The following is a 113,968-nucleotide window of genomic DNA, read 5'->3' on the forward strand; positions in this document are numbered from 1 at the left end:
GAGTGTTATGGTTAAATCCCTAGAACCCGAAACCCGAAACCCGAAACCCGAAACCCGAAACCCGAAACCCGAAATTCAAAACCTGAAACCCCAAACCCCGAACACCTAAACCCAAAACCCCAAACCCGAAACCCGAAATCCAAAACCCGGAACCCCAAAACCCGAAACCCCAAACCCCAAACCCGAAACCCGAAACCCGAAACCCCAAACCCCATAGTCCTTATTTTCTACTTCATATATTCCAAACCCCATATTTATTTTTAGGTTTCGTCGTTATTTCCTCGTTGTATTACGTTATATTTACGACGATTTCATCCTACGTGGTTTTTACGACGAATTCATCCTACGTGGTATTTACGACGATTTAGTCCTACGTGGAATTAACGAGTCCTTCATCGTTATTTACTCGTTGGAATACGAGGACTTTACGACGATTTAAGCTTACGTGGAATTAACGAGTGTTATGTTTAAATCCCTAGAATCCAAAACCCGAAACCCGAAACCCCAAACCCCATATTCCTTATTTTCTACTTCATATATTTCAAACCCCATCTTTATTTCCATTTCAAACCACAATTCCCACATTTGCTTATTCATAAAACAAACTCCCACATTACTTTATTCATAAAACAAACCCCACATTATCTTATTCATAAAACAAATTCCCTCATCTTATTCATAAAACAAATACATCAATCGGATACATCGACATTCTCGTCATCACTAGAAACATCATCATTTTCATTAAACTCGTCTTCAACAGCTTCGTCTGTGGCATCATCGGTAAGATCTTCGTACTCGTGATTATGCGGATCAATGAGAAGGATATCATCAATTTCTTGTTCAGGTTCCTCAACTTCATTTATCTGTTCTTCTTGCAATGGTGGTTCTTCTCCACTGATGATTCGTCCTCGAGGTGTAACTTTGATTACTGCTAACCAATTTATACCTGAATCTCTCATCCGAGGGTATGGAAGGAAGCTAACTTGGTCTGCTTGTGAAGCTAAGATGAAAGGCTCGAATTTGTTGTACCTTCGTCCACCGTTGACATCAACTACACCGAATTTGTTAGACCGAACACCTCTGTTGGCGACGGGGTCAAACCATTCACATTTGAAGAGGACGCATTTCAGCTTCAGTATCCCTGGAAATTCGACTTCAATAATCTCCGTCAAGATCCCGTAGAAATCTGTTTCCCCTTTCACACATATTCCATAGTTACTGGTCGCCCGTTGTCTACCATAGTCATATGTATGAAAAGTATAGCCTCGTGTGAAATACATCTGTGATGTGGTGACCTTTACAAGTGGAGATTGAATTACTTCGTGTAACCACTTAGGATAATCTGCATCGTCGTCGTCATAATCAACCTGCAAAAATAAAGAGAATGTTAATGAAATACAGATAATGTATGAAATTTTTTTTAGTTAATACCTGATTCCGCAACCACTTAATGAAGTGTTGATCTTTCCTTTTGTCTACGTCACTTGTGGATATACCAGGAAATGTTTCTTCCACTTGAGAAACAAATAGGCTGTAAAATCACATTTTATAGGAATGAATCTCTCGCAATTATACAATTAATTATACTTATATGTGTTTCGAAGTGTCAATATATGTTACCTTTCAAAATAACGAATCAATGGATCTTCGCAATTGAGTAGAATATAGGTGTATGCACTAAGAGCGTCTTGTTCACTCGACCACCAAACCTCTTTAGACTTCCCACCGAGTCGCCCAATCTGGCTAAAGATGTCTGGAACACCAGCAACTGCATATGTTGGCGCAACACCACCATCATCATATCTTCTTGGAGCTCTTCTCCGTGTACGTACTTTTGACGCAAAGTAGTACGATGTGAAGTGAGAAACTTCTTCCGTCAAACTTCCAGCAATTATAGAACCTTCAACTTTGGCGAGGTTCTTTGCTTTTCCCTTCAAATATTTCATGGCTCGCTCATACTGATACATCCATCCGTAATGTACAGGTCCACGAAGCAATTCCTCATATGGGAGGTGGACAGCTAGATGCTCCATGACGTCAAAAAATCCGGGAGGAAATATCTTCTCCAAGTTGCACAATAAGATGAGAATGTTCTCCTGAAGCTGTTCCACAACTTCTTCTTTAAGAGTGCGTGTGCTCAGATCCCTGAAAAATGCTTCAATGCCTTTTATATTCAAAAAAAAATTAAACACATTGTTAGTCATATATTATTTTGTAAATTATTGTGATATAATACACTACGTACCTGCAAGTGCTTCATGTAGATAAGGAGGAGGAGTGTCTCTCACAACCCTTTTGTGCCTAAACAAATTTGTTCTCCAGTTAGATAAGGAGGAGGAGTGTCTCTCACAACCCTTTTGTGCCTAAACAAATTCTTGTTTCTTCGGTAAGGATGGCCAATGGGAAGAAATCGACGGTGACAATCAAACCAACTTGTCTTCCTACCATTCTTCAGTTGAAACGCATATGTCGTTCCATTACAATATGGACAAGCTAATCTCCCATGTGTAGTCCATCCAGACAACATCCCATAGGCAGGAAAATCACTTATGGTCCACAAAAGCATCGCTCGCATCGTAAAATTCGTCTTCGTTGAACAGTCATACGTCCTCACCCCTGTTGACCACAAATCCTTCAACTCTTTTATCAGTGGTTGTAGGAAAACATCCAGGGACCTTTTTGGATGGTTCGGACCAGGTATTAATATGGTCAAGAATAGTAACTCCCGTTGCATGCACATCTCCGGTGGCAGGTTGTATGGAGTAAGAAAGACTGGCCACAATGAATATTGTCTCCCTGACATTCCGAACGGACTAAATCCATCTGTGCATAATCCGAGATACACATTCCGGATATTGCTAGCGAAATCTGGATGTACTTTGTTGAAATGTTTCCAGGCTCTTGCATCTGATGGATGAGTCATCTCACCATCCGTCTGAGTATGCTCGGCATGCCATCTCATCTTTCCAGCAGTCTGCTCTGATTGATACAATCTTTTCAATCTATCTGTAATTGGTAGGTACCACATCCTTTGGTACGGTACCCTATTACGTCCCCGTCCTTGCGGCTCGAATCGTGGCTTCTTGCAGAATCGACATTCTTCTAGCTTCTCATCATCTCCCCAATAGATCATGCAGTTGTCGATGCAAACATCTATCATCTCCGAAGGCAACCCAAGACTATAAACCAGTTTCTGAATCTCATAATAAGAATCAGCAGACACATTGACTTCCGGCAAGTACTCTTTAAACAAGTCCGCCCATTCGTTCATGCAACTTTCAGGTAGATTGTGATCAGTTTTAATATTCATCATTCTAGCAGCTAACGACAATTTAGAGAGACCTTCTCTACAACCACTGTAAAGTGGTTGATTCGCCGCGTTTAACATTTCGTAAAACTTTTTTGCATCTATATTAGGTTCTTCATCTTCATCATGAGCTACGAATGCATCAGCTACCATATCATGAACCCTATCATAATCTACCATCTCCTCCTGATGGTAACTATGTTCATTATGCAAATGATGATCAACCGGTTCTTTTTCCTGAAAATTGCTATTACTACTACTTGCTTCATTCTGATCATAATTAAAACCTTCTCCATGTTGAAACCAGATATAGTAATTTGCCGTGAAACCTCTATTTATTAAATGCTTCCAAACATTTTCACGATTTGCCAGTTTCGAATTGTTGCATTTCCGACAAGGACAGAACATCTTACCACTTTCTTGGGCGAGCGGTGTTGAATCTGCTTGATGCATAAATGTCTCCAGACCCGCAAGGTATTCTTTCGTCACTCTCCCGTTAGCATCTCTATGCATATACATCCACTTCCGCAACTCGTAAATAGTCCCGGAGCCAGCCATTTTTTTTCTTTCACGTTTTTTGTTGTTGGTGTGTTTAAAATGATGTTCAAACATCCATATTTATAGGAAAATTCGAATCTGGTAGTTGTAATTTTGCTATGAATTTACGACGAAAATTAATTAGGTGGGCAAAAAAAACGTGTAACACCTATAAAGTTGGTGGATTCAAAAATTTCCTCGCTAAATACACGTAAACTATTACCTCGTAAATACCACGCAAAGTTTACGTCGTATTTATGAGGAAATGGTTTTTCCTCGTAAAATACTCGTAAAATTACATCCACTTTACGACGAAACAGTTTTGTCGTTACGTTACGAGGAAATAACGATGACTTTAGTTTTTCACGTAAATTCGTTGTAAACTCGACGCAAATTTACGAGGATTGTTTTTCCTCGTTAATTTTCGTAGTTAAGCATGTGTTTTCTTGTAGTGTGAATCGTATGTTTGAAATCTTTTTTTAATTTAATGGTCACATGTGTATTAAAGGTTTTATACTAAAAGTTGAAAAAGAGCTCCTCTCACAGTGTCCACGTAAGCACAAAAAATCATCCAATCAAAACATTCTATTTTGACACGTCATCATGTCTGAAATAAGGTGGGCTTTCGTATTGGATTTCTTAAAATTATCCGCCGGCCCATCAGAACCCAGGCCGACAAATCTGCTTCGTTTTCAACCGTAGAGTCTCTCCCCCGACTCTTCCACTTCATCTTCTCCGATCTCAATTTTTTTTTCCCGTTACCTTCTCATCAATGGCGATTTTAAAGCGAATCTTCACTGTTTTGTTCCACCTCCCCTTCATACTTCTCCTATATAAAGCTTTCTCTCTAAACCTTGATTAGTCTTGATTTGGGCTTCATGGTTTATTAGGGCTTCTTCTCTTACTTTTCGCAGACCCTTCCCTGACGCTGAAGCCTCCTCCGATGAATCTCCTGTAACGCCTTCTCACTCCATTGATTTCCCCTTAAATCCGTTCATTTACTAGCTTCATCCCACTCCTCCCACTCTATATCATGTAACCGACCTCACCATCTTCATATGTAACCGGCCGCCATTACCAGGAAAGCTATCAAAGAGATAATAATCTTCAGAAAAGTACAGCTAGCTTCTCGGCCCAATGACGAGCTCCAACAACAAGGTCTCCACTTCCTTTTTTCCAGTTGTTAATATCTCTTTTTCTGACTATATTCTTACATGTTTCCAGAAGAATACACAAGCGAATGATTTTGAAGATATCAGTGAGATTATTAAAGCCTTTAACATCTCGACAGATGACTTTGCTATTAGGACGACCAGATTCTGGAAAGTCAACTTTGCTTATGGCTCTCGCAGATAAAAGTTTAAAGGTTAGTTAACCCATGAAGTTATTTAATATGCTCTGATATTCACATGAATCGTATGTTTGATATCTTTTTTTTAATTTAATGGTCACATGTGTATTAAAGGTTTTATATTTCAGATAAAATTAGCCTTTTGATTTTTACATAAAACGTTTGTGAGAAGTGAGAATCTTCTATATAAAGTTTAGTTGCAGATTATAGGATCTTAGTTACTCCAAAAAGCCACACAGAGGATCTTAGTAAACCTTAGTTCTCTGCAGTACTGAACACTTTTTCCGATTCCCTGATGCCCCCCCCCCCCTCTTGCCATACGCTTCAATAATGCCACTTCTTTTGAAAAGTTGACGGAATCCGCAAAGCCGAAACCAACTGAACTTTTCCGGGTTTCGTCCGTCCGACCAACTACGTGCTTAGGCGAACACCAACAGACAGCTTCCTGGTAAGTTTTTATGATTTTAGAGAGTTAGTTGGTTTCTGTTATATCACATTCTTACAGATTTCCACTTAACAATTTCTTAGACATACTTGGTGAGGTAAGTGCAGTCAGGAGAACAATCAACGACCGTTCACAGTGGGCTCAACATGTAATGCGCTTACTATACGTCAAGAGAGGTACTTAGGAGTGGTTATAGTCCATATTCATATGTATGCCTATTGTGTCTCATTATCATTGCATTTTTTCAGGGATGTAACCCTCTGTGTCAGTATATTTGACTCCTTAGCTGTTTCCTTTCATAAATAATTTTAAAGCTACAGAAGTGAGCCAAAAATTGTCCTTGCCACCAGCATCAATCCAAAGATAGTTGGAGATTGTAAACTTTACTATGTGTAGTTTATTCATTTTAATATAGCTTTGGAGTAATGCATTGCATAGAATTTGTTTTTGACCGGATATAACTTCACATAAACTTGATGTATTCTTTGTAGGCCGGCTATTTCTGAGTTCAACATCTGCAACACATATTTACTTTGACAGTGAGACAGCTCTAGGAAATGAGAAGTTTGACAAGTAAGTACCACTCATTTTAAACACCATTTCGTCCACTTAGATTGTATTGGCATCTGATTTCCTCTTTCTTTGACTGTCTTCTCCCACTTAACCCCTACCAGACTGAGCTGATGGCACAGAGCAGACGGCAGCGTCGTCAAAGGTAGCTCATGTTCAGAAAATTGAGCCACTCACCATCTCTGAGCTTAATGAATATGTGATCGCTGCCCAGCCTCAGGTGACATATTCACTTATATAAATTGAAAACCTCTGGAAATTACACTACTCATTCTACATGTTCTTTGACGTTCCACAGATAATTGAGTTTCTCTGCATTCCAGCTCAAGCTAACCGAGGTTAATTAACAAGACATTCTCTCAATGATTGTTCTCTATATTACATGATTAAAAGGTGTTAATGTGTTTTGATCATCTCTTTGTTCCACAGTCTAAAGGGCCTTAAAGCGTTCGCAGAAGCAATAGATGTTGTTAGAGACAAAGGTGTTGCTATGGCTGTGGCTGTGGCGTCCGCAGAAGACATTGATGAGGCGAACGGTGCACGTCCAAACATTTTCAGAGGTTTAGAAAGCTCTCTAAGCTGATAACTTTTACTTTAATAAGATTGAGAATCTCTATTAGAATTGTTTCTCTGCTGCGAGGGAGTTTATTGGCAAAGCTAATATATTAAACATGCGTAAAGAACTTTGTAGAATATCACTTAGACCGTTAAAAACTTTGTAGAATCTCGGAAATTTTAGTGTTGGAATTTTGCTCGAAAGCTTACCAAAAACTATTTGATGCAATAACTCTGTAATACTAAATAAATTTTCAAAATAATTCTGGGCGAAACTTTTCTAAATCTACATTTAAATCTAAATAACTTAACCTAATAATTATACCAAAAGTTAACAACTTGCATCAATATCAATACGTATTTTAATTTTAAAACAAGCATACGTAAATAGTTACATATTCAGATATCTTTAATTGGGTTGGCGATCTATTTCCCCACCGGAACTATGGTGTCGCACTATTTCTCCATCAAACTATTGCCTCGTTTCATTTCCCCACCAAACGAAAGTTAAATATCTATATACCCACCATATCAAAGTTAAATATCTCTTTCCCCACCCGACCAATTTCGATGGTTAAATGTCGAAACCCCAGTACCAAACCATCAAACCTCCGTTAGTAAACCGAAGGAAAACCCAAATATTGCTAAACCGGACCTATATCTGGGTGATAACCCGAGACAACGGTCAAAAATCCCAAATCTAAAAAATCCCAAATTGATAAGAACCCTAGAAAAAACTGTAGAATGTGAATCTCAGAGTTCTTCTTCTTCTTTTCTTATTGTCGAGTGCTTTTTGCTTTTTGTTCTTAATCTCTTCTCACTTTGTGTTAATTTTCTGATCTAAAGCCATGAGTAACGTGTCTGGAGCTTCTAGTGGTTCGTCAAGTGGACATTCTGGAGGCAGAGTGTTTGGTGTGCCGAGAATTTGTCATTGTGGGATTCAAATAATGGAATTGGTTTCTAAATCCAGCAACAATCCGTACCGGCGTTACTATCGTTGCGGATATGCTGTATCTAAGAAGGTAATTTGATTAATCCTTGCTTCTTTTTCATTGTATTAGTTAATGTTTTCTTTTCATAATTTTTTGTCTAAATAATGCACAGCTCTCAAATGACAACCACACTTTCAAGTGGGTCGATGAGGCTTATTTAGATGAGATAGAGGCATTAAAAATGAAAAATGCTTCACTTGCGGCAAAACTGGAGACAGTTACAATGGAGAGGAATGAGTTTGAGAGAATAGTGTTTGAGAATGTGCAAATGAAGCTTGAGAAGGAGATTTTCGAGAGAGTTGAAGAGGCTTTGGTTGAATCATCTTCTACGATGAAGAAAATGATGGTTGTTGTAGTTGTTTTGTGTATGGTCATGGTTGGGTTTAGTAAGCTCTTTGGTTGAAAAGGTTTATATAGGAATGACCTTTGTTTTAGTAATCTTATGTTTTGTGTGTTTGATCATTGTGGTTTGTGTACTTTGACATGGTTTCAATTTTATTAATGCAATGACTTTGTCTATTTTAAGATGGTTGTTAAGCCTATTTTATTCAGTAGAATGCAATAATTTTAAAGAAAATATACAAGCTTTTAGTTGCAGTAACAAAGATAATATGAAGTGCAAAACAAAGATAGATAAATGTCATTACATTACATGGATCCAAGACCATTAAGTTCAAAACCAAAGATATATGTCATTACATAGCTGTCGAAAATTAAGTTCAAAACAAAAGATAATAGATGCCATTACATATCAAATCATTCAAGCTTGAGAAACACTAGCTTGAGTGAGAGTTCCTTGTGAGGATTCACCTGCAGTTTGAGATGTGCTTACCGGTACCGAATCATCATGCTTGCCCTGCTTTGTATGCCACCTCGAGTTGTGATTAGCCTTACCACAAATGCCACAATGCATAGTCCTTTTCTTGGCTTTTGGTAGCTTCTTGGTTGGTGACTCATTCAAACCTCTTTTCCTTGTCTTATCCGCTTTGGTGAGCTTCTTCTTCTTTTTCCCTGTTTCTTTCCCTCGTTCTCCCTCTGTTTCTTCCCCTTGTTCATCCTCTACAGGTGGAGCATGTACATCAGGAGCATCTGTTTTGGGCCAAAACATAGAACCCCGGACTGGAACAATTCCATCTGTGTAGTTTCTTCAAATTTCCGTAGATGTGTCTTACACACTTCCGATGCTCCATCTTAGGCAACTCTATCTTAATAGCTCTGATCAATCCCTGATACAGAACCACAAACTTAATCAAACAACAACATAAAGAAACAGTGATTTCAACCAAAAAAAAAACAAAAAACTTACCGGGCTACGGTCTGAGACAGCAATGTAATTGTCACCATCCTTTAGATCCAAATCAACCTTCAGTTTTTGCATAAACCATTGCCAATTCTCGTTATTTTCCACCTTTACAACAGCCCAAGCTATTGGATAAATTGCATTGTTTGCATCTCTACCTAAAGCAACCAATAACTGTCCCTTGATTCTTTCTTTGAGAAAGCAACCATCAAGTCCTATCATTGGCCTACAACTCGCCTTCCAAGTATTCCTGAGGGCGTCAAAGCAAATATAGATTCGATTGAAGACATCTTGACCTTCATCATTCTCGAACGTGTCTACTTCAACAGAAGAACCAGGATTTGATTCTACTATCTCGGCAGCATAATCTTTAAGGCGTGCAAACTGTTGATCATGTTCACTCTTAATCCACTTCAAAGCTTTATTCCTACCAGCTTGACACTGAGGCCTAGACACACTAATAGACCGATTATAGGTACTAGAGACATGGTAAACACGAATTCAATCGATTTCCTGTTGTTTTCTCTCAGGAATTCTCTCCCACTCTCTCTATTTCACGTTCTAGGGTTCTTGGGTTTTTGATTTGGGGATTTTTTGGGTTTAGATAGATTAGGATGTTTAAGTCGGTTAAGTCGAGATTCGGTATTAGTAACCCGTCTTAACCAAACTAATAAACCAACTAAACATGGTTTTATGTGGATTTGAGTGTTTAATTTTTGTCGGGTGGGGAAAGAGATATTTAACTTTGATATGGTGGGTATATAGATATTTAACTTTCGTTTGGTGGGGAAATGAAACGAGGCAATAGTTTGATGGAGAAATAGTGCGACACCATAGTTCCGGTGGGGTAATAGATCGCCAACTCTCTTTAATTAGTATAGATATCTTTAACTTACGGCCTATTTATTAATTTAGATTTTTTTTTGTAATTTTAAATTTTCTTCCTTTAATGTGTCCTATATATATTAATTTTTAATATCAATTTTCAAGTGAATAATTATCCTTAAACAGTACCTTTCTTAGGGTTTGCGGGATTAAAGAAATGTTTGAAAATATAGTATTAAAAATTATTATATAAATGTTAGTTTTTAAGATTTTTAACAAACTGTGTTTTTATCAAAGTTTATTATGGTTGTAATATATGTATATATATAATATATGGATCATTTTCTCATTAAGGGTTTGAACATATACAATATTGCTAAAAGGTGTACATGTGACATTTATAAAATTCACTACGTCTGCAAATATATGTGATTAATAATCACCGCATAGCAGCTATAGAAGATTTTACATATATATATCCAGCTCAAGCTAACAGACTTCAATTTCAGTTCAAAACACCAAACCTTCACCATTTCATGTATCTTTACTGAGCAAGAACCCCCACCTCTGCCAACCTTTGTTATAGATGTTAGTACTTATTCCTAACAAAAAAACGTAATCGTTCTATTTATTGCGCTATAAACAGGGCGGTGCAGATGTCCCTGTAGCTGAGCTGCCTGGAGTGGAGACCCATTCATCTGCTGATGGTAAGATTCCGATGCTGCGGCGGTGCCAACTACTTCTAAAGATCCACTTGGTCTGGATGATAAAGCAAGCAAGAAAGCACGTTTGGCATAAGCTCCTTTGTATAGCTTCAACAACTACAACATTTTCGAAATTTTGCTTTACCCTCTTTTCAATTTCGTATTTCCCTTTATCCCTTTTGTTTAGGAACTCGATGTAGTGGTTGATGTTTAAACTACTATGCAACTTCGTTTTTTTCCTTTATCCCTATTGTTTTTTACACACGATGTTGTGGTGGATGTTTGAACTATTAATGCAAGCCTTTTTAAAAACCAATCATCATACACCTTTTTCTTTTGTAAATTCTGTCAACATGCAACCTGGATAACCTTCCCATTTAAATTCTTCACACTTGATAACTTTGAAATCCAGTTTATGTTAAAGTCAGATGTTTAGTTGTCAATACCAGGCATTAATTTTATTCAGGCCTTGCTTGGCATATTTTGCGCCTGCAGCTCTGTTGTTCTGAGTAGTCCTAGGAGTTATTCACTGTTAAATGCATGTTACATGTTAAAATCTTCATTGTTTACATTTATGTTTAACTACTAAATAAACCCACAAAATTAACAACAAAAATATCAAAAAATCCGCACGAATCGCGGACACATCACTAATAAAAATAATAATAATAAATATTAGAGTGTGTGTGTCAAGGATAATATGGAAATTATTACAAAAATTATAGACTAAAAGTTGTTATCTATAGAAACTTAATTTTGGTGTTAGTTATGTATATGTGATCAAATTTTCCCCAAAATAATTGGTTATGAAGTTATTTTTATATATACCGATGAAAAGTACTATTCATTACATGTTCTCTAAAACTTTTAATAATTAATAAGTTTACGATTTTTAAAATAAATAGTTAAATAAGTAGATAAATAAATAGATAAATTGTTTTAATAAAAAACATGAAAATTAATTTTACTTTCATTTTAAAATAAAATAAGGATTTTAAGTAATTTATTTTATTTGTTTATTTGCTAACCCGTCCGTAGAGCGGACGTACCCTAGTTACTGATATATTACGCTTGTCTTTTGATGATAAGTTAAGATCTGAACTTAAGTCAATTAGATCCTTACAGAAGTTTATTTGGAGAGTATAAAACTCCATTGATAAATAATATTATAGATGGCAAAAAAAAAAAAAAGACTCCATTGATGCTAGCAAAATGCAAAACAAGACATTACGTGGTTTTAGTTATATTTTCAGTGTTACTATATATCTTTTGAACATTTTTATGGTAAAAATATATTTTGAGCCATCATCATTACATTGTTATAATCCAGTGGAATAAAACTCATTTTTACTTGATCTCAGAAAATCATTAACTCTACTAAAACTTAAACAAAACATTTGAGATGATTAAATAATCGATATAAGAAACAGAATGTGTTCAAGTTCAACATTCTTACTAGAAATGTGTTCAATACTCAATAGTAAGCTAAAGAGGAATCACAGCACGTCGAGCGGGTCTTGTCACCCCTCACCGCTGAGGCACTCGCCATCCGATCGGGACTTCTAGGGGAGTTGGCCCATGGTTTTACCTCCCTCAAAGTCAAATCTGACTGTCAAAAGCTCATCAGAGCAATCCAAAACAAACTGCAGATCAAGGAGCTCTTTGGTATCCTCACCGACATCAACCAGATCGCCTCTGCATTTGTCTCTATCTCTTTCGTTTTCATTCCTCGCACTGAGAACCGTGATGCTGATTATTTGGCTAAACGGGCCTCTTCTATTCTAGTTGTTGTTTGAACTTAGGGTAATGGGCCTGTTTGGCCCAATCACCTCTTTTATTTCAATTTTAAAGTAATCGTTTCACAAAAAAAAAAAAAAAACAAAAAAAAAGCTAAAGAACAGAGTAAATATTAATAAAACTAGACTAACAAACATATGCAAGGTAATAATCCTTTATGACTTTGCTGTAGAAAGACCAGTCCGGATGAGAAGAATCAATCATGGGCTGACCAAAAGAATGCTCTTTAATATAATCTTGAACATCTGACGAACTTGCGAGATCATCCAAGTAAGAACAGAACTCTCCTTCTGGATCTAGCAGGATCAAAACCAAACCAATCATAACCAAAAAGGACTAGACATGGAAACGTCAAAAGTTCAGATAAAACGATCATATACCAAGAAAGTCATCGTTCTTGTCTGTAGGATCGTAACTCACTGGGAACACACCTGTATTGTCCTGCATGCATTCATATAAAGATCAAGTAAGGATAAAAAACTAAACTAGTAAATAACATTACCTAGAAAGTAAATTTACAGGATTAAGAAGAGCTTTGTATGGTTCATCATCAATTAAGATAGTGTTTGAAGCATAGAAGCCTTTGAAGTACTTAAACACTTTAGAGAGATCCTTGAAAAACATAAGTTTATCACTGTTATATAATGTCGTACTTCCACTGTCAGTACACTCTTCTTGGTCCTATAGCAAAAGAGTATGTCAACAAATGCTTAAATATGAACACATACTCACATGTTCGTTACCTATCGCGCTCGCAGGTCGCAGGTTGTTGTTCGTTTTGCTGTCGCGTAATATGCGACCTGCGATTGGTCGCATGTTGCAAGTCGCAGGTTGTTGTTCGTTTTGATGTCGCGCGACTGATCGCACGATCAGTCGTGGGTTTCCATTCAAGTCGCCGGAAAAAACAGCGACTAAAAATTAAGAAAATTTTGATCGCGCGACTGGTCGCAGTTCGCAGGTCGCGCGACACTTAAACGAACATAGTTTTAGTCGCAGGTCGCATGTTTAGTCTCAGGTCGCAAGTCGCAGGTCGCGCGACACGTAAACGAGCGTAATCTTAGTCGCAAGTCGCAGGTCGCGCGGCATGTAAATGAACATGGCCATATACTCTCTATGTTCCTAAAACAGTCGATAAAATAAGATTCTCTTCTAATAAATTAGACTAGATTTTGACTCGCGCTCTAAATGCGCAAGATAAAATTTTATTCAAAAAATTATTTAATGAATATTAGAAATTTTATACATATGTACTTTTATAAAAAAAATATTTTTAAAGTATAGATAATTAAACTAAAATTTACATGAATATAATTTTATAAAAATAAGATAATTCAGGTGATGATTGTTTCAGTAGTTTTTAGTTTTAGTTTTTAGTTTTTAGATTTTAGCTTTTGGTTTTTAAATTTTGGTTTTTGGTTTTCAACTTTTGGTTTTTGGTTTGTGGTTTTTAGATTTAGATTTTGGTTTTTGGATTTGCTGTATTTTTTTAAAAAAATTTCAAAAATTAACTAATACATTACTTTAAAATAATATAATAAAATAGAAATAAATATTTAGATTGAAATTTATCAAAATACTGTGATTATTATTTTAAAATAAAATACAATAACATATTTTAATTATTATATTTTTATAAAAAATATATTATAGTAAAATATAAATCATAAAATATATATAAAATTACACAAAAATAAAAATATTAAATTTTGAAACTACTTAGAAATATTTCTTATATAAATTATTTTTAATTTTTAAAACTTGAATAGAAATAGTTTTTCTTATATAAATATTATAAATGATACAAAAATAAAAAGACATAAAATTTTGAAACTAATCATAAATTTTCTTATATAAATTATTTAAATTTTCGTAAAGTTGAATGGCAATTTTTATAATTCAGGATTATACAATATATTTTATTAATAAAACATATTATGTTTTTATAATTTTTTGTTATTTTAATGTGACTAATAATTATTAAAATAATTCAATTGTTTTATTTATAGAAACTAATAACTAAGTTTTAAAATTAAATAATATTATTTATAAAATATATAAATTTATTTTCAGATATGAAACACAAATTAAAATATTTCACATTATTGTTTAAATGATATCTAATGTACAAAATATTTTATGATAATTTTAATTTTTATGAAAATATTATTTATTAATTATTAATTAATTATAATGTAGTAGTTTCTACAAAAAAAAATCAAAATTCGTTTTTCTTCATAAAAGCTCACAAAAGTTGGTTTTTGGTTTTTCTTCATAAATTGGTTAAATTTTTCAAAAACTAGTTTCCCTAAGTTTTAGGTAATCTATTTATTGAAAATCTTGATTGGCAACTCAAATGATTTTTATAAAAACAAAAACTAAAACCAAAAACTTGATTGGATGAAAAATGGTTTCTACAAAACCAAAAACCAAAAACTAAAGCAAAAACCACAAACAATCAACCTATCATTTGCATAACCTGCCATGTATTAATTTTATTTATGTTTTAAATATGTAATTATAGTACAAATTAATTGTAGTTTTTATATTGGTCAAAATTTATTTTATTATTATATAAATGAATTATATGTCATTCAATCCATCTTATACTTGTCATTTTTTTTTTGAATTATACATGCGTATCCTAGCTCCACAGAAGTGGTCCAGACTAGTCATGTGTTGCCACGTGTCGGTCTCATGTCCCTGACGATGCCAAAATGTTAATTCCCTAGTAGCTGAGACTCGAACTCTGATGGCTTCACCGTATTGAGCTTTTTACCCTCAAGTTAATCACCACCCGGCCACATGTTAATACTTGTTATTGTCTCCGATATCCATGGTGAAAATCAAAAAAAGAATTCAATAGGAAAAACAAGAATTCAATAGGATAATGAACATTCGACTAACAAAGAGTACACATTGTGTAACAATTAATACTAACTAGATTTCGATCCGCGCGGATTTTTATTTTCATTTATTTTTATATAAATATTTTGTTTTCAATTCTAAATTGGTATATATTATAATATATATGTGTCTATCAATTTTTAAAACATAATAAGTTTACGGTATATTTTTTTCATTGAATAGATTGTTTCAAACTTTCACATGTATTTGTATCTTCTTCTATATATATATTTTCGGATTATTATTTCATTATTAAAAACGTAACTAGATATATAAAGATTAGTAAAATGTTGTTTTATTGTCATATTCAAAGATATTGTAACATTTCACAAATTTAGAAAGCTTTTAAAAAATTAAATTTTTCGTTCATAGATTTATATTATCGAGTAAATAATTAAACATTTAGTTTTTTTTTTAATTTTTAAAATAAACTATATAGTTTAAAATTTGATTTCATTGGTTTAAGGTAGCAAAGATTAATCATTGTTAGATAATATGATTTTTGTTATTTTAAAATTTTTTTTTTATAATTTTAAAAGTTAACATCGACAAATACTTAAATATTTAACATATGGAGGTATAGTATTACAACATTAAATTATATCTATTTAATTTATACTATCTATAAATCTAATGGATCATCTATTATTTAAATCCAATTATTGATAGTCCAATAAAAATTTCTGGTAGACCCAAAATTTAAATGATAAGATTAGAGATTAAATGTAACATGCCTTTATAGGAATAGGTTCATTAGGTCTATTTAAAAAAAAAATCACACATGAATCAAGGTTGTGACTTCTGTTTTAATATAAAAAATATTTAATTTATACTATCTATAAATCTAATGAATCATCTATTGTTTAAATCCAATTATTGATAGCCCAATAAAAATTTCTGGTTAGTCCAAAATTTAAATGATAAGAGTAGAGATAAAATGTAACATGACTTTATAGGAATAAGTCCATTAGGTCTATTTTTAAAAAAAATCACACATAAATTAAGGTTGTGATTTCTATTTTAATATTACTAGATGATCTCCTTCAAAGAAAAGAAATGTTCCTTACAATTGAACAAGAGTACACCTTACCATTGAACAAGAGTACAACTGTACAAGACCCTTGTAGTCTTTCAGGTTAGATAAGTCAAACCCAATCTATTTCAGTTTTCAAACTTCTTACAACTTGTAGTAGTAGTATTTAGACCTATTAGTATTGTACCCACTTATATTTTGTATCTCCTTAGTTGTGTCCTTTCAGTAACATGTTATGTAGGACAAATGAGAGTGTTGAATAATGATTTATTTCACATCACTTTCTTGGATTAGAAACACCTTGAATCTTGAACCAAACGTATTATGAAATAAAAACAATAAACTCGATCTGATTCACAATGCTATTTACTATAACCTAATTCACGAACCAACTCAAGATGACAAACAGTTTCTACCTTCCAAGTATATCGTATATGCAAAGTGTTGATGTACATCTCCTTTTTCCACCATCCCGTCTACTATACACCAAATCTGCTTTGGTATGCTACAACATGGAACCGGCCAAAGCCGAGAAGAATAAAAAAACAGCATCGAAACTTTGACAGATGCAAAAGCAGACATCGGTTCTTTTATGTTTTTTTTTTTTGAAACTTTGGTTCTTTTATGTTTTCAAGTTCAACACATTACGCTAACCATCAATCAAAGCTAAGAGGGACCACTAATTAAACTAATAACACTACACATGCAAGCTTTCAAGAATCGTTCTCAAACAGCATTCCTCAAAGATTCAAGAAGCTGGCAAAATCTGATAATCAAGAACCAACACAACAAAATGTTGCTAAAATCTTTACCGTGACGCTGGAGAGCCATAACGATTGAGAGAAAGTGTGCATGTGTGCTGGATGGTGAAAAAGTGAAAACATAATGAAAATAATAACACGCCCGGTGGTACTCGAACCCACAATCGTTTGATTAGAAGTCAAACGCCTTATCCATTAGGCCACGGGCGCACTTTTTCCTTAGAGTAGGTATAGGTATTTACAAATATATCCCGCTTGTCTTTTGATGATAAGTTAAGATCTGAACTCAAGGTGTACTCTCATCCGAATTTAAGTCAATTAGATCCTTACAAAAGTTTATTTGAAGAGTACTCCATTGATGCTAGCAAAATGCAAAACAAGACATTATGTGGTTTTAGTTATATTTTCAGTGTTACTATAATCCTTTATCTTTTGAACATTTTTATGGTAAAAATATTTTTTTTTTTTAGCCTTCATCATCACTTTATTATAATCCAGTGGACTAAAACTCATTTTCGCTTGATCTCAGAAAATCATTAACTCTACTAAAACTTAAACAAAACATCTGAGATGATTAAATAATTGAAAAAAAAAACAGAATGTGTTCATGTTCAACATTCTTACTAGAAATGTGTTCAATACTCAATAGTAAGCTAAAGAACAGAGTAAATATTAATAAAAGTAGACTAACAGACATATGCAAGGTAATAATCCTTTATGACTTTGCTGTAGAAAGACCAGTCCGGATGAGAAGAATCAATCATGGGCTGACCAAAAGAATGCTCTTTAATATAATCTTGAACATCTGACGAACTTGCGAGATCATCCAAGTAAGAACAGAACTCTCCTTCTGGATCTAGCAGGATCAAAACCAAACCAATCATAACCAAAAAGGACAAGACATGGAAACTTCAAAAGTTCAGATAAAACGATCATATACCAAGAAAGTCATCGTTCTTGTCTGTAGGATCGTAACTCACTGGGAACACACCTGTATTGTCCTGCATGCATTCACATAAAGATCAAGTAAGGATAAAAAACTAAAATAGTAAATAACATTACCTAGAAAGTAAATTTACAGGATTAAGAAGAGCTTTGTATGGTTCATCATCAATGAAGATAGTGTTTGAAGCAGAGAAGCCTTTGAAGTACTTAAACACTTTAGAGAGATCCTTGAAAAACATAGGTTTATCACTGTTATGTAATGTCGTACTTCCACTGTCAGTACACTCTTCTTGGTCCTATAGCAAAGTAGAATATAAGATAATGCTTAAATAAAAACACATACTCAGATATATATCATAAGTCTTTTTTTTTTGTTCAAAAGAAAAATATCATAAGAGTCTTACCCACACAAAAAGAAGATTATCTTGAAGATTTTCAAGAACAATGTTTAGAACTATATCAACATTTTTCCTAAAAGACAAAACCATAAGGAATCATATTAAAATGAAAATTAATTTGAATTTCAAGAGATGGAAAAATGAAGGGACTAACTCGCAAGCAGAGGACCAAATTCCAACTTCAAATCTCTCGAGAATAAACTTCATGAACTCTTCAGCAAATGGCCTCTTATACACTAAACAAACAAATATAATTAATAGATTAAAATAATAAAATTGGAAATTAATAAAAATAAGTTACCTAGGTTTGGGCCACAAGAAGCATCAGGAGATCTGTTCTTGGGAGTTTTGCGGTTAGTTCTCCGATGAACTCTATGAAGAAGTAGACCACTCAGACTTAAGACCAAGAGTTTCTTCTTCTGCTTCTCTTTCTTAGGTTCTAAACTAAGTTTATCCAGAATAGAACTCAGTTCTGTCTCCTGTTCTGCTTCTTCTTTGTCACATGTGGACTCATCTTCGGGTGCAACAGCGATGCTGTTCTTGTTCTCTTCATCAGCCATTGTTATTCTGATTATGATCGACAAACTATGATGTAGTATTTTTATAGAGTCAAAGTCATGTCAAGTTTAGTTTCACGAGGTCAATTTTATTCAATTAACCTTTTGCGGCTCATTGGATACTGAGGTATAGATTCTATTATTCCAAGGGCATCCAATGGTGTTGTTAGTCAAAAAGACTCGAAACCTTTTACACTTTTTGTGATGTCCGCTTTTTAAAAGTTATATTAAATGGGCTGTAATATTTGGGCTAAAATATTGAATTGTTGTGTTTGATTACAGAGGTTTATGGGCGAGCACAAAAGCCCAATACGAAAAATACAGCAGAAGACTTATGAAGTTCTTAACATAAAACGATATTGAAAAATATGTTTCTTAGCTATAAAAACGATATGAAACATGCTAAAAAAAAAGAGAGAGAGAGGAAACACACACATAGTCAAAAATGGAATAAAATCAAGACCCAAATATTGATTTGACTTTAATTTGTTTCTAGAGTTGTAAAACTAGCCGAATATTCCACTCATGAAATTTCAGAGGAAAGAAAAAAGCTAGTCGAATATTCGATTACTTGGACAAGGGAGCAAAAGAAAAAAAAAAAAAAAAAAAAAAACCTTTCCTCGTTTGCAAAAGACGTGCAGCACATCGTTTTGTCATCTTCTCTTGAACCTAACTTATCATCCAACGGTTCATATTAAAAAAATCCAACGGCTGTCCCTGACTCGATTCCCCTTTATATATTTAACAAGACCACCCGATTCATCATCTACTGTAACCGTTCACTAAACCCTCTCGTACTCATCGCCGATCTTCTAGATCTACTCTCGAACCATGGCCACTATCACCGTCGTTAAAGCTAGGCAGATCTTCGACAGCCGTGGCAACCCCACCGTTGAGGTTATTAATCTCTTCTCCCTTTTGAGCTTAAGTGAACGAGAATCTGCGTTTTTGATCGTGAATAGAACTTTGATTTTTATGTTTATTCCTTTTATGTGAATATCGATTGCGTTTCGTAGTTTTGAGATGATTCTTGCGGCGGATCTGTTTGATTTGGATATGTTTAGATCGTGATAGTATTTGAACTTCGTGCTGAGAAAGATTGTATTGGTTTTATCTGATGATGGTTTCAGGTTGATGTACACACATCCACTGGTGTCAAGGTAACAGCAGCGGTTCCTAGTGGAGCTTCCACTGGTATCTACGAGGCTCTCGAGCTCAGGGATGGTGGCTCTGACTATCTTGGAAAGGGTGTTTCTAAGGTTTGAGATTGTGTTTTTTTTTTTGTGTGTGTTGTTTGATATTAGTATGAACTTTTTTTTAGTCTGATTTGGTATTGGTTTGATGTCTCTAGGCTGTTGGCAACGTGAACAACATCATTGGCCCAGCTTTGATTGGAAAGGTGAGTCTCTTTGGTTTAACGTTCAGTGCATCGTATTTGTTTTTGCAGCTGTTATAAAACTTTCGTTTTTTGTTGTTTCTTGCAGGACCCAACTCAGCAGACTGCTATTGACAACTTCATGGTCCACGAACTTGATGGAACCCAGAACGAGTGGGGTTGGTGCAAGCAAAAGGTGATTTAATGTTTTATTTATTCACTTAACAATGAAAGACGATTCTGACCATCTTGTTTCTTTTTTTTTTTGTGTTCAGCTTGGAGCTAATGCTATCCTTGCTGTGTCTCTTGCCGTCTGCAAGGCTGGAGCCGTTGTCAGTGGCATTCCTCTCTACAAGGTAGGCTGATCTTGAGACTTGTAGTGACTCTTTGGATACTTGTTTTTTTTTTCTGGTACTAGCTGCTGTTCTAAGCTATTTACTTTTCCGTGGTATTTGTGTGCAGCACATTGCCAATCTCGCTGGTAACCCCAAGATTGTTCTACCTGTTCCTGCCTTCAACGTCATCAATGGTGGTTCACATGCCGGAAACAAGCTTGCTATGCAGGCACGTTCGCTTGATTCTTTTTTCGTTGACATGTCAGATAGCAGGCTTCTTCAGTGTTGAATGTTTCTGATTGGCTGTTGATGTTTGCAGGAGTTTATGATTCTCCCTATTGGAGCTTCTTCTTTCAAAGAAGCCATGAAAATGGGTGTTGAAGTTTACCACAACTTGAAGGTAAACCCTCAAATTATTGTGGTCTTTAAAAGGCCCTCATAAAATGATATGCAGACAATGTGTTCCTATTACAGTTGCTGTAACTTTAGTTAAATCTTGTTAACTAACATGTCTTTTTATGCTCTTCCCAGTCTGTGATCAAGAAGAAGTATGGTCAGGATGCCACAAACGTTGGTGATGAAGGTGGCTTTGCACCAAACATTCAGGAAAACAAGGAAGGTCTTGAATTGCTTAAGACTGCCATTGAAAAGGCTGGCTACACTGGCAAGGTTGTCATTGGAATGGATGTTGCCGCTTCAGAGTTTTACTCATCAGACAAGACCTACGACTTGAACTTCAAAGAAGAGGTTGAACTTCTCTTTCCATATTAATTGCTTTCTCTTTCTACATTCGATAAAAACACAAGGACAAAGCTCTAACCTCGAGCTCCTGCTATGTTTGTTTCTCTGCAGAACAACAATGGCTCTCAGAAGATTTCTGGTGATGCACTAAAGGACCTCTACAAGTCCTTTGTCGCTGAGTACCCAATTGTGTCTATTGAGGATCCCTTCGACCAAGATGACTGGGAGCACTACGCTAAGATGACCGCTGAGTGTGGAGACAATGTTCAGATTGTCGGTGATGATTTGTTGGTCACCAACCCCAAGGTTTGTAGCCTAACCTAATCAGATGTGGTTACTACTTTTTTTGTCTGTTTCTCGCTCAAAGTGCTTATATCTGTTTAATTCTTTCTTATTCCAGAGGGTTGCTAAGGCAATTGCAGAAAAGTCTTGCAATGCTCTTCTCTTGAAGGTACCTCCCAATCCATATTATCCTAATTCAGATTATATAACCTTTCAATAGTTACTGACTAAATCTTGGGGAAACAGGTTAACCAAATCGGGTCAGTGACCGAGAGTATTGAGGCAGTGAAGATGTCTAAGAGAGCAGGATGGGGAGTGATGGCCAGCCACAGAAGTGGTGAAACAGAGGACACCTTCATTGCTGACCTATCTGTTGGCTTGTCCACTGTAAGTTCTAAACCCATTTAGAAGCCAAATTCCAAAGCAACAGTTCATTGTTCGTCTGATTCTCATTTGATTCTCTCTTTACAGGGACAAATCAAGACGGGAGCTCCTTGCAGATCCGAGCGTCTAGCCAAGTACAACCAGGTTAAACATCCCTAGAACTAAATTGATCTAAACAAGAATCAAAAAACATAGTTAACTTTTGTTATTGACTAATTAATATGTTCGGTTACAGCTTTTGCGTATTGAGGAGGAGTTGGGATCAGAGGCTGTATACGCTGGAGCTAACTTCCGCAAACCTGTGGAGCCCTACTAGACAAGTGCAACTTTTTTAGTAGCAAAGTGGTTTCTCCTTTGTGACGAGAAGAAGATGAGAATTGTGTTTGCTCATTTTGCTTAAATAAAACGTTTTACGTTTGGTTCTGTTTTCTCTGTTGTTTTTTTCTGTTTATGGTTTGAACCCTTTTTGGGGAGAAAGTTGCTTTTACTTTTTGTAATAGACCTGAGATAGCTCTCTCTGCCTCTATGAGCGAGAGCCGCTTTTTTTTTATATTCTGATTTCGGCTTTATTCTTAATATCTCGTGCGTGATACTTATTATCTCCAATGACAGACGTTGGGTTTTGTCGGTAAACCTGTTCGATGGGCTTGATTGGTTCGAATGCAAACTAAAGGTCAAATGTGTGACACTGTGTGAAGATGACTAGTGAGACACTCAAACCAAATTGCATATAAGATTGTGGAGTTGTAACCATAATCAGAGCCGTGCAAGCGTTTGTAGCTACCATGAGCGGTTAGAGAATAAAATGCCTTATATTTTTTAAAAAAACTATAATAGTAAATACTACTTTCATAATACTTGATGTTTTGTAATAGTGCACAAATATTAATAAAATTACATTTTTCTAGAAAAATATTTTAAAGATATAATTTTAAAATCAGTTAGCCAATTATAAAAAAGATTGTAAAATATAATTGGTTGAACAGTTTCTAATAAAGTTAAAGTTAACTTTAAAATCTCAAAACTTCATGTAAATTGAAACAAATCAAACATTCTAAAACATCATCTATATTGAAACGGAGGGAGTATTGTCATAGAGAAAACACAATGAAAAACACCAACAAACTAAATATTCATTTTAAACATAATTTTGTTCTATTCCTTTATGCAAAATTAACGACTAAACTTAATTTTTAATTTTCCTAAACAGTTTTTTGTGGAAATAACTAATCAACTAATATTTTTTCGTATTTTTTATCATTAAAAATATTCTATGTTTAAAAAAATCTGGTTATTGTACTATTTAAACTATGAAAATGTCCATAAAACTATAGCATTCAATATTCTCTTACTATCTTTATGTAGTCCATATTCAGCTTATCCAAATTACTATAGAGTTTCAAACATAAATCCAAATAATGTGTATAGATTTCTTTTTATCTGGGACTAAAATAATATAATTAATAAAATGCAAAAACAATAACTATCACAAAATGCCCTATTATTTATTTTAGAAAATGCTGTCCTAAGCGAGTGCTTCATTTTCTACAAGGGAGGCACGGCTCTGACCATAATCGTTGGTATCTTTTATATATTAATTGATAAGCATTACTCTATTTTTTAGCCACGTGTTATCACTAGAATGATCCTTAGAATTCTTATAAAATTAATTGGTCTATCTAAACATATATTATATTTTTTATTAAACCAAATATAAAATTAATTAGTAGTATACAAAAAAATATTCTTATTTTGATAACAATATTTTGTATTTTCATAAATTTTCTTTAATTTTGTATTCTTAAAAGAAACTAAACAATCACATTTATCATATAATAAAAAGTTTAAATTCTTTCTTATATGTTATATTTTGAATTTCTTAAAACGACTATAAATTAGTAATATTGCTAAAAGTCTCATATTAAAAAATTTGTGATCAATGATTTAACTTTTTATTATAACAAGATACAAATGATCATAAAATCATATGAATAAGAAGTTTCATTTAATAGATATTCATATTATATATATATATATATTATTAAAATTAAACTATATACCATATAAAAATACACAAATATGTTAATTTCAAAATTTTCAAAGAAAAAGTATTGAGACCTTAATATTTTAATTTTGAAATTTGCATTGAATTTTTTAAGAGGATTATAAATTACTAAAATTATTAAAAATCTCACATGGAAAGTTTTGTGATTATGGCTTAATCTTTTTTTTGTTATAATAAATATACAAATGTTAATAAAATTATATGAGTAGGAAGCCTCAATTAATAAATATCCATATTAAAATATACAATATATCTATGTCAATATCATTTAAATTTAATTATATAACATATAAAATATAATAAAATGATTATTTTTTTTATTAGTTACCAATAAAAATATTGTAAATAAAGGAGAGATATTATTTTTATTTATGTGATTATTCCAATTTAATTATATACATAATAGTTATTCTCTTCTCAATTATTTAATATTATTATTTCATAATACATAATAAATACAAAATAAATAATAATATGTACAATTAATTTGTATATATAATATTCATTATGCGTCTTTATCCCATGCAAAGCGCGAGTCTTCACCTAGTTCTTTGTTACATTGTTCACTTTAACGTTGAATTTTTTTAGTGTTTATGTATTAAAGCAAAATTTTAAAACAGTTGATCAGAAGATATGAGTAAAATTTTGTACTTCTGAAAAAAATTATAATTTTATTTAACTTGAGCAATACAAAATTAGGGTTAACCAGTTAGGAGGATTAATACAATTGGTGAGAAAAAAAAACACCATGGACCATTTTTTGCAGTATATGTGCAGGTATTATTTGATAGTCGTCTAACAAAACTAAAAATAGCGAAAGTTGAAGTTGTATGTCCTAGTTCTTAATATATTCGACCAAATTTTGGTAGTTCAAAAGCCAAGATCAGAACAAAAATTCAATTCAATTAATATCTTTTGGGATAATATCTCATATTTTAATTTTCCTTTTTCACAAGCAATGTTTTTGGACTATTTGGTTTTTAAGAACATGTTACTTAATTGAAATTGTAGTTATTTTTAAATGTGAATTATCTTTTCTAATATTTTTATTTGTTATATCATAATATAGTTAAGTGTAATATATTAGAATTAAATCTAAACTCGGGAAACTTAAGTTCATAGCCACTCTTTGTTCTTTGTGATTTTATTGGGTTTATATTGGGCCAAAATAAAACTAAGGTCCAAACACTTAGTGATGTAGGGTTTAGGTGTGTTATTATATCTTATAAATATCATCTATTGATATGCACAATCCGCCGCACCATCTCTTTTTAGCGGAGAATAAAATATCTCAAAGTTGTTCGTTCGTGTGCAACGTAAACTGCCCTTAACTGTCTAGCAAGATCGGTAAGTGAATCAAATCTCTACATATTTTCTGATTAAATCCGTATGAACGATTTTTTATTCTATTGTCAATTGTCAATTTAAAGAAAAAAATCTATTAAATATTGCATGTTTAGGTTTAGTAAATGATTTATAAACATGTATGAATTTTAACAATATGTCTCTTTTTCCATTATCTCACTTTGCAAGTACTTCATGTCATTTAAAGTTATACTCGGTTATAACCTCGTTAAACATGTTATGTTTTTTTGTTTGTTTTTTTACAAAACACAACAAAAATACACTATTACCATTTAATGTTTTGGGTTATTGGGATCTTATGTGATGATAGTATGATCTTCGTGTCCACATATAATTGTTGACGACGTCAGATTTTAAAGATAATTTAAATGTTATAATTTTTGTTCTGTTTTCATTGATAATGAATAATCTATGAAACAAATTTATGCATCTAAATATTGATATGATAGTATGCACAAAAGTTTTTTTTATGTTTACATATAGTTATAAATTTATTAGATTAATTTCAATTCTATTTAAATTTTATCGCGGTCTAAATGCATACGATCTTTGCATATATGTATTGTTAGGCTTATTTTTTTTATAATAGGTAATAGATTTTACTGATTATGGTTATAATCTGTTAGTGTTTATTTTAAATCAAAATGCAAGTAATAGATTTTAATTAAACCAAAACAGTTATATTAAAAATAATAATTAGTGGGGTCAATTTTAGTTAGGCCGTTATAACTTTTTGATAGTTCAAAAAACAGTTTTATCACTCTATTTGTATATTGTTATAAGCTAAAAGTAAAAACAGTCGATAAAATAGATTTTGATCCACGCTTTAAAAGCGCAAGATAAAGTTTTATTCAAAATTTTATTTAATGAATATTAGAATACATATCTACTTTTATAAAAACATTGTTTTAAAAGTATAGATAATTAAACTAAAATTTACATGAATATAATTTTATAAAAATAAGATAATTCATTTACATAATCCACCCCATATTAATTTTATTTATATTTTAAATCTTTAACTATAGTAAAACAATTTTTTTTTAGTTTTTATATTGGTCAAAATTTGTTTTATTATTATATGAATTAATTATATGTCATTCAATTCGTCTCATACTTGATAAATATATTGAATTATTTTTCATATTCTAATTTAAATATGTATATTAAAGTATGAAATTATATATTGGTTTATATATATTACTCTAATATTTTGTTTTAATAAGTTAAAGTTGTTGTAAATTTCATGAATATATGTTATTCTTTAATTTTTTAATTTATAAAATAGTTAATAGATTGATTAAGTTACTTTATATTTATTAATTGGTGTAGTAATTTAATTATGAATATAAATTATGTACATAGAAATATCATAGAAATGTTATTTCTTATTCTGTAATAAAATTATTATTTAATATTCATTTATAATTATAGTTATTATTAATTATTAATAAATTGTTTAAAATTAAATTTTAAAATAAATGTATATTTAAATTTTCTATAAAATGGTATTAAAAGATATTATTAAAATGCAATCTTAGAAATAGATACTTACGATTATCCTTTTTAGATATCTTTTTTTTTGAAAATATGAAAATAATAGGTTAGATATGGTATATATTTAATAATAAATAAGTTTAGTGTAGGAGAAATAATAGGAAATTAAATAAATGTAATTGTCCAACCTAGACTATTTGTAAGTAGATAAAATGTACTTCTATTTTAAATATACTAGATCTCGACCCGCGAAATGAGCGGATGTTTGTTTTCAGTTTTATATACGTAGATATTTATTTTACATTGTAAGTAGTATACATTTTGTAAAAGTTAATCATGTATTTAAATATTTATATAACTATCTCAGATACAATATTTAATAATTTAATAATTTAATAATTTATATGTTGTATTTAATCAATTGCTTAAAAACATTATATAGATTTATTGTTTCTTATTATATATTAATCTTATTGTATTTGCAGTTAGTTATTAAACAAATTTATATATGCATGAAATAAAATATTTAAAAATTATTTTGTATTTAGTTTATGCTAAATTCTGACCTGCCTTTCAAAGCTAAATTTACTTTTAGCAATATTTTTAAATTTTATTCATTTTAGATAATATATTATTACATATAGAAAAATCTTAATTTATACATATATTATATAGTTTGCTAATGTTAAGTCGTTATTTCATCGTATTATATTTTAACATGAATATTTTATATTTATGAAAAGTAAAATTTAAAAATGATCAGTTTAATATAATTTAATCATTTTTCAATATAATAATTTTATTTTAACATGATTGATTATATTAGTTTTAATGAAATACATGTCAATTTTATACATATATTATATAGTTTCCTAATGTTAACTCGTCTTACCAATTTATTATATTTTTGAACATAAAATATTTATAAATATGAAAATAAATTATATATAAAATTATTGATTTAATATAATTTTGCAATATTTAGCTTAATATAATAAGTTTCTTATAATACAATTGATTATAATAGATAAAAGTATGATATATTTTTTTTATTTTTCATTTTATATACGATAATTGAATATATTAATATGTAATAATATTTCAAAACTAATTCCGAAATTAGATAAAATATTTACATATAATGTTTAAAAATTAAGATCTTGGTAAAATCCTTTCAAACAGATTCGTTGAATTTTTAATATATATTTTATATTAAAAATAAAAAAAATATCACAATATATTATAATTAAATTAGTTTAAATATTTTATGTGTTATTAGTTTTAATAAAATACATTTAATAAAATTTCTAAAAATTATTTCAAATTAAAAAATCGTACATGAAAAAAGTCATGATTTCTATTTTAATAGAATAGAGATATCTTATTATTTGTAATTTTTTTACCTATTAGTTTTTTGGTTTACCAATACCTTGTTTGTTTATCAGATTCTAAGAGGTTCGTCTATCTTAACAAATTCTACGGTGTTTAAAAATTGGGAGCATAGAAATCAGTCACTGCACTATTCTTTACTCTATTTATGCTTATTAATGATTCTTTGTTGCTGTTAAACAGCTTGCGCGACAGTTTCAAACTAATCAAGCAGATGGCTGGCGTTAGGCCCTTAGCGGAGGAGGATAAGGAAGTTATCTCATTATATGGCAAACCAATTACCTTTTACGGCATTCTTCAAGCTTTTACACAAGACAAGGTGTGCATTATCTTTCTCTATTTTTCCTATAACATTTTTTGTTCTAACTCAGAAGTCAGAACCATTTTATTGCGTCTAGAAGCTTTTATTATTTTTCATGCAGCCACGTTTCCTTCCAAGGTGTTTGAGTTACAAAATACAGGCGAGGAAAAATAAGATGTATGAATCTCTTCTTCGTTCTAGTTTATCACTGTTCTAATTTAAAACTATTCTAAAACGTTATACATGTGTGTTTTCTTTTCCAAAATTATCATTACAATCATAGAATTTATGAACTCTTCCTAAACTTTTTGGAATAAATTTTAAGTATCGATTTTCAAGCAAAAAAACTTAATTTATATTGTTGCATTTTAGATCTTTTCCCCCTTCTATTTCCTAGATAAAATGAATGGCTTCTTCTCTTCTCATGGCACACTTTTATTTTTCTTAGGGCAAATCTAAGTGGAATAACAATTTTCAACTACATGAATTGTAACAACATAATACTCAGATCCCAAGGTGAGTCTTTACTTGGTTTCGCTTCAGAATCTGTTTTGTTTTTTCCCTAACAATTGTATTTATTATCTACACACATTTGAAAATGTAGTTGTGAAAAGGACTTCTTGCCCATTTTGCCGAATGAAATGTGGAAGCCTCAAGGTAGGCCCTAGAACCAAACTTTCTAATCATATCTTTCATTTTTAAACAATAAGGATCTGAATATTTCATGCTATCTGCAGGGCGTGAAACATCATTTGACGTCATCGCATGCCTTATTTGACTTTAACTTTCGGGTACGTTGTATTTTAGGATACACTCATACACATAACTCTTTTCAAGTTTTCTTGTGATATATCATAAGTACTCTTGCGTGTTTTAGCTGTCGGAGAATGGTCATCCGATGTTTGATGTCTCCGTGAAACCTGATGCATTCAAAAATGGGGTTAGTATATGTAACACTTGATAGTTACGCAACATTTTAAGTGGGTTCAGAAAATAATTTATTTTTGTCTTCATTATGAACTCTACCATAATGAATTCTTTTAAATATATAACAGGTACTAAATTATGATTTAGAGGAGCACGATCGTGTTAATATCTACTTTTATCGGTAAGATCTCAAACTATTTACTCTACCTCTTATCTATGATTCATCATCATTTTCTTAGAGCTAGTCAAACCATAATTCATGCAGCTCGAAATCCTGTATGCGAGGCCAAAGAGCTGGTCCTAAGGGACGTAAATGTTGTAAGATTTTTGAGAAGTATTCAGAAGATGTCCCTCGTGACAAAGCAAATGAAATTTCTCATGTGAACGGTGATAATATCCCATCCTCCCTAGCAAGAACTCGCTTGTCGGGACAGACTAGCGAAATTCAGACGATAACTCAACCAGAGATAGGTCAGTCTTCTAGAGCTAAGGGGCCTCGTGCTATTGGGAGAAAAAGGTTAAATCCACGGCGGCTCGAGGCTGAAAGGTTAAAATGTTCTTTGTGCTACTTTGTTTCTACAGAATCTTCATCCTAATTATGATTATACTAACCAATACTATTATACATTGTTAATTTCCAGAACCGATCTTCTTAGGAGTCGGCAGTTCTACCACTCTAAAACATTGCAGGTGGTTCAGTTTCCTACAAATTCTTGATTTTCTTGAAACCATGCTGTCTAATTGTTTTATTATACTAACTAAATAGCCAATGACCCTGGAAGAAGTACTGTCTGATGCGGACAGCGATAATGAAAATGATAAAGAATTTAAAGATTTTCAAGAACGCATGGTATTTCATTGGTTTTGTATTTTTTAAAATTTTCATTGAATTGTTATGAAAGAGCATAGCTTACACCAGAGGCACTTTTGTGTTCTTCTTTTTTTCCAAATTTCACAGAAGATTGATCGGTTGGTGGATGCGAGCGATGATGAGAAGAAATTTATGGGGCTTTGGAACACATTCATGGATGATCAAAGGTAGCAATATGATTCTACTCGCATCTTATGTTTTAAGAAAGATTTGAGATAAAGAGTGATCCACCACTAAACTCACTTTTGTTATGCCATGATTACTTTTTGGGCAGTGTGTACGTTGATAAACATGTTCCTTGGGCATGTGAACATTTCGTAAAACATCATGCGAAAGAGCTGATCACTCCTAAACTTTCCTGGTAATAATCTTTTTTATCAACTCATCATATGATATCCCAAATGGAGTATCCAAATTTTTGATTATATTTGTTGATGCCTCTGAGCAGGCAATGGAGAATGTTTGCACTTGATACGCTGTGTATAAAATACGGTCTGATATCCCCCAAGACCATGGACAAATGCAGTATCATCCTGCAGAAGGCACAGCTAGAAGAAGAATTCCCAGAAGAAGCGGCGGCAGCAGCAGAAGTGGAGGCATTGGAAGAAGCGGAGGCAGCGGTGGCCGCAGCAGCAGAAGCAGCAGCAAAAGCATCCGCCGCTAAAGGCACAAGAAAAAGCGCCAGAATACAAAAGAAGAAGATGCAAGAAGCTGAAAGAAGAACATTAGCCATGGTGTGTGTAAGAGATCTTAGTTTCTGAACTGAGAGATCAAAAACTATTTTAAAATTCCCGTACTCAGATACCATTTCATTCCTTTCAAATTATGTTGAAGTAAACTTTTAGTTTAATCTTTACTAGATCCTGACCCACGCACCATTTAATAAAATAAATAATTAAAAATTGAAAATTCATATCCACGCTGTGATAACATATTAAAAAAAAATGAGTATATAAAGTTAATTAGATAATTGTAAAAACATAAATTTTTCTTTCGTATGCGATATCATATAAATAATGATCCATCCAGTTAACAAAAATTATGATTTTTTATGTGTAATTTTTTTTTATTTTTACCATTTCCTTAAAACTATATTAAATTTTACATATTTTAATTAGAATATTTTTAATATCTTTACCTTTTTATTTGAAATGCAACTCAATATTTTTTTAAAAATTATAACAAAATATTTAAAAAATATTTTTAGAATTTGTTTGAAAAATATGAAAATTACATTTTAAATTAAAATTATCCTAAAATATGATAAGTTCTGATGTAAACGAAAACTCAAATTATGTCAAAAATAATTATATTCAATGATAATAACAATTTAAACTAATTATTTTAAAAAAATACATTTACAAAAATATTGTTTGAAAGAAAATTCATTTATCTTTCAAATATAAAATGAAAATATTATAATTAAATAATAAAAATATAAATAAAACCCATAAATTTAGCAAATGACAACTGAGTTATATTATGCTAAAATTTTCTTTCTAACAATTTAGCAAATGACAAATGAGTTATGAGCAAATAATATCATATAATTTTTAAAAACATAGTCATTCTTAAATTTTTTTTGAATAAATAATTATTTTTAAATTTAATCAACTGAAAATAATATTCATACAATTGTGTGAGTCAAATTCTAGTTTTATTGATGCATGTTATATATTAGTGCTGCATGTTTTAGATAACATTTTAATGATATACATTTTTTAAAATTTTCATTATTAAAATTATGCACGTAATGATAACTCATGAGTTTTTTTGGTTGATTAAATGATATTATGTCCAAATTTATTTAAAAATATTTCATTAAAGTAACTGAAAAGACAAACAATAAAATAGGAAGTTTAAATTCATTTAAGCATATTTTATTAATGTAACTGAAAAGACAAGTAATAAATTAAGCAGTTTTATTCGTTTTAGGATATTTCATAAATGCAACTGAAAAAAACAAGCAAAAACATAGGAAGTTTAATTAATAAAGTAAGAACATTTTCAAATGGAGATTTCTCTTTTAATAATATAGATTTTTTCCAAGGGGTTACAAACTCAAAAGACTGATTATGATACTTGAAAAGGAGATTAATTAATGTTTTTTCCTTATCAAAGGTTAATGAGGGACGAGTTAGTTTTTAATTACAAAACAAAGTCTTTTGTTTATGTTTCCAGAATTTACAAACCCTAGCTTTCTTCTATACCTAATTTGATCCCGTTTATTTATTTATTAACTTTTGTCACTGGGGAGAAAGACATATTCACCCATAACTCGTTACCAGCAACATTCATTGACCTCTTTGAGTCATCATCATAGCCCTCTACATCCGATTGGGTCACTACCACCATCGGCCCATCTTCAAACACAACTACATTCCCAGAACAAACCTGCTTTACATTTCTTGGGATCAAAGCTGAAGTTGCATCAGTTAATGAACTCTGAGTCTTTAGCACCATTAAATGGTAGTACTCAAGAACGGCCTGCAGAGACATTTAAGAATAAGAGGATGAAGAAGAACAAAGAAAATGACCTGTTGATTACCTTCCATTGGGCAGTAGCTAATTTTACTCCAGGCCTGATTGACTTCACGTAGGCATATGCTTCTTGAGGTGTCAGGTGTTTGTGTTGCACCAGCATTGCAAAGATATAATCAGAGACAGAGACAGAAGAGAGCTGAAGTAAACCTTATCAATAGATTCTTGAACTTGAATGTGAGATTGTATCATGTATTACCTTTATAAATAACATAAATGATCTGTTAGCAATTGCAGGTTTGCCCGAGTGGTTAAGGGGGAAGACTTAAGTTATTCTGCACATAAGTGCGCGTGGGTTCGAAGCCCACAGCCTGCATTATTTAACTCTATTTTATTTTTCATGTAAGGATTGAACACCATTCTACAGAATTAGAGCCTGTCAAACTTAATTTAATATATGGAGGTAGTTGATAAAAGAAAAACAATTTTTATAATTGAAAACCTAGCTATCATGTGTTTTTATCCAGGAACAAGTTTTATAATTGCTTTACAAAGTTCATGGGACCAAAATTCAAAAAGGACAAGAAGCATTAACATATCACTTCTTGGAACGTTTCAAGAAAACAAAAAAAACTATACTCGTCAAGACAATAACCCCAGCCACAACACCACTCCTCCAACAAACCAAACCCCTACCTACACCACCACAACTCCCCTCAGACAAATCTTTAACCATCTCAACACACACCATCTCACCAAAATCCAAATGCAACCTCAAAACCTTTCTCCCCAAAGACCTAGCAAAACCAACAGCAGCAACAACATCACTATCCCCACTTATCAAAACCCTATCGCCTTCATCATCTTCGTACATTATCTGCACCCCCACTGAATCCACAACCTCATCACACCCTTCCATCACACCACTCACCACCTCCTCAAAACTCTCCCCCGTCGCGTTAAACCTATGCACTCTCCCTTTACGGTCTTCAAACTTAAACGCAAACAAACTCATCACACTACTCCCTTGAGACTGTAACTTCCCTCCTCCTCCTCCCTCCGAGTTCAACAACGTCGCCGACACATCGCTATGCGTCTCGTAATCCTCAGGTGGATGCTGCTCCAACGTGAGAGCCGAGTCCCAAAACTTTTGCATCATATCGTTAACCGCTCCGGAGCTGTTCTCAACGGTGGAGATAGCCGCGTGTGTTATCTGCAGCACGTCGACGCATGCTGCCGCGTATCCGTCTTTGTCTAGAACCGGAAGGTGCAGAAACTTACCGTCGTGCATGATGTGTAACGCGTCGACGATCGTTGTCTCCATAGACGCACATTCGGGGCTTGGCGTCATTACTTTCTCGACGAGCGTTAGCTCGGGGGAGAGATTCTGCGCCACGACTCTCATTAAAATGTCTTTTGACGTTAGTATGCCGAGTATCTTGTTCCCCACGGAAATGATCACTGAGTTAACTTTTAGGTCACGCATTTTTTTCGAAGCTACGAAGACGGGATCCGAGGGAGAGGCGAGTGCTACTTTCGAGTGTTCTGTGATGATTGTGGATAAGGCTGGTTTGAACATATGGTCTCTCAACGTTTCGATGAATGGATAAGCAGCAGCTAAGGCGCTTCCTTGATCTGCTGCTTTCTCCATGCGAGAGATGGCGTCGTACAGACATTTTGTTATGTCTAGAATAGCGATGACTTCGCCGTTTTCTACTACTGGTAAGTGTCTGAACTTGCCTTGGACCATCTTCTCGAGGGCTTGTATGGCGAGGGAGTCTGACGTGACGAAGATAGGGTTTCTCGTCATGACTTTGGAGACTAGAGTGTGTTCTGGTCTTAGCCCTTCTGCGATCACTCTTGTTGCTATGTCCTTGTCGGTGACGATGCCCGAGAGGAGAGCGCTTGTGTCGGTGAGAAGGACAGCGTCGACGCGGCGAGAGGCCATTCTTCGACATGCGTCGAAGACGGTTGTTCCCTCGGGGATGGTGAGGGCTTTGGATAGGCGTAGCTTCTTGACGGTTCTTTCGATGTCGGAAACCGGTTCAGGGAGAGGTGAACCGGGTTTAGGGGAGGTGGTTTCGTTAAAGCTACTGTTTCCGCTTTCTTGGGTGTGGAGAACCGGTTTCTTGGAGGCTGATGAGCCTCGTCTTATGCTTCTCCTCCCAGATGAAGTCATGTTTATGTGTAATGATCCTTTTAATCAGCCATTAATCTACAAAACAAGACAATAATTACAAATACGTTTCATGTAACCACAAGAAGAGATGTATAACATACACATGAATCATAATCTAGATACAATAATCAAACCATTTGCAATACGTTTTTAATGAGAAAGACAATACAAGAAATGACATTAAGGATATATACTTCCTTATACAATGTGTTAGATTTTGGACATTCTGACAAATTGATGCAGATTAACATGAATGTAAGAATCTGACCTATGAGATGCAATCGAAAACCAAGACGAAGATACTGACCTGCGATCAAGAATGATGGTGAAGATCTTGAAAAAGTTGAATTTATATGTCTGATCTTAAGAAACAAATCCATAGAGGTTTGATTTCCAGAAATAAGAATTGATCTTTGATATCTGTTTTTTTTTTCTTCTCCTTTTTAGCGGTTTTCTATTTTCTTTAACAACGTGTCTGGTGATGCGTGGTGGTGGTGTTGCCACTCACCCCCCAAAAAACAAGAAGATGAATACATGCAATCATTCTCTTGTTATTGCTAAATAGGTTATATGTGCTAATAAGAACGTTCTAATTGGTGTAGTTATTTGAATTAAAAGAAATGACAAAAGCTTAGTTAAAAGGATATGTGTAGTCATTTAAAACACCAACATATTAATATTCTATGAAACACCAACACACAGTCGTTGTTATGTCACTTTTTTAACCCAACATCTTATGACTTTTATTTTTGACATTTCATCTTAGCTATAATCAATTTAGTTGAGATTTTATAATACTATATATATATATTATATAAAGATTACGTTATAGAAATTTAAACACTTTTATTTTAGGATGTAAAAAAACTCACCTGGACCATGATTAATGGGAAGTTCTTAAGCTGTGGTTATTATCGGAATATAAGAACCCGTCTCTTAACTTTTAACTAAAAAAATTAAGAACCGGTTCTTAAATCTCTTATTTAAGAGCCGGTTCTTAGCTTTTTTAGTTAAAAGTTAAGAGACAGGTTCTTATATTCCGCTAATAACCCTATCCTAAGAGCAACATTATAGGTGGGAATTGATTTTATGTCCTTAGAATACTTTATGATTAATTTGGAGTTAAGGATTTTCCCTCAAAAATTAGATTATTGGTGGGACTTTAGAAAGTCCCTTAGTAAATTAATTAATTTTTTTAATAATTAATGACAAATTATTTTAATAATTAATGACATTAAAAAGAGAAGTTTAAAATAAAAATACATATAACATTAAAATTAAAAACATAAGGAAAATTACAAAGTTGTGAATTTTTTTTTTACAAAAATCATAAATAAAATCAGACAAACATTTTATTTAATTCATGGAAAGCAAATAACATATATGGAAGATGTCCAAATTTATCCCATATATTTTCAATCAAATCTTTTTTTAATTGTTGATGGATATGTGGATCCCGAACTTCTTTACGACGAGCAATTATATTGCCGGGTTTTGTAGCTTTTTTGACGGTATATGTAAAATCCTCATCTTGAAATTCTTCAAGAGTGTTTGAGTTCCGTTCATCTTGGACAATCATATTATGGACTATGAGACATGCTCTCATAATATTCGATATTTTGTTTTTATCCCATAAATTAGAAGGATTTCTAACAACGGCGAACCTAGCTTGCAGGACCCCAAAGGCACGCTCGACATCTTTTCGAACGGATTCTTGGGTTTTAGCAAATAAAGAATTTTTCGCACCCTGTGGCAGTCGTATATATTGAATACAAGTTGCCCATTTTGGATAGATACCATCTGTCAGATAGTACGCCAAATTGTATTCCCTTCCGTTGACATAGACTTTTACTTGGGGAGCTTTCCCGTTAATAATGTCATCAAAAACAGGTGATCTATCCAGAATATTAAGATCGTTCAAAGTACCTGGAGCTCCAAAAAAAGCGTGTCATATCCAGAGGTCATATGAAGCAACGGCCTCCAACACAATTGTTGGTTTTCCGGTTCCTCGTGAATACATTCATTTCCAGGCAGTGGGGCAATTCTTCCACTCCCAATGCATACAGTCGATGCTTCCAACCATCCCGGAAAATCCCTGTTGTTCACCATCATGGAGTAGTCTCTGAAGATCCTCCGGTGTGGGACGTCTGAGGTATTCATCGCCAAACAAGTGGATTATTCCGGCGGAAAAATGGTGCAAACATTTTCGAGATGTTGTTTCACCAAGTCTTACATATTCGTCTACGGGATCAGCTCCACCACCATTCGCCAATTGACGAATTGCTGCGGTACATTTCTGGAGAGGAGATATACGAGACCGTCCGGTTGCATCTTCTTTGGGTTGAAAATACTCAACTTCAGTAGAGAGAAAAGAACAATGACTTGTTCATTCGAAATCGTCGCCGGAACAAATTGTGCGGGTATGTTGGAGTGTCGCTAAAATAATCATTCCAAAGGTTGTTGTGGCCTTCTTCCCGGTTTCTCTCGATAAAAATACGTTTTTCGCTCTTTTGGTTCGGGAATAGGATCAGGATCTTCAAATATATCATCAAATACGGTATCAAATTCATCATCATCACCTTTATGGTAATGATAATGAGAAGAAGAAACTATTTTGAATTTAAAAAAAAGAGATATAAAGTTATGAAACAGAGAAGAAGATATGAAAGAGAGAAGAAGTTATGAACGTAAGGAGAAGTGCAAGTGTTTATGAAAGAAGAAGTGTCTTACTTATAGTTGGTCTTTAGTTCATCTCGTGACTCTTTAGTTCAACTTGTGACTCTCATCAATCTCCCGTGATACAAACAAACAATGCAAGGTACATGTTCTGATATAAATGTTTATTTGAATTCAAGCTTATTTGGAATATAGTGGATCACGAGACAACTTATATGTGGATCACGAGACATTATTTGTCATATAGTACTTCACGAGACATTTGTTTACAGTGGATCACGAGACAACATATATGTGGATCACGAGACATTATTTTTCATATTTCCATTGATACCGTGATGCATTAAAACCAAAAAAAAAATGTTTACAGTCCATTACATTACATATTGTCAACAGAATCCGATACACAAAACACAACACCATCTTCATTTACTTTACCATAAGCACAATTCCTATTAAAATTGTCACGACAATCATTACCCCTACAAAGTACTCAAATCCCTGCCTAAACTTCTATTGTTCCTTGCCTATATCACCCACAATTTTCTCTACTCTAGCCAGCCGCTGGTCAGTCTCATAGTCACTGTAAAGTGTAAGATTTTCTACCTTTTCTGCCAGTTGAAGCACGTGTCTATCGCTGGCTCTCATCTCTTCCATCACGGCGATATCCCACCATTTCCAAACATGGCACTCTCCATCGTCCATGTTCTCACATGTGTAGTATCTTCTACCTGTGGTGAGCACACACACAAGACTATATGAGCACACACGCATTGACAGCATTTTACTTAACCTGGATCATTCCGAGTGGTAGATGTTGCAAGGAGAGGCGTAGCACCACAGTAGCAAGTCTGTGGGAAGCCAAACTCAACCTCTGGTTGCGGCGGATACTGAAACTGTGAACGAGCATGTAAGCTTATCTCAGCTTGGTCACGTCGAATGAGATCTTCCGTTTCGCTGTAGCCACCGTCGTCTGAGTTTCCAAATATATCGTCTGACTGCGAAGGTTGGCTGTAGCTGTAGTCAACTCCCATCTTTAAGTCCACCTGCATAAACACATAGTAATTATTAGATACACATAGATATATAAGCAGTTGTCAACTTTTTGTGGTTGCAGAGGACACATAAACAAGACCCGGAAGACAAGAACCACAAGAACATAAAAAGACTTAGTTATTATTAGCCATTTAAGCAATCAAGACATACTAAAACAGAGATTTTAAAACAGAGAATTTAAAAGACATAGTTATCATTGAAGACATACTAAAACAGAGATTTTAAAATGGAGATTTTTAAAGATTATATCCTAATCTTTCAGAAATACTTGGCTAGGAGATTATTCTTCACAACTTCCTCCGGCTCAGTTAATGGTTCTTTCTTGGCGAGGAGAGTGTCTGGTATGGCCAGCTTTGACAGTCTCTCCTTCATCAAATCCTCTTTCTTCATTTCCCATATGGTCGTATACTCAGCAACAGACTTTCCTTGAACAATGGACCTTTTTAGTTTAGCAGCCTTGCAAGCTTCAGGCCGGATCTCTAGATCAAGGACAGTGGTGCTTGAATCTGTCTCACCATCCTTCCTCTTTGAACTGGCAGTGGCTTTTGGAGTGTTAAGGCTAAGCCATTTTTGTTCAAAGCGCAACACACACCAAACATGCTCAAGGGTAAACTTGGTTTGCTGATCAGAGTAGAAGATGTCGTGAGCCTTCTTGAAAACATCAGTGTCACTCTCACCACTGCCAATTTGTCTCTCTGCTGCTGAGTATGCCCCACAGAACTTGGTAACCTGATCGTTTATTCTGTGCCACCTCTTCTTACAAGTAAGATCCCCTCTCTTTTCACCATCCTGTAGACCATGTGGACTTGCTGCATAATACTCTCCAACCCGTTTCCAGAAGGTCCCCAACTTCTGGTCATTTCCAACAACGGCATCCTTCGAAGTGTTAAGCCACGCAGAGATTAGAACCACGTCATCAGCTGGGCTCCATTTGAGTCTAACATGACGCTCCACTGGTGTGTCTACTGTTGTGTCTACTGTCGTGTGTTCAGCTTGTTGTGAACTGAAGGGAGGGATCTCCGATTCTCCAAAGTTAACACTTGAATGAAAACTTTCATAAGGAAATTTTTCATGGAGACCACTTCCATGTTGACTGTTAAGCAGTCCTACGTAACTAGAGGACTGAGTTTGATAATTTCTTGAATCCATACGAGTTATAAAAGAGAAAGATTTGAGAGAGAGTTGTAGATTATGAGATGATAGAAGAGAGAAAGCAGCTGTGTATATTTAAGGGAAATGAGATGGGAGTTTAATATGAGCAGGTGAAGAGTATTAAGTTTTCCACATAAAGACTAACCATAAACAAGATATGTCTAATCTGAAGTTATTACTAACCTATCTACGGTATCAAGTAACGACGACAGTGCCTTAATAATAAAGCTAACATTAACAACATATGTACTTTCACTGGAAGTGGTTTGTCTAGTTGAGTAAAGAGTTAAAGAGGTGTCAAAATAAACGATTTCTCTCATTGCAATCTATTGAAGAACTAAACCATAATTATAATTTGTTAAAAATACTTCAAATTTTAACAGATATCAAACCAAAGAATCTTCCGAAACAAAGAATCTATACGATTTTGCAAGCTAGAGAAGCTATACGAATTTTCATTCAAGCTATACGAATTTTCATTCTCAAACAACCATAGAATCTTTACGATTTTGCAAGCATGAAACAACCATAAAATCAAAAATCTACACAAGACCCGAGCCGACCATACAAGCTATACGAATTTTCATTCAACCTATACGAATTTTCATTCTCAAACAATCATACAATCTTTACGATTTTGCAAGCATCAAAGAACCATAGAATCTATTCGTTTTTTATATATCTATATCAAACCACCACTTCAATCACAAGAGCCGACCATAGAATCTATATCACAAGAGACGGGATAATCAAATCAAACATATAATCAAATCAAACAACCATTGAATCTACACAGCCCTACTCGGTTTCTCAATCTTACAATGGAGGTTAAAGACATACCTTGCCAAGATTGGGTCGATTCTGAAACGATTTCGAAAGGACTGAGTTAGCCAACGATTCTGAAACGATTTGGAAGCGAACCGACGCAGGTGGAGTGAACTGAGTTAGCCAACGATTTGAAGAGATCGATTATTCCTTTTGATTTTACTTCGCCTTCGGAGATCGCGGCGTCGCCATTGGAGATTTCAGATGTCGATTGATTTTGGAGAAGAGAGAAGAAACACACCGACTAGGGCTTCGTTCGACTTCGAATACATCTCCCACTCCTATGCTGCCACGTTGCTCACGGGACGCGTCCAAAAATCCCTTAACTAAGGTCCGAACCCAACGATATCTTTTCTTTTTCATTTATTTTCGAGCCCCAAAAACACTAAGGACGGACCAAGGACCGTCCGATAATGTTGCTCCAAGAACCTCCGTTAATCATGCTATTAGTTTCAAAAAATAAAAAAAAATTCACCTGCTTTCATCTTTTAGTCATTTGTGCTAGTGTGTAGAAAATCAAACGTATATTTGTATCTTCTTCCGATTAGTAAATTGAATCCAAAAACTTACGTACTAAGGTTGGTTTACGAATGACTTTTGTTAGTTAGATGATTAACGTCTAGACGTTGCAATGTCAATGTACGTATACGTATACTGATAGCGTTACGTGTATGATACTTTTATGCCAGAATACATAAGTTATGTCCAACCACGTGTGGGTCGTGCACGTGCTTGCTAGTTGTAAAATGTACTTGTGAATATTATACCGAACTTGAATTTCAAGTATATATATACGTCGGAGCGTTTTTTAAGTTTACGTAAATCAGAGTGCGTTTCGGACTAGTATAGAGTATATAAATATTTCCCGACGTAAAGAAGTACAAGTTTCTAGGGCTCAAAACTCTTGATTTACTCTTTATAAAAGTCCAAAACTCTTTCAGTATCCTTCATCTCTAGATTTGAGTGTACGAGAAAGTTAAAGGAATGAAAGAAACGAAAATGTAAAGAGGCATGATGTTAATACAGTAGCCGACGTGTGTTGTGTATTAATATACATGTTATAGTAGGTGCACACTTTATCTTGTTTTATCTTTCAAAGACGAGTTTGGTAGACGATCTGGCCTTAATATGCCTCGTGAACGGAAATGAAACTAATTATGAAAGAACGAAAAGAAAAAGTAGATGCTCTAACAAGTATGAATCTTACCACACACTTTGTCTGTAACTACTTAATGATGTAGTGATAAACTAACCCAGACTGATAATGAGTTTAAGCGGTTTAACTTATTAAATTTTTAGTAATATAAATCCTTGATCAGGGTTGTCCAGGCCAAAGCATGTTTCACTTGACTAAATAATTAGAGTATGCAAACCTTAGTACATTGTATGTCGCTAACAAAATTGATTACAGTTTGTATATACGTAATGCTAGAAAATTCAACATCCACGTGAAATTAATTAGTACAATTACATTTATCTAAAAATTATTCAAATACATATATAGATGCTCATTAAAATTTTAGCTGGTAGGTTGACCTTTTCGGTTTTTGAGTGGTTTATTTGAAACATTTTCTTGCACATCATTATGCAGTAAATGATCTATTAGGATGATGAAAGAGAACAATGGTTATATATGAATACATGATTCAAAAGACATGGGGAAAAGGCATGCACTAGTAAATTAAGCATTGTATATACTTTGTGTAGCGTTGTTGTTCCCTGTGACCTTCTCTAAGAAGAGGAAGATGGCATTTGGCTTCCACTTGGCACTGTCTCAGTTTGCATGAGAGAGGTAAGAACATCACTATGGTCTTTCTCTCATTGATTAAGTTCCCCATGTTGATATGGATCATATCATATTGACAACAAAACAAAATTAATAACATCACAATATTTAATAACTAGCGTTACATTTTTCTAAAGAAACCTACTGCATATTTTGTGGCTGAGAAGATCCATTAACAGTGCCGCCCAAGAGGATAAGAGTAGGGTGAGAATTGAAGTCCCGAATCCCCTAAAATTTAATGTATTATTTATTGTCCTTTTGAGTTCTGAGTACTTTTTTTTCCATTCTGAATAATTTAATAAGCGAGTTAAACGAATCTGATACAAAATGTAAATATTAACAAAGAATCTTAGGAGATGAGGCCTTTGAGGAGCATTTGGGGCCACGTCTCACACAGTGCGTAAAAAGTGATGCCTGCCACCGACGGTTACCACATGAAGAGGGGACCTTGTGAGAAATTAAAGGATTTTTAGTTCATTTTTCTTTCGCAACAATTTATATATTTTGTTTTATTATTTATTTTAGGACGAACTTTAGAAGTTTACCCAAAACAATTTGAATGTGAAAATATTTCGTGGATTACTGTTGGTTTTGATGAAGTTGCAAGTGAGCGGTTCAGCCTTTGCTTATTCCATTCGGTACGGGGCCAAACATAGTGAAGTTTTTATGACCCTAAACCTAAAGGATAAAAAAGAATGTTGAAAATAAATATTACAGTCCATATGTCCTAATTAGCCGCTTAGAGCACCTTTAACCAGTGGCGGAGGCTTGATTTATATTAACCAAGATCAATTTAATAACAATTACAATTCACAAAGGTCAATAAGTTAATTTTTCAGCATTTCATCAAAATTTTAGAAGGAAATTACAAGAATTATTTTTTCACATGGGTCAATTGACTACCCTAGTTACATGCTAGTTCCGCCACTGCTTTTATCGTGCATTTCTCACAAAAAGTTCTAAACTAAAATTATAATAAAAAATGAAACCGTAGGTGAGAAAAGAAGTAAAAACTAAGAAACGGTTGTTTGTTTAGAAACTTTGGACGGAGTATTAGGGGATCCGCATTGGTGAACCCCCTCTCGTGGTTTATAAGGTTTTTTTATTATTTTTTTGGTGGGATCATAAATAGTTGTGAACTTCTATCGATTGTGTTCCTGCATTGGTGAACCTGCAGAAGGGGTTCATAGAAATAAAATAATATTATATATATTTTTTTTAAATCTTTTCACTATATTGAAAATAAATGAATAAAATATAATAAGTTTTAAAATATTCAATACATTAAGAATTGATTACATTAACTAATATATTTATAAAAGAAATTTATTCAATACATTGAGAATTCATGAACATACAACGATCAATCATCTACATTACCAAACATTTGCCAGATATTTTCGATGAGATCAGCTTTCAAACGATCATGTTTATCTGAATTTCGAACTTCAGTGCGAATGCCAAGCATATTATGGACATTCAAACTTTCTCTTCTTCGCACCTGGGAACTTGTGCTTGACTCTCCCGACTCGAACTCTGATGTATCAATTTGATTGTATTCGTCTCTTTCGTTCTCGACTATCATATTGTGCAATATAACACAACATCTCATAATCCTTCCTATTTTTTCCTTGTCCCATTGTAACTTCTGCTGGTTACTAACTATCGGATCCTTGCTGGTGTTCAACCAAGCACTGATCAGAACAATGTCTTCTTGTGTTGTCACTTTTTCCTTTCCAACGGTTTTGGAACAGTAGAAGACCCTACGCCTATGGACCCTACGTCTATGGGTTGACTGGTCTGGGAAGATAAAAGGTTCATAAACCCGGGAGAATCTAGAGAAAACGGTTCCATTTTGGTTTGGGGTGGGGTTTTAAACGTGGTTTTGGTTTTCAGATTTTTTACTTCTAACTATGTTTTTAAACTACCATTGTGCTTTGATAAGAGAGAGCAATTAAAGTAAGTCTAACTACCAAAATTCATTAAAGTTAATTACACAACAAGTTGTTCTCTAACGGCATTCATTACACATCAAATCTGTTTTAAAAAACTAGTACAAGAAGTAGACAGAGAGCATTCAACACAACATTCATCAGAGCAACCAACCAACTGATAATTAATGTTTTTTCAGTTCCTAGTCTACCTAGTTCACTTCACTTTCTAGTTCAGTTACCTACTCTACCTAGTTCAGTTCACCTCTAGTTCAACATTCATCACATCATTCAGCAGAGCAAGCTAAATACTTCAGTTCAGTTAAGCTTAGTTAAGCTTGAGTGTTTACCTTAAGGTTTTTATTCGAAGCAGACCTTCTCCAGATTTGTTACCTGCACAGTGAGAGAATAAATCTCAGCAGTGAGGTTATCAACCACCAAACTGAGGCGGTTAACCTCTGCCTGCAGATGGGAACAAACAAACCGTATTACGGACTTAAAAAGAACCAAACTTTACAAATCTTTATACTACCTATTCGATACTCTTAAAAAGTTCACTAACCTCAACTGTGTCGATATGTTTATTGAGATTGGGCACCAACTTGATCACCTGCTCAGCCTTCTCCACCCGCCTACGCAGACTTTCGATCTCCTCCTGCACACCTATAACCCAAGGCTGACGGTAATGAAACCCATCAGCCTTGTTGACAACATAAACACATTAGACTCGCGTCACTAAAACATAATTTATACTTCTTCAAACCCATCTACATTGTATCTCTTACCTCGTAGTTGATGCATGTGAAAAAGCGTTTCCCAGGCAGAGTGTCGTACTCCTCCTTCACGCGAACCTCATCTGGGATTCTCCCACCACAGGGACACCTTCTGGGAATCCCATATTCTGAATCGGCCACGTTTCCCATCCTGTTGTAGTACTCCTCTTGCCTCTTTGTATTTCTTCTATCTTCCACGGGATCCATCTAAACAACAAAGATAAAACAGATTACGACATAATCACGAAAAATTATGATGAAACGACCCATAAATCGAACCCCCATGCAGATTTAAAACCATAACTCGAAACCCCCAAATCGATTTCAGATCCCAGATAAACAAACCCTAAAAATCGATAAATCGAACCCCGCATGAGGTTTTACAACCATAAATCGAAACCCCCTTTTCCGATTTTGAACCCAAACTCGAAACCACAAAATTTATTTCGAGTCCCCCACATCGGTTTCGACACCAAAAACGCTTGATTTAACCGTGAATCCACTCGATACTCACCTGGGCTCGTAGAGGAGACACTCCGTCGTCGATTAGATAGAGAAAAGTGAAGAACGGTCAGCGTCGCACCAAAATCGTCTTTCGGAGAGAAACCCTAGCTTTTTTTCAGAAATGAGAGAAAATGCTTTCTCTCCGCTTTCCTCCTCGTCAACTCGCGAACGCGTCTCCAATGGGTGGGTGACACCTGGCATGAACCGGGCTCATACGGGGTCAGTACTAAGAGGCGGGTCGCGGAAATAAACCCAATTTTTGATTTATTTTTGGTTTCCGGGCCTATGAACCCGAGCCCATAAACCCCATTAGAACTCTCAATGCTGATGGCCTTAGAAACTACCTTGCCTTGATGAATTTATTATTTTTACATTAAAAGTTAATCACAATATAAAAAAATTAGTATTAAATAGCTTAGATACTCTACGTAAGAGAGCAACATTATCAACAACACTTCTTAGAAAAGTTCTTAGAGTTTTTAATTAGTATTTCTAGTCTAAGCATTTTTCTAAGATACTTAAGTGAAAAACAACATTATCAATGGAACTTTTTGAAGGTTCTTAGGTATAAAATATTATTTTTTTATTAATAATTAGTAATTAAGATATATAATCCTGAACATATACCCATTTATAATCACTATTAAAAAAACATTTTTATTCATTTCATATAAAATTACAAACATTTTATTACATTCTATACATAAAAAAAAATCATATGTTATTTGGAAGATGTCCAAATTTAACCCATATATTTTCAATCAAATCGTATTTTAATTGTTCATGGGCTTGTTTAATACGAACGCTCGTTCGACGATCCATTGCACTGCCGAGATTTGAAGGCCTAGTAACGGTAAATGTATCCTCGTCTTCGCTTTTTTGAAATTCTCTAACGTTATCTTGAGTGTTTGTTGATCGTTAATCCTCGACAATCATATTATGGAGATTGATGCATGCACTCATAATATTTGCTATTTTGTCTTTATCCCATAACTTAGATGGATTTTTCACAACGCCAAATCTAGCTTGCAGAACTCCGAAGGCACGCTCAACATCTTTTCGAACAGCTTCTTGGGTTTTAACAAATAACGAATGTTTCTCACTTTGTGGAAGTCGGATAGATTGAATAAAAGTAGCCCATTTCGGATAAATACCATCAGTGAGATAATATGTCAAATGGTATGGATTACCATTAACATAGAAGTTTACTTGTGGCGCTATTCCGTTAATAATGTCATCAAAAACGGGTGATCGATCAAGAATATTAAGATCGTTCATAGTACCTGGAGCTCCAAAAAACGTGTGTCATATCCAGAGGTCACTTGAAGCTACCGCCTCCAAGACAATTGTTGGTTTTCCGGTTCCTCGTGAATACATTCCTTTCCAAGCCGTGGGGCAATTCTTCCACTTCCAATGCATACAGTCGATGCTTCCAATCATCTCCGGGAACCCACGTTGTTCTCCGATATAGAGTAGTCTTTGCAGATCCTCTTGTGTGGGCCGTCGTAGGTATTCATCACCAAACAAGCTGATTATTCCGGCCGTAAAATTGTGCAAACATTTCCGAGCTGTCGTTTCAGCAAGTCGGACATACTCATCAAGTGAATCAGCTGCACCGCCATATGCCAACTGTCGAATTGCTACAGTACATTTTTGTAGGGGTGTTAGACTAGACCATCCGGTACAATCTTCTCTTGGTTTAAAATACGGTATTTCCATGGAGAGACGATGCACAATACGCAGAAACAATGATTTGTTCATTCGAAACCGTCTCCGGAATAATTGGGGCGTGTAAGTTGGAGTCTCGCTAAAGTAATCATCCCAGAGCATCTGGTGGCCTTCTTCTCGGTGCCTCTCAATAAAAATACGTTGCTTTCGCTCTTTTGGTTCTGGAATAAGATCAAAGTTTTCAGCATAATCATCTAACATGGAATCAATTTCATCATCATCATCTTTGTGGTAGTGATAATGAGAAGAAGATGCCATTAGATTTTTTTTTTTTAAATGAAAAGTTGATGATAGAGAAGAAGATTTGGTATAAGAGGAGGGATGTCTTAAAATTTCCAACGATCTATCATATTTATAGGATCAAATAAGTGTATCTTGTGGTACTAGTGTGATTGAAATTATACAGCTTGTGATTGTATATTGTTTTGTTGTGGAAATAAAAAACAAATCATGTGACTCTTACACATCTAATGTTTGTTTGTTTTCAAGTTTGTTTTGTTTTCAAGTTTCACGGACCAACAATTTTTGTTGAGGAGGGATGTTTGTTTTGTTTTCAAGTTTCACGGACCAACAAAACTCTGTCTTTAAAGTTCACGTTAAAGATACATCCTTCATTACATTAGTCTATGTCTTTAAAGTTCACTACGCTTGAAACTAAAACAACAACCCAAGTAGAACTAGATTTCTTCTTTGCCAAGCACGGAGAATCACTTCAATATGATCACCAACCCTAGTAGAACTAAAACGATGAGCATTACACCAATGAATACCTCAAAGCCATTTATAAAACTAGATTTCTTCTTTGCCAAGTCACAAACTAACTGCTCTAGCCTAAGCACCTTCTCATCTGTCTCATAGTCACTCATAAGGTTCAGATTGTCTACCTTTTCCTCCAACTGAAGTATGTGTTTATCCCTCACCCTCATCTCCTCCATGACTGCGACGTCCCACCATTTCCACACATGGCACTCCATCATCCACATGCTCGCAGGTGTAGTATCTCCTCCCTGGATCAGGCCTTGTGTATGATGTAGCTATCTTTGGTGCACCACCACAGTAGCAAACCTGGGGGAATCCAAACTCGACCTCCGGTTGTGGAGGGTACTGAGCCGTATCACCATACTTCAAGCTCAACTCTTCTTGGTCACGATGAATGAGGTCTTCCGTCTCGCTGTACTCATAAGGTTCAGATATCTCCCCACCATACTCTGTAGAATCTGAAGGCTGGCTGTAACTATATCTCCCCATTTTAAATAAACCTGCAAAAACATTTATTTCATTACTACGAAAGTACATTAGACATCACGAAAGTAAACAGAAAAACAATAATTTAAGGAAACATTTATTTCATTACTACGAAGCAGAAATACATTAGACATGGAAGCAGAAATACATTAGACATGGAAGCAGCAAAAATACAAGTGATTCATCAAAGTAGCAAGCAGAAACATAGAATTTAAAAGACATTTTCAGGAAACAGATACATAATAAATGCGATAACATTTTCAGAAATACTGAGCGAGCAGCTTGTTCTTCACAACATCCTCAGCCTCGCTTAGTGGTCCTAGCTTGACTAGGAGTGTGTCTAGAATGGCAAGCTTTGACAATCTCTCCTTCATCATGAGATCCTCCTTCTTCAACTCCATGACGGTCGTATACTCAGTAATAGATTTTATTCCTTGAGTATTATTCCTTCTAGCTTTAGCTGCCTTGCTACCCTCTGGACGCACCTCTTGATCACCAACAGTAGTGCTTGATGTTTGTGAACATTCCTCTCCAGCGTTTCGCTTTGAACTCCCAGTAGGTTTAGGAGTGTTAAGGCTGAACCACTTCTGCTCAAACCTTAACACACACCACGCATGCTCCAGATTGAATTTCCTCTTGTGATCAGCGAAGTAAATATCATGAGCCACCTTGAGGACATCAGTGTCGCTCTGACCAGAACTGATCTGTCTCTCTGCTGCCGCGTATGCACCACATAATTTGTTGGTGTATTCATTAATCTTTTGCCACCTTTGCTTAAGATGAAGCCACTCTCTAGGTTCACCACTCTCTTTAGCATGTGGGGTTGATGCATAATACTCAGCAACACGTTTCCAGAACGTCCCGGATTTTTGTTCATTTCCAACAACAGCATCCTTAGATATGTTGAGCCACGCACTTATTACGACCTCGTCATCAGTTGGAGTCCATTGCCTTCTCTCTCTAGAGGCAACTGGTGGGTCTTCCCGTGAAGCTGGAGCGTCGGGTTGTTGTGAACTAAAAGGAGGTATCTTGGATCCTCCTCCAAAGTTTTGACTCGAAGGATAACTTCCATACTGGAAGTTTTGACTGTGGAGAAGATAGCTATAGCTAGGGGAGTCACTATATGGATTCAATGGATTCGTTGAATCCATAGCGAGCAGAATGGGAGGATTATAAAAGAAAGAAAGAGAAAGCGGAGAGAAACAAGAGTGAAACAAGAGAGAAAGAGATTACCACAACAAGAATTAAAGCTTGCTGCGGATTATATAAAGAAATAAGAGAGAAAGATATCATAAAGACAAGGATAACAACCATCAAAGAGCTTTAAATAAAGACCTAACCATCAACTACTAGGGTATAATCAATAGTTATTACAAGCATAACAACCATCAAAGCAATCAAGTAACTAAATATGATTTTCATTTGGTTAGAAACAAAATACACTCCACTTACAATGAGCCAAACAATAAACTTATACTCGTTACAGACGGCTTATTAGTTCGAAACTAATAACTACAAAACCAAACTAACTACAACACTCACTACAACGTCTTCTTTAAATGTCCACACCTACTTAGTTAAATTTCTTCTTTGTTTTCATTGTCGAATTCTTCAAAATCCCAGTTGATAAAACAAATATATTCAAATTCTGTTATATTAAAACAAATATTTTCAAATTGTTAATAAAAACTTCACTAATCAATCAAGTATACATTCAAATTGTCAAACAAACAAAGATCCATCGAGTATAAAATCCAAAATTTAATCTAAAATACACAAATCAATCGACTATACAATCAAACACAGATCAGTTCACAATCAAATTCGTCGCCAACCAAACCATCAGAAACTATACAACCAAACATTCAGAAACTATACACACGAACTATACAACCAAACATTCAGAAACAAACCAATCAATTAGTTTATATGATCCCTCTAAATCTTTGGCTATAACAGAGATAGAATATTAACAGAGATAGAAGACAAACCTTGTATCGTTTCGATTCGGAGCACGACGGCAAGATCCTTGTGGATTGGGTGAGAATAGACGACGGCGGCCGAAATCTACCGTCGAGAGAGAGAGAGAATAGTGAGACGATGCACACCGAGATCAAACACCACGCATGCAAAAAGGAATCAAACCAAAAAAAATATTAGATCGACAAATCACACCGATTATCGCAATAAATAAGTTCAGAGAAGAAGGACGAACCTAGTGGAGATTCGATGCGGCGGTAGAGCTTTGGATTGAACGGTAGATCGGTGTGGTAAGCGACGCTGCTTCACTGCTCGAGAAATCGTCTTCTCTGGAGACAGAGAGAGAGAGAGAGAGAGAGAAGAGGGAGACGAAGAGAATGGATGGAGACCGAACGACCACTTCCCTCTACCGCTTCCTACCTCCTATCACCACTTGCCACGTGACACAAGCACTTCGGCCAAAAACTTCTTACCTAAAAAACGACTCTTTTATTTTTCTTCAATTTTGATTTAAATTTGGGCCGAATTGGGTTAAGCAACGAGGCTTAGAAGCCCCGATAAGGTTGCTCTAAACGATAATGTTGCTTTTACGTGGTTTATGCCAATTGCTGACACTAATTTTTTTTATTGAGCTTTTGGTCGAACGTTATAAAATAAGTTAGACAATGGATCATTTTAAACACGAGTTAAATGAGTAGAAAAAAAGTCAAAAACCCCTCTCCATTGCTAAAGAGGGAGTTGTATTTGTAAAGTTTTACTTTAGTTCGGATTTGGTTATTAGATTGGATCCATAAATATGAAGTTAAATGATTTTAGTCAGAATATTCGCGTTCTTTTCTACTGACTCTTTGTGGATGCATCTTCTAGTTTATTGATAATGTTTTCTCTTGTCTCCGATCGTTTTCAATGTACGGATTGAAAGCAATGGGTCATATAGGTGGTGTAAACATCTTTTACACATGCTTTAGTTTTTCTCTCAATCTACGAATTTGTCATTAATTTCATTTGTTACATGTCAACATAACATATTAGACAGCCACATAGAATAAGTTAGTATTGGTGACTCATGCGAAAACAATTAGGATTTTGTCCAACTCAAATAAGGTTTCAGAATTTTATTATTACCAAAACACAAATCACCTTCACCCGATTGGCTAAGATACAATGTTGCGTTGATGGCGTAAGACTTATGGTAAGTAACTAGATTGGATTAAAATAGGTTTTGAAGAATCAAAGCAAAGTATTTTAAGGGTGAGCTATTACTATTCTAAAGATGAAAAAGTGCTGGAAACAGAAGCGAAGACGCTAAAGTGAGCGATACTTACAATTACATGGTTTAGCTATTAGAAAGTAGTATATGAAACATACTCCAAAATATACTAATATCATTCAAAGACACCAAAAGGCAGGGCCGTCCCTTCCTTAAGGCACATGAAGCATAGGCTTTAGGCCACAAATTACAAAGTGAATTCTAAAGGCCACATTTTGAATGCTTCGTTGCTATAACATAGTGTAATGATGTTTGGATCTCTTATATTTGAAAGAAAATCCATTGCTTCTGTAGTTTCCAAACTGATTTTGCATTTTTTATTATCGTGAATCCAAACACATTTCTGATTTTTTTTTGTAACAACACATTTCTGATTTACATGTATGTTTTTTGTTTAAAAATCATGACTTAAGATATCTTATATAACAAAAAGACTATTTTGGCTTTAGGCCACCAAAATTACCGTGACGGCACTGCCAAAAGGTGACTCTGCTTAAACCTATGTTCGCAAACTTAAACTTACTTATATTCCCTCCGTCTCAAAATAGATGATATTTACGAGAGTTTTTTTATGTTTCAAAATAAATGATGTTTTCATATTTCAATGTAAGTTTTCACTTTATTAAAAACTGTATAACCAATAATATTTTATAGGGTGCAACTGGATTACTAATTTTTGGAATAAAACTGCATGGAATGACTTATTCCTACTGATTCCAAATTTTTTTACCAATTAAATGGAATGAAAATCAAATGTCATTCCAATGATTCCTTTTGGAATAGATGGAAAAAAATGCAATGTAGTTATAAAACATTCATGATAAAAAATGCTTGTGAATGATAGAATGAGATGGAATGAAATTCCATATTTTTAATTCCATAACTTTCACTATTCCATTAACGTGCATTCCAATTTTTTTAATTCTTCTTGTTCATAACATTCTTAATCTTGGCTACCAGCTGCACTCATAGTCTATTTTGTAATTGGTTAAAGAGTTTTTAACTCATATTTTAATCATACTTTTTAATCAAGAATGTTTTTTTTAATAATTATGCATTAACCTAAAACTACAAGTATTTTGGAACTTAGAGTAGTATTACATAAGAGTTTAAACCTAAACTTATACATATTAGTAAAATACATTCAAAATGGTCAAAAGTATAATAGTCAATATTTCAGCACCTATGACAAGACTGATTGTCTGGTTATGACTTAAAGTTCTCGTATTGGTTTTAGGCGCCAAAATTTATATAATAGTTTAATGGTTTTGAAATTTTATTCGTGTAATAGTTCAGGGTCTATAGTCTGCTTTGAGCAAGATTATTGGTGTATCTTAGGTGGGATCTTAAGGGGAGGACCACAAAAATTGTAAAACCGAGGAGAGAAGTTTCTTAATTAAGAGATATTTTCATTTGGTCTTTGTACTGTTTGCGGGCCCCACTGACCCGCGATAACCGCGATTGGTTCATTTTTTTTTTAATCAGAAAAAAAAAAATTTAAGAACCCTGAAAAATCCCTACCGATAATGATGCTCTAATTACCCTTGAACCTGCTCCCATATCATTGAGAAATTATAACCTAAGAGCATGATTAACCCGGAGTTCTTAGGATGATGTTCTTAGCGGAAGTTAAGAAACTGTTTCTTAATTTTTAACTAAAAAAGCTAAGAACTGGTTCTTAAATAAGGACTTTAAGAACCAGTTCTTAGCTTTTTTAGTTAAAAGTTAAGAAACAGTTTCTTAACTTCCGCAAAAAACTCTACTCTAAGAACCCCGGGTTAATCATGGTCTATCCCTAGTTAAGAGCATGTTTATCCCTAGGATCTCACATGGTTTCTTAAGTACACTTTAATGACTACTAGGAATTAATCAGCGCTACGCGCGGACCTGTATTGATTTTGAAATGTTAATTATCTAATTATTCTTAATGTTTTATATCAAATGATAATAATAAAATATATTTAATCAAATATTTACTTATTATTTATTTTATTTAACATTTTCAAATAGATAGTTAATACTATATTTTTTCTATTATATATTTTTTATTATTTATTTCTTTTATATTGTATATTTACTTATACTAATATTACGCTAGATGTTTAATGTAATATTCTTATTTCTTATATTGTATATTTACTTATTGTTTAATTTTTTTTATTATATTGTATATTTATTTATTCTAATATTTTTGCTTTTATATTAAATAAAAATACTACGATAAATGTTTAACAAAATATTTATGTTTCTTCTACTGCATATTACCTTATTATTTATCTTTTCTTATATTGCATATTTACTTATTCTAATATTACAATAGATGTTTAATGTAATATTTATATTTCTTATATTGTATAATTACAGGTTATATGTTTTATTATAAATTTTGCAGATATATGTTTAATTTTTTTTATATATTGTATATTTACTTATTGTTTATTTTTCTTATATTGTATATTTACTTATTCTATTTTTTGCTTTATATTAAATGATAATATTACGATAAGTGTTTAATGTAATATTTATTTCTTATCATGTATATTTTACTTATTATTTATTTTATATTATACATTTACTTATAAAAATATTTGGAAATAATAAAAATGTAAGATTATACATTTTTCAAATAAATGTTTAATGTAATTTTTTCATTTCTTATATTGTATATTTACAAGTCAATATGAACAAATTAGAAGATGATCTAGCGAGATTTCAGATCACACTACACGACACTCTTAACTTCCTGTCAACTTGAACAGATCAGAAGACGACCTACAGCGATTTCAGACCAAATTGCTCTACACTCAAAGCTCATGTCTGATCTGATCTACACATTTTACAAACCTGTTTCACCTTAACCACCAATAAACAATCAGTGTATCCTCGTGACTTTTCAACTAAAAAATCAAATAGAACCCAATAAACATGTAAGAAGCCTACAATTGTCGATCAAAGACCAAACCTTTACAATTACCCACAAAACTAAAAAACCGTAAATGTAACCCGAGATATTGAAACGACAAGGTTGAAATTGAAACGAGAAGGATGAGGTGAAGTTAAATAGTTGGGAACTTATCTCCAAATTGAAGAGATCGTGAGCGAGACGGAGGAGACGCCGTCAACACCGACAGAGTCGTCGTCCGTCGTGGCTTTGGATACTTCTTCTGACGGAGAAGACGAGACAAGTGGGACGAGACTCCGTGAGGACCAAGAGAGTCATCCTCGGCTTCGACGGAGAAGTCGGAGGAGACGTCGTCGATTTGCCTCTTTCGTCTTACGGAGAAAACAAGAAGATGAATCGGTGATAAAACAAAAGAAAGAAATAAAAGAAAAGGAAAAAATAAATAGGTCCAGTGCTTTGCTGACACGTGGTTGGAAACCACCCTAAAAATCGATCACAAAAAACCTAAACTAAGGATCGATTATTCTCCTTTAATTTTAATTTTGATTTAATTAAATAATTACTTTTGTTTAAAACCCCTATTAACGACCCCCGATATTCATGGTCTAATAGTCAATATTTCAAACCTACTGATTGTCTGGTTATGACTTAAAGTTCACGTAATAGTTTTAGGCGCCAAAATTTATATAAATGTTTATTGATTTCAAATTTTGTTTGTGTAATAGTTCAGTGTCTAGAGCCTGCTTATTACCCTGGAGCCTGCTCCCATATCGTTAGAAAATTATAACCTAATAATCACAATATCATCAAAAAGAATATTATCAAGATGATACCCAACTAAAGTTAAACTAGTGGACGTAGGAATGTTCAATCCGTAAAACTGTACCAACTAAAATCAAACTGAATAAAATAGAAAAGTAGGTTGAATTTAGTAATATTGAATAAACCGAACGAAATTTGTTTGTAATATATGAATATATTTTGATATATAAACTAATAAAACCGAAAAGACAAAAAGAACTAAAATATTTATAGTTATATATAAATTATATAATACAATTGATCATATGTATACATGTTTATTTTATAGATATGATCTTGATATTTAAAACATTTGTTTTTATAATTTGTTATTTTATTTTAAGTTAAATGTTTTTTCTTTTTTTCTTTCATCAAATTAAATAAAAAAATATTTTTTTGACAGATATTTGTGTTAAATTATAGTTATTATGATATTACTAACTTTTCTAATTTATTTTATAAAAATTATCATAACTATTAACGTTTTGTTCTTACTAAATTTTTAACAATTAAGTAAAATAGAAAACATTATTTTCGGATTTGTTTTTTGCCTACCCTACTAAAAAAAAAAATGAATCGAAATCGAAATGAACCACGAATTAATTGAACACGCCTAAGTGGAGGTACAAATAATAGCCTAATAATCATCTTATAACCTACTCTCATATTAGTTGAAAATAATTGTTCTAAGACGTATCACCTTACTAACATTCAACTATGTTTTCTCTTTTTGAACAAAATACAAATTTATTTTTTTGCAATAGTTGAAAACCCAACTTCAGGAATAAACAAGAAACATGTTTTACGTTAAAAGTTTGAAACATGTTTATCATCTTCACATACAAATTAAGTTTCTCTCTAAATTATCATAGAGGCACATTGAACTATTTATAACAATTTTCAGATACCGTATAACATGATTTAGAAATTATTATATCTCCACCCATTAAAAAGTTGATAAATTAATGTATGGTCAAAACTTTGAATTCTACTAAAGATCAACCGACGTAAGGTTAAGAAAAATAAAATGTTTCATAAAAAAACATCACATATTCTTTTTCTTTTTTATTTGTTGATGAAAAGGTTATACGTAAATATGTTACATGTACAAAGACAAAGAAGAAAGGAGAGAGAAAAAGAGAAAGATAAAATAATAAGTTGATGAATATATTAATATATTTTCAATTCATCTTTCCAATAGTCCAGGAGACTAAGGAAGACGTGTTTCTTACATAATTTTAAAAACTTTTCCCGCCAATCAAACGGTTTCACGCGCTTGAACCAACGGCTTTATAAAAATACAAAGACATAAATCACGATCACAATCTCCTCTGCTCCTTCACAAGTTAAAGGCCAAAAATGCTTTTAACCTTTTTTCTATATAACTCGTATCTAGATCACTCAACTTCGTCATTACCAAGAGAAACGGTGTGTTCTTATCCTCTTCAAAGCTACCCTCCGGACCGAACCAACTCTTATCACTTTGATCTACTACCTCCACAGGTAAATCTTCTTATTTATGTATTTGTGTTTTTCTTTTTTACATTTTCATCAATTTGTTGTGTAATGAAAAGTCTTCTTCAACCTAACTCACCTAAAATCAATGACTCCCGGAGATCTCTCTAAACCCCCCCCAACAGAAAAAATTGGATCTAAACAATTTCAGACTCTTTGAAGAAATTTTCAACCTTTTTAAATCCATTTTTTGCAGTTAAAAATAGAAACTTTGCAAGTTTTAAGCTTTTGATGATGATGGAACAAGTTGTGTAAAAAGAGACAAGAACTGAAGTAGATAAATGGATAAACAAGCGAGAGAAGAAACTACATGGGTTCCTCAGACACCCATCAAGCCAATTGCTCCGATCTACCCAGATCAGATTCAGACAGAGGAAAGGTAAAGTCTTTTGTCCTAAATTTAGAAATTTTTTAAGAGATTTTGTGTTGGGTAAATTGCTAAAGGAAGTGATGCATGCAGGAGATTCGCTGGGAACAAAGACAAGAGTGGTCTTGACCATTTGTCTTTTGGAGATTTGCTGGCTCTAGCCAACAATGCTTCATCAGTGTTTTTATCTCGTCAGAATGGGATTGATAAAGGTAAAGAGAGAGAGAGAGAGAGGGCTTTTGATTAGAGATTTAGGGAAAAGATTGTCATCTTGATGATTGTTATTTTTACAGAAAGTGTCATCAAGACTCCTGAAAAGCCAAAGAGGAAGAAGCATAGGCCAAAGGTTGTTAGAGAAGCGAAACCGAAGAGAGATATTAAACCGAAAACTCCGAAGAAGCCTGCTGCTGCTGCTGTTGAGGGTGAAGAAAGCAAAACGCCTAAGAGGAAATACGCGAGGAAGAAAAAAGAAGCTGGTGAGGATCAAGAAGAATACACGCCTGTTGAAGAATCATCAGGAGCAGCAGCAGAAGATGGAGAATCTTCAGCTCATGATGGCAAGAAGGCTTGTAGAAGAGCCTTGGAGTTTGACGATGAGAGTCTCAAATCCGAAAACGGAGAAACACAGCACAGAGATGAGACAAAGCAGGATCAAGACTTGCAAGATTGTCATACGGCGGCAGTGCCCAGCACGCCTAAGAGAAAGCGCAGCAGCCAAAGTAGAAGAATGGGAAAGGAACCGAAGAATAATGAGGCACAAGCCACAAAGAGGAGACAAGGCAAAGAACCAACTAGAAGTAACATATATTTTTCAGGGGAGCTATACGAGCAGGTGTTTGCGGACAATGAAGCACAATGGTTGTTTTCCACAGACTGGCAGCAGAAAGGGATGAGATCTCGTTCCACAACTGGACAACAACTTGTTACACAAGAGAATGTTTCTGCCTATAACTCAGGCTGTAGAGTCCTAACCTTTCAGGGAAGGCAGAGTTTTGAGTCTAATACTCACTTGGATAAGATAGAAACTCCAACAAAGAAGAGAACTACAGGCCACGCTCGGTTCCGGGGTTTGTCTTCCACAAATAAAGCTTCTGAGCAGTCCCAAGTAGGATGGTATAGCAGACAGACGCAAGTGGCCTCAAGCAGAAAGAAACGAACCACTAAGTCTCAGACCAAACAGCTCACTCTTCTCCCTAATCACTGCCACTTTCCACCTTCATTTGCTGGTAATGAGATTTTACTCTCTTTCTTGAATCTTGAGCTTAATGAATGCAGACTATTTTTTGTTGACAATGTTGATGTTCTTTGCAGCAGGACTAGCTCCAGAAGCTATTTGGCAGCAGCGCCACTCTATTGAAGCAATCAGCGAGCTAATGCGTCTACTAGACATCAACAGAGAGTACTCAGAAACTGCTCTTGTTCCTTATGGAATGAACAGCAGTTACAGCGTAGGAAACCAGATCGTGCTCTTCGACGGTGGCGCTGGAGCTATAGTGCCTTCGACTCGCGTTAAGAAGCCGCGGCGCGAACGTGCAAAGGTTCATATAGATAATGAGACGGATAGAGTCTGGAAGCTTTTGATGGAGAGTATCGATAGCGAAGGTGTTGACGGATCAGACGAGAAGAAGGCCAAATGGTGGGAGGAAGAACGTAATGTGTTTAGAGGAAGAGCTGACTCATTCATAGCACGAATGCATCTTGTTCAAGGTAACTACACAACATGTTTTTCTTACAAGTGTTTGATCTCTTAGTTATAACTTGTTGTTATGGTCTTTGGTTTCTAACAGGTGATAGACGCTTTACACCTTGGAAAGGATCAGTTGTTGATTCTGTGGTTGGAGTGTTTCTCACTCAAAACGTTTCTGATCATCTCTCAAGGTATGAGCTCTTACATGGTTCTATGTCTTTTACTTAGTCTAAGACAAGAAAGAGAACGCAAAACTAACTTTTTTTTTCTCTGTCTCTAGCTCTGCGTTTATGTCACTAGCTGCGGAGTATCCAGTACCTTTTGTACCCAGCAGTGACTTTGAAGTAGGAGAAAGCTCCATGCCTTCTATCAGGATAACCTACTTGGACTCGGACGAACCGATCTCAAACCCACCAGTTCCCAGTGAGACTTCTGCTGCTTTAAACATCACAGAGCCTGATGAGGAGAAGGAGTATGTAAACAGCAATGACACCTCAAGAAGCAGCAGTGAGATTGCCAGCTCAGGGAATGAGTCAGCTGTCAAAACCACTGATTCAAAGGCGCAGGTGGATTCAGACAGAACTGGCTCAAGCGTAGAAGTTAGCAAGACAGTTCACATTGTCCATGAGCTGTTTCCATCTGAAGATTCTGTGCTCACAAGTCAGAAGTCATTGGTTTCTGATACTCCTCTAAGCACAGAGAGAGCAGGATCAAGCTCTGAGATTAACTCAGAAGTAGAGCATTGTACTCCCTTTATGAAGCTCCTAGAGTCTCAGGGGTCTGCTCAGCTACAAGGGAAAGGAAAGGACGTTATCACAGCTGATACTGTCTCAGTAGAAGTTGGGGGTTCAAACACGTCTCCTGGTGATTGTTGTAGCTCAGAGGTTAAAGACTTCTTCAAATCATTGAAAGGGTACACAAATGATGAGCCATGTTGCTTCTTTGGGGATGTTCAGAAACCAGAGATGCCTGAAAGCTCCAGCAGCGTTCCTTCAACAAAACTGGTGATGCAAACTCCAATTCCAGATATTAACGAAAGCACAAACTGTCTTGATGTCCAAGAAGGTACAGAAAAACAGCCAGGACCTGACTCATCATCCAAAAAGTTCAGTCCTATGGATAAGGCTACTTTCAATGCGGATGGGAAGAAGATTCTAAAGGAGGTAGAAGAGGAGTTTGATTGGGACAGTTTAAGAAGAGAAGCGGAAGGCAGAGAAGGCAAAAGAGAGAAAACAGCAAGGTCATTGGACTCTGTTGACTGGGAAGCCATTAGAACTGCTGATGTTAATGAAGTCGCTGAAACAATTAAGAGCCGTGGGATGAATCATAAACTTGCTGAACGTATACAGGTATATTTTTCTCACAACGTGACCAAGTTTGCTGATGATCTCCATTTTGATTATCTGATGTTGAACATGAAAATTAATGCAGGGCTTCCTTAACCGACTGCTAACAGACCATGGGAGTCTTGATCTTGAATGGTTGAGAGATGTTCCACCTGACAAAGCAAAGTGAGTGTTTTGTTTCTTACTTATTAGCAGACATTGCGTTGCTCCTTCGATTCTCATACATTATACAAACATGCAGAGAATATCTTCTGAGCTTCAATGGACTGGGACTAAAAAGCGTGGAGTGTGTTAGGCTGCTAACGCTGCACCATCTTGCCTTTCCAGTAAGCTTGAATCATCTCCTTTTGTTGCTTTGGTCCCTTTCAAGTGGACTATAAGATGTATGAACTAAAGGTAAAACTTATTGACAGGTTGATACCAATGTTGGACGCATAGCAGTTAGACTCGGATGGGTACCCCTTCAACCGCTTCCGGAGTCCCTTCAACTACATCTTCTCGAGATGTAAGCACTCTACAATAAGGTTCTAATTTTAAACTGTTTCTTATTCTTCCCTGATACATTTTGGTTTATGCAGGTATCCTGTGCTTGAGTCTATACAGAAGTATCTTTGGCCACGTTTATGCAAATTTGACCAAAAAACATTGTAAGACCTCTCGTCATGTTTATGCTCGTTCTAATAACACATTCATTAGTCTAATGCCTTACCATCTTTCAGGTATGAACTGCATTACCAAATGATTACTTTCGGAAAGGTATGTATACTATATACACACATATATATGAGTAAAAAACAGGCAGGAGACTGATGAGTTTTTGATCTAATTGACTCTCAGGTGTTCTGCACGAAGAGCAAACCCAACTGCAATGCTTGTCCTATGAGAGGGGAATGTAGACACTTTGCTAGTGCCTTTGCAAGGTGATACTGATACAACTTCTCCCCTTAATTCCTTAAACGAGAACCCTTTGTTATATATATCATTCAGTAAATGTTTGTGGTCAGTCTCTAATTGATACAGAGAGTTTAATAACCGTTACTTGTTTTATAGTGCGAGGTTTGCATTACCTGGTCCAGAGAGAGGAATGGAGAGACCTGATATTCCTCTACAGAGCCTGCCAGAGCCATTGCGGAGGCAGCAGGGGTTAGAAGTAGTCAACCACTCAGAAGCAGCAAATAGGGTCACAAGCTGTGAGCCGATAATTGAAGTGCCAGCATCACCAGAGCCAGAGTGCGCAGAAGTTTCAATGGCTGATATAGAGGACGCTTTCTTTGAGGATCCTGAAGAGATTCCAACAATAAGGCTGAACATGGATGCATTCACAAACAACCTGAAGAAAATTTTTGAACACAGCAAGGAACTGCAAGATGGAAACATGTCTGGAGCTCTGGTTGCACTTACCGCTGAGGCTGCTTCTCTTCCAATGCCTAGGCTCAAGAACATTAGTCAGCTGAGGACTGAACACCAAGTGTAAGCGTCCACTTTCCTCTGTTATTCACCGTGTCTTAAGGTTAAAATGAAACAGGAAACACATCTCTCATCATTAAGTGGCAGACTAAACATTTAAAATGCTAAGATTTTAGTGTTGTGTTAAACTTGACTTTTCTAACAGTTGAGTCTGCTTTTGTTTCATATATTTGCAGCTATGAACTTAAAGACGACCATCCTCTTCTAGCTCAGGTATGTGTCACATATGTTATACATATTTCTATCGTAGCTGAAAATACAACTCATAATTGATGTTTGGCAGCTACATAGTCTCTAGTGATGTCAATATTAAAAATCTAACTAGCTGGTTGTGTTTGCTTTGGCAGTTTGAGAAGCGAGAAACTGATGATCCATGTTCGTACTTGCTTGCTATATGGACGCCAGGTAACCTCTAAATCACTTAGTTGGATCTCAATTAAACAGAGTTGTTTCATTACTCACTCTGATTTTAAACACTAGGTGAGACGGTTGATTCCATTCAACCAACTAGAAGCAAATGCATTTGGCAAGAAGCAGGCAAACTGTGTAATGAGAAAACTTGTTTCTCATGCAACAACATAAGGGAGACGCAATCACAAACCGTTAGAGGGACCATCTTGGTATGTAATTTGCATCCAAACTCTTTTGCCTAATAAATACTACATGTTTTTGACTAATGATTGCAAATGATATGGTGTAAATTTCATGTAGGTACCTTGTAGAACAGCAATGAGAGGTAGCTTCCCACTCAACGGTACATACTTCCAAGTCAACGAGGTTACAAACTTCAACTCAATATCCAATCTTTCGTATGTTTATATATGCACTGAAGTTTCTCTGTTGTAATCTATCAATATAGGTGTTTGCGGATCATGAGTCTAGCCTAACGCCAATTGATGTTCCAAGAGACTGGTTATGGGACCTAGCTAGAAGAACTGTCTACTTCGGCACATCTATCCCATCAATATTTAAAGGTATATTGATCTTCAACCATGATTAGATTCTAATGTAACGATATTCTAACTTTTTAAGCTAATTTTGTTTCAGGTTTATCTACTGAAACAATTCAACAATGTTTCTGGAGAGGTAATACAATTTTGCTTAAGCTATATATAGATCAGTTACTCACTTAGTCTAAAACATTAACTTATCGTTGAAACTTGTTGTAGGGTATGTATGTGTGAGAGGATTTGATAGGCAGACAAGAGCACCAAGACCTTTGATCGCGAGGTTGCACTTCCCAAAAAGCAAAATGAAGTCACAGGTTAATCCGGATGATGCATAGGTACGAAAACAACAAGCCAATGTAATATATTAGAGTTGTAACAGGTCTTTGAACTCCCATGTTAGTGTGTCTTTTTGTTTGTAATCAAATACGAAGTCACAAGAACCAAACCCAGTAGCTAGCTGAATCTGTCGTCTTTTTTTATGTATTGTTCTCCGCCAAGTAGATGCCAACTTTAACTTGTTTCGTTTCCATACTGGTTTACCCGAACCAACTTAATTCGTTGAGGAGGTTTAACCGGACCAAATAATTTCAGATCAACTTTCTCGATAATGGGCCACTAAATGGGCCTACTAGCTCCGATCTCAGCGTTTGCTCTCGTCTCTTTAAAATCCCCAATTCACAAACCCTAATTGATCGGAGCTTGTCCACATCTCTGCCATTGTTGCCGAATCCGAAGCTTTCTTATCTTCTTCTTCTCCTTCTTTCTCGGAGATTCTCGTCTCAGCTGTAGATTGTAACTTAGGTTTCTCTCTTATCGATTTGTAATTCAATCTATCGATTGCTGTAATGCTCTGTTCTATTTATCGATTTTTGAATTAGGGCAATTCCTCGTAGTTTCTTTCGATTCGTGTATTGATTATAGTCCCCCAAGATGGAGAATTCGCGTAGACCGTTTGATAGATCCAGAGATCCGGGGCCGATTAAGAAACCCAGGCTCAGCGACGAACCAATCCGGCAGCTTCAGTCGCAGAGACCGCTCGGTGGTGCCGCGGCGTCGTCGTCAAGGTTTCGAGCTGGTGGTGGTGGGAGAGAAGCGGAGAGTAGTAGCGAGGCGTATGAGCCGCAACTTGTTCATCCGCATTACGAGCTTGTGAATCAGTATAAGTCGGCTTTATCCGAGCTCACGTTCAACTCGAAGCCGATAATTACGAACCTGACGATAATCGCTGGAGAGAATGTTCATGCTGCAAAGGCCGTCGTGTCCACCATTTGCAATAACATCATAGAGGTGAACACCTAGTTTTCATTCCCACTTGTTATAATCCATGTTTGTGTCATTGTATAGTTGTTACTATATAAAAAGGAAAAGGTGAAGGTGGTGGTTGAGATTGTGATCTGTATACGAGGTTTAATGAGAAAAAGAACTATTTTTGAAAGCAACCCTAGTGTCTTTTCTGGAATCTATGTGCTTTTTTATAAGTATTTATCAAAGTCGCAGATCATTCTTGTGAATCAAAGTTTTTACTTTATGCCATCTTTTGGATCACATTCTGTAAAAGATCTGTTTCCCGACACTATGTTTTCTAACCATCTCAAATTAGCTGTTGCCCATGCAGCAGATTGGTCCATATTCGTTTTTTTAAGAATGCATCATGTCATTGTACTGAGTTTTGTAGTGTGTAGTCTTTTTTACAACGTTGGAGTTGTTCAATTCTTTTTTTACTTTGCCATTTGACAAGAGCTCTGTAAGCTATGTGTTAAGTGAGTTTGTATTTTCTTTTAGTGGCTTCTGCTTAACGAAAGCTCTCTCCAGGAAGTGAAATCAATTTGTAGCCATCTTTGGGTAGACGAGAATCATTGGAGCCTGTTCAGTAAAGTTTGTGGGAAAACAAGGATTGCTATTTCACTGTCTCTTCAGCTTAGACATTGACACTTCTAATAGTGTTTCTCTGCCATTTTTGGGCATGTAGATATTGCTGACGTTGTTTAATGGCTTCATGTGTCCCATTTAGATTCCTTGTTTGTCAGGATAATGTTAGTAGTAGCTTGAATGGCATTATATTATTGGTGATTTGAATTCTGGCTGAAGTTAAGTTAGTGATATTTGGTTCTTATCCTTTAGTGTCCCCTCTATTGTGGAAATCCTTGATGTTACTCTCTATGAGATCAAATTTGCCATTTTCTGGGTATCTGATGTGAAGAATATTATGCAGGTACCAAGTGATCAGAAGCTGCCAACGTTGTACCTGTTGGACAGCATTGTGAAGAACATTGGAAGAGATTACATTAAGTACTTTGCTGCCAGGCTGCCTGAGGTTGGTGTTTTGTTGGTAGTCATAGTTATATAGTTTCTTTTGCCTAGAAACTTCATCTGATATCTCTCTTTTCACTTCTGTGCAGGTATTTGTTAAGGCCTATAGACAAGTTGACCCTCCTATGCGTTCTAACATGCGGCATCTTTTTGGAACCTGGAAAGGAGTCTTTCATCCGCAAATACTTCTGCAAATTGAGAAAGAACTTGGCTTTAATGCTAGAAGTGATGGCTCAGCAGCTGCTGTTACCACTGGCAGAACTGATCTGCAATCTCAGCGACCACCAAATAGCATCCATGTGAATCCCAAATATCTAGAAAGGCAACGCCTCCAACAGTCAGGGCGGGTAAGTAAATTAAGCTTGCGGCCACTGAATTTTATTGGTGATCACAAAACGAAGTAACTTCATTGAACTTTCCTGGGTATCTTTTCGGTTTATGTGCAGACAAAAGTAATGGTTACGGATGTCCCTGATATCGCATCCAATTTGACTAGGGATCCAGATAGACTGGAGAGAGTTTCAAGCACAGCTTCTGGAGGCTTGTGGGCAGGTCCAGCTAAAGTGAATGTAAGATGGTTTTTCCTTGATTTGGTTACAGTTTTAACACATTTTCTGTCTTCTGATTGTGACATTCTGTGTTGAATTCAGACCATTCGACGACCTCAGAAAGACTCACTCAGTGAACCCCTCTACGAGAAGGATATGGAGTCAATATCAGAGGAATATGAATATGCTTCTGATCTACCGCACAATTCTAGATCAGTGGTTAAGAAAGTTGGTCCTAGGATTACTGATGATGGGAGTGGAAAACAATGGTACGAAGCTATGAGCAGGGGTCCTGATCTGATTTCGGACCAGAGGGAAGGGTTACACACCAAAAGCAGAGTTTCTAACTACGCAACTGCGAGACTTGAAAATTCGGAATCAAGTGGTCCCAGTAGAAATATAGGCGTGCCTTATGATAGTTGGAAAAACTCCGAGGAAGAAGAGTTTATGTGGGACATGCATTCAAGGGTATCCGAAACAGATGTGGCCACTATCAACCCGAAGATTGAATTTCAGGCTTCAGATGAATCAGAGAGACTGGTTAGCTTTGATAGTAATTTGCATTACTTTTTATAATGGTGTAACTCATTTAGTTTCTTGTCTTTTAACCTTTTCCCATCTTGTAGGAATCTAAAAATCACCTCTTAAAACGGCCAAGGTATTCAGCTGTCGATCCAAGGCTTGATCCGGTGAATTCTTATTCCAGAGAGCAAAAAGATTCAAGTATTCTTGGCCCTTGGACGTCTTCTCCTAGATCTTTGCATGATTCAGAAGTTTTTCCTTCTATTAGTGCAGCCTCAAATGCAGCTAGAAAGGGAATTCAGCCTCAATCTAGGATTGCTAGCTCTGGAATTTTGCCAATCTCAGGACCTGTGTCAGATAAACAGTCGAAACAGAATGTGAGCAAGCAAGATTCTGGAAGAGCTCACTCCCTCACTCAACGTGATCCTAGGGCTTCCCGGTTTCCAGCAAAATCTCAAAGTGAATCCGTGCGGCCCTTATCTTCAAGTAGCCAGTTTAAGAACACGAATACGCTTGAACTGCCCGATTCATCTCTAGTTGAAAAGTTTGACTCTAAGTCAACAGCTGAAAATGCTCGAGGACAAGCCAACATGAATGATTTGTTGGCAGCTGTCATGAAGAGTGGAATCCTTTCTAATAATGCAACTTGTGGTGGAAGCAAGGAGGAGATGTCTCAAAACGGGGCTGACCCAAGGGCACTAACCCTGTCAGCAGTGTCTAAGGATAAGATTTTGCCAACTTCAGCCGCTGGCGCAGTGTCACTTACTGGTGTCACATCAGCACAGACCTCAAAAGAGAAGAGTAAGGCCTCAGATCCTATTTCGTCCCTCTTGAGCTCCTTAGTTTCAAAGGGCTTGATATCTGCTTCAAAGACGGAGCTGCTAGCTTCAAAGACGGAGCTGCCATCTCTCGCTCAATGTGCGGCTCCTTCCGTTTCACAGGACCATAGTCCTGATCATTCTACCAGTAGTTCTATGTCTGTGGTTCCATCAGAGGCTCAGCCAGTGGTTCTTGTGAAGAAGGATCCTTCCACTGCCCTGAAGGTAGCACTAGTTGAAACAGAAAAAATGGAACCCGAAAACCTCATAGGATTGAAGTTCAGAGCAGATAAAATCCGTGAGCTTCACCCCTCGGTGATTAGTAGTCTCTTTGATGACCTTCCACATCTCTGCACCTCCTGTGGCGTTCGCCTTAAGCAAAAGGAAGAACTTGACAGGCACGTGGAGGAGCTGCACGATAAGAAGAAGCTCGAGTTAAGTGGCGCGAACAGTAAATGTAGGGTTTGGTTTCCAAAGGCTGATGACTGGATAGCAGAGAAATCTAGAGAGCTAGAACCTGAATATGAGGAAGTTCTGAGTGAATCCGAGAGTGCTGGTGAGGATGCTCCCGCCGTAGCTGCTGATGAGAACCAGAGCGCATGTATATTATGTGGAGAGATGTTTGAGGACTATTTCAGTCAAGAAATGGATCAATGGATGTTCAAAGGAGCTTCTTACCTTGCCATTCCTCCGGACGAGAGTGAGGCCAATGGACCGATCGTCCATGCAGCTTGTTTGACCAAGAGTTCTTTACCGGGCTTGGGTGTTGGGAATGCAATCAAACAGGTAACTTATCTTTAAAGGCTCGCTCATCTGAAAGTCCATTCTTTAATCCAGCATGAATCCACATTTGCGTGTTGTTCCATTCTGCTAGGAAATGATTGAGTAGCCTCCATATGAAGGTCAAAGGAACATGTGCTGGAGGAAGCGGTGGCATCACAGGGGAAACAGGTTTGGTCGATTTCACGTGATGCTAGTTTTGTAGAAAAGTGTCATGCTTCGAGTTGAGGAAAAAAGAAAGATGTGCAGTATTAAAAAATGAGAAAGAAATATATGCTTTTGTCTCTACTTTTCATTCTATACAAAATACAAAAGAGCAAAGAGGCCTTCCCAATATTGCACATTCCAGATTCTATGCCTTTCTTTCATGTGTCACAGAAAACAAAAGCACTAAGGTTTCTTATGAGCAAAGATTTGTCAGGTTACGTATCATGAACATCCAAAGCAACAAACTACTACCATATATGCTACCTTAGCAATGACTATTTGTTTACTTCTGTTTGAATGATTGTTTTATCATACATTAACTCATTTCGAGTGTAGTTATCGTTATCATGTGAACTCTCATAGAATCAAAGTTCCCTTTACTAGTTTTGCATATCTGGGAAAGAGCAGATTCAGCTAACATTAATTGGGGAGTGACAGAGAGAGAGGGGCAAAAGATTTTATGAATTAAATTGAATGTGCAGTAGTGTTATTATAGGCTGTGTAGGTGGGGAAAGAGAGCTCTAGATAAGCAGAGCGACTGTCCTTCCTTTTGGGAAACCCCAATTTTCACGTGAGCAAGAGCTGGTCAATATTAATGTCGAATCAGATAGGCTGATCTCTGTTTCTTCAATTTCATTGATTATTCATAAATGCACAATTAGTTATTGCTTACAAACGCAGATGTTTGAGAACGTCAATGTGGTTTACAGTTAATGGTGTAGTTGCTCGAAGAAATAAATTACAACAAAATCACTTGAGCAACCGAACCTTACCAAGAGACAAGAGTTTAACGATAGGAGTCTTTTAAAAACGTGTTTATCTTAAGAACCACATTAAGCTTTTTTATAGACTCGATTCGTTTTCGTAACGTCTTTGATGACTCATGATGCCCAATTTAAACAAATAATATCAAGAAGACTTTGAGAAATGCAAGTCCAGTATATCATGTTTCGTTTCTTGTTCATTCATCATGTTTCATTTCGTGTCTTTATGTAGTTTCTTTAGGTAGACTTTTTTTTTTTTTTCTTCTTCTAAGCATTTGTTAATAATTTTTTAACTAGCCAATCTAGTTTTTAAACCATATATAGTTTTACGTTGCTATCAAAAAGATGTCTAGATAAAGTCGATGAGTTTTAAGACTTTATCAATCAAAGGTCTAGTGTGACTCAAGTCGTTCCCTGCCTGACGATCGCATAATTGTCATACTTTTGAAGACGTCATTGGCATACTATTTTGTAATTTTCTTAGAAACTAACGAATATAAATTACCAAACACACACATCTTATTACGAGAACCTAACCTGTATAAGCTATATACATGATTGATAAAATGGAAAAAAAGTTAATCAAAGCATCTCAAAGAAAAAATATCAAGCGAAGAAAGGAGTATATAAAAAATTATTACAAGTTGATAATGAAAGGAACATGGTTTACAAAATATCTAAAATTAAATGAATCTCGATCTCTTGTCATCGGCTTATTTTTTCCATATATAACTTACATTTAATGGTTGAATTTCTTAAAACTTTTTATTTCAATTGAAGTATCAAATAAATAAATATTTTACAGACCTGACGAAACTCAAAAAAAAAAAAAAGGTCAGAAGAGAGACATGTTCACATCCAAGACAAGAAGAAGAAGAAGTCATCTCTTTCTTCTTCATATAGCTTCTCCGCAACTTCCATACCAAAATCTTTAAAACCCTAAACTATTTTCTTGTAGGTCAAGTCTTTGTTCTTCAACATCATTTCTTATTCTCCCAAGACATAATCTCTTTCAAAGCTTCCTCCTCTCTAACTTCCTCACATTCGTGAATCATGAGAGGCATCGTGGCTTGTTACAGCGAACACGCCATTAACGTATCGGATGCGTACTGTTCAGGTCCTTCTAGTCATTCTTACGTGTCCCCGACATTACCTCCTTCCATCCCCGACACAGTAACTACAACTTATAAATCCCATCTCCCTTCTTCCGACAAACCCGTCTATGTTTCGCTCACCTGGTCGGATAATCTCACCGTCGTGATCTCCACGCAACCGAATTCTTACTCTGTCTCCCTCAAGAAACCAAAAGGGTCAAGAAACTTGACTTCTTCCTCCGGTTCACTCAACGCAGAGATCCTCTGGGATCTAACGGAGGCAGAGTACGATAACAACGGACCAGAAGCAACCAGAGGATTCTCCGTCACCGTTTTGGTCAACTCCGAGATCACCCTGAGAGTCGGCGACGTGCGAGACACGTCATCGTGGCGGGTCTCGCGAACGGAGAGGTTCTCTGGAGCTTGCTGGCTCTCCACGAAGGCTCGGTTCTCCAACGCCGGAGATAAACACGAGATTCAGATCCAATGCGGCGGAGGAGGTGGTAGTGGAGGTGGCGGTGGAGAAGAAGGGTACTTATGGAAAACGAAAAGTCCAGAAACGATGTCGGTTTGGGTGGATAAGAAGAAAGTGTTTGAGGTGAAGAAGCTGAAATGGAATTTTAGAGGGAACCAAACGATGTTCTTCGATGGAATGCTTATTGACATGATGTGGGACTTACACGACTGGTTCTCCAGAGAAACGGCATCGTTATCTTCCACTTCATCGTCTTCTTCTTCCTCATCGTCTTCTCCTCCATGTGCTGTGTTTATGTTCAGGAGAAGGAGTGGATTGGATAGTAGATTGTGGCTCGAGGAAGACGAAGAAGAGAATAAGAAAAAGATTGGAGTAAGGGAAGCCAAACATGCGTTTTCTCTTGTCATTTGTGTCTCTAAAAAGTAAAAAGAAACATTCTTATTAACATTTTTGTTTCCCATGCATTCGTATAAAGTTTTCATGATATTAGAAAGTAGATGTTCTTGTTTTGTAAAAATGTTCCTAATTATGTGTGCTAATTAGAGAAAAATCTCACAAAAAAAAAATATAACCAATTTGGACTTGCTTTTAGCCAAATTCATTTCAAACCCATCTCCGAGCGACAAACAAAGTTATCACCTATCTACCAAATTGCTCCATGCAGTGTGATGATGGGTGTCAATAAAGTAGTCCATTATTCTTAAAATGATCGTATGTTGAGCAATTTATCATTAAACGCCATATATGCTTATTATATATCTTGTAAAACAGGGATCGAAATATTTCTTGGGAAGAAAATAAGTTATTTTTCTCGGAAGGCTACGCTTGGTGCTTTGCGCAGCTCGGTGAAGGTTCAGAGAGCCTTCACGCTGAGGATTACAAGCAAGTACTTACGGATGAGTCTTGAGGTTCCGTAGTTTTCAGTATCATTGTTTGTGTTTGTGTCTTCCCTTTAAAACAATATGAATTCATCTTTTCAGTTCTTTGGTTTGTGTTTTGTTTAAAAGAGTGGTAAAGTGAAAGACCCTTTTAAAACCATTTTCTGAGTCGTCTTGTTCTTGTGAAACCTTTTAACAAATGAGTCACTTCATAAAATTTGTATCAGTTTGGTAGGTTTACAACTTTGGAGCCAAAGTGATCTTTGACAAGTAGTAGACATGTCATGCTTGATACAACTGGTAGTGGTAGCCCTGCTTTACACATTTCAACATACATATACTTCATATAGATAATAGATCTTTTCGTTATATTGAAGCTATAAGAAATTAGTTAAAAATCAAATAAAGTTCTATCTTTGCTCAACAGTGCACTTGTGTTATTGATCTCTTTTTATTCAATACACTAAATTGTATTTACTAATTTAAGGGAGAAAAAATCCGAACAAAAACCAGTTGTATATTAAAAGTTGTGTTATCATCTTAATGTATGTTTATTATCTAACCACGTAAGAGTACAAAGCATGATAATTACGATCAAAATAATATTTTTACAGGAAAATTTGATGTCTATAAAAAGGAATACATTTCCGTGTAAAATTTATAAAATAGCCAACCATAATTAACATCGCAGTAAAAAAGTTTCAGCATCACTAACCAAAAATATCATAGTTTGAGAACGTATTAAGACACCAGATAGTTCACATGAAACATATCTTCTTTGTATATATAAAAAGCTTTGTTTCTCTCTCATGGTGTCCAGCTCAGATGCCACGTCATCAATTAGTGTTCTGCTGATGCGACATCTGTCCTCAATTTAAAAAATGTGTTTCATTTATTTGAGGACATAATGGATTTGGGTTTCAAGTTTGTACGGGCTTTATGTCGGTTTAATGGACCCAAAACTGAATAAAGAGCAACTCCTAATGTATAGAAACGCGGCGTTTTGGATTTAGGGCTGAACTTGTTCTTCATCTACGCCGTACGAGAGCTAAACTCGGTTTATGGTTTTGAAAGCGTTCTTTCATCTTCTTCCTTAAAAATCCGAGAGGCAACCAGTTACAGACTTTCAGGTTCACCCTCTTAAAATCGTTGCTTTAATACATTAGCCACGATCTCTCTTCAATGCGAGTTTGACTCCTGCGAGGCGGTGTAACTGTTGGTATGCAATCGAATTGGAATATGTAATATCATAGGTGAAAATGAAATTACTTTTTTTGGCTATAAAAAAGGTTGGCTTTCCTACTCTGAGAATCATCTCATCATTCAGTCCAAACAAACCAGTATCACTAATTTCTGAGAAATTATTTTTTCTGCTTTGAAGACCGGACGCTCCTCCTCCAATGTACAAGTGTGGTTGCTCTGTTTATGGGATGCCAGGAACGTCCAACTAGGGGAACTCATGGGAGTGAATATGCTTCTAGTGGATTCACAGGTTCGTATGTACTGCCGTCCGTGTCTAAAATATATCTTCCTGTTTTTTTTTACGTTTCCGTGTTGAATCCTAATTACCAATATTCCTGTTTAGATCTCTGTTATAACTGGTGTTTTCCCAGTCATAATTTCAACGTTTCTGTCGTGCTAAATCATTTTAACCAAGTTTACCTCCAATCTGTGTAGCATCCGCATCACCGCTTTCCATCATTATTGTTTCTAGCTTAACTTTGTTTGTAAATATTGGAGCTGACTTTTTATGATCTGAAGTTAAAATTTTCGTTAAGACTTTCAATGTTCTTCCCAAGAACAAATTAGTTGCTACTGTGAGTGACTCCTTCTCACCTTAATGTTATTATGTACCTTAGGTTCTTCATCTTCAAAGTTATACTAACGTACAACTTTGAATGAATAAACAAGTTGGAAAAGCTATTGAGACAAAAGGAAATTCTTCACAGATGGTGTGCGTACTTGCTCAGAATTGTGTTATTAACTGATAAACCAAGTGTCAATCAAGTATGTGTTTATAGGTTAGATTGTTATGTTGGTTTTTGAACAATCATCACTACAAGAATTCATCTTGATAGCTAAGGACCGGCGACAGAAATTCTGTAGCCTCAGTTATTAGCAACGTAAATGGCGACAGATGGAAACAAAATACAAATTGGCCAAATTTGTGGCTATTCTGTAGCTATCTGTAGCGGTTTAGCTAGGGATGATGTCTGTAGGTAATTTGTAACTATATAGCTACACATTAGCTATAGATTGGTTGTAGGCAAAAAGTTTTTAGACATGAATGGTTACAAATGTCTTACTTTTTTTGCTTATTAGTTATGAATACTGTAATTTTTTGAAAATACAGTATATAATGAAAATTTACGTTTGGGATTTAGTAGATCTAGATTAATTTGACTTTACATCATCAAATATCACGGTGTTGAAAATTTTAAACAAATCTTTTATGTGTATATCAAACTATTGGATGAGGCGCACATAGTCGAAAACTCAACTTATGCATTGTTTATATATATATCCCATAACACTAGTAAAAAATGTGATAGATTTCATTGCAATTCATCAAATAGTTTCAAAATTTTTAGTTTTCTTAGAGATTATAGTATAGGGGTTGGAGTTGATTAAAGCATAAAAAATAATGTTATAGTTTTTGGGGTTTTAGAGTTGGTTTTTACTTTTTAGTTGGTCACTAGCTTTGTTAACGTTGTAGTTTTAAGGGTTATAGTTTTAGGGGTTATAGTTTAGGGGTTATATTTTATGGGTTGTAGCTTTGTTATAGTTTTAGGGGTTATAAGTTATTATATATGATTTATAGTTCATGGTTACTAATGTGGATTTACATTGAGTTAAATTAAATGTTAAATTCTTTCATAGTAGTGTGAAACAATTTTTGACAAAAAAAAAAATAGCGTAAAACATTTTGGCTCCATTTTTTTGAGTTTGGCTACATTAATAGTTTTTGGCTCCATTTTTGCCACCGTTATTTGGGTTTTGCCTCCATTCGATCTGACCCAAATATTACTGAAGTGTTTTATCTCTTTAACACTTATGCATTTTTACACCTAAACAAAAAAAGAACCCTAGTCTCTTTCCCCACATCTCTCGCGTGAACTCATTGTCTCTTCGTCTCCATTTCTCCTCCGTCGTGTTTGCCGGTCAGTCTCTTCATGGCTTCCACCGGAAAAACCTCCAATTGTCGTCGTTCACGGCGAGCCGAGTTAAATCTATTGGGTAATTTATCTTCTTAGTTCTTTCTTAGGGTTTCGGTTTGGGGTTTTTAAGGTTCAGGGTTTTAATTTGTCTTGAATATCTGTTTCTGGGTCTATAATTCCTGTCCTGAGTCTCTGTTTCTGTCTCACACAATCGATTACCTCTGCTGATATTCTCAGCTAGGGTTTCCTTGTTAGGGTCTTGACTATCCGACTTATCTTTACTCTGGTTTATCTCGTTCTCTGTGTAATTGTTCTTTGTATCTCGTCTTCACTGTCTTGTTTATCTTGTCTCCGTTAAACTTGTCGCTGGTCTTGACTATCTATTTTTATAGTAGCTAGTTTATATTGTTAATAGTCTCTTTGTTACGATTTTGTTAATGGTTCTTTGTGTTATGGTTTAGTGTGTCATTCTCTGTGTGTTTCAGTCAGTTAGTCTCTCCATTTTCATATCTTTTGTTAGTTTAATAAACTATGTGATTCAACCATCTAAAGCTCTTCTTTTTATCTGTTTGTGCTAATGTCTTTGAAATCCTTGTAGTATGCATCCACCAAGAAGAGGAGGTTTCCCCGCAAGAGCTACCGCCGGACGAGGTGGACCCAGTTTCGTGAAGAACACAAATTCATGTGCTCCACCGGGATTTCCACAGCGAAGCATTGAGGAACTACTACAAGCACCTGCACGAAGAAACCAGCCAACTCTCCACCCTAAGAAGAGAGATGGTTCTCTTTGGTAAGATATCTTTCTGACAGAAATTTTATAAATTTGTATTAAAAGTTTAACTAACTAATTGTTCTTTGTGGTTGTGATAGGATATCAATTGACGATGAGGTCAAGTATGATATAAAGAGGGCTTTTTCCAACGATTTTGATGGAGCTTGGTGGAATCTCAGTGAGGTTCCTCCATAGCAGCAAGACAAGTGGTGGTCCAATTTTGTGGTAAGATTCATATTGGTTGTTTCCCTTAACTACCTCTTGTTTAGATTAGATCTATTTTGACATCATATTTTTGCTCTCTTTTTTTTCCAACAAAAGTCTTACTGGGATTCAGACCACCATAATTTGGTGAAGGCTCTTTGGACAAAGCAACTCAGGAGAATGATCTCAAACAACATTAGCAAGGGAGAGACAAACAACAAAAAACCCAACTTTGTCTCTGATAACAACTGGAAGTTGATGTGGAGACATTTGAACACTCCTCAGGCACTTCATGTTAGCAACACAAACTCCAAGAATAGGAAATCAGAGCGTGATGGAGATGGTATACATCAACACATCTCAGGTTCCAAATCTTATGCCAAGGTCAAATATGAAATGGTATAATAAACTTATTCTTATTGTCTTATTGTGTCTATTTGTGTTTCTATGTTTTTCTTGTGTGTCTTTTAATCCATTTGCTTTTTGTATATAGATGATTGAGTTGGGTGAGGAGCCAGCTATCACTGACCTGGTGCGGAAGGCTCATATGAAAAGTGACGGCACGTTTGTAGACAAGTGTGCACAGAGGATTATTGAAGAAGTTGAGTCTATTGTTGTTTCAGAACACCCCAGCACTGATGAGACTGATAGCCAAGGCTCCAACTCAGAAGCATCAATCACACCACTTATGAGAGATGAGGCTTTTTACAAGGTAAATGTTAGATTATTTTGTGGTTCCATTGCTGCGGATGTTAATGGTTATTGGTAATTGTTTGATAAGGCTTTATTTTGTTATGGTTGTGGTAGTGTTATGTTTCGTTGTATGTGTCTAGTGATTTTTGTTTCTTGTTTTTCTGCTTTTGTAGGTGGTCAAGCCACACAAAGGCAGGCTGTTTGGACTTGGAACAGCACAAATGGAGAACTATGATCACATTGCTCCACCTGTTGTTGTTCTTACTCGTCAAGCTCAATTGGAGAAAGAGGTGATTAATCTTACTGGCATGGTCAAGTTGATGAGCCAGCAGCTCACTGCTTTGTGTGAAGCTAGAGGAGTAACAGCCTCTGATGCAACTACCAACCCTTCTCCATCTTCACCTCCTACCACCAATGAGCCGAGAATCTAGATGGTGTTGCTGACTTTCTGTTAGCTTTTTTTTCTGGAAAATTGAAGACATAACAGTTAGAATCTTTTTTGTGTTATGTCTGTTAGTTTTCACATATCGGCTTCATATTCTGTTTCTACTAAATGAATGCTTTGTTTCCATTATGTTCCAAGTGTTTCAGTTTATTTTTATGCTGTTATAGATTTAAAAAATCAATCTATATAGCTTTTTGTGTATTGTAAACAAAAAAATCAATTTTAATTGTCAGGATTCTATAATTTTTGTCATAATAATAATAACCAAAAATTTGGCCGTAGCTATTCTGAATCCAATTCTTTAGATACAAATGTTTTGTAGCTATTCTGAATCCAATTCTTTAGATACAAATGTTTTGTAACTAAATTCGTAGCCCCATTTGCTATAATTTCGCTTAGGATAAATTGTTGCCAAGTTCTGTAGCCACTTAGCTACACTATATCTCTTGCTAAAAGCGTTGCTAAGGTGCGACAGAAAACTCCATAGCCATGTTGTAGCTAATAGCTACGGCCAGCGCTCTTGCTCATCCGTCGCGAGCGAGCTACGACATAGCGACGGATTGGAGTTAGCATCGACGCTGACGCCACGGTTTCCGTCCGTCGCTATCCATCGCTTACTCCATTTTAGCTACAGATTCTCTTTTGTAGCAATGAATAAATCTATAGCTATTTAGCTTATTTCTTGTAGTGCATTGATTTGTTGTTATTTTTAAGAGGAAGGTCCAAGAGAAGATGAGGAGGGCTCACGCACAATGTATCTGCAGTATGTTTCCACCCGGAGCTTCCAATAATACTCACAGGATTTGAGGATGGCACTGTTCGCATTTGGCACCCTATGACGTAAGAGTGTTACGTACGAGTGTTTTATCTAAAACTTTTCTTCTGTCAATAGCAATGAAAAAAAAAAAAAAAAAACATAGCAATGTTGTTTTTTTTTTGGTATTTAACTTAACTACGCCTTGAATACATGAGACTCTTTCTTATATTCATTATCACAGTTGGTTTGTTTTCTCTATTTTGTCTTTTGATTTGTTATTTCCACTTTCGTATTTTCAGGCTAGAGAACACACTGAATTATGCTCTTGAGTTTGCGCCATTGGATACATAAAAAGTTTGCGCCAGTGAGTTTCTGAATTTATGCTTCCGCATTTGACGTTTCTGATTTGTTCTTAGTTTCCCTCTGAAATTGACGATTTGGAGAGCTAATAGCGCTTGGAATTGCTAAGAGATGTTGATGGATCACTGTTATATAATACAAGACCATGAAAAACAAATGTGTTTTCATTTTACAGGGTTGACGTCGTGATGCATGGTATTTCTGTGTTTATTAGTCCTGGTAGTAATAGTAATAGCTGCGTCTAGATGATACATTATTTTCGAGATTAATAAGAAAACAAAAGTAAAGCCAACACAACTTCCACAGCAAACAAAAAGGTCAAAGCGTTTCCCTACCCATCAGAACAAAACATCGAAAAGGGTGAAGATCACATAATCTGTACCAACAGAACAAAAAAGCTTGGTAAACAGACACTAATATAAAGGATTAACGCAAAAATAGAATGTAAGCCCACATACTACAATTATGAAGACTAGGGGAAAGCACATGGAAAAATAATGGCATATGATTGGTAGAGAGAGACACGACACACACAAAGGTAAAACAAAAGCATATATAGACAAAATACAAATCAACACCATACCTACATCGGACTATTCATTTTCACGTTCCCGCGTGGGAGTAACTTAAAAACAATTCACGAATTATAAAATAAATAAGACAAACATAACCCATCCATCACCAATTTTTTTGTATCAAACGCACAATTTTTTTTTATAATCTCGGTGTGATCCCAAAAAATTTTTAGATTCAAGGACGAATCACCAAAAAATTCATAGAAATTCGGATTTTCTTGCCATTTAAAACGTTTATGGGTGGAAGGAGAATCGAATACCAAACACACAATACTGGCACCAAAACAAAAATACGTTCGCACACTACAGTACATAGTTAAAACAAACACAGCAACCTGCGCGAATATTTTTGTAATTAGTAGTTTGGTTTTCAACAATTTTTTTTCGCGCTCACCATTCTAACAACATATGTTAACTTAGCAACAATTACATAATATAATTAAAATTACCAAATTTCAAAAAGAAATAAAAACTTCTTAAAAACAAAATAGAAAAATAAAAAACAATTTCATGGTTCATCAAATTCAAGGTAACAAAAAGGAAAAGGAATCTTACAAAATTTTCATCTTTTCTGAAACCAAATTTAACCTTAGAAAATATTTTGAAAACCATAATCAGTTATTAATACATAATGAAATCAGAAATTTAAACCAAATTAATTAAAATATATATAACAAATGAAAATAAAAATTTAGTTAAAATAACTTGAATTTAATTAAAAAGTAATCATCAAATAAATTTAAAGTAAATACATAACAAAATCCAAAATTCATAAAATGTATAAATAAATAGAGCAAGTAAATAAGAACAAAAAAAAGAAATTAATTTACGCTACTGTTAACTGTTAACGTTTTATCAAACCTAGGCCCTAAAAATAATAAAGAATTAACTCACCAAAAAATAATTAACTAATCCAAATAATTGTTGTTCCCTAACCAAATCCATGTTTACGTGTTACTTACTTTAAATTTAAAAAAAAAAACTAAAAAACTACTAAATTGCAAACATATATCTGATATTCGCTTGACTGGTGTAAACAAGACCAATCAATTAAAATGATCTAAGTATTCTTTTATATCTATCACTACATACGACTACTAATCTCAAAAAGTTTAACAATTAGGATATATTCGCAGGCCTACCCATTCCTATTAATATGTTAATTCATAATACTTCTCAAATTTAAACATTAGACCATCTCCAATGGTTTACTCTACTTTTTTTACTCTAAAATAGAGTAACTTTATAATAGAGTTTATATTTACTCCAATGATACTCTATTTTAGAGTTAAAAATAGAGCCATGAACAAATAAAAAATAAGTTACTCTATATTTGGAGTAAACCTATTTTTCACTCTATTATAGAGTGATAAAAAGAGTACCATTGGAGCATTTTTACTATAAACTCTATTTTAGAGTGAAAAATAGAGTGAAGTTGGAGATGCCCTTGCACCTTTAAAACATAAACGAATACACTAAATATTAACAAATTAGGGTCACCAGTTTTTTTTTATAAATTTCATTAATCTTACCATCTTTCGAACTCACTCACACCAAAATAAATTATTCCCTCATTTGGTCTAACATCAATCAACTTACCGTCGACAAAATCTTTAATAAGTAAGAACATTCACACAATCAATAATCCAAATACAAACAACAAGAATTTCAAAAAAATATTTTAATCAAGAAAAAAGCATTACGCGCGGACTGAACCTATACATGATATTATTAGTTTGAATCACTCATTAAAACACCTCATATTGTTTTAGTTCCTCTTTTTCTTCAGATATAACTTCAGTAGATAATGGTGTCTTAAAGCGGTTTTCGAGTCTTCTGAATCGTCCACTGGAGACATAAGCCGTTGAAGATCCATCTGCCTTCTGCCAGAGGCTTCTTTCGTTGTGTTAAGTTTGATGAGTTATCCGGTTATATCCGGTTAGGAGTTGTGTTCTATGCTCGTCTATTCCGTCGGTAACGTAACTCAATATAGTCATAATCATGGATATTATTGTACGGAGAAAATTGCCAGTAGTAATGTATGATGGAGAAAATTTTATTAAGAACGGTGAAAACTTTAATTATATATACAGTTGTTGCGGACAAATATTCCAAGGTATATCGAGACGTGAAAAGGATTTCTTACCCTAATTGATTTGACAAGTTTCAATGAGAAAATATCTAGAAAACCTATTACAATTTTTTTTTTTTGGCTTGTATCATGTATTATTATTGATTTAGTTTGAGCTAAAAATCATATTTATTGATAAAAATGTTGCCAATCATGTATTAACTTCTATTTAAAGTTTGAGTTATTTTGTGTTATAGCTGAATTTTTTACAACTTTTGTAAAATTGTTAAGTCAGACTCAAAACTTAATGCAACATAAAAAAAATTCATATTTTACAAGTTGAATTACCATTTTAATTGATTATTTCTTTCTAAAATAAAACTGAAAATAATAAATTTTGAAAAATCGTTTACCAACAAAATTGAATTACGTTTTTAGATTCTTATAAAAAATAAAAATATTATTTATGTTCCAAACCAAAAAGTTTACCAATATATTATGTTTATTTTATTTTTTTGAATATATTTTCGACAATATTATACACATCTACCTAATTTTGTGCTAGTCACATATTTTTAGTAATTTTTCTTGTTCCTATTTTTAAATTATTAATAAATTTCAATTATTATACATAATCTTTATTGAAAATATTTTCTGATGATTAAAAAAATCAGTTATAAAATATTTATAAATGACCCTACGTTATATTACTATAAGGTTTTCTAAATTTAAATTCATGCTATTATTACTTTATTTAATTCATTTTTATTAATAATTTTTGTAATAAATAATACTACTAGTGATTATATTTTTTAAAAAAATACATCAAATTTATATTGGGCTTTTTGCAGAATTCACATACAACTTAAAGTCAAACACAAAACTAACCTCCATTTTTTGGAAATTGGTTTTTTCCCTATTCACCCCACAAGTTCATATAATTCACGAAAATGACATCAATCTTTTTTTTCTTTTCGAAAATGACATTTTTACTCTCTCACCCTCATCATCTTCAAGTAATTACAAGATTGTCATTGTCATCAATACCCCAACCACCATGAACAACCAATTTGAAGCTCTTAATGCTCCCAAAATCGAGTTATCCTTCTTCTTTTTCCATTCTTGTGAATTAAACACAACATATCTCTCACTTTCTCTCCACAATGAGCTAAAAAAAACCAAGATTTTGATTCTACACTTTTTATGGTTCATAGAGTAATAGAAGCTAACGATTCAGGGTGGGTCACTTTCGTTTGAGATTATGTGTGCTTGGAGAAGCCTTATGTGTGCTAAAGAATGAACCATAGAGGTTATTTTTGCAATTGACTTTGAAATCGGTTTTCTGAGACGACTGAAAGTTAAGTCGTCTGATTTTGTTTGGTTACAAAAAAATCTCCAAAGAACCTAGACTACTTACATTTCAGTCGTCATAGTTTAGTTTTGCATTTGACTGGATTATTTCAGAAGTTTGACTTCCCCGGACGACTTACATTTCAGTCGTCTGGTGAAAATTGAAATATCAATATTTTATTAACACTAGACGACTTACAATTAAGTCGTCATAGGTTAGTTTTGCAATTGAAAAAAAAACTTCAATATTTAATCATACCCAGACGACTTACAATTCAGTCATCCGCCCGACGACTTACATGTAAGTCGTCCATGATTTTATTCCGAGATTCTGGTCAAACCTCGTAAATCCTAGACGACTTACATGTAAGTCGTCTGACGGACGACTGAATTGTAAGTCGTCTGACGGACGACTGAATTGTAAGTCGTCTATATATAATTAAATATTGAAGTCTTTTTTTTTCAATTGCAAAACTAACATATGACGACTTAATTGTAAGTCGTCTAGTTTTAAAAAAGATTATTATTTTAATTTTCACAAGACGACTGAAATGTAAGTCGTCCAGGAAAGTCAAACTTCTGAAATAATCCAGTCAAATGCAAAACTAACCTATGACGACTGAAATGTAAGTCGTCTAGCTTTTTTGGAGTTTTTTTTTAACCAAACAAAAGTAGACGACTTATTTTTCAGTCGTCTGAAATAACAGATTTCAAAGTCAATTGCAAAAATAACCTCTGCATTGACCAGACGACGTATAGTTTAGTCGTCAGGAGTACTTAGATTGAAGTCGTCCGCTTCGATCTTTAATAAACTTTTGTTTTCTTTGTTCTAAGTTTGCTAATGTGTTTTATTTTGACTTTTTCAGATGATGCGTCAGTTACATGCAGTGTATGGAGAATGGTTATTGAAAGATGGATGTTGGAATTTTGTGGTTGATCATTTCAAAGGAGCGAGAATGTTATTTTTGAGTGAAGGTTCGACACATGCTGATCTTGTTGCAATGGCTCAAGAAGATTATAACCTGGACATGAACACAGAGTCTGTGGAGTTAACCTACTCATTACAACAGATGGCTCCAGACCTTCCTCCTATTCATGTTACAAGTGATAGACAAGTTCGGAACTTGCTCGAGATAACTAAAACGCATGAAGTACGTCTTTGTGTATCAATCTTTAGCAATATGAGAACGGTTTCAGAGGAAAGGGATGAAGATCATATGGAGGATGAAGCTGAGGAGAGAGATGAAGCTGAGGAGGGGGATGAAGCTGATGTGAGGGATGAAGATGAAGAGGGGCGTGAAGCTGAGGAGAGGGATGAAGTTGAGGAGGGGCATGAAGCTGAGGATCATGATGGGGAGGAGGATGCTGACATCCCTGTTGTCGTTGATGCTGAGGATTATAGTGTGTATGGAAAGGTTAAAGATGAGGATGAGGAAGAAGATGATGAAATCTGTTTTGATGATTACAAAGGGGCATATGGTTGTGAAGGAGAAGAATCATCTGCAGACAAAATCTATGTCAACCAGAGTTTTGCTAGTAAGGATGCACTGCTTTCAGAGTTGCGGTTGACAGCGGTGAGGCGTAGGTTCTCCTTCAGAATATTCAAGTCAACGAAAACTCTCTTTGTGGCAACATGTCGTGTTAGTGGTTGTCAATGGAAGGTTCGAGCAAGTGTGAAACATAGGACTAAAATGTTTTGGGTAACCAAGTATATGCCAACTCATACATGTTCCATCCCAGACATAATCGCTCAGCGGAAACGCTGTACTCCGAAGTACATTGGTCGACTTTTCATAGATCATGTTGGAATCATTGATGGGTTGAATCCGCAGCATATCAAAGATGCAATGAAGAACATGTTTGGCATGACACTCGATTACACCACCTCATACAGAGCATTGTTATATGCGCAAGAAATGGTGAGAGGATCAGTGGAAGACGGGCTACTGAAGTTTATTATTTCATTGATTTGTTTATTATTGATAAAAAAAGCTACTCAAGTTTATTATTTCATTGATTTGTAAATGTGTAAACACATTGTTAGCACATGTATTACATCTTGGGAAACATTATTACTGATTTTACAAAAAATTCACAACTAAAAGAGTAGACATGCAATTCACAAAACATACCACAAACAAAACTATTATAGATCATTACTCAACAAAGACAAGCTTGGACTCCACTTGATATGGAATAAGACTTTGTCAGAAGACTTCCAGGAAGTCCAGAAGACTTCTAGGAAGTCCAGACGACTTCCAAGAAGTCTAGACGACTTTCAGGGAGTCTAGACGACTGAAATGAAGTCATCTGGAAGACTTCCTGGAAGTCGTCTAGTGCATTATATTTTAGACAACTAATAGGTAAGTCGTCCCAGAAGTCTTCCATATCTGAAAAACCCGCATATCCAAAAACGTTCAAATGGTTTAAAAACAGAAAAAATGAATGGAAGATTAGATAAATCTACCTTTATAGAAACACAAAAATCTAAAATTAATAGATCTACCTTTAAATGAGTGGAAGATGAGTACCATCTGATTAAAAACCTGCAAAAAAGATGGATTAGTAAGAAAAATATGAGACAAAACTGAAAAATTCATATAAAGTTTGGTGTTTTCAAGTCAAAGAGATTAGAGTGGGTTTGGAGAGTTTTAGTTTGGGAAAAAAGTAAGAACTTTATACAACAAGAAGTTAACAAATGAAGAAAAATGAGACATAAAAACTTACCAAAACGCTCAGATCTATTATGAAAGGGAGACTTCGTCAGAAGACTTCCATGAAGTCTAGACGACTTCCAGGAAGTCCAGACGACTTCCAGAAAGTCCAGACGACTAAAATGGAAGTCGTCTGGAAGACTTCCTGGAAGTCGTCTAGTGCATTATATTTTAGACGACTAACATGTAAGTCGTCCCAGAAGTCTTCCAGATCTGAAAATCATGCATATCAAATCCAGATCTGAAAAACCTGCATATCCAAAAACGTTCAAATGACTTTAAAACAGAGAAAATGAGTGGAAGATTAGATAAATCTACCTTTATAGAACACACAAAAATACATATCTAAAATTAATAGGTCTACCTTTAAATGAGTGGAATATGAGTACCATCTGATTAAAAACCTGCAAAAAAAGATAGATTAGTAAGAAAGACATGAGACAAAACTGAAATGTAAGTCATCTATTTTTAAAAAAAGATAGATTAGTAATTTTAAAAAAAAAATTATGCGGGAATATTTGGACAACTTACATGTAAGTTATCTATTTAAATTTCTTCACTAGACGACTGAAATGTAAATCGTATAGATCCTAAACATAACCCCTAAACTTAATTAACTAACTAAACACTTCATAAAATCAAATTAAACTTCAAAAGTGTTACTATACACAAAAATAAACATGTATAGGTAAAAAATTAATTTTTCAAAAAAACATTCAAGCTTTCCAAAATCTAACCCTAAGTATACATACAATACTACAACATATGCTGCCAAACCCTAGACCAAAGAATATCATGATTCACTACCTACAGTCATCTATGTTGAAAACAATTCAATTTTGTTATATTTTAATTTATATCATTTAAAACTGTTTATAATTACATGATTTTAATTTTTCGCTTATCAAAATATTTTTTAAAAAATTTTAAAATTATTTTTAAGATCAGGTACACCAGAACACTTACTTTGAAGTCGTCCAGACGACTTCCAACATCTCAAACGACTCAGACGACTTACTAGGGTTATATTCGTAAATATGGTTTTTGTTTTTTGTTTGGTCACAAGAGGCTGGGCTGTAATTTCACAAAGCTTTTAGGTTAGTTTTGCATTTGATTCAAGTTTGAGTATAGGTTTGGGGTTAAAATCATGTTGTGGGTTAGTTTTGGCAAATTCCCCATTTATATTTTCCACATATTAAATATAAAAGTATGTATTATTTTATATATGTTAATGTTTTTAAAGGCTTGCATTTAAAAAAAAACATATTTGTTTTTAATAAATATTTAATTATTTATAATTTTTTGAAATATATATTGACATCTGCCAATTGGCCACCACACAAAACCCGAGTTGTGATCATCATTCCTACCCAAACCCTAATCTCTTCATCTCTAATTGGTTAGCACTTTCTTCACTCATCTTCACTCTTCTTGCACAAAGTCTCTTGCCATAAAATGCCTTCGAAAATCTCTTCTCCTTCATCAAACTCATCACCCATCTCTCCACAAAACCCTAATTCTCATTATGAACATACCAGGAACCTCCAAAGAAAATAGCGGTCGCCACCCTTTGTACAAGGGAGTGAGACAACGAAAGAACTCAGACAAATGGGTTTCTGAGATCCGTGAGCCGAGAAAACCTAACCGTATCTGGTTAGGGACATTCTCGACCCCGGAGATGGCGGCAATTGCCTATGATGTGGCAGCTCTAGCCCTCAAGGGAACTCAAACTGGGCTCAACTTTCCAAACTCAGCCTCCTCTTTGCCTGTCCCAGCCTCCATGTCTCCAGGAGACATCCAAGCCGCAGCCGCTTCAGCCGCCGCTGCTTTTGGTGCTGCTAGGGATGCGATTGTAGTGGCCAATAATAGCAGTGTGGAACGGAGTAACGTGATGATGAATGGTAGTTATGAGAATACAAATGGATTTATGGACGAGGATTTGATATTCGACATGCCTAATGTGCTCATGAATATGGCTGAAGGAATGCTTCTCAGCCCACCTTGTCAATTCACCTTTGATGCTGCTTCCGAAGCTGATGATTACGCCGGAGAAGACGATTACTTGTGGAATTTTACTTGATAGCAGCCATATAATATATATAAGTAAGTATGTGATTTTGTGTGTATGTACATATAATATATATGTATATATGAATTAAAGAAATGGTGTCTAGCCATGCATTGTACGCATGGTTAACCACCGCTGTGACCATAAGATAAGGCCGCCTGTATTAAAGTTATTTTCTTTGCATATTATCTAGTCTGATGTACATGCATATGTAATCACAGTTCATGCCTTGTCTGATACTTTGTTTAATTTTACAGATAGACAACGTTCTTATAGGGGTTTCTTTAAGTAAGGGTTCATATAATAATGTTTGTTATAGACTATGCCACTATAATTTCTAAACTCTAAAGCTAATTTCACGGAAGAATGAAAACCATTTTGAACCATGAAACCACACAGTTTATGAACAAAAGAATCACATAATGGCGGTCAATCCCATGGACTAATCTCGTGGTAACACATATTGACCTGCTTTCGTCCGATGGATACACAAAAGTTACGCAGTTGCGTTGATTACAAAACCGTCCCTCTCTCGTGAAGGGAATTGGATGATCGGGACTACTTCCGTTTTAGTCGAGTGGAGTCCCTCACACTCTTTTCCCTAATTAATATGAACCTTGAGTCAGCAAATTTTCTTTCTGACTCAAGACTTATGTCTCGTATATATGTAGTAATTAAGATATTTATGTTATTTGAATTTGTTACATGTGAAGAGAGCCACCTTCATGTGTTTTACCAGTACAAGCGTAGGGGCCTCAAGCTGTGTAAGGACGTGATCTAGGAGAGGGAACCTTGGCACATGGGATGTTGGATGATGGGAAAGGCATGTGACGTAGGGTTAGTCTCTTATAACTTATAAGAGGCGTGGGTATTGTACAGTGAGGGTCTGAAGATTATTGATCATCATGTTCATGTTCACGTAAAGAGAGTGCATGTGGCTCTTTTGGCGTAACCGGGATTATCTAAAGTTTCTTTCGATAGTTCATAAAGCTTGTATCCATTAACCGTAACAACTTGGTATCAGAGTTATTTCGACTTTTGGAATGGAACCATGACTAAGGGAACATGGATTAAAGAGACACTCGAGCGGTACGACAAATTAACTCTGAGAAGGATGATGACCATTACAGTAGAGCAGTGGCTTCAACAAAACAAAACAAAAATGATGAAAAAAAACAATTTATTTTTACTGAAGTATTATTCAAATAGGTGACTTGCATGTTTGACCATTTTCATAACCCTAGCAACCGGGTAAAGAAAATATTTGCTAGCAATGCCTTTTTAGTATAAATATTTGAGTCTATAAGACTAAAAAATTAGTACTAATAAATGGGTTTGGTGATATGATAACACAAGTTGATTATTAGTCTTAATCGAATCATAACCTTGCTGATTTTCTTATAAGTAATTTAAACTTTTAGTCGATTACTGGTATAATCTTTTTTGACAGAGGGATTTGTTTTTATTTTGATCAACTAAACGGTTCATTCAACATTGAGTTTTTATGTTTATAATTAAAAGACAATATTGTTACATTTTTGAATTTGACTAAATATAGTTTGGAAGTTGTAAATATAAACAGAGAACGCAAACTGAATTTTTTTTGTTTAAACTTCAAAATTACATCTTATTATATAAAGTTTGGTTCTTCAAAGTTGATAATTAACATTATCGCGACACATGGCAATTATATATTTAAGATTTTGACATGTGTTAATCTAGGGTTTTTGCCAAAACTAACCCACAACTTGATTTTAATCTCAAACCTATATCCAAACTTGAATCAAATGCAAAACTAACCTAAAAGCCTAGTGAAATTACAGCTCAGCCCCTTGTGACCAAACAAAAAAACAGAAGCCATTTTTACGAATATAGCCCTAGTAAATCGTCTGAGTCGCCTGAGATGTTGGAAGTCGTCTGGACGACTGAAGTGTAAGTCGTCTGGTACCGGTTTATTTTAAAAATAATTTATAAATCTTGTAAAAAATATTTTGATGCGTGAAAAATAAAAATCAAGTAATTATAAACAGTTTTAAGTGATATAAATTAAGATATGATAAAATTGATTTGTTTTGAAGATAGATGAGTGGAAGTAGTGAATCATGAAATACTTTGGTTTAGGAGTTTGGCAAACATATGTTGTAGTATTGTATGTATTGTTAGGGTTAGATTTTGGAAAACTAAAATGTTTTTTTCAAAAATTAGTTTTCACCTATATGTGTTTATTTATGTGTATAGTAAACACTTTTCAAGTTTGATTTGATTTTATGAAGTCTTTAATTAAATAATTAAGTTTAGGGGTTATGTTTAGGGTGTGGACGACTTATATTTCAGTCGTCTGTTGAATAATTTACTCGGACGACGTATATTTCAGTCGTCCACATCGTACCGAACCTTTAATTTTACCAATGTACGTTTAAACCTAACCGGATCATTTTACTCGGACGACTTACATTTCAGTCGTCTGGTGAAGAAATTAAAACAGACGACTTACATGTAAGTCGTCCAAATATTCCCGCCTAAATTTTTTAAAAAAAATTATTTTCCCGCTTAAATAATTTAAACCAGACGACTTACTTGTAAGTCGTCTGAAAAGTCTTCTATTTTAGTTTTCCGCTAAAAATATTTAATTTCCCGCTAAAAATATTAAACTCTTCTGGACGACTTACATGTAAGTCGTCTGTTTTAATTTCTTCGCTAGACGACTGAAATGTAAGTCGTCCAGGAAGTCGTCTGAGTCAAAAATATTTAACCTAATTGGATTTTTTGTCTCCCTATATAAAGAAAAATTTACACATTCTCTCTCCTCCTCTCAAATGGCTGCAACAAAAATGTAATGTTCATCATTCTAAAACTCTCCAACCTCTCTCTAATCTCTTTGACTTGAACACACCAAACTTTATATGAATTTTTCAGTTTTGTCTCATGTATTTCTTACTAATCTATCTCTTTTGCAGGTTTTTAATCAAATGGTACTCATCTTCCACTAATTTAAAGGTAAATCTATTAATTTTAGATATGTATTTTTGTGAGCTCTATAAATGTAGATTTATCTAATCTTCCACTCATTTTCTCTATTTTTAAGTCATTTGAACGTTTTTGGATATGCAGGTTTTTCAGATCTGGATTTGATATGCAGGTTTTTCAGATCTGAAAGACTTCTTGGACGACTTACATGTTAGTCGTCTGGAAGTCGTCTGGACTTCTTGGAAGTCTTCTGACAAAGTCGTCTGGACTTCCAGGAAGTCGTCTGGACTTCCAGGAAGTCGTCTGGACTTCATGGAAGTCTTCTGACAAAGTCTCCCTTTCATAATAGATCTGAGCGTTTTGGTAAGTTCTTATGTCTGATTTTTCTTCATTTGGTAACTTCTTTTTGTATAAAGTTCTTACTTTTTTTCTCAAACTAAAACTCTCCAAACTCACTCTAATCTCTTTGACTTGAAAACACCAAACTTTATATGAATTTTCCAGTTTTGTCTCATGTCTTTCTTACTAATCTATCTTTTTTGCAGGTTTTTAATTAGATGGTACTCATCTTCCACTAATTTAAAGGTAGATCTATTATTTTTAGATATGTATTTTTGTGTGTTCTATAAAGGTAGATTTATCTAATCTTTCACTCATTTTTTTCTGTTTTTAAGTCATTTGAACGTTTTTGGATATGCAGGTTTTTCAGATCTGGATTTAATATGCAGGTTTTTCAGATCTGGAATACTTCTGGGACGACTTACCTGTTAGTCGTCTGGAAGTCGTCTGGACTTCTTGGAAGTCTTCTGACAAAGTCGTCTGGACTTCCTGTAAAGTCGTTTGGACTTCCTGTAAAGTCGTCTGGACTTCCTGTAAAGTCGTCTGGACTTCCTGTAAAGTCGTCTGGAAGTCTTTTGAACTTCCTAAAAGTCTTCTGACAAAGTCGTCTGAACTTCCTGGAAGTCGTCTGGACTTCTTAGAAGTCGTCTGGACTTCTTAAAAGTCGTGTGGTCTTGTCTACTCAAGTGGAATCCAAGCTTGTCTTTGTAGAGGAATGATCTATAATAGTTTTGTTTGTGGTCTGTTTTGTGAATTGCATGTCTACTCTTTTAGTTGTGATTTTTTTTGTAAAATCAGTAATAATGTTTTCCAAGATGTATTAAATGTGCTAACAATGTGTTTACATATTTACAAATCAATGAAATAATAGACTTCAGTAGCTTTTTTCTTATCTTTGGATCTCTCATATGCAATAATAAACTCCAATCGCCTTTTTCTCATCTTAATAAACAAGAATGTTGGTAGCTTTGTATTGATAGAACATTTTAAGAAGCATTTTAACCCTTCTTCCAACTCATAACAATAGTCATCATTATTGTCTATAACAATAATACTTAAGAGATGGAAACAAACAATAGTAATTAGTCAAAGCATATCATATTTTATTATAAGTTTGTGTTGAGAAACTTAGTCAAATTTAGTAAAACTAAGGGAGAGAACATATTTTGTAAATATGAGTTTTATATATCTTGAAGTCACTTATCACTCTTAAAAATACAAGTTATTCAAAAACTAACGTAGAAGACTTAAAAACTAGCAGAGAAGACGCGGACGACTTCAATCTAAGTTGTCCAGACGACTAAACTATACGTCGTCTGGTCAACGCAGAGGTTATTTTTGCAATTGACTTTGAAATCTGTTATTTCGGAAGACTGAAAAATAAGTCGTCTACTATTGTTTGGCTAAAAAAAAAACTCCAAAAAAGCTAGACAACTTACATTTCAGTCGTCATAGGTTAGTTTTGCATTTGACTGGATTATTTCAGAAGTTTGACTTTTCTGGACGACTTACGTTTCAGTCGTCTAGTGAAAATTAAAATAATAATTTTTTTTTTAAAAGTAGACGACTTACAGTTAAGTCGTCATAGGTTAGTTTTGCAATTGAAAAAAAAACTTCAAGATTTAATTATATACAGACAACTTATAATTCAGTCGTCCACGAGACGACTGAAATGTAAGTCGTCCAGGATTTACGAGGTTTGACCAGAATCTCGGAAAAAAATCCTGGACGACTTACAAGTAAGTCGTCTCGTGGACGACTGAATTATAAGTCGTCTGTGTATAATTAAATTTTGAAGTTTTTTTTCAATTGCAAAACTAACCTATGACGACTTAACTGTAAGTCGTCTACTTTAAAAAAATATTATTATTTTAATTTTCGCCAGACGACTGAAATGTAAGTCGTCTGGGGAAGTCAAACTTCTGAAATTATCCAGTCAAATGCAAAACTAACCTATGACGACTGAAATGTAAGTCGTCTAGGTTCTTTGGAATTTTTTTTGAAACCAAACAAAAACAGACGACTTAACTTTCAGTCGTCTCAGGTTACAGATTTCAAAGTCAATTGCAAAAATAACCTCTGCGTTGACCAGACGACTTCCAGGTAAGTTGTCTACAGCCAGACGACTTCCCAAGTAAGTCGTCTGACGAACAGATCTGGAAAAAAACTCGATGTCATACCTTAAATTGGTGAGATAAGTTCCTTAGCATACATAAGGCTTCTCCAAGCACACAGAATCACAAACGAAAGTAACCCACCCAGAATCGTTAGCTTCTATGACTCTATGAACCATAAAAAATTTAGAATCAAAATCTTGGGTTTTTTTTAGCTCATTGTGGAGAGAAAGTGAGAGATATGTTGTGTTTAGTTCACAAGAATGGAAAAAGAAGAAGGGTAAATCGATTTTGGGAGCATTAAGAGCTTCAAATTGGTTGTTCATGGTGGTTGTGGTATTGATGACAATGGCAATCTTGTAATTACTTGAAGATGATGAGGGTGAGAGAGTAAAAATGTCATTTTCGGAAAAAAAAAAGAAAAAAAAATTGATGGCATTTTCGTAAATTATATGAACTTTTGGGGTGAATAGGGCAAAACCAATTTTCAAAAAAAAAGGAGGTTAGTTTTGTGTTTGACTTTAAGTTATAGGTCAATTCTGCAAAAAGCCCGTTAATCTATCTCATAATTAAAAATATATATTAAGATATTAACAAAAACAAATTTTATTAAAAAAAATTATAAATATTATTTAATAGTAATTTTCCTTTTTCAGAATCCTAATCAAAAGATAATTGTAAAAGATTATTTGATACTAATTTTCTTTCTAATATTGTAACATGTGTTTAAATATATAATGATTAAAATATATAATAAGATAATAAAAACAAATTTTGAAAATGGCAACTTTTAAAAATAGTTAATATTAACTAGAAATAATTATTTGATAGAAATTTTATTTTTCTAAATCCTATACAAAATACAATTGTAAAAGATTATGTAATATTAATTTCTTTTTCTAAAATCCTTAAAAAAACTGTAAAAGAATATTTGATAGTTGTTTTCTTTTTTATAAAAAAAATCCTAAACAAAAAATTTTGTATCATATTTTTAAGTCCTAACCAAAAGAGAATTGTACAAATTTATTTGATAATATTTTTAAGAGAGTATTTAATGATGAACATGATACTAAAAAGTATTTAATTAACAACTAAAAATAATTATTTGATAACAATTTTATTAGTATTGATATGAATTGTCAAAATAGTAATTTTAAAATTATTTATTAATAACTAAAAATGATTATTTGATAACAATTTTATTTTTTTCTGAAATTTTAAATAGAAGATAATTATAATAGGTTATATGACAATAATTTTCCTTTTCTAAAATCTTAAAAAAAATTGTAAAAGAGTATTTAATATTATTTTTTATATTTTTTATTGTAAATAAAAAGGAGATTTATAAAATAGAATGTTTTCCTTTTTAAAAAAAATTCTAGCAAAATAAAAGTTTAAAGACTTATTTAATAAAACATTAAATTAGTACATAAGAATATGTATAATGTTGTCATTGACTCGATTGGTGTATTTGACTTTCATTTCTTTTTAATTTTCATTCAATTTCTTATTTCGGGTTGTGTTCAATTTAAATATTTAGGTATAGTATTTTCTATAATCTGAAGTACAAAATTTATAACAATTCATCTGTGCACGATGATTATAAAATACAAATATTAACTTGAACTTACGTGCGAAAACATGTTTTAATTATAAAATAAATCTCAAACAACATATGCAAAAAAATTAATCATAAAACTGTAATAAAATGATTTATTATTTTGTGATTTTTATTAAATTAAAACATCAAACAAAACCCGTTGCTACACAACGGGCTCATATCTTGTTTATGATAATTGATAATATTCTAAAATACTAGAAACTAAGAGTATTATTATTGATATATTTTTTCTTGTGGACATCTCATCTTTTTAATATGTATAATTTTATTAATTAATTAAAATCTAAACATAAACTAAATATATTTGATATCAATTTGAGTATTTCACAATTGTTAGAGTTTAAAAATATTTTTTCTTCTTCTCTTTTTCGGTTTTTATATATTTTAATATTAAGAAACTGAGTAAATCGTATTAACTTTGATGTTTTTTTTTTGAATGAATGTTAAAGAGAGATAATTAGTTTGACTTTGATGTTAACTTTGATTTTTTTTTTTCGTTAACTTTGATGTTTTAATAAGAAAGTAGATTATTTTCTCATACTGGTAAAGTTTTGAATTTGTTTTCGAGCACGACGCTTGTCAACTACACAATGCATCCGAATTTATACATAAAATAGTTTAAACAACATAGGTTTCCAAAGAAACAGCTTATTTAACATTAACAATTGACAAATTAGAACCCGTTGATATGTATGGGAATATACTACACACACATATACGAAGGCTCGGAACAGTTTTGACCTATATGAGCATTTTAAACTATAATAACCCATGTAGCCCACAATTTTGGTGACCCGGGCCCTTACAGGCCCATATTTATTGGCTTGAAGATTAATAAAACAATCCTTGCACATGAAGAGCAGTGGACAGGTGAAATTTTGTTGGTTAGAATTGAATGAATGGATTCAACATTTGGTACTTTTATTTCTTCTGTTCATCAGCTTCTACTCCCACCAAGATGTTAACCGTACGTACTTTGAATCTCTCAAGCTTGTCGATGACCTCCTCGACTAGACTGCCGCCTCGAGAGCGTGTCGTGTGAATATTAATGCGGCTATCAAGCTTAGAACGCTCGTCATCTTGAATCATCCCTTGATTCTCTTTACGATCTAGTGGCTCAGGTATGTTTTCTGGTCTGCTAGGTTTAGAGACCAATGTTTGTTCGTTCATTATTGCGTTCGTGTTAATCGAAAATTCACAAAATAACGATCTTGAAAGCAACAGAAGGAAAAATTATTGGTGTTTCGTTTGGTAATTGATGTTTGAAATGTGTATGTTGGATTGTGTGTCTATGTGATTATATATGCAGTTGGGGGAAGGCATGATTTAAAGAAGAAGAGTTAAACGGCGACGGAGTCTTCTTCGAGAGACTTGGCCAACACGAATATCAAACATAGGTACTAGTGACGTTGAAATTGTAAAGGTCCTTCACTACTCGTATTCCAGATTTTTGTTTTCCCTTCTTGGAAGGTTCCTTTTTCCGAACACCATTTTAAAATGTTTATATAACTATTGAAAGAAACACACAAAACATATCATATGACATACATATCTGTTTAGAGTACCTTAATTATGGATGATAAATTTAATCTACTATGTTTAGCTGATAGATCTATTAATCATCTAGTATAGATATATTTACTGTGAATCTGTGATACATTATTCATTCTCTTATCCATAGTAAATTCATGACAACATTAGATATATATTTATATGTAAGCATCTAACACATGTTTACCAAAAAAAAAAAAGCATCTAAACACATGATCGCGATATGTTTTCTGAAAATCGATTTTCAGGTGGTCAAAAAGCGCTTAATATTTGGTAACCCGTTAGACCAGAGAGTCTTCAAATATTACTAAATTTAAAAAGAAAAATAGGGTGGTATGTTTATCATAGGTAATTTACCAAAATTCAATGGGGGTTTACTATCCTCTCGACTATATTTGCGAAGTGATTTATACACATGTCGTCACTACAATCATTCTCGCTGAAAAAAAGATGACATGACACTTAAAATAGATGACATGGTTTTAAAAATAATGACATGACATCATATTAATTGTGAGATGTAAAATTTCCTTATAAAAATTTAAATTTTTTTGCAGGAATTTTAAATAAGGTAATAAAAATAACTCATATATCATCATTAATGTCAATTTTTCTTATAAATATTTATTTATGGTAAACTATTAAATATATTAATAATTCATATATCACAATTAAAATAATAATATATATGTATATATGTATCTCACATTAATAAAAATAAACTAAATAAAGTAACACTAATCCAAAAAAAAATTGATAGTTAAATATTTAAACATCATTTAAATTTATCTGCTCATCTTCATCATTTAAATTAACAAAAAGATTTTTCAATTTAACTAAAACAAACAAAGTCTCAAATTTATTAGAATATATATATATATATATATATATATATATATATATATATATATATGTATATATTTAAGATTAGATGGGAAGATATGTATATATATATATATTTAAAATAAATAATCATTAAACAAAATAATATAATTAAAACTATTTTTTATAAAATCTAATTTTATCTTTATTAAAATTTAAATAAAATCAAATTTAAATAGTTACCAAATAAAAAAAATAAGATTACAAAAATACGTTTATGATTTTTTATAACTATTGAAGTTAAAATATAAATTAATAATGTTAAAATATAAATCAAAATATATTTTTTTGAAATAAAAAATATTATGTTAAAAATTATTATTTCTGCGCAGGAAACTCCTAGTAGACTTTGACTATGAAGCACGAGCTGTCACGTGGAATGAGTTGATCCACGGAGCAAAGAGGATCGTTGACATTTTCTATTTAATTGACCATTTCTTACAGTCATGCTATCAAACAATCTCGTATTGTTTTAAAAATTAAACCCTTATATTTGATTAATTTCAGAATAGTTGTCATTAACTCACTTTTAATATTAATAAATATATCTAGATGTTCCAGGAAAAGTATATAATATCATCCATCTCCAGGCAATGACTCGAACATTATCGATGCATGATACGTCTGGACAAAAAATCCAAACAAGTTATTGTGCTTAATAATACTAGTAATTAGTTCCACTAGTATAATACTACAAAAACATTATCATAAAGTATATCATGTGCCATTCAATCATAGACCAACAAATTAGATGAATTGCAATAAACGAAATGAAATTTATCTTTGATAAGCCTGGAAGATGGTGAAGATAGTCTGAACAATAGACAAGATCAAAAGAACAAAAGCAGCAAGAGCAGAGACAAAAGACCAAGGAGAACTAAAGTAAGTGTACTTGAAACTAGCCCACTCCACGTGCCAACTACTCTTGTAATACTCATTCACATCTTTAAACAAGTCGTTAAGATAACAATCCGCCATGTCGAACGCAACGTCTCTGCCTAGACTGTTCACGAATCCGGCAACCTCAGCTTCTGTTCCGAAATAATTCTCTATTATGTTTTGGTCGCATAGATACTCAACGTCTTTGTAAGTATTCATCAAACAGTCTAGTAACGTAGCGTACGTCGTGAAATGCTTGGAGCACGCCACGTGGCACTGCTCGTACGCCACGCAGTTTTGTAAGAAACTGCTCATGAAGTCGTCGACGGTGATGCTAGGCATCTCGATCGCTCCGTGTCTGAACCTCACAACGATGAAGCTCTCCGCGTCTTTAAGCTCGCGGATCTTGATCCCAGCTCTTCGGAGCTTCGAGATGCTGTGGATGATGTTTGACGGTACCTTCTTCTTCCCTGGATTGGTTACTGACCTCGCGTGAAGCTCACTCTCCGGGAGGAGGCTTGACCGGACTAGGTCAAGGAGGTGTTTGGCTTTTTGGTCTTTGAACCTCGCGAGATCTTGGTGTGTTCTGTGCATGGTGTTGTTGAAAAACGCAAACGCTAGAGACGGTAAAGAAGCGTTGGTCTCTTTCTCGTCGTCACCTCTCGTGAGACGGAACAAAGATTCAAGAACGATGAAAGGGATTTGATTCTCGATACGTAGAAAGTCTCTGTAGAAGAAAGGAAGCACCCAAGCCATGGCCACGATTGGATCGTCTTGTTGGAAAGGAACAAGTTGACTGACTTTACGAAACAGCTCAAGAATGAAACAACCGTCAAGAACCATCATCTCGTTGAACTCATCTGCCTTCATGTGTATTCTCTCGGAGTAACACTCTCGTGCCTCGTCCTCAACGCTCTTGACGGTCTTCATGTAATCCTCTAGGGTTAAGGATTTTGTTTGGTGGGTTCGAGTGAGGAGAGCATCTAGGTAAAGCCATTTGTGTTCTTCCATCATTTGGAGGTGTGTGTGGCCTCGGTGGTACGGTCCTATGGAGACCACTCGGGGCTCATAGCATCTACCGTTGCAATCAATCATGCTCTGAGGTACTCGGAAGATGGAGCAAGATTGTTTTCCAGCGGCTGAGCTGAGCAATCTTGGTGGCTCCTTTAGCTTCTTATGCATACTGTCAATGCGGATCTTGAGGAGGCTTTCTCCTCCGTCGTGTATGGAGACCTTAGGCGGTGGCTCGGCCGTGTCAACCATTTTTATTGGTGTGGAATTAGTGAAAATGATGTTATTAAAAAGGTGTTGAGGGGTAGTTTTGGGACTAGCATAGTCTTTGTGATTGGTATTTTTATTTTTGTGGTCCAGTTGATCGTCACATAATGGAGGTTGGTCCATCATTATTTCAGATTTTAAAGTTAGATGTGTATTTTTCAATGAAGGATAAATTAGTAGTTATGTTTAATGACTTGGTCCAATCATATGGTCTTTTCGCTGCTCGGAAGTTTCTTTGAAGAAACTAGAGCAGTGATTCTAATTATTTTACTTTGAGTTAAATAGCTCCAAAGAAAAAAGGTTTTCTATACATATTATATTCAAGTGATCAATCTAGAAGATATACAAATATGCTAGAAAGTATCGGTTGGTGTCACAGGTGTCAATCGAGTCATTCATGTCCAAGTCCGAAAAAAGCTTCAAAAGATATCGTCAAGTATGGTTCTATCCGATTATGAATCTCATATCTGAAAAGATAAATAACTACAACAGTGTATATACAAAAGCGTAGATCAGTCAACTTACTAATTTATTTGTTAATTAGTTTTGAGTAAAAAAAAATGTAGTACAGGAAACATTGGTTATTAGAAAGTATTTATGTTGTAATATATATTGATGTACTATGTTGCGATCATATTCATATGGCTTATTGAAATAAGATGTGTATACTTGTCTCAAGTTAAAACTTGATTCGTTCGTGAGGAACACGCTGTTTAGACGTGGATCCATTTCTTGATCCTTCAATGTGAGTATTTTAATACGGCATGAAAGTTGAATAGGCATGATCCGGTCTGTTTGGGACAATTAAGCAGTATTTTACGTTCAAATTTGGTGGAACTTAGAGTGTTTTTTTTCAACAACTCATGTACACAAAAAAAATTGGATCATGGGTTTGAATCCATATAGTAAACATGTTGACAATTTTAATAGAGAAATAGATTACAAATTGTTGTTCAGTGACACATGAATTTTAAGTCAGTCCAACTTTTTATGTATTTACAAGACATGAATTACAACATTAAAACATCAGATAATAACAGACATGTGGTCATGGTCACAATCAAGATGGTCCGAGGGTTAGGGTATCTCCAACCCCACTCCATTTTAAAAAATAGAATGAAATAGAATATAAAATAAGAAATGCTTTAATTAAACTCATATCTTACTCTACAATGGAGTTTACTCCATAAATAGAAAATATTTTTTTTGTTTATTCATGATTTTATTATGAAGTGAGATATGAAGTTATGTTGAAGCAATTTTACTCTATTTTTTTATTATATTTTAGAAGAAAAAAATGGAATTTTAAATTGGTGATGCTTTTACCGGACTGAATTTTAACGTTTGTGACATTTTTATGGAATTCTAAGTAATAAGAAATTATGAAATTCTAGGATTAACGTTATCAAGTCAAAGATATTTAGAAACCTAGCTACTCTAATAAAATTCATTAGTTGTTCATGGAGGAGAAGATACAAGTTCATGGGAAAGTTCATCAATCAAGAAGAAGAATATAGAGAGCTCAAGATCAGACACGGCCTCCTCCACTTCTCCACCGTGTTTTGTCCATTCTCCGGACTCTCCTCTCATATCTTTCTGCACCACCACGTCCACATCTTCCTCCGCACCCATTCCTACTCTCCATGCATTCATCATCCTCCACTTCTTCTGCCTCTCATCATTCTTCTTCCTCCTCTCCTCTTCCGCGCTTCCACTCTCTCTTGCCATTGCATCATCTACATCCTCATATTCTTCATCCGAATCATAAACCCTTACGTTATCGTCTTCTTCGCTCTCCTCATCCTCTTCTTCATCTTCTTCTGACATCTTCCCTTCGAGGTCTACCGGATCCAGCCCTGCCAACTTCTCGAATCTACGTAGCTTCTTGAGTAGCCGCCTTTTCGCCCCTGTTCATAAGTTTAAAACATTTTGGGGACCAATTTTAAGTTATGTTTCCAAGTCCTTTGGGGCCGTGACATGTGATGGGGGGGGGGGGGGGGGGGGGGGGGGGGGGGAGAGAGACTCACGTTGTACAACTTCAAAGCTGCACGGGGGGAGATTTATATGGTCAGGCTCACGTTGGTGGTGGTCCTCCTCCTCCTCTTCCTCAAGAGGGTCAAGTACAGAAACAGGGCTACATTGTTCCTTGTCTTCCTCTTCTTTATCTTCTTCTCCTTGTCCTCTCACTTTCTCTAAGCTCTCTGTCTCATCGCTATCTTCGTCCTGTTACACCTCATTTAATACACATTTGGTTTCACCATTTTTTGTCTTTTACTATTTTTGGCCTTGGATCCACAACTAATTTTAGCTATTCAAATTTATATCCATGAAGGTGGTTTCTTAAGCTATCTATCGACATTCATTATTCTTCTATCACTTATATAACTTTTTACGGTGCAGATTCTTTATACTCCACTCACATGTAGGGTAAATTTTACATTTAAATTTTCTTTCCCTAAAGAGATTTCACCTTTTGACAAAACCATGATACTGACATTTTCTAAGTCTACACAAGACTTGGTTTACATTAAATTTAAGACTTGACCTACTGAATTAAAAGGTAGAAAATGTCTTTTGGTTTGAAATCTTTGAAGTTGAATATCAAGTTGAATATCTAGTGGGATGCAATGATCGGCATAGTGGGGAAATGTAAATGACATTAACACCCTCACCAAACCGAGGCTCTACGACATGTGTTCTGTCGAGGATAGGGGCATATACGTCATTCTAAACTAAAAACATATTTAACCGTACTACTGAAGAACTTACATAATTCAGTCAATATCAGACAGGCAATTTTCAGCCGGTCATGTGTCTCTGCCCTAATCAGATGTTTTTCCATAGAATGTTTTTTACTCTCTTTTTTACTGTATGATAATTTATGACTAGTATGAATTATTTGGCAGTGGATTTATTTAGTCATTACTGAAAATATATAAAAATTCAAAAATGAAACTGCTAAATATATATTGTTTTTGGAACACTTTTTGCTAATATTTCTAAAATAAGGAAATAAGCAATTTTGTGTGGAAAATGCATTAAATTTGTGGTTTATGATTTTTGATTAATAATCTAGATTTGTATAATTTAGATTTATTGTTTTAGTTTAGGAGTATTTTACTAATCTGATATAAAACTTAGACTATTTCATAATTCTTTTATTAATTTTAAGCATTTACTGGATAATAATTAAATATTATTAACAGATAATTATATTAAACATTTGCACCAATAAAAAACAATTAAAGATAATTAATGAGAACAAACCTCTGTACTGCGTCTCGCCGGAGAAGTAGCCGTCGACGTGAAGTGGGGAGTCCGGTTACCGGAAGTAGAAGGAGTTGTATGGAGGACGAAATGAAAAGGGCTCTCACAAAAGCACTTATCATCAACCTCCACCAAACGCTCTCGCCGGGTGCTACTACTCGTCTGTTCCGACTCGCGTTCAGACGAAACCGCGTTTCCATCAGCGCTATGCAGACACGGTTTGGCTTTACGGTTAGTTAACCGCTTCAAAACAGACCCGAACATACCAAACCCGTTTCCTAGGTTCCGAGCTCTGTTATTTGTATTATCAGCCTTCTCGACCTGCTGCTTCTGAATCCTGGCCGCCGCTTCCAGCAGAATTGCGGCGGTTCTTGTCGGTATCTGAAGGAAAACTCGACCGTCACGACTCTTCTTGTTCGCCGGAGAACGGAGTTCAAAGAGAGGAGACTTTCTAGGGTCGGGAGAGTTATTATGAGTCGCGAAGAAACAAGAACGCTCGCATGAGAAGAAACCAGGAGGTAGAACGGTGGCGTGTTCAGACTTTCGTTTCTTGACACGCAAAGCCGAGCAACCCATCTGAGACCTAAGTTCGGAGATGTAATGGTTGAGATGAAAAGGTTCTTGGTCATCTTCAAGAAGCTCATGTAAGTGTTTCTTCTTCTCAGCAGCCATGGAGACAAAACTACTTGTGTGCTCTTTCTTATAAGAAGAGAGAGAGAGGTTTGGTGAAGAGAGTGAAAGATGAGGAACAGTTATAGACATTGGATAAAGAGTCAATGCTTGGATTTGGCTATTTCCTAGCATCTTGAAAAATAAAAATAAAAATAAAAATAAAGTTTTGGTCTCTTTATATTCTTTCTTTCTTCATATTGAAATGTAATATACATGTCTTTGCACAAAGGTAATTTTGTTGGTTTAAAGAAAATTTAGTTGACATATTATTATTTTCAGAGGTGGGCCTTGAAAGGCTCCTGAAAAAAGTTGAGTTTACGTGTGAAAATTCAAATAGTCTATTTGTGGATTAGTGATGTAGAATCCTGATATTAATCAATTTTTTTTTTATCAGCCAGAGAAATTTGACAGAGCATGCAGTAAGTAATTTCAGTCACCTGGATTGTAAATGCACTCGAGTAATGTAAGCACAATCAATTTCTCATCATGTAAGGATCAGATTATGGTCATGATTCATGTACGGTCGGTCCACCTGTTGTAGGAAGATGAAAACTGGGATGCTGGTTTGCACTAATTTTTTCCATGTGTCTTGCTTGAAACTTGAAGTTCTTGGTATCGATATGCGAGTCAGTCTATATCGTAATTAGTTTATATTTTGCAAGTTTATTGCTCTTTTAGAAGGGGAAAACTGCCAAATAAATCCCCAACTTTCAAAATTAGGCCTATAAAAACCTTTTAAATCTCATATTTTAAAAACTTTCCCATTTAAATTCCAAGTTTCTGTTGACCAGGCCATTTAACGTACCTTAAAAGTCAACAGTTAAAAACATATTAACACCGTTAGATATTAGAACTACGTTGACCTAAACATAAACTTCCTTAAAAAAATAATTGCAAATAACCTTACTTAGTTGGATATTATGAACGAGAACACAACCGGCTTTCAAGCCAAGGCAAAAGAGGAACATATATACAGCATCATCACAATCAGGTGGGACTTCATGGCTATTTTCTAGTGATCTAACAAAACACAACTGAAGTTAATGTAGCTACATTGTCTTTGAATTTGAATGTGAGTTAAAAGAGTGTACACTGTCATGTTTTTTTTTTAGCAACACTTACGCAATGTTTAACTACAGTTTAACATATTTCAACACGAAGAGAAAAATGACCAGAAACGCAAACAATAAAAGACCAGGAACCCATATTCAAAAGAATAGCCAAAAAGGCTTCTGTTTCAGAACCTCACGAACACACAAGTAATCAAAAAGACTTTCGTTCTCTTATCAAAACATAAGTTTGGCACTGATGAGAAAAATTATGATTTGAGAAAAAAAAAGAGAATTTTTAACAGTAAGGAATTAGGGCTTGAGAATTGGGGATTTAAGAAGAGTTTCATTAGGCTAAAACGATGTAATCAATGTTTAACGATGTTAATATATTTTTAACAGTTGACTTTTAAGATGCGTTAAATGGCTTGGTCAAAGTAAATTCGGGATTTAAATGGGAAAATTTCAAAAGTATGGGATTTAAAAGGCTTACTAATTAGTTGAGGCTTTTATTGGCCTAATTTTGAAAGTTGAGAATTTATTTGGCGTTTTTCCCTTTTAGAAGTAACACTTACCTGCTAAGAACATCTCCAACTCACCTCTATATTTGTCTCTATAATAGCATTTAGAGATAAAATCACTCTAACCTTATTCTATTTCTTCCTCTAAAATAGAGATTGCTATTACCTCTATATTTAAAGGAAGAAATAGCATTCCTCTATAATAGAGACATATTTTTTTATTTACAAAATGATCCTTTAACTTTTTACTTTAACAATTATAACCAAAATAAATATTTTTTAGTGAAAATATAATGTTTATATAAATATATAATCATACTTTTTATTTACATAATAGTTTTTATAAAAATATTCAGTATAAATAATATCATAATTTTATGAATGTTACACTAAATTGGGTTGGTTTTCAACTTTCACAAATAAAAGATACTATTTGTAAAATTAGAAAAGAATATATCAAAAATATTCTTTTTTAGAGGAAGAAATAAATGAATACATTGGAGACAAACTCATCTCTATTATAGAGTTTCTCGATTTTAGAGAAAAAAAAATAGGGAAATACATTGGAGATGGTCTAACTGTGTATTTGTTTTAGTAAATACTACTCCCTCTGTTCCTAAATATAAGATATTTAGGTGAAACCACACATATTAAGAAAATTACTTTTTGTCTACAAAATATCACTAAAACTATAAATTAATGATATTCAACCAATTACAAAATAGATTATTAAATATGATTGGTTACACAGTTTTTAATAAAGTAGATTGCCTAGAAAAATGAAACCATCTTATATATTGGAACATCAAAATACTTTAAAACATCATATATTTAGGAACAGAGAGAGTATACCTTTCCAAGAAAGAAAATCACAATCTGTAATGGATAATTTTATCTTTAAAACACACAAACACTTCTCGCATGCTAATTTTCAGATGATTTGAAATGATAACTGAAACTGAAATGAATAATTTTTCTTCACTACAAAAGGTATATTTCCCTGTATGAGATTTATGACTAAATTTTGAAATATATGCGACATATCCTAAGGTATTTACAATCTCACTTCATATTTTATTCTAAAATAGAAGAGAAAAAATAGTAATAAACAAAAAAATTAAAATATTATTTTATTTATACAATAATATTTTTTTTTTGTTCATTGCTCTATTTTTTACTCTATTTTGTAATAAAATATAGAGTAACGTTGGAGATGCACTAGAAAAAACACTAAATACCAACTAGATGTTGATAACTAACATTTTATATGCTATTGAACTATCCAAATTTAGCTTGAAACAAAATTTTACAAGTTGAGTGTTCAATATTTGTATTGTTAAATTAAACTGTGTTTATTTATATACATGGACTGACGTTAACTGGATTTTAAATCAATAAGATACGGTTTTAATGATAACAATCTCATTGGCACTCGACGTAATTCCTAATCTGAATATATCTGATTTAGTGATAGATAGTTCAAAAAGAAAGACACCCCATGTTCCACATTTCACGATACCGGGCATGGCACGAAATCTATCGTTGATTATTTATATTTATTTCAAGAAATCTCATATATTAGTGGTCGGAAAATTAACTTACACTCATCCGGAAAATAGTATCTGACGATGCTGAAATCAAGAAAATAAATCATATACATATATTATAGACCAAGACAAATCAATTTTGTCACAACTATTAAATAATAAATGTTTTAGCAAAAACAAAACTATTACATAATTTATAGAATATAAATCGGATATTGATGACAAAAAAAATAGGGCATATCCTATTTCGTCTTCATATGATTTTCGAGTAATGAACAGGTTCATATCTTTGTCGTAATATATCTATGATTAAGATCAATGTTTATATTATCTTCACCATGATTAACATGAAGTTCTTAGAATGAAGTTCTTAACGGAAGTTAAGAAACTATTTCTTAATTTTTAACTAAAAAAACTAAAAACCGGTTTTTAAAATCCTTATTTAAAACCAGTTCTTAATTTTTTAGTTAAAAGTTAATAAACAGTTTCTTAACTTCCGTTAAAAACTTTATTATAAAAATTCTGAGTTAATCTTGACAAACACAAAACAAAAGTAGAATACTAATTTATTAATTAAGGCGACTGTTGGTAACTACTAATCCAACGACTAATTTGTCCTACGTACTCATATATTGTCCACACGTGAAATTTTGCCAATACATATACACAAAATAAAATGCATATACACATCGAATTATTGTATCTTGAAAATTGAAATTATACAATGAAAAAAATATTAGTACTTCTTACTATAAAAAATGCATTGGGCAGGACAAATAAAGGTTCGCACCATAAATGAGATGGAAAAGTTGTAGGCTTTACAGCTGGGACTCCCTTTAATTAAATTCTTAGCATCTGTGGACTTTAGGTTTCTATATTTATATAGTATACAGGTGATAATTTCACTATGGTTCGACCTGTAATTTCATGTGGCACTACAGTTTAGTTTTCGCTTGAATACTGAAAATTGATTTAAAGAGAAGTTGGGGATCAAATGTTTTATAATTGGTTTTACTGTTCATCCACTCGTACCTATTTCTAATAAGTGTCAAATCTGTGTGTTTATGGAGTAATAAGTAAGATTATTTTATTATTTTTGTTGTCTCAATATGAATGATTTCTATCATAAAAAGCGAAGTCCACTAATTATCACAACGTATATAAAAACAATTAATTGCAATTGGTACTAATATACTGTATTAAGGAGAGCACATTGTAGGGACACTGTTTGTTCTCGGATGCCACCATGTCTAGAGATTTAAATACTAACCTAATCAACTTGAAATATACAAAACGAACGAGAAATACAAAGCTGTGGTATTAGGTAAAGTTACAGCTGATTATTCTGTTTAATTATTTGTTAGTAAGCCAAATCTACGACGCTTTTATCACCTGAGCATGCAGCAGACAAAAAGGTTTTGCTGAACGCGTGGAACGTAAAACGACACCGTATGTCGATTTTGTCTTTTAACTAATTTTATTATTATGACAAAACTTTGTATCGCCCAATAAATTAAATATATTTCCTCAGTCGTACCATGAAATGTCAATTTATGAATACACCGACGGATTTTATTTATGTAAGTACTTATTTACATATTACAACAAAAAAATCTGTATATAATAATTGAAATTTGAAAACCGTATATACGTAAGTTCACTGCACGTTTACTATACACTACATTATTTATTCATATTATGGAGCAAAAATTGCAAACAAAACCCAACGTAAATCACTTTGTGTGGCTTAGTAAAGCCCTCAGCTAATTATTATTATATTGGTATTTACTCGTTAATATTTAATTATAATGTATAACGTTGTAAATAGACTTTTAAAAGTAAACAACATGAAAGGATCCCGGGCCGTATCCTCGTAGAAAATGTTCTTTTGGTCTCGGAGCTTGTCCAAGGTTATAATTGGAAAAGTATCTCTAGGCGATCCATCCTCAAAATTGATCTGAAAAAGACGTTTTGACTCTCTTAACTAGGACTTCATTCTTTTCATATTGAGGGCTCTTAGGTTCCCGGAAAATTTTGTCAGCCTTATTAAGCAATGTATAACAACGACAAAGTTCTTAGTTTCCGTAAACGTGGAACTTGGAGGATACTTCAGAGGGTTTATGGGCCTTCGCCAAGGTGACCCTCTTTCACCATATCTCTTTGTCCTAGCCATGGAGGTTTTTGGACAAATGCTTAACACTGAGTTTATAGCAGGCAGCATTGGATATCATCCTTCAGCATCTGATCCCGCTATAACTCACCTTGCCTTCGCAAATGACATTATGGTATTTTTTTACGGAGAGCAAGGTTCATTACGGCAGATAACAGCGACGCTGGACAGATTATCCTCCTGGTCAGGTCTGGTGATGAACAAATCTAAAACCAAAATCTTCACTGCAGGGATGAGCCATGTAGAAGCTACAGACATGGTAAGTCTTGGCTTCTCACTCGGCTCGCTTCCTGCCAGGTACTTGGGTCTCCATTTGATGCACCAGAAGCTTTGTATCTCGGAATACATACCTCTTATGGATCAGCTCAAAAATAGGTTCACCTCGTCGTCCTCTCGGGCTCTCTCCTATGCTGGACGCAGACAATTACTCTCTTCTGTCATCTTCAGTACCGTAAACTTTTGGTTCTCGAGTTTATCTTACCCAAAGGTTGTATCTGGGCCATTGAATCTCTGTGTGCAAAATTTCTTTGGAATGGTAAAATTACATCCAGCGTTGCTATGAAAGTTTCATGGACTACAATCTGTTTACCAAAATCAAAAGGTGGATTAGGGTTGTGTGACTTCTCAACATGAAACAAATCTCTTTGTCTGAAGTTAATATGGCTTTTGCAATGCGAATCTGAATCTCTGTAGGCAAAGTGGACAAAGGAACACATACTGAAAGGTGCTATCATTTGGAGCTTTGATGAGACCAAGCAAGGATCATGGATCTGGAAGGCCATTTTAAAATTAAGATCTCTTGCTGAAAGGTTCTTAAAATGTGATGTAGGCAATGGTCTCTTAGCAAGCTTCTGGTTTGATAGCTGTAATTGTTTGAGACCTTTGATTAAGCTTTTTGGCTATGATGGACCGAGACAGACATGCATTCCTCTAAATGCAAAATTGAGGTACTGCTGCACTGGAACATGATGGCGGCTCCGACCAGCTGCTCTGCTGCTGCTGAAACGTTGCACATTGTTCTTTGCTCTATCCAGTTACCAAGCCTCTCAAGCCAACAAGACTGCTACAGATGAGAGGTTGATGGATTCTCGTTAACGTCTTTCTCAGCCTGTCATACCTGGGAAGCAATTCGTAATCGGTCACACCCCATAGATTGGTCATATGTTATTTGGTTTGCAGGTCACATACCCAGCTTTGCCTTCCACATGTGGGTGTCTCATCTTGACAGACTACCAACTCGCTTGGGCATTGCAGAATGGTCACCTCTTATCAACACATCATGTCTCCTCTGCAATTAGCATGATGACAACATAGACCATTTATTTCTGAGATGTCCCTACAGCGAACAAGTCTGGATGCTGGTAACTAGGCGGATGGGTTATAGCTTTCTCTTTCACACCTTGACTTCTCTTATTGAATGGCTCGATATGAAGGACTCTACTTGCCCTTTAATGCTTCGACGCCTTGCTGTCGACTGCACGATCAACAGATTGTGGATCAAGCGCAACGCGCGACTTCATAACATAACGTCCACCACCCCTCCTATCTTATTCAAAGGAATAGATAGACTTATCCGCAACGCAATCTCTGCAAGGAGAGGGCGACGGAAATTCAGAAATCTGATGCGCTTGTGGTTTTGATTTTCTTAGTTGTGTGTTGATGATTCTAATCTCAACATGTAAGCCTATTTGTTATTTTTTTCTTTTTTTGGCAGCAAATGGCTTAACCGCTTTTAAATTTTGTACATGTACAACAACGCTTCATTTACGAAAATTCACATACTTATAAAAAAAAAGGTAGAAAGGATTATTGCATTCAAAAAAGTAGAAAGGATTATCCCTACACAAGTTGTAAATAGTCCAACACAATAATATTTAATCTTTAGTTAGTAGTATCCAGAAGAAAACTTGTTTATTTGGACAAACATTTGAACATGGATAGGCTAATTGACCCCCTTAACTATAGCTATGTTAGTGTTTTTGGATACTAAACGAATTATTTCTCGCATCTTCAAGATATTATTCATTCATGAATACAGGGGTCACAGACAATTAACGAGTTACTGAAAGAGAAAAAACGTCAAAAACATTTACATTTTTTCTATAACCTAGTGGGTCAAAACTCAACTGACTAATAATTTGGGAGTTTGTTTACCAGCGCCAGACATATCAGGTACATTTTATTTTAGAGTAATTGGTAAGAATGCACCCAAAAGTCCATATAATTAGCCATATATCCTTGTTTCTTTTTAATATTTTTTATGATTATAATACCATTATCTCTATCTCTCTCCCTTTTTCTTTTTATGTGTTCTAATCTCTTTATCTATCGTATAGATTCTTCAAATCATCTTATAATTCAACACAAATCTTTATTTTTTTATTCTGATTCTTTTGACATCCATAATGCTAATCTTATTATCTCACCCCAATTCCAATTTTTCTAATTTCGAGTCACAATCAACTTTTAGATAATATATATGTTAGTAGGTATTTTATTACTTACCTGCTATTATTTAGATTTTAATGGATTCTTAATCGATACATGAAGTGTTAATTGTTACAAATAGATTTGAGGCTATTTGATAGATAACTAATTAATTGTTAATAGTTTCATTAACTGATATATGATTTGTTAGTAGATACATTTGTTTGATACATAGATTGTTAGATGATACTGAAATTATTAGCTGATATGTTAGTTGGTATGTAGATTGTTACCTGCTATGTAAATATTTAGCTGATAAATCTAGAATTACTTATTTTCGTTAAAGTATGAAGGTATTTGTCAAAAATTTACTCATCTTTGGATTATCCATAATTATGGACATTCAGCTACTTTAAACTTTAATTGGGTATATTCCACACATTCACTCTTTATTTTATCCATGAACTTAAAAACTATGCATGTTATAAAAAAAACTTAACACTATGTAGAATAATATATTAGGTTTAAATAATACCACAAGTTAAAACTTCTTACGTGAAACAGTCGGAGATTGAGTTTTCTTTGCTATAGTTTTTCTCCAGGAATAAACACGTAGACAATCTTCTTATACGTACATGCTCAAGTACGTATCATTGATTCAATAAATAACTTCTTATTTAATGCATGTTGAGAAGAAAAGAAATAGACTCGATTAATATTTTGTTTTGTTTTGTTTTTAGAAATTAATAATATACACCGAGAATTTCATAATAGTGTTAGAAATATCATCACCGTAACACGTACACACGAAAATTATCGGGTATTAATATAATATATTACTGAAAGAACTAAAGTGACATTGTGGGAAACAAAATAACATTACAAATGTGCAGTTTTTTTGCGGGCATGATACTTTTATGATTTTATCATATGCTTATATTAACGCAATTCGAGCGTACCATTCCTTTTATATACAAAATAAAATAATATTACGGTCGTTATCAAAACGTGTAAGTGGAAAAAATAAATGCACACTGACTTTATAATATATGGCATATCATCGCATATTCGATAAATTAACTTTATTTTGAAATTATTTGGAAACCAGCTTTTGTTGGCAACTGTTGATAACCACTGTGCAAGTACTTCTGGTATATTTGTCTTATTGTTATATTTTAAAGGAAATATAATAAAACAAACTATATTCATTTTCTTAATAATTGTTCAAATTGTTTGATACATACTTGTAATTCTTCGAAAACTTTAAACGAATTCCCAAAGCATTATTATATATACACTAATAGAGAACTCCAAACAGTAGTACAGTTTATGCTCTTTAAAACACTTGGAAAATGTAGGGAAATAATGGATTGTGGTACTTAATATTCTCAACAACGCTAGTCTTTAATGTGTATAAATACCCATCAATACTGTGACAACATTTTTGATGAGTTTTAAATGAGTGAACACTGTCAATCAATTCAAATTAACTGTACCTTATCCACCGTTCATAAGCATTTGTTTACCAAGAGACTGGGACCATTGCAAATTTTATTTCTTAGCATGCATCCTTGATCTCCATGCTCTCTTCTTCATTGCATACCATGTTCCACTCAATTCAGTGATGCATATTAAATGCTGTTAAACTATTTTATTTATCTTGTTATAACAAAATAAAACCAAAGTTTTATATTCTACTATATCCATTTCATAAAAAATGTCGTTTTAGAATTTTATTTTTATTTTGAAAAGAGTTGTTTTGTATTTTCAATACATAATTTTAATAGAAGTTCAGTTTTAAACATATTGTATTAGTGTATTAATTAAAAAAAGAAAATATTTAGTGTATGAATAGAGGGTAAAATATAATTTTAAGTTATTTTTAATATACATGAAAAACTCTCAAATGACACTCTTCGTGAAACATAATAAGTAATATATAATTAAAATCTCATTAGTAATTAGAGAAAAGACATTCGATATTATTTTCTAAATATGCTATTGTATTAACAAAAAATACAAGGGGAGTTCTAATACAATAGTTTTTGGATGTAGATTTAGGATCGATCATATTTGTATTTAGAATTTAGAAATACATATCTACCAATCAATTAAACAGAGATACATTTATATCAATCATAAAAGGCTCTAGAATTTCAAGAGTTAAAATATCATGTAACTAAAAAATGCATAGAAATTTGTTAAACATCTTAGTATAAAGTCAAATTAAAAAAACTTCATAACCATCAAATAAAATGCGATTAGCAGATCACTTGTGAGTTCCCTGTCTTGCCAATAAAATATACAAAACTCGATATTAGGTTTCTTCCAGCGCCTACTATACATCACATGATAACTTGGTATCTTTATATCTTTATATTATGTTTGAAAATGTTCGAAATGGCAAAAAAAGAAAACTATTCAGTGAAATAGTTTGTATCGGAGAGAGAATAGCCATCAACGTAACAAGCCAAATTGTAAATAAATTAGAGGCAGCCAAAACATCAGATCATGAGAGTCGTTTAGAATCCTAGGGCTAAGTCGCCTTTGGACATGAGTGTACGTGGCCTATTAATAGTTCGATATAAACAAAATTATTCTTCCATTTTTATTAACGTGGCAACATAAATTTAAAAGTTTAAAACCAAGCTGTTTAAAGTTTCGAATTATACCAAAGATTGCGAGTCATAATTAAAGCCTAAAACTTGATGATATTAACCCATATACGATAAAAGAGTTTAGTACCACTTCAGTAAAAAAATGAACTAACTTTTCAGCTTTCTACTTTGGGGCATAGAACATATATATAATATGTATTTGGTTTTATACGTAAAATGCTTCAAGTCTTTCAAAGAAAAAAACTTGTGGTTTATGATTTGTATTAATTGTTAAGAAAAAAAACAAGAAAGGATTTTGTGATCACAAAACATGCAAATATGAAAGTTTATATACTGTTGCGCTCACTTATATGTCCTAAATCAAACAAAAGTACAAACCTGCATTGCATGCCGATCTTGTTTAGATTTTTATTGTCTTGTTTATAAATATACACATAACATTTACACCAAAATATATATACATACATAACATAACGAATACCACAAGACAAAAAAGAAAATATGAAAAAGAAAAAGCAAAAGTACGAAGTATTCTAAATGTTTAATTCAATATGCATGCCCACCAAGTGAAGCAGAAGAAACGGTCGTTACAACGAATAATTCACTTGTCTTATTTCATTGTCTTAGCATTATTGTCTCATGATATTGGATTCACGCTTCTTTTACTTCTTTTGCCGGAACATCAAAATAACCATAAGCAGAGTTTCGGTCCCAAAGAAGGATGACGACCATAAACACATTAACAAGTTATCAGCAAACTAAAGTTTAAAGTGATACTCCAAACTGGCAAATGGTTAAACCAAAAAAAAGTTGGTAAGGGAGACCATATAATTAAAATCCAAGTGTAAACTCATCTTCATAGTTTTAAGTGATACTCCAAACAGGTAAATGGTTAAACCAAAAAAAGTTGGTAAGGGAGACCATATAATTAAAATCCAAGTGTAAACGCATCTTCATATTATCCTACTTTAAACATCGAGCTACATGTTAAATCAATTCAGTTTGGTAAATAATGATTGATTTTGCTAAACAAACATCACATGTGTATATATTGCCACTTTCCAGTCTTCAGAACTTTAGCACACAAAACACAACGCCATCAACCGACTGGAGTAAAATCACTTGTTACGGAAACTTGTATTCTTTACACCCTATGTAAGATTAACTGAGATCTTTATCTTGACAATAACTTCAACATGGGGGAATAAAACTACATGTTATTATTAAAATAAAAGCATACGAGAGGTAGACAAGGACTTACTTTCATCAACTACGAAAATCAGATATAGCATTTTACTAATAGATTCCGATCAATGCTTCAAACTCGAAGAGTCTTCCGACATATGATATATCCATATTTAAAATT

General features: G+C 34.2%; 16 protein-coding genes, 2 long non-coding RNA genes and 2 other non-coding genes across 23 annotated transcripts; 10 read left to right on the plus strand and 10 right to left on the minus strand.

Annotated features, from left to right (window-relative positions):
* The first annotated feature begins 7,170 nt into the window (after positions 1-7,170).
* On the plus strand, positions 7,171-8,279 carry LOC111208212 (uncharacterized protein At4g04775-like). The gene is made up of 2 exons (XM_048754599.1): positions 7,171-7,790; positions 7,873-8,279. The coding sequence occupies exons 1-2, from the start codon at positions 7,617-7,619 to the stop codon at positions 8,161-8,163; spliced, it is 465 nt and encodes a 154-aa protein (XP_048610556.1). The 5' UTR covers positions 7,171-7,616; the 3' UTR covers positions 8,164-8,279.
* Positions 8,280-11,940: 3,661 nt separating this feature from the next.
* On the minus strand, positions 11,941-13,202 carry LOC106392679. Its single transcript, XM_048755434.1, has 4 exons — positions 13,119-13,202; positions 12,906-13,067; positions 12,767-12,827; positions 11,941-12,682 (listed from the first exon to the last, which is right to left on the minus strand). The coding sequence occupies exons 1-4, from the start codon at positions 13,200-13,202 to the stop codon at positions 12,513-12,515; spliced, it is 477 nt and encodes a 158-aa protein (XP_048611391.1). The 3' UTR covers positions 11,941-12,512.
* Positions 13,203-17,221: 4,019 nt separating this feature from the next.
* On the minus strand, positions 17,222-17,294 carry TRNAR-UCU. The gene has a single exon. It is a non-coding gene; the product is annotated as a tRNA-Arg (tRNA).
* A 352-nt stretch (positions 17,295-17,646) lies between these two features.
* Positions 17,647-19,077, minus strand: BNAC04G08760D. The gene is made up of 6 exons (XM_048754600.1): positions 18,729-19,077; positions 18,582-18,663; positions 18,434-18,500; positions 18,164-18,325; positions 18,025-18,085; positions 17,647-17,940 (listed from the first exon to the last, which is right to left on the minus strand). Exons 1-6 carry the CDS (start codon positions 18,985-18,987, stop codon positions 17,771-17,773), a joined length of 801 nt encoding a protein of 266 aa, XP_048610557.1. The 5' UTR covers positions 18,988-19,077; the 3' UTR covers positions 17,647-17,770.
* A 628-nt stretch (positions 19,078-19,705) lies between these two features.
* On the plus strand, positions 19,706-22,677 carry LOC106396272 (bifunctional enolase 2/transcriptional activator). Its single transcript, XM_013836615.3, has 13 exons — positions 19,706-19,881; positions 20,115-20,243; positions 20,336-20,383; positions 20,469-20,555; positions 20,635-20,715; positions 20,822-20,923; positions 21,014-21,094; positions 21,226-21,441; positions 21,547-21,741; positions 21,836-21,886; positions 21,964-22,104; positions 22,189-22,245; positions 22,337-22,677. The coding sequence occupies exons 1-13, from the start codon at positions 19,816-19,818 to the stop codon at positions 22,415-22,417; spliced, it is 1,335 nt and encodes a 444-aa protein (XP_013692069.1). The 5' UTR covers positions 19,706-19,815; the 3' UTR covers positions 22,418-22,677.
* A 5,364-nt stretch (positions 22,678-28,041) lies between these two features.
* On the plus strand, positions 28,042-29,237 carry LOC125585479. Its single transcript, XR_007322404.1, has 3 exons — positions 28,042-28,736; positions 28,840-28,895; positions 29,167-29,237. It is a non-coding gene; the product is annotated as an uncharacterized LOC125585479 (long non-coding RNA).
* A 117-nt stretch (positions 29,238-29,354) lies between these two features.
* LOC111205855 (polycomb group protein VERNALIZATION 2-like) lies at positions 29,355-31,468 on the plus strand. Its single transcript, XM_048755435.1, has 8 exons — positions 29,355-29,375; positions 29,456-29,509; positions 29,596-29,658; positions 29,774-29,826; positions 29,911-30,192; positions 30,287-30,335; positions 30,412-30,495; positions 30,604-31,468. Exons 1-8 carry the CDS (start codon positions 29,355-29,357, stop codon positions 30,685-30,687), a joined length of 690 nt encoding a protein of 229 aa, XP_048611392.1. The 3' UTR covers positions 30,688-31,468.
* Positions 31,469-32,745: 1,277 nt separating this feature from the next.
* Positions 32,746-33,399, minus strand: LOC125585775 (phosphatidylglycerophosphate phosphatase PTPMT1-like). Its single transcript, XM_048755436.1, has 2 exons — positions 33,065-33,399; positions 32,746-33,003 (listed from the first exon to the last, which is right to left on the minus strand). The coding sequence occupies exons 1-2, from the start codon at positions 33,158-33,160 to the stop codon at positions 32,746-32,748; spliced, it is 354 nt and encodes a 117-aa protein (XP_048611393.1). The 5' UTR covers positions 33,161-33,399.
* On the plus strand, positions 33,291-33,373 carry TRNAL-UAA. Its single transcript has one exon. It is a non-coding gene; the product is annotated as a tRNA-Leu (tRNA).
* Positions 33,400-33,468: 69 nt separating the features above from the next.
* On the minus strand, positions 33,469-37,872 carry LOC106390313 (CBS domain-containing protein CBSCBSPB2-like). 3 transcript variants are annotated; one of them, XM_022715495.2, is made up of 3 exons: positions 37,103-37,872; positions 35,445-35,483; positions 33,469-35,212 (listed from the first exon to the last, which is right to left on the minus strand). In XM_022715495.2, the coding sequence occupies exon 3, from the start codon at positions 35,174-35,176 to the stop codon at positions 33,596-33,598; it is 1,581 nt and encodes a 526-aa protein (XP_022571216.2). In that variant the 5' UTR covers positions 35,177-35,212; positions 35,445-35,483; positions 37,103-37,872; the 3' UTR covers positions 33,469-33,595. The 3 variants fall into 3 exon arrangements, with proteins under 3 accessions (XP_022571216.2, XP_013686203.2, XP_013686202.2); XM_013830749.3 differs by lacking the exon at positions 35,445-35,483; XM_013830748.3 differs by lacking the exon at positions 35,445-35,483 and having other exon boundaries at positions 35,484-37,872.
* A 1,294-nt stretch (positions 37,873-39,166) lies between these two features.
* On the minus strand, positions 39,167-40,057 carry LOC111213684 (glutathione S-transferase T3-like). Its single transcript, XM_022715494.2, has one exon. It carries the CDS (start codon positions 40,055-40,057, stop codon positions 39,167-39,169), a length of 891 nt encoding a protein of 296 aa, XP_022571215.2.
* A 2,414-nt stretch (positions 40,058-42,471) lies between these two features.
* On the minus strand, positions 42,472-45,389 carry LOC111215625. Its single transcript, XR_007322405.1, has 2 exons — positions 45,165-45,389; positions 42,472-45,064 (listed from the first exon to the last, which is right to left on the minus strand). It is a non-coding gene; the product is annotated as an uncharacterized LOC111215625 (long non-coding RNA).
* A 3,723-nt stretch (positions 45,390-49,112) lies between these two features.
* Positions 49,113-50,003, minus strand: LOC106392674 (glutathione S-transferase T2-like). The gene has a single exon (XM_013833478.2). The coding sequence runs from the start codon at positions 50,001-50,003 to the stop codon at positions 49,113-49,115; it is 891 nt and encodes a 296-aa protein (XP_013688932.2).
* Positions 50,004-57,120: 7,117 nt separating this feature from the next.
* On the plus strand, positions 57,121-63,664 carry LOC106396066 (DNA glycosylase/AP lyase ROS1). Its single transcript, XM_013836362.2, has 21 exons — positions 57,121-57,308; positions 57,517-57,699; positions 57,781-57,899; positions 57,981-58,913; positions 58,999-59,394; positions 59,475-59,565; positions 59,655-60,723; positions 60,806-60,885; positions 60,962-61,046; positions 61,134-61,225; positions 61,299-61,367; positions 61,440-61,476; positions 61,558-61,640; positions 61,771-62,190; positions 62,364-62,400; positions 62,535-62,592; positions 62,668-62,807; positions 62,899-62,964; positions 63,047-63,161; positions 63,235-63,273; positions 63,357-63,664. The coding sequence occupies exons 2-21, from the start codon at positions 57,602-57,604 to the stop codon at positions 63,470-63,472; spliced, it is 4,143 nt and encodes a 1,380-aa protein (XP_013691816.2). The 5' UTR covers positions 57,121-57,308; positions 57,517-57,601; the 3' UTR covers positions 63,473-63,664.
* Positions 63,665-63,820: 156 nt separating this feature from the next.
* On the plus strand, positions 63,821-68,547 carry LOC106396068 (polyadenylation and cleavage factor homolog 4). Of its 2 annotated transcripts, XM_048754601.1 has the most exons (8): positions 63,821-63,938; positions 64,016-64,424; positions 65,350-65,451; positions 65,537-65,794; positions 65,894-66,016; positions 66,098-66,535; positions 66,622-68,121; positions 68,210-68,547. In XM_048754601.1, exons 2-8 carry the CDS (start codon positions 64,068-64,070, stop codon positions 68,222-68,224), a joined length of 2,793 nt encoding a protein of 930 aa, XP_048610558.1. In that variant the 5' UTR covers positions 63,821-63,938; positions 64,016-64,067; the 3' UTR covers positions 68,225-68,547. The 2 variants fall into 2 exon arrangements, with proteins under 2 accessions (XP_048610558.1, XP_013691817.2); XM_013836363.3 differs by having other exon boundaries at positions 63,830-64,424.
* A 156-nt stretch (positions 68,548-68,703) lies between these two features.
* Positions 68,704-72,756, plus strand: LOC125585480. The gene has a single exon (XM_048754602.1). The coding sequence runs from the start codon at positions 70,140-70,142 to the stop codon at positions 71,079-71,081; it is 942 nt and encodes a 313-aa protein (XP_048610559.1). The 5' UTR covers positions 68,704-70,139; the 3' UTR covers positions 71,082-72,756.
* A 1,819-nt stretch (positions 72,757-74,575) lies between these two features.
* Positions 74,576-76,955, plus strand: LOC106394588. Its single transcript, XM_048754603.1, has 6 exons — positions 74,576-74,770; positions 75,290-75,481; positions 75,562-75,688; positions 75,785-76,066; positions 76,161-76,379; positions 76,534-76,955. Exons 4-6 carry the CDS (start codon positions 75,848-75,850, stop codon positions 76,789-76,791), a joined length of 696 nt encoding a protein of 231 aa, XP_048610560.1. The 5' UTR covers positions 74,576-74,770; positions 75,290-75,481; positions 75,562-75,688; positions 75,785-75,847; the 3' UTR covers positions 76,792-76,955.
* Positions 76,956-85,875: 8,920 nt separating this feature from the next.
* LOC106392673 (ethylene-responsive transcription factor ERF024-like) lies at positions 85,876-88,402 on the plus strand. Its single transcript, XM_048754604.1, has one exon. The coding sequence runs from the start codon at positions 86,158-86,160 to the stop codon at positions 86,710-86,712; it is 555 nt and encodes a 184-aa protein (XP_048610561.1). The 5' UTR covers positions 85,876-86,157; the 3' UTR covers positions 86,713-88,402.
* Positions 88,403-96,455: 8,053 nt separating this feature from the next.
* LOC106395500 (UPF0481 protein At3g47200-like) lies at positions 96,456-99,509 on the minus strand. The gene has a single exon (XM_013835941.3). The coding sequence runs from the start codon at positions 98,455-98,457 to the stop codon at positions 96,952-96,954; it is 1,506 nt and encodes a 501-aa protein (XP_013691395.2). The 5' UTR covers positions 98,458-99,509; the 3' UTR covers positions 96,456-96,951.
* Positions 99,510-99,701: 192 nt separating this feature from the next.
* On the minus strand, positions 99,702-102,436 carry LOC106392381 (nucleoprotein TPR-like). Its single transcript, XM_048754605.1, has 3 exons — positions 101,599-102,436; positions 100,359-100,554; positions 99,702-100,238 (listed from the first exon to the last, which is right to left on the minus strand). The coding sequence occupies exons 1-3, from the start codon at positions 102,400-102,402 to the stop codon at positions 99,790-99,792; spliced, it is 1,449 nt and encodes a 482-aa protein (XP_048610562.1). The 5' UTR covers positions 102,403-102,436; the 3' UTR covers positions 99,702-99,789.
* Between the last annotated feature and the right edge of the window lie 11,532 nt (positions 102,437-113,968).

Source organism: Brassica napus, chromosome C4, assembly GCF_020379485.1.
Source record: "Brassica napus cultivar Da-Ae chromosome C4, Da-Ae, whole genome shotgun sequence".
Taxonomy (NCBI): Eukaryota; Viridiplantae; Streptophyta; class Magnoliopsida; order Brassicales; family Brassicaceae; genus Brassica; species Brassica napus.

Bases quoted from the DNA above. Each gene is read 5' to 3' on its own strand.
- LOC111208212 (XM_048754599.1), top strand. From the start codon at position 7,617: ATGAGTAACGTGTCTGGAGCTTCTAGTGGTTCGTCAAGTGGACATTCT. The intron at 7,791-7,872 runs GTAATTTGATTA...AATAATGCACAG, and splicing joins GATATGCTGTATCTAAGAAG to CTCTCAAATGACAACCACAC.
- LOC106392679 (XM_048755434.1), bottom strand. From the start codon at position 13,202: ATGCGACCAATCGCAGGTCGCATATTACGCGACAGCAAAACGAACAAC. The intron at 13,068-13,118 runs GTGAGTATGTGT...CTTTTGCTATAG, and splicing joins GCGCGATAGGTAACGAACAT to GACCAAGAAGAGTGTACTGA. The intron at 12,828-12,905 runs GTAAATTTACTT...GAATGCATGCAG, and splicing joins ACAAAGCTCTTCTTAATCCT to GACAATACAGGTGTGTTCCC.
- BNAC04G08760D (XM_048754600.1), bottom strand. From the start codon at position 18,987: ATGGCTGATGAAGAGAACAAGAACAGCATCGCTGTTGCACCCGAAGAT. The intron at 18,086-18,163 runs GTAAATTTACTT...GAATGCATGCAG, and splicing joins ACAAAGCTCTTCTTAATCCT to GACAATACAGGTGTGTTCCC. The intron at 17,941-18,024 runs GTATATGATCGT...TGATCCTGCTAG, and splicing joins CAAGAACGATGACTTTCTTG to ATCCAGAAGGAGAGTTCTGT.
- LOC106396272 (XM_013836615.3), top strand. From the start codon at position 19,816: ATGGCCACTATCACCGTCGTTAAAGCTAGGCAGATCTTCGACAGCCGT. The intron at 20,244-20,335 runs GTTTGAGATTGT...TGATGTCTCTAG, and splicing joins TTGGAAAGGGTGTTTCTAAG to GCTGTTGGCAACGTGAACAA. The intron at 20,716-20,821 runs GTAGGCTGATCT...ATTTGTGTGCAG, and splicing joins GTGGCATTCCTCTCTACAAG to CACATTGCCAATCTCGCTGG.
- LOC111205855 (XM_048755435.1), top strand. From the start codon at position 29,355: ATGAAATGTGGAAGCCTCAAG. The intron at 29,510-29,595 runs GTACGTTGTATT...TGCGTGTTTTAG, and splicing joins TATTTGACTTTAACTTTCGG to CTGTCGGAGAATGGTCATCC. The intron at 29,827-29,910 runs GTAAGATCTCAA...TAATTCATGCAG, and splicing joins GTTAATATCTACTTTTATCG to CTCGAAATCCTGTATGCGAG.
- LOC125585775 (XM_048755436.1), bottom strand. From the start codon at position 33,160: ATGCTGGTGCAACACAAACACCTGACACCTCAAGAAGCATATGCCTAC. The intron at 33,004-33,064 runs GTAATCAACAGG...ATGTCTCTGCAG, and splicing joins TAGCTACTGCCCAATGGAAG to GCCGTTCTTGAGTACTACCA.
- LOC106390313 (XM_013830749.3), bottom strand. From the start codon at position 35,176: ATGACTTCATCTGGGAGGAGAAGCATAAGACGAGGCTCATCAGCCTCC.
- LOC111213684 (XM_022715494.2), bottom strand. From the start codon at position 40,057: ATGGATTCAAGAAATTATCAAACTCAGTCCTCTAGTTACGTAGGACTG.
- LOC106392674 (XM_013833478.2), bottom strand. From the start codon at position 50,003: ATGGATTCAACGAATCCATTGAATCCATATAGTGACTCCCCTAGCTAT.
- LOC106396066 (XM_013836362.2), top strand. From the start codon at position 57,602: ATGGATAAACAAGCGAGAGAAGAAACTACATGGGTTCCTCAGACACCC. The intron at 57,900-57,980 runs GTAAAGAGAGAG...TTATTTTTACAG, and splicing joins TCAGAATGGGATTGATAAAG to AAAGTGTCATCAAGACTCCT. The intron at 60,886-60,961 runs GTGAGTGTTTTG...ACAAACATGCAG, and splicing joins GTTCCACCTGACAAAGCAAA to AGAATATCTTCTGAGCTTCA.
- LOC106396068 (XM_048754601.1), top strand. From the start codon at position 64,068: ATGGAGAATTCGCGTAGACCGTTTGATAGATCCAGAGATCCGGGGCCG. The intron at 64,425-65,349 runs GTGAACACCTAG...AATATTATGCAG, and splicing joins TTTGCAATAACATCATAGAG to GTACCAAGTGATCAGAAGCT. The intron at 66,017-66,097 runs GTAAGATGGTTT...TGTTGAATTCAG, and splicing joins CAGGTCCAGCTAAAGTGAAT to ACCATTCGACGACCTCAGAA.
- LOC125585480 (XM_048754602.1), top strand. From the start codon at position 70,140: ATGAGAGGCATCGTGGCTTGTTACAGCGAACACGCCATTAACGTATCG.
- LOC106394588 (XM_048754603.1), top strand. From the start codon at position 75,848: ATGATCTCAAACAACATTAGCAAGGGAGAGACAAACAACAAAAAACCC. The intron at 76,067-76,160 runs GTATAATAAACT...TTTTGTATATAG, and splicing joins CCAAGGTCAAATATGAAATG to ATGATTGAGTTGGGTGAGGA. The intron at 76,380-76,533 runs GTAAATGTTAGA...CTGCTTTTGTAG, and splicing joins GAGATGAGGCTTTTTACAAG to GTGGTCAAGCCACACAAAGG.
- LOC106392673 (XM_048754604.1), top strand. From the start codon at position 86,158: ATGAACATACCAGGAACCTCCAAAGAAAATAGCGGTCGCCACCCTTTG.
- LOC106395500 (XM_013835941.3), bottom strand. From the start codon at position 98,457: ATGATGGACCAACCTCCATTATGTGACGATCAACTGGACCACAAAAAT.
- LOC106392381 (XM_048754605.1), bottom strand. From the start codon at position 102,402: ATGCTAGGAAATAGCCAAATCCAAGCATTGACTCTTTATCCAATGTCT. The intron at 100,555-101,598 runs GTTTGTTCTCAT...GAGGTGTAACAG, and splicing joins CGGCGAGACGCAGTACAGAG to GACGAAGATAGCGATGAGAC. The intron at 100,239-100,358 runs GTGAGTCTCTCT...ACTTATGAACAG, and splicing joins CAGCTTTGAAGTTGTACAAC to GGGCGAAAAGGCGGCTACTC.